At 43.9% G+C, this 144,179-nt stretch overlaps 1 protein-coding gene across 1 annotated transcript; it reads left to right on the top strand.

Annotated features, from left to right (window-relative positions):
• Positions 1 to 39,520: 39,520 nt before the first annotated feature.
• Positions 39,521 to 122,758, top strand: MXD1 (MAX dimerization protein 1). Its single transcript, XM_030202510.1, is given in 7 exon segments — positions 39,521 to 40,123; positions 41,527 to 41,623; positions 75,831 to 75,859; positions 103,028 to 103,158; positions 109,639 to 109,798; positions 121,182 to 121,479; positions 122,623 to 122,758. Coding segments are annotated over 7 exon segments (924 nt in total). The 5' UTR covers positions 39,521 to 40,050.
• Positions 122,759 to 144,179: the final 21,421 nt, after the last annotated feature.

Genomic DNA, 144,179 nt, shown 5'->3' with positions numbered 1-144,179 from the left:
TTGGTTTTCTCCAAGTCAACAAGCGCAGTCCATATTGACTTCAATGTGACAGCAGAAGGTCTAGTCAACACAGATGTCAGTTGAACAGCAGGAGCATTCATGGGACTGGAATACAGGATCACAGACCCCTCTTCTCTGAAGATTCCCCCCCCCCCCCCCCCCCCGGGGTAATACTCAAGGTTGCTGCAAATCCTCACTTACAACATAAGAGTGGACATACTGTACCAATGGTCCATCTAGCCCAGTATCCTATTTTCCAAACTGGCTAAGCCAGGTCACAAGTACCTGGCAGAAACCCAAATCGTGGCAACATTCCATACGACAAATCCCAGGGTAAGTAGTTGCTTCCCCGTATCTGTCTCAATAGCAGACTATGGACTTTCCCTCCAGGAATTTGTCCAAATCTTTTAAAACCCAGATACGCTAACTTCTGTTACCACAAACTGTGGCAAAGAGTTCCAGAGCTTAACTATTTGTTGAGTGAAAAAATATTTCAAGTATTTCCATTTAACTTCCTCAAGGTGTCTCCTAGTCTTTGTACTTTAGGAACAAGCAAAAAATCAATTTACTTCTACTCATTCTACACCACTCAGGATTTTGTAGATCTCAATCATATCTCCCCTCAGCCATCTCTTTTCCAAGCTGAAGAGCCCTAACCTCTTTAGCCTTTTCTCATATGGAAGGAGTTCCATCCCTTTTATCATTTTGGTCACTATTCTGTGAACCTTTTCTAATTCCACTCTATTTTTTTTGAGATACAGCAACCAGAACTGAACACAATACTCAAGGTGCAGACACACCATGGAGCGATACAAAGGCATTATAGTATTTTCGGTCTTATTCACCATCTCTTTCCTAATAATTCCTAGCATCCTGTTTGCTTTTTTGGCCGCCACCACACATTGAGCAGAAGATTTCAGCGTATTATCTACAATGACACCTAGATCTTTTTCTTGAGTGCTGACCCCCAAGGTGGATCCTAGCATCAGGTAACTATGTGTCGGATTATTCTTTCCAATGTGGATCACCTTTTCGATGCCCAGTCTTCCAATTTTGTAAGTGTTCTGCAATATTTCACAGTCCACACGTGTTTTTAACAACTTTGAATAGTTTTGTATCATCTGCAAATTTAAATCATCTCACTCGTTTCGATTTCCATATCATTTATAAATACGTTAAATAGTACCGGTTCCAGTGGAAGAGTGGCCTAGTAGTTAGGGTGGTGGACTTTGGTCCTGGGGAACTGAGGAACTGAGTTTGATTCCCACTTCAGGCACAGGCAGCTCCTTGTGACTCTGGGCAAGTCACTTAACCCTCCATTGCCCCATGTAAGCCGCATTGAGCCTGCCATGAGTGGAAAAGCGCGGGGTACAAATGTAATAAAAATAAAAAAAATACATATCCCTGTGGCACTTATCCATCGAGAGAAATGACCATTTTAACCCTACCCTCTGTTTTCTGTCCAATAACCAATTCCTAATCCACACCAGAACCTGCCTCCTATCCTACTACTCTAATTTTCTCAGAAGTCTCTCATGAGGAACTTTTATCAAAAGCTTTCTGAAAATCTAGATACACTACTTCAACAAGCTCACCTTTATCCATAGGTTTATTCACGTCTTTAAAGATATGATGCAAATTGATGAGGCAAGACTTATCTCTACTGAACCCATGCTGACTTTGTCCCATTAAACCATGTTTGTCTACGTGTTCTGTAATTTTATTCATTATAATAGTTTCCACTATTTTGCCCGGCACCGACGTCAGGCTTACCAGTCTATAATTTCCTGGATCACCCCTGGAACCCTTTTTTTAAAACTGCAACCACTGCTGGTGGCAGGAGGAAAAATTTCCTGTGTGCTGCTACCGGAGTCAACCTGTTCTCCAACACCCAGAATCTGTACCCACTATGCCACTGCTCCAAGGCATTTCCTGCAGCATTAGCTCACCCAGCAGTGGTATTTGGGGCTGAACGACATCACTAATCAGGAGGGAGCTCCCTCTCTACTCCCAAAAGCAAGGACTGCACCCAACTCCCTTGGTCCCTTTGTATTCACCCCACTATATTACTACTACTACTATTTAGCATTTCTATAGCGCTACAAGGCATACGCAGCGCTGCACAAACATAGAAGAAAGACAGTCCCTGCTCAAAGAGCTTACAATCTAATAGACAAAAAATAAAGTAAGCAAATCAAATCAATTAATGTGAACGGGAAGGAAGAGAGGAGGGTAGGTGGAGGCGAGTGGTTACAAGTGGTTACGAGTCAAAAGCAATGTTAAAGAGGTGGGCTTTCAGTCTAGATTTAAAGGTGGCCAAGGATGGGGCAAGACGTAGGGGCTCAGGAAGTTTATTCCAGGCGTAGGGTTGCAGCGAGACAGAAGGCGCGAAGTCTGGAGTTGGCAGTAGTGGAGAAGGGAACAGATAAGAAGGATTTATCCATGGAGCGGAGTGCACGGGAAGGGGTGTAGGGATGGACGAGTGTGGAGAGATACTGGGAGCAGCAGAATGAGTACATTTATAGGTTAGTACAAGAAGTTTGAACAGGATGCGAAAACGGATAGGGAGCCAGTGAAGGGTCTTGAGGAGAGGGGTAGTATGAGTAAAGTGACCCTGGCAGAAGTGAGACGGGCAGCAGAGTTTTGAACCGACTGGAGAGGGGAGAGGTGACTAAGTGGGAGGCCAGCAAGAAGCAGATTGCAGTAGTCTAAACGAGAGGTGACAAGGGTGTGGATGAGGGTTTTGGTAGAGTGCTCGGACAGATACGGTGACCAGAATTGCACACAGTATTCAAGGGGCAGTTGCACCATTGAGCGATACAAAGGCATTGTAATATCCCCCTTTTTATTTTCCATTCGTTTCCTAAGACATGAGAAATGGTAGTCTGAATCATGTCCTCCATACTAGGGGAAGCTAGCTTGATCTTCCCCTTCTTCTAGGCCATCCTTAAGGTAAGGAAATCAGCAAGAAAAGTGCAAAGGCTTTGCTTCATCTCTGTTTAATTAAGATTTACATGTTACTTGGCCTGTGCCTTTTTGGATCCCCCTCTGCCCATAATGTTAAATTTTTTTTTAAGGGTTATGGAACAATCCAAGAAATTTCACACTGGTGAACCTGGTGTCAGTGCTGGGCAAAATGGTAGAAACTATTAAAGAAGAAAATTACTGAACATACAGATAGTCCTAGTTTAATGGAGCAAAACTGATATGGATTAAGCAAAGGGAAGTCTTGCCACACCAAGACTATTGAAGGCATGAATAAGCATGTAGCTAAAAGTGAGCTGGCTCATATGCTTTCTGAAAATCCAGATACAATATTGGACAAGAATATCTCATGCGACTCCTGAGGAAATTAAAAAGGTCATTGGAATTAGAAGGCAATATCATATTGTAGATTGGAAACGGATTAAATATAGCAAGCCGAGTAGGACTAAATTGGAAAAAAGTGAATAGGGAGGCCTCGGAGATCTGTACAAATAAAAAGCTGATCAAATTTGCCAGATGACACAAAATTGATTCAGAGTTCTTATTGCAGGAGGGACTGTGAGAAATTGCAAGAATACCATGTCATACTGGGAAACTGGGCATCGCAATGGCAAATGAAATTTAAAGTGGGAAAGTGCACAGTGATGCACCTAGGGGAGATCTAACCCAAATATAGCTACATGAGGCAAAGGTCCACGTTAGGGGGATTACCATCAAGGATCTAAGTATTGTCATGGACAATGATGTCTCTGCTCAGCATGTGGCGATGGCAAAGAAAGCAAAACTGAATGCTAAGCATTATGAGGAAAGGAATGGAGAATAATGCCTCGGTATTGTTTCTGTGGTGCAGACACACCTTGAATATTATGTGCAGTTGTGGTGATTGCATCTCATAAAGGTATAGCAGTATTAGAAAATAACCAAAATGATAAAGGAGACGGATAAGAGAAAACTGAAGGGAAATACAATAGAGGTCTATAAAAAAATGAGAAGAATGGAACAGGTAAACATAGGTTATTTTACTCTTTTATAATATACAAAGACTAGGGGGTGCATTCTGAAGTTATAATATATTAAAAACAAGAGAAATATTTCTTTCACTCGCATAAACCCTGAATTCATGTGGTAAAGATGTCAGTGGAGGCAGGTTTAAAAAAGGTTTGGGACAAGATCCTGAAGAAAACTTCTATAAATCGTTGTTGAGGTGGATGGGGTAATCCAGTACTTATCCCAGGTCTAAATAGTATATATTCTATTTGCCTTTTGGATCCTGAAAGGTACTTGTAACCTGGATGGTCATGTTGGAAAGGAGAAATTAGATCTTGCCTGCTAGTTTCCTTTCCTTGAGACCATGCAGAGCACGCTGGGCTTATGCTTTCATGTCAACAGGTGGCGCTGAGAACTGATAGACTAATGACTTGTGACATCACTACTTAAGTATCCTGTGCAGCTAGTCAGTGTTTATCATAGCAAAGCAGTAAATAAAGGCAACTTGTCAAAGAACTAAGATCAACAGACAACAACAAAAAGATATTGAGCAATTTGTATAGAATTCAACAAAAATAACTAACTGGCTGGAAAAGAAGATGCATCTCTTGACTTTTGAGTTTAACAGATGCAGAAGTGGGGGGGGGGGGGGGAACACTGTAGAAGAGTGGGTTCTGGACTGGTCTGGAGGGACTCAAGGAAAGAAAAGCAGCAGGGTAGGATCCAATTTGTCGTTTCCTTATCCAGTCCAGATGCTTGGGACATACCAAAGCAGTGGTGATTATAGAGAGGAAAGCTGTAAGCCTGAAAACAGAACTTTGGCCCTAAAGCTGCATCTCTGCAGCTGTGAACAGTAAGCTTATAATGATGGCCAACAGAATGCAGCCAAGTCGAGGTGGCTGCCTTTGCAAATCTCATGAAGCAAAATGAAGGCATGCTCTGCTCAGGAAGCAAACTGATTCTGGCTAAAATGCACTTTCAAGATTTCTAGAATCAGATATCCTTTGAGGATGTAAGCAGAAGCAATAGCCTCTTTTTAATCCACCTTGATACTGTCACCTTTGATGCCTCTTTGCAATGGCCTTATCCTCCCTAAGTGCCCCTTTTACTCCTTGATGACTGTCCTCCTTCCTGATGTCATGGAAACCTGGTAAGAAAATGGACTGATTTAATATGAAAAGATTAAACTACCTAATGAAGAACAAAAGAACTGGCATGTGGGAAAGGAACCCGAACTATAGCTATGTGATGCAAGGTTCCGTGTTAGAAGCCACCGACCAGGAAAAGGATCTAGATCATCGTTGATGATACTTTGAAACCCTCTGCTCAGTGTGCTGTGGCGGCGGCAAAGAAAGCAAATAGAATGTTAGGTATTATTAGGAAAGGAATGGAAAATACAAATGAGGATATATAATGCCTTTGTATCACTCCATGGTGCAACTGCACCTTGAATACTGTGTGCAATTCTGGTCACCGCATCTCAAAAAAGATATAGTGGAATTAGAAAGGTACAGAGAAGGGTGACCGAAATGGATAAAGGGGATGGAATGACCTCCCTATGAGGAAAGGCTGAAATGGCTAGGGCTTTTCAGCTTGGAGAACAGATGGCTGAGGGGAGATAGAGGTATATCGAATAATGAGTGGAGTGGAATGGGTAGATGTGAATCGCTTGTTTACTCTTTCCAAAAATACTAGGACTAGGGGGCACGCATTGAAGCTACAAAGTAGTACATTGAAAACAAATTGGAATTTGTTGCCAGAGAATGTGGTAAAAGCAATTAGTTTAGTGGGGTTTAAAAAAAGTTTGGATAGCTTCCTAAAAGAAAAGTCCATAAGCCATTATTAAAATGGACTTGGGAATATCCACTGCTTATTTCTAGGATAAGCAGCATAAAATGTACTGTTTTGGGATCTTGCCAGGTACTTGTGACCTGAATTGGCCACTGTTGGTACTGGGCTTGATGACCTTTGGCCTGTCCGAGTGTAGTGTAACATCATTGAAAGAGGCATACTTAAGCATTTCAAAACCGCTGTACCAAGGCTGAAAGGACTAAATTTAAATCCTAACAGGTTGTCAGGGAAGATTCAAGAGTTTGACTGCTTTTAGGAAATGCAAAACATTCTGATTGGTGCTTAAGGACTTGCCTTGGACCAAAACCCTAAAACATGCAAGAGCAATTTGAATTCTCAAACTTTTATACTTTCACGTAGGCCAAGGACTTAGAAGACTTTTTAGAATGCAGTAGAGTGAGTATTTGTTTATTTATGCATGAATTCTTGTATCCCACTACTATCCAAAAACAAGTTTCGGTTCAAAGTGGCTTACAATTAACAGTTTGAAATTACAGTAGTGTTTTACAGTTAGGACATGGAAGGAACAGCTGTAGCTTATGCAGTTAACTATAAAAAATTTTAAAGAGGTATGTTTTCACATATTTTCTAAACTGAAGATAGTGATGCTTCTTTTGGCTTTTGGTAATGAGTGCCACCATTTGGAGGCCAGGTAGCTAAATCCTGCTGTGTGGATGGTTTTGTAGGTTATGTTTTTGCAGTTGGGTAGATGAAGTAAGTAGCCCCTGGTATCCGGGCTTGTATTTCTTGGGGATAGTTATATCAAATCTAGCATATATGTGGGTGCCATTCCAAATATCTTGAAAATGAGTGTGCAAACTTTGACAAGTTAGACGTGCCTTGACTGGCAACCAGTGTAGTGCTGCAAACAGTGGAGTAACTTTTGTATTTTGAATTCTTGAATATCAGTCTTGCTGCCATGTTTTGGACAGTTTGCAACGATTTGAGTGTGCTTTCCTTGCACCCTACATATCCTGCATTGCAGTAGTCCAGTTGTGATAGTATTGTCGATGTACCATTATCTAGAGTGATTGGAAAAATAATCTCTTCTCCTTCTCAGTTTCCATAGTGCCCTGAAGCATTTTGGCATTACTGCTGATATCTGACTGCCCATGGATAAATGTTTGGTGAGAATAATTCCCAGTATTTTTAGTTTTATTTCAATTTTATATGTTTGATGGTTGAAACATTTTGATGTTACTGCTGATATCTGACTGTCCATGGATAAATGTTTGTTGAGAATAATTCCCAATATTTTTAGTTTTGTTTCTATTTTATATGTTTGATGAGTGAGTATCCGTAACTGTAGTAGAAAAACCTCTCTTGTTGAGCCATGCCCTTTCAAGAGCCAAGCCATGAAATAGAATGGAGACATGTCCTGGATCTTGACTAGACCCTAGACCAAGATTCCTTCCTTGTCTGAAAGAACTAATGGATCTTCACCTGAAGCCTCAATAGATCTCCATATCATGGCCTCCTTGGCCATTGTGAGACTATTAACACCACCAGCCATCATTGAATGACTTGGCCCAGGAGTGGTCCTGACGGAAAGGCATACCACAAGCCCACAGCTAGCCTCTCTTTTGACTCAAAAATTTTGGAACTGTTGCATTGTGAGTTGATACTTATCACTGGTAAAAATACTTTGTCCACTAGACTCCATTCTCATAGATCCGTGTTCCTGCTGAGAAAGTCTTCTTGAACATTTTCCATTCCTGTTCCACGTGCTACTGAGATGTCTACCAGATCATCATTCATCAAGCTTCTTCTGACACCTTGAACAATCCTTATCCCTCCTTGCTTTTTCACATACACTTCTGCAGTGGCACTGCCCAACAGAATGCAAACTGCCCTATTCTGAATCAGAGGTGAAACTTGATCAGGGCTAGCCAGATGGCTAGTATATCCATATGGTTGACAGACCATGTTATTTCTGTCTGGGACCAGCGCTAAATAGTAGTAGTAGTAGTAATGCTGTCAGCATCCAGTACACCATTTTTTATAATTGATTTGAATAAATTATTTATTTATTTGCTGCATTTATATCCCACAGTTTCCCACCTATTTGCAGGCTCAATGTGGCTTACATTGTTCCGTCATGGCTATTGCCAATCCAGAGTTAAAGATACAAGTGCTGATACATAAAGAACATGAATAACATAGTAAAATTAATCAAACAAGTATGAAGAGATCACAATTCGGGACCAGAGAAAAAGTGGTATTACATTAGGGTTTATATGATGGGTCATTGCAGTGTGCTTTGATGAAGAGGAAGGTTTTCAGTGATTTCCGAAAGTTGGTTGTCAGGAATTTTTTTCACACCGAATGGTAGTGCATTCCATAGCTGCCTGCATATGTATGAAAGTTGGATGCATGTGTTAATTTGTTAATTAATAATAAATGTGAGCTCCATAGCAGTTGAAATTGAGACATCCACGTCAGGACATTTAAATTTCACTAATATTTTAGAATAGAATCTACTGATGTAGAGACTGTTCTAAAATACAGGAGTAATGAATGTTTAAGCAACAGCATTCATTTTAGAAGGAAAAATGTTGAACCAGCAAATAAACTTGTTTTGGCCGGCACATATATAAAAACATATATTTTACTTATGCTGTTACAGAAACTGGTATTCCTTGTCAGTTTGACTTTTGGGGGGGGGGGGGGGGAGAGGGGCAAAACCACTAGGAAATTAAGGGGCAACCTCCCATAAGCTCTGAAAACAATACATGACCATCTGCACTTTAGGAAATCACTAAAAACCAACCTCTTCAAAACGCCCTACCACAATGACCCCACGTAAACCTCTTCACCCAAGCAACACAACATGACTATAATCAGAATGGACAACATGCAATCTTCATCCCTTGCGACCCTCCACTTATAACTCATACGATCAATATACAACCTTGTATCTGCTATTAACCGACTGGGCAAACGCCTTTACGGTACTATGTAAGCCACATTGAGCCTGCAAATAGGTGGGAAAATGTGGGGTACAAAATAAATAAATAAGCCCTCCAGTGGAGTGTTGTTCAGTAGGAACAGTTTGCCAAAACCTAAATGTGCTTGATAGCAGGTGTACTCCTGGTGTTGAGCTTTTAGGACATAGACGTTTAGTCCCCTTCTGAAATGGAAAATAAACCTCTATTAACTTGCCATGCCCTTGTCCTACCCAGACCATGCCCCCTAGCCATTTGCATGCACTTAGGTTTGAGACATGCATATCCTGGCTTTGTAAAATGGGGACTGTTTAAATGCCACTTTATATACATCTCAAATGTAAATAACCCTTCTAAAATGACTGTCTAAATCTTTTTTCCTTTTTCTGCTCTGGTTCTTTTCTTGAGAACTCCCCTCTTGTGGGATATAATTCCCCTTTTTTCTTTTGAGATGAATTTTTCTTTATTCTGGTTATAATTGTAGGGGAAAGGGAAATGGGACTTGATATACTTCCTTTCTATGGTGGTTTACATATTTTATACAGGTACTTATTTGTATGTGGGGCAATGGAGGGTTAAGTGACTTGCCCAGAGTCACAAGGAGCTGTAGTGGGAATCAAACCCAGTTCCCCAGTATCAGAGTCCGCTGCACTAACCACTAGGCTACTTGGGAAATTTCTTTGTGTCAAGTTTATCTTGATTGTATATTGCTATAAGTAGTTTTTTTTTAATCTGGCATCTCTGAAACAAAACATCTTTGAGGACCCAGCATAAGCACAGGTCACCAGTAGAATTCTTTTGGTTATTCCTTCTAACTAAGACATATATCAAGAAACCTCTTTCTAACTGCCAGCTTTTCAGTCGGATTTTCCCAATAAATATGCATATACTCTCTTCAACAACCGTTGTATTTAATTATCAATCTTTATTAAATGTTTAATTCAAATTATAATCTTGTCATTCATATTTTAAAACCTTTTCACACAAACCACCATTCACACCTCACTCTTACTCCCATTCACACTAAACAGAATAACTTAATCTCTATTGAACATTCTAAAAATCAAATACAATTCTCATGTTCCTCTAAAGTCATCACCAGAAACTACAATTCAATAGTCACTTTTCTTCAGGCCACAGTCTGTTTTCCCAAAAGGGTTAATTCATTTTTCAAGTTATCATCCACACTTCTTCTTATAAGTCTGAAGGCATGTCTGCTCATGTGCTCCAATTAATACTCAGTATATGGTAACTTTAGCATAAGCTTCATGCTCTCTAGCTGCTTTAGACTACTTCCAAAGTCCATTTCAAAATTTACTTCTCTTGAGACAGCAGGCTATAGCTCTAGGAGTTAATCTACTTCCTCATTCTTCTGTTATTCATTTATTATTTTTCACTCCCTTACATCAGATCGATACTGACTCGAGGATCACATGATAATCTCACCACTTCAGTCAGTAAACTTTAATTTGATAGTGGTTTGTTCTGTTGCAGTGATATATCCATCTCACCATCAAGACCCTACACGTACGTGTTTCACTCCGTAGAGCGTCTTCAGGGGTCATATATTCTAAATGAACAACAATACATAATTATCTTATCCCTTACTTATACATTCAAAAATACAAACATCATCATGCCTACCGGCTACCTCAGGTTGTTGGGCACTTGAACATCAGTTGCTAGTGAAGGCGCCACAAAAGGACGCCCACACATGCTTACAGCAGGATCTCTATTTAAACACCATCAATTACATGCTGAGCCATTCTATTTCTTTATTGAGGCCATTAGGAATCACCGTGTTCCACCTGAATATTAGGCGTTGTTCCTTTCTCAATAACATTAAAGGGACATTGCCCCCTCTCTCAGATTTACTTGACTCAAAACGTAAATCATCTACAGTATGTTCCTTTAACTGGTTCATGACTCTTTACAGGCAAATGGGAGCAAACAAGATCTAAGCACAGGTTCAGTTATCCTATCATCATCTTGGGTACCCTAGTCCAATTTGTAGCACTTCTCTGCTTTGCCACTAATGTCTATATCAAGCTCTAGATGAACAATCATATCTCAGTACTGAAGGGGTTACTACTACCATAAAGAGCTTTTTTTATTTTATTTAGAACACAACCTCCCATTTCAGCATCTTGCCCTTGCCAGTAAGAAAGAGGACAAGCAAAGCAGGCTATACCTCCTCTGCATGAACAACCACCATTTTTTTTTAACTGTCCATCAGTCACAGCCAGTACTCTTCCAAAACATACACCCTGTCTTGCCTGCTGGTGGTTGAGTACACTTATTTCTTCAATAATGAAACAGAGAAAAATGTAGGCAGATAAAGACCATATGGCTCCAATCTGTCCATCCATGCCATCTATCTCTCTTTCACTCCTTTAGAGGTCCTATGTACTTGTCCCAAGCTTTCTTGAATTTCATTTCCACCACTTCCACAGTGAGGCTGTTCCATGAATTCACCACCCTTTCTGAAGAAGTAATTTCTCAGGTTACTTCTGAATCTGTCCCCTTTCACCTTCACCCAATGCCCCCTTGTTCCAGAGCTCCCTTCCAGTTGAAAGAAACTTGCCTCTGTATTTATGCCACATAGGTATTTAAATGCCTCTATCATATCTCTCCTCTCCTGTCGTTCTTCCGTAGTATACATATTGAGATCTTTAAGTATGTTCCCATACACTTTATGACAAAGACCACTGACCATTTTAGTAGCCGCCCTCTGGACCGACTCCATCCTCATATCTTTTGAAGGTGCAGTCTCCGAGTTGAGAAGTGTACCCAATATTCTAAATGAGGTCTCACCAAAGTCTCATACAGGGGCATTTCACCTCCTTTTTCCTACTGACCATTCCTCTCCCTATGCACCCAAGCAACCTTCTAGCTTTCGCCATCGCCTTTTCTACCTGTTTGGCCACATTAGCATTATCACATATGATCACACCCTTGCTCCTCTTTTGTGCACTAAAGTTCTTCACCCCCTAAACTGTACTGTTCCATCGGGGTTTGCAGCCCAAATGCATGGCCCTGCATTTTTTAGCATTAAATCTAAGCTGCCAAATTCCAGACCATTCCTCTAGCTTTTCTAAGTTTCTTCCTCGTTATCCACACCATCAGAGGTGTCTACCCTATTGCAGATTTGGTATCATCCGCAAAGAGGCAAACCTTACCAGACAGCCCTTCAGCAATATGCTTACAAAAATGTTTAAAAAGAACTGGCCCAAGAACCAAACCTTGCAGCATACCACTGGTAACATCCTTATGATCCTTTTCCTCAGAATGAGCTCCATTTACCACTACCCTCTGTCGCCTTCCACTCAACCAGTTCCTAATCCTGTCAGTCACTTTAGGGCCCATACTGAGGGAAATCAGTTTATTTATTAATTAGATTTGTTTGTCAAGACCTGCCTGTACTAAAACCATGTTGTCCTGGGTCCTGTAATCCATTGGATTCAAAAACTTTACTATTCTCTGTTTTAAAAGCATTTCCATTAATTTACTTACTACAGAAGTCACACTTACAGGTCTGTAATTCCCAACCTCTTTCTTCCGCTTTTGTGGCGAGGGACCACATCTTCTCTTCTCCAGTTCTCCAGGACCACTCCCAACTCTAGAGAAGCATTGAAAAGATCAGCCAGCGGAGCCACTAGAACTTCCCTATGTTCCTTTAGTACCCTCAGATGTATGCTATCCAACCCCATCACTTTGTCCACCTTTAGTTTAGCCAGCTTCTCACAAACACTGTCCTCTGAAAATTGTTCAGGGCCTACCACCCATCTATTCCTATTTGTATTTGCATTTTGTGTTCCTGTTCTCGGCCCTTCAGCTGTGAACACAGAATATAATTTGTTCAGCAATTCCGCCGTTACCAGCTTCTACATATTCCTTCCCTTCACTTTTGAGTCTCACAATGTCACTTTTGCACTTCCTCCTATCACTAACATATCTAAAATATGTTGGAGCAAGTTAGTATGGATTCCTGGGTTCTAAACATAATAACGGTCAGCTACATTTAACAATCTTTATTTTACAGTCAAATCAATCTCTTCTGTGGTCTAAACTGCCTAAGGCCATATGTATCTACTCCAGGAAAAAGTCACTCTCCTTATGCAATTCAGTGTAATAGAGCCAGTATATCTCTAATGTAGGTTTCTGTTCCAATTCTCAAGAAGACAGGAGGCCTACACCCTATCCTAGACTGTCAGGAGCCTCAGGAAACCTTTTACCAAGCTGCGGTAAAAGGGGGCCTGCTCTGGAGTCAGCTCGTGTTTTTGACGCACGCTGAGGCCCCCTTTTTACCACAGCACATAAGACTTTTTTTTTTAAAGAAATGGCTGTGTGGCAACTTGCCGCATGGCCATTTCGGGGGGGGGGGGGGAGGGAGCACTTACTGCCATCCATTTAGGTGGCAGTAAGGCCTCCCGCGCTAACCCGGTGCTACAAAAGTGGTGTGTGCTGGGGGTGGGAACTACTACTGCCGGGCTGCTACGGTAGCCTGGTGGTAGTTCCAGATTAGCGAGCAGTAAGCACGTTAAGCTTACTGCCGCTTTGTAAAAGACCCCTATAATGTTTTCCTCTGCAAAGAAAAGTTTAAAATGGACACTTGTCCTTTATTTTCCCTTATTTAAAGAAGGAAGACTGGCAGCACATTCTGGATCTGAGAAATGCTTTATATATACATTCTAATCCATCCCCATTGCAGAAAATAACTTCCTATTCAATCTTCATAAAGACCATTATCAGTAGAAAGTCCTTTCTTTTGGCCCCAAGAATGTTCACCATCTGCCTTCCAGCCAGAGCTGTATAGCCCTGGTGTTTGCATACCGTGACTATTACCTTCTGGCAGTGTCTTCAGAATGCTTAACTCTCAGAGATAAACAATTTGCTTTCTAAAGAACCTAGGCTCATCATTTTCAAGAAATCAACATTGTGCCCTTTGATCATTTTTTTCTTTGTAGGAGCTATTGTAGACACTGTACAAGTGAAAGCTTTTCTGCCACTAGACAGATTTCAATTTCTGATGCTTCATGTCTGCAAAAGTTCAGACTTTGGCTACTGTTCCCGCCAAAGTCTTTTTACAGATGTTAGGACATATGGCTGCTGCAGTTTACAGTATGTGATCCATTTGCCTGCTTAAAATGAGACTTGGGGAAAATCCACTGCTTATTTCTAGGATAAGCAGCATAAAATATATTATACTTTTTTGGGGATCTTGCCAGGTACTTGTGACCTGAATTGGCCACTGTTAGAAACGGGATGCTGGGCTTGATGGACCTTCAATCTGTCCCAATATGGCAATACTTATGTACTTCAGTTTGAAAATATTCCTTATGTATTGATTAAAGTACATTGGTTTCTGGTTGAGTGGCGGATCAAATATAAAATACTAGTGCTTGTCTTCCAAATTTTGAATTACTGTGTTCCAATGATTTTTGCTGCTAGTTTGCACATTTATCAGCCACATTGATCTTTATGATCAGCAAACACCTATTGGATGTATCATCATTTCACATAAAAAATTAAATGAGTATAGGTCTTCAATTTTCTGTATCGCAGGACCGAGATGGTGGAATTCTCTGCCAGTTACCATAAGATCTGTTAATAATGAGAGACAGTTTAAGAAATTTTTTTTTAAATTTCTTTTTGAACAGGTGATTTAAAAGACAATCAAATCTTAATTTTAAGTTAATTCTGGTTGGAGTGTATGCTTGGATATGACGATGTGAAAGCTCATATTTGTTGTTTTTATTTGTTTTATTGTACATCACTAAGGGCCCTGTTTACTAAGCTGTGCTGTAGGCACACTAGCTTTGTAACATGCGCTAAAAATTAGCACACACTAACGATAGAGACACCCATTATATTCCTATAGGTGTCTGTAGCGTTGGCGCGCCTACAATGCAACTTAGTAAACAGGGGCCTAAAAATGGTAGATTGGTATATAAATTTTATCAGTAAGTAAATGATTGGTAGATACAAGTCCAGTGGTTGAAGGATAGGTAACAGAGAGTGGGGTTAAATGGGCAGTATTCACAATGGAGAAGGGTAGTTAGTGGGGTTCCTCAGGGGTCTGTGCTAGGACCGCTGCTTTTTAATATATTTATAAATGATTTAGAGATGGGAGTAACTAGTGAGGTAATTAAATTTGCTGATGACACAAAGTTATTCAAAGTTGTTAACTCGCGACAGGATTGTGAAAAATTACAAGAGGACCTTACGAGACTGGGAGACTGGGCGGCTAAATGGCAGATGACGTTTAATGTGAGCAAGTGCAAGGTGATGCATGTGGGAAAAAAGAACCCGAATTATAGCTACGTCATGCAAGATTCCACGTTAGGAGTTACGGACCAAGAAAGGGATCTGGGTGTCGTCGTCGATAACACACTGAAACCTTCTGCTCAGTGTGCTGCTGCGGCTAGGAAAGCGAATAGAATGTTGGGTATATTAGGAAGGTATGGAAAACAGGTGTGAGGATGTTATAATGCCGTTGTATCGCTCCATGGTGCGACCGCACCTTGAGTATTGTGTTCAATTCTGGTCGCCGCATCTCAAGAAAGATATAGTAGAATTGGAAAAGGTGCAGCGAAGGGTGACTAAAATGATAGCGGGGATCGGACAACTTCCCTATGAAGAAAGACTAAGGAGGCTAGGGCTATTCAGCTTGGAGAAGAGACGGCTGAGGGGAGACATGATAGAGGTATATAAAATAATGAGTGGAGTGGAACAGGTGGATGTGAAGCGTCTGTTCACGCTTTCCAAAAATACTAGGACTAGGGGGCATGCGATTAAACTACAGTGTAGTAAATTTAAAACAAATCGGAGAAAGTTTTTCTTCACCCAACGTGTAATTAAACTCTGGATTCATTGCCGGAAAATGTGGTGAAGGCGGTTAGCTTAGCAGAGTTTAAAAGGGGTTGGACGGTTTCCTAAAGGACAAGTCCATAAACCGCTACTAAACGGACTTGGAAAAATCCAAAATCCCAGGAATAACATGTATAGAATGTTTGTACGTTTGGGAAGCTTGCCAGGTGCCCTTGGCCTGGATTGGCCGCTGTCGTGGACAAGATGCTGGTCTTGATGGACCCTTGGTCTTTTCCCAGTATGGCATTACTTATGAGTACTGTTTGGGTAGTTGTTTTAGGGCTCCTTTTACTAAGGCGCGCTAACAGATTTAGCTTGTGCTAACAATTAGTGTCTGCTAAATAAGACACCCATAGGAATATAATGGGCATCTTATTTAGCATGCACTAAATCTATTTGCACATCTTAGTAAAAGGACCCCTTAATGAACAAAGAAAAGACAAACCGAAAGGGACTGTAACATCAAATCCTTTTAATGGTGAGTCCAATCAAAGCCCTAAGCATATTTTAGTAGATCCTGGTGCCAAGCTCAAACCAATAAACGCGTCATTCAGTGGTGCTTCTCTCAGCTCGCTTTATCTTCATCACTTTCCACATAGCCATTCTCATTATCTTTCAGTCTCGCAATTCCATTCCTATCTCTTCTCCTTTCTCCAATATATCTGAAAAATGTCTTGTCACCTCTCTTTACATCTTTAGCCATTTTTTCTTTCCGCTCACGCTTTCACTAGCTGTATTTCCCTCTTCACTTCTTTGAGTTTAATCCGATAATCTTTACCATGATCCTCTTGTTGTGTTCTTTTGTATTTCTTAAACAAAGCCTCTTTTGCTCTTATTTTTTCAGCTACTTGTTTGGAGAACAAACTTCTCTTGTTTTTCTTTACTTTCCTCACAAAAGATCAGTCGCCATATTTAGAGCAGCCTTTAGCTTGGACCACTGTTTTTCCACATCTTCTGCTCCTTCCCACGCTAACAGCTCCTTCTTTAGGTATTCCCCCTTTTTATCAAAATCAGTACGTCTGAAATCCAGTACTTTGAGTTTTGTGCGTCCGCACTCCGCCTTTGATCTTGTTTCAAACCATACGGTGCGATGATCACTATTACATAGGTGGGTACCCACCCGGATATTGGAAACACTACCCCTATTCATGAGCACTAGATCCAGCATCGACCCTTCCCTCATGTGTTCTGTCACCATTTGTCTGAGGAAGGCACTTTGACAGGCATCCACAGTCTCCTTACTTCTTTCCGATTTCGCAGATGGGACGTATCAGATCCTTGTCTAACTTCTCCGTTTGCACAGGAGGTCTGTAGATAATCCCTGTGTGGATACAGGTTCCGTCTTCTCTTTCCAGGACGATCCATAAAGCTTCTTCCTCTCCCCAGGTTCCCCGCATTTCAGCCGCTCTGATATAGTCTCTCACATACAGAGCCACTCCTCCACCTCTTCAGCCCTCTCTATCCTTCCTAAAAAGATTATAGCCCGGTACGGTCACATCCCATTCATGGGAATTGTGAATCACATCTCCGTAATAGCAACAATATCCAAGTTTTCTTCAGACATCAGGGCTTGCAAGTCTTGAACCTTTTTACTTAGACTATGAGCATTTGTGCACATAGCTTTCCATGTGCTTAGTGAATTTAGGTGGTTTACTATATTTACATGACCTTTCCCTCTGCCATCATGTTTATTCTGGGGGTGACTTTCCAAAATCCCTTGTTTCCTTTTGTCACCCCCACCCTCTAGTTTAAATGTCTAGAAACATATTAACTGAATTTCTCCCCAAGGATCCTTTTCCCCATCATAGAAAGATGTAGCCCATCATTACAGTACAGCCTATTATTTTTCCACGCATTACCCCATGCTCCTATGTATCTAAAACCTTCTTCTTTACACCAAGACTCAAGCCACTTATTGAATTCCTCTGTTTTGCGTAGTCTTTCCTCTCCCCTCCCCAACATAGGAATTACTTCAGAAAAAGCCACAGTCTGAACCAAAGATTTGTCCCTCCCCAAGCTTCTGGAACGCTCTCTGTGCTGTAAACTTGCTATTGTTGGCCACGTCATTTGTCCCCAGGTGAATTACAACATCAGCATTTGAAGCCTTGCTCTCTTCTTGGATCACTTTCAGAATTTGGTCTGTAAATCTTGTAGCTGAAGATCCTGGAAGACATTTCACTAGGTTGGAACCCCTGAACTATGTTCCTAAGTTAATGCCTCTGATAATGGAGTCTCTGAGCAGTAAGAATTTTCTGCTTTTTCTTTTTAATTCTTTATTTATTATTTTAACATAATTTAACAAGATTAAACTTGTATTCAGAAACACAGCCGAATAATTATGCTTTATTATTCTCAATATACAGAATCAATATAAGAAAATATTTTTATAAAAGGAAAAGAAAATATGAGAATTTAAGAATTTAAACAATTCAATTGGGAAATATGTTACACTTTCTTAGACCTCAAACTGGTGAGGGGAAGTTATGAATTAGAGAAGTGATCAAGCAAGAAAAAACCATAAAGCAAAAGGCTGACAATCCTCCAAGTATTTCTTCAAATTATTTCAATTGTTTCAACTCTAGAAACGATTTCAGTTGTTCCGGTGAGTAAAAAGTGTATTTAGTTTCACCCATTTTAACTACACATTTGCAAGGGTATGCTAAGAAAAAAGAACCACCAATTTCTATTGTCTTGTTTCAAAGCAAGAAAAGGCTTCCTTTTCAATTGGGTCTGTTTAGTCACATCAGGGTAGATCAGTGGCGTACCAGGGTGGGGGCGGTCTGCCCCGGGTGCACGCCGCTGGGGGGGGGGGGGGTGCCGCGCGCCTGTCGGCTCCGCTCGTTCTCTGCTCCCTCTGCCCGGAACAGGTTACTGTTTCGAGGCAGAGGGAGCAGGGAACGAGCGAAGCTGACAGGCGCGCGGCACCCCCCCCTCCCCCCCGCAGCAGGTAAAAATGCACCTGAGGGTGGGGGTGTCCTTTCGCCGGGGAGGAGGTGTCCTTTTGCCGGGGGGGGGGGCGCATTGGCGATCCGCCCCGGGTGTCAGCCACCCTAGGAATACCACTGGGGTAGATCCATATTTTAGCTCCACAAAATTGAGTATTACAGTTTCTGAAGTAAAGTCTTAAGACTGTATTGAAGTCCTGCTCAAAAACAAATGAAAAAATCAATGTAGATCTCTCTATTATTATTTCTGAAGATTGCTCTAGTATAGCAGATATATTTTGTAAATCAAGAATCTCATTTTCCTTTTCCACACCTCCCTTTTCTCCTCTAAATTTAGGAATATGGTATATCTTGTTTACTGGAGGAATAGCATCCAGAGGAATTTTTAATACTTCATTCAAATATCTTCGAAAAGTTTATACTGGGGTCACCCCCGATAATTTAGGGAAATTCAGGAGGCGCAGATTTAGGCGTCTGTTAAAATTTTCCATCTGCTCTATTTTTCTTCGTATATCACTGTTATCTTTAATAACCTTATTTTTAAATTCATTAAATGAGTCAACCTCTTTTTGTAGTCAGATCTTGTTTAACAGAGTCTACAGTCAATTTGAATTATTCAAACTTATTATTAAGAATTTCAACTTCACCTGAAGATTTTTGCAATGTGGCATACATCCGTTTTAACATCACCCAAATTGCTTCCAGAGTTACCTCTGAAGTCTTCTCCGAAGAAGAAAAAACTCCTTCGGGTTTCGGCGTCTGCTGATGCGGCCTTAGGTCCTTGCTGGTTGCCATTTCCAACACACATCTGGGGTTGGTCAGGTTTCCCTCTAGGGCCGCCTTCGACGCCGGACAGGGAAGAAACATTGAAGCTGATGGTGGCGAGAGGGAAGTTTCATCTCCCGGCAAGGAATCTGCTTCTCCAGAAGCCCCCACTATGGGATCTTTTCCCTCCTGTGACTTGGAGGTCCCGGGGAAGTAACGCTCCAGACTTGGCTGGGCAGGAGAGGAAGTTGAGGTAGGCAGAGGTACTAATCTCATTGTTCCCTTTCGTTTGGAATGCGGCATGCTGAAGAAACAAATTTTGTCTTTCCCAGGAGGTCAGAGCGTTTCACAAGCCTACCGGTCATGCAGCCATCTTGACACGCCCTGTTCCACTGCTTTTCACCATTCTGTTATTATTTAGGGGATGTTTCTTGGGTTGTGTTACTTTCATTGCCTCTGTTTCCTCCACAGTATTTCTTTTTTCACCATCGTAATGATGCAGTGCTGCAAAAGAATTTGAGAGGGGCAAAATTTGGGAGGGCAAGTGTTTCTGTGTCACAGATCTTAGTCTGCCAGACAGGGGCGTAGCCAGACACCCAACTTTGAGTGGGCCTGGACCCAAGATGGGTGGGCAGAAGAACCCCTCTCCCTGTCCAACAGGTGATTTGGTCTATCCTTGTCTCACCTGCATGCCATCTGCTATTTACAAGGTATGCAGGAGGGACAGTTGTTGGGAGTTTTCAGCTGGTGGGGCTTGGGAATCCCTGCCAGCCACACCATAGGAGTACTGCTAATGGGTGGGCCTGGGCCCACCCAGGCCCACGCCACTGCTGCCAGAGCCTACTGTGACCCATCTATTCCTCTGAAGTGTCATTCTCTGAGGCAGTGGTGGTGGTAAATTAGCTGGGAAATTTGAGTTTGTTGATCTTTTCTTTCAAGGCTGACATTTGGAGACAGATAGGACAAGCTGTAAGGTTCCAGGGAGTTTGCCTTAGAATTACCTATTATATATTTTCATTTAGTGCATATATTCTAACTCAGCCATCTTATAAAATAAACCATAGAAACAGAAAAATGAAGGGAGATAAAGACCATATGGCCTATCCAGTCTACACATCCTTGTCACCTACTATGCGTTCCTCTCCCTTAGAAGATCCTACTGTATGTCTCAAGCTTTCTTGAATTCAGATACAGTTTTCATCACCTCCACCGGGAGGCCGTTCCATGAATTCACTACCCTTTCCATGAAGAATTATTTACTCAGGTTATACCTAAGTCTGTTCCTTTTCACCTTCATCTTATGTTCTCTCAGTCCAGAGCTTCCTTTCAGCTGAAAGAGACTTGCCTTTGGTGCATTTATGGCACAGCAGTATTTGAACATCTTAATCATATTGCCCCTTTTCCGCCTTTCTTCCAAAGTATACATATTGAGATCTTTAAGCTGGTCCCTATACATTTATGACAAAGATCAGTGACCATTTTAGTAGTCACCCTCTGGAGTGACTCCATCAGTCTCCAGAATTGTACATAGTACTTGAGGTCTCACTAGGGGTGTTGTCACCTTCTTTTTTCTGCTGGCCATTCCTCTCTTGATGCACCCAACATCCTTATAACGTTCCCCTTCGCCTTTTCTACCTGTTTGGCCACCTTAAGATCATCACATATGATCACACTCAAGTCCTGCTCCTCTTTTGTGCACAAATGTACCCCCCTCTCAAAAAAAAAAAAAACCCAAACAAACCCAGTAGTGCCTTGTTGGGTGTTTGCAGCCCAAATGCATGGCCCTGCATTTTTTAGCTCTGAATTTTAGCTGCCAAATTCTGAACCATTCTTCAAGTTTTGCTAGGTCCCTTCTCATATTATCCACACACCATCAGGAATATCTACCCTATTGCAGTTGGTATGATCCGCAAAAAAGGGGAACCTTACCAGACAACCCTTCGGCAATATCGGTTTTACAAAAATGTTTTTAAAAATTGGCTTCAGAACCAAATCTTGCGGCACACCACTGGTCAACATGCTTCTCCTCAGAATGCATTCCATTTACCACTGCCTCTGTAACCTTCTACTCAACCAGTCCCTAACCCAGTCAGTCACTTAGGGCATCTTTAACTAAGGCACACTCTCGTTTTTAGCGCACGCTAAAAGTGGCACGCTAAACGTTAGAGACGTCCATAGGAATGCATTAGCATCTCTAACATTTAGCACGCCTACAATTTTAGTGCGTGCCAAAAACGTGAGCAAGCCTTAGTAAAAGCCCCCCATAGGGCCCTTACTGTCGTGCCTCAAGTCCCTACCTGTGCTCCCGCTGGGGGAAGCGGTGGTTCGCGGGTCTTACAACGTCCAGGAGGGCGGAGACGGACCTCCGATGCGGCCGACGCTGCCGCAGGTCGGACCAAGGCTGGCGAACCGCGGGAGCGAACGCCGGCCTCGGAGAAGGGAGCACGCTGGCCAAGATGGCGGCGCCGGCGTCGACATCGTCCTGGCCTGGAGCGGACCGGCACAGAAGCTCCGCCTCCTTGCACCAGATTGGTGCGCCGACATTGAAACTCCGCCTGCAGGGCAGGCCGGCCAATCAAGCGCCCCTCTGTCTGTCAGGATTGGGTGATTGGCTCCTCTTCCGGGGGGGGGGGGGGGCGGATTGGCGCAAGATTTAAATGGAGGAACTGGAGGATTCCAGTGCTTCCGTTTCTTTTGTCAGAAGCCGACGCAGTGGATCTCGGAGGGTTGGTTCTTCAGAGATTGTGTTCCTTTGCAGCACTAGCCGTCCTTGCTAGCTAACTTCAGAGACTATGTCCTCTTCAGTGCTAGCCGTCCTTGCTAGCTACCTTCAGAGACTGTGTCCTCTTCAGTGCTAGATAACTGGGTCTCCCTGCTTCCTTGGGCCGAGTTTGCATATAACCACAGCGTCCACTCGGCCTCGGGAGACTCTCCGTTCTTCTTGGTATATGGACGACATCCTCGGCTTCCAGCACCTTTCCCGTCTGGATCTCCGACCCCCATGGTTAATGTAACTCTGGCAGATCTGCAAAGAGTCTGGGAGATGGCCCGAGAACAATTGCAGAGAGCGGCTGCCAAATACAAGATCTTCGCAGATCGTCGCCGGCGAACCGCTCCAGTCTTACAACCAGGGCAGAAGGTATGGCTAAGCACGAAATACCTCCGACTCCGGGTGCCCTCTCGGAGATTGGGACCTCGGTATATTGGACCATTTGCAATCCAATCGCGAATTGGAGCTGTGACATATCGGTTGCGGTTACCTAGTACCCTGCGGGTGCATAACGCCTTCCATATTTCCCTATTGAAGAGTTTTCAAGGATCTCGATGGCACCCCCAACGGCAGGAGGCCGAAGCTCTAGAAGCGGATCCCAATCTGGAGTATGAGGTGGAGGATGTTCTGGATTCAAAGAAGCGACGGGGAAGGCTATATTATTTATTGTCCTGGAGGAATTTTGGTCCCGAAGACAACTCCTGGGAGCCCGCGGCGAATGTACATGCGCCGGAGTTGATCAAAACCTTCCACGCCCGGTTTCCTTCCAAACCCAGCCCCGGGGAAGAGGGGGCATCCGGGGAGGATACTGTCGTGCCTCAAGTCCCTACCTGTGCTCCCGCTGGGGGAAGCGGTGGTTCGCGGGTCTTACGACGTCCAGGAGGGCGGAGATGGACCTCCGATGCGGCCGACACTGCCGCAGGTCGGACCGAGGCCAGCGAACCGCGGGAGCGAATGCCGGCCTCGGAGAAGGGAGCACGCCAGCCAACATGGCGGCGCCGGCGTCGACATCGTCCTGGCCCGGAGTGGACCGGCACAGAAGCTCTGCCTCCTCGCACCGGATTGGTGCGCCGACATTGAAACTCCGCCTGCAGGGCAGGCCGGCCAATCAAGCGCCCCTCTGTCTGTCAGGATTGGGTGATTGGCTCCTCTTCCGGGGGGGGGGGGGGGGGGGGGCGGATTGGCGCAAGATTTAAATGGAGGAACTGGAGGATTCCAGTGCTTCCGTTTCTTTTGTCAGAAGCCGACGCAGTGGATCTCGGAGGGTTGGTTCTTCAGAGATTGTGTTCCTTTGCAGCGCTAGCCATCCTTGCTAGCTAACTTCAGAGACTGTGTCCTCTTCAGTGCTAGCCGTCCTTGCTAGCTACCTTCAGAGACTGTGTCCTCTTCAGTGCTAGCCACCTTCAGAGACTGGGTCCATCTTCAGGGCTAGCCGTCCTTGCTAGCCACCTTCAGAGACTGAGTCCATCTTCAGGGCTAGCCGTCCTTGCTAGCCACCTTCAGAGACTGAGTCCATCTTCAGTGCTAGCCGTCCTTGCTAGCACCTTCAGAGACTGAGTCCATCTTCAGTGCTAGCCGTCCTTGCTAGCCACCTTCAGAGACTGTGCTCCTTTTCAGTGCTAGCCATCCTTGCTAGCCACCTTCAGAGACTGGGTCCATCTTCAGTGCTAGCCGTCCTTGCTAGCCACCTTCAGAGACTGTGCTCCTTTTCAGTGCTAGCCATCCTTGCTAGCCACCTTCAGAGACTGGGTCCATCTTCAGTGCTAGCCGTCCTTGCTAGCTGTCTTCAGAGACTGTGTCCTCTTCAGTGCTAGCCGTCCTTGCTAGCTGTCTTCAGAGACTGTGTCCTCTTCAGTGCTAGCCGTCCTTGCTAGCTGCCCTTCAGAGACTGAGTTGCTGACTACCAGCCAGGCCGGCCGTCACCCCGCGGTTCCAGCAGTCCTGCTGGCCGCCTGCAGCTGGGGGCTCAACCCTTGGTGAACGGCGGTCGCCGCGGGTGAAGATTCGGGGTGCGTGGCTGTCCTCTGAGGTCTTGCGGGGCCTCAGGGAACCTAAGGGCTCACCTATAGCAGAAACAGGACAGGAAACGGAAGCCATGAGCTCGCCTACGCAGCCCGATCTACGGGACCTAGCCAAGGTACTTCAGCAACAGCAGGAGCAGCTGAACGCCCTATCAGGGGCGCTCCAAAACGTGTGCTCTCAACTGTCCACGCTTCAGGTACAGAACCAGGCCGCTGCGGCCCAGGGGGCCGCAGCGACTCCCCGTTCGGGAGGGTTCCGCGCGGGACCTCGGTTCCCTGAGCCGGCACGTTATGATGGGGCCCCCGGAGGGTGTCGGGGGTTCCTCAATCAGTGCAACTTGGCTTTCCGGATGCAACCGGAGGCATTTGCTTCAGACCAAAGCAAGGTGGGATTTATCATGGGCCTGTGCGAGGGGAAGGCCCTGGCATGGGAGTCACCATTAAACGAACAACAGGACCCCATCTTGGATGATTACGGAGAATTCCAGTGCCGCTTCCGCATGGTGTTCGACCTCCCGGGCAGACCGTCTTCTGTGGCGTCGGAACTGCTGCGGATTCAGCGGGGGAGGGGACGGTGGCGGACTATGCCATTCGTTTTTGGACCCTAGCCACGGAACTGCGCTGGAATCAGGAATCCCTGGTGGCCATATTTATGGAAGGCCTGCAAGAGCGAATCAAGGACGAGTTGGCAGGACGGGAGGTCCTGGGGCAATTGGATGCACTGATTTCGCTCTGTATACGAGTAGATACCAGATTCCAGGAGCGAGCTAGAGCCCGGGCGGAACGGCAAAAGTGGGCGCAGGGCGCCTCCCGGACCGGTAAAGGCCCGTCCCCCCGTCGTGGGAACCGGGACTCCAAGGGGAATGGGGAGGAACCGATGGTGATTGGCCGTCAACGGCTCGCTCCCTCAGATCGGAAGAAGCGCTTGTGGGACGGATTGTGCCTCTATTGCGGTGAGGCAGGGCATTTTGTCCGTACTTGTCCCGCTCGGGCGGGAAACGCTTCCCCCAAGGCACCTTGAGGGGAGGGGTCTTGGGGCATTCCGCTCCCCTACCGGCTTCCCTGATAATACTGCCAGTAACATTACGTTGGCATGAGACCATGATCCAGACCCAGGCCCTGGTGGATTCTGGGTCGGGGGGCAACTTCATTGGGCACGAACTACTACGACAGATGGGCTGGCCCACGCTTCCTCGTCGACCGGCGTTGCAAGTCACCTCTATTCAGGGAACTACCTTACCGCAGCTGGTCACGGACGTCACCCCCTTTTTGGAACTTCAGGTAGGGGAGGGTCACCAGGAGGAGGTTCAATTCCTGGTGCTGTCCCGGACCATTCACCCGGTGGTCCTAGGGTTGCCCTGGCTACGGTGTCACAATCCCGTGATTGACTGGATCGGGGGAAGGATCCGGTCTTGGGGTGACGCCTGTCGGGAGACCTGCTGCAGGGGCCGGATCGGCGGCTGCCCCGCATTAACTATGGCGCCCGAGGGGGTCCGGGCGGATCTAGGCTCCCTGCCGGTGGCCTATCGGGACTTCATAGATGTATTCAGCCCCGTGGAGGCGGAGAGGCTACCGCCTCACCGCTCATTCGACTGTGCCATTAGATTGATGGCAGACACAATGCCACCCCGGGGCCGACTGTATAACTTGTCCCGGGGAGAGTCCAAGGTGATGCAAGAGTACATCCGGGAGAATCTGCAGAAAGGGTTCATCCGTCCCTCTACGTCCCCTGCCGGGGCCGGTTTCTTTTTTGTTACCAAGAAGGATGGCTCCTTGAGGCCCTGTATTGATTATCGAGGATTAAATGCCATCACTATAAAGGATCGGTTTCCTCTACTGCTTATTCCAGAACTCTTTGACAGGCTGCAAGGGGCCCAGATATTTACTAAGTTGGATCTGCGGGGGGCCTACAATCTGGTTCGGATCCGGCGGGGGGACGAGTGGAAGACTGCATTTAATACTCATGAGGGACATTTTGAGTATCGGGTGATGCCGTTTGGACTATGCAACGCCCCCGCGGTGTTCCAGCGGTTCATCAATTTTGTGCTCGAGGATTTGTTGAACTCCACGGTGATAGTGTACCTGGACGACATCTTGATCTACTCCAGAGACCCCGCCGAACATGTGGGACATGTTCGTGCGGTGCTGCAACGGTTACGGCGGTTTCGCCTGTTCGCCAAGCTCAGTAAGTGCGCTTTTCATCAGCGGTCTCTGCCATTTTTGGGACATATTCTCTTACCCGAGGGGTTGGGGATGGAGCCTGACAAGCTCCGTGCTATTCGGGAGTGGCCGCAACCGCTGGGATTGAAAGCGCTACAGCGTTTTTTGGGATTTGCGAACTATTATCGCCAGTTTATTCCTCAGTATTCACAACTGACGGCGCCCACTAGGAAAAACGCGAATGTCCGGGATTGGCCGTCAGAGGCGCAAGTGGCTTTCCGCCAGGTAAAGGAGGCGTTCAACTCAGCGTCCATCTTATCAGCCCCGGATCCAGAGAAACCCTTTATTGTGGAAGTGGACGCGTCCGCTTTGGGAGCCGGGGCGGTCCTCTCTCAGGTGAATCCCAAGGGCCGGCGCCAACCTTGCTCTTTCTTCTCTCGTAGATTCTCCCCAGCGGAACATAATTATACAGTAGGGGATAGAGAACTCTTAGCATTAAAATTAGCCCTGCAGGAATGGAGGCATCTGCTGGAGGGAGCTGAACACCGGTTCACGGTGGTCACTGATCACAAGAATCTGCTGTATCTTCAAGAGGCACAACGGCTCAATCCCCGACAGGCCCGTTGGTCATTGTTTTTTGCTAGATTTCATTTTCAACTGGTCTTCCGGGCTGCTGCTCAGAATACCCCTGCGGACTCTCTCTCCAGAGCATTTGAGGTTCCAGAGGAGACAAGGGAGATCCATTCCATGTTGGATCCGGCATGCCTCAGCGCGGCCGTGGGGGAAGTCGCTCCTACGAAGGAAGTAGTGCCGGCCGCCGATCGAGCGAAGGTAATGCATTGGGGCATTCGTCCAGATGAGCCGGGCATTTCGGGTATCAAAAGACTCTTCGTCTCATTGCCAGACAGTATCGATGGCCTCAGATGAGGCGAGACATTCTTCAATTCGTCACCACCTGTCCTGTGTGCGCCCGGACTAAACCAGTAATCGGGCCCCCCATGGGGAAGTTACAACCGCTGTCTGTACCGACAGTCCCCTGGACAGAGATATCCATGGATTTTATCACCGACCTCCCCAGCTCCCGGGGACACACGGTGATTTAGGTAGTAATTGACCGTTTTTCCAGGATGGCCCATTTTGTTCCCTTGCCGGGACTTCCTTCGGCGGTCTCCTTAGCCAAACTCTTCATTCAACATATTTTTCGACTTCATGGGCTGCCTCTTCGGATTATTAGTGACCGAGGACCCCAATTCACCTCACGTTTCTGGAGGGCCTTATGTACAGCTTTGGGGGTAAAGACCCATTTTTCATCAGCGTACCATCCTCAAACCAATGGCATGGTCGAAAGGACAAACCAAACATTAAAGGGGTTCTTGCGAGCATTTGTCAACAAGCGTCAAGATAACTGGGTCTCCCTGCTTCCTTGGGCCGAGTTTGCATATAACCACAGCGTCCACTCGGCCTCGGGAGACTCTCCGTTCTTCTTGGTATATGGACGACATCCTCGGCTTCCAGCACCTTTCCCGTCTGGATCTCCGACCCCCATGGTTAATGTAACTCTGGCAGATCTGCAAAGAGTCTGGGAGATGGCCCGAGAACAATTGCAGAGAGCGGCTGCCAAATACAAGATCTTCGCAGATCGTCGCCGGCGAACCGCTCCAGTCTTACAACCAGGGCAGAAGGTATGGCTAAGCACGAAATACCTCCAACTCCGGGTGCCCTCTCGGAGATTGGGACCTCGGTATATTGGACCATTTGCAATCCAATCGCGAATTGGAGCTGTGACATATCGGTTGCGGTTACCTAGTACCCTGCGGGTGCATAACGCCTTCCATATTTCCCTATTGAAGAGTTTTCAAGGATCTCGATGGCACCCCCAACGGCAGGAGGCCGAAGCTCTAGAAGCGGATCCCAATCTGGAGTATGAGGTGGAGGATGTTCTGGATTCAAAGAAGCGACGGGAAAGGCTATATTATTTATTGTCCTGGAGGAATTTTGGTCCCGAAGACAACTCCTGGGAGCCCGCGGCGAATGTACATGCGCCGGAGTTGATCAAAACCTTCCACGCCCGGTTTCCTTCCAAACCCAGCCCCGGGGAAGAGGGGGCATCCGGGGAGGATACTGTCGTGCCTCAAGTCCCTACCTGTGCTCCCGCTGGGGGAAGCGGTGGTTCGCGGGTCTTACGACGTCCAGGAGGGCGGAGATGGACCTCCGATGCGGCCGACACTGCCGCAGGTCGGACCGAGGCCAGCGAACCGCGGGAGCGAATGCCGGCCTCGGAGAAGGGAGCACGCCAGCCAAGATGGCGGCGCCGGCGTCGACATCGTCCTGGCCCGGAGTGGACCGGCACAGAAGCTCTGCCTCCTCGCACCGGATTGGTGCGCCGACATTGAAACTCCGCCTGCAGGGCAGGCCGGCCAATCAAGCGCCCCTCTGTCTGTCAGGATTGGGTGATTGGCTCCTCTTCCGGGGGGGGGGGGGGGCGGATTGGCGCAAGATTTAAATGGAGGAACTGGAGGATTCCAGTGCTTCCGTTTCTTTTGTCAGAAGCCGACGCAGTGGATCTCGGAGGGTTGGTTCTTCAGAGATTGTGTTCCTTTGCAGCGCTAGCCGTCCTTGCTAGCTAACTTCAGAGACTGTGTCCTCTTCAGTGCTAGCCGTCCTTGCTAGCTACCTTCAGAGACTGTGTCCTCTTCAGTGCTAGCCACCTTCAGAGACTGGGTCCATCTTCAGGGCTAGCCGTCCTTGCTAGCCACCTTCAGAGACTGAGTCCATCTTCAGGGCTAGCCGTCCTTGCTAGCCACCTTCAGAGACTGAGTCCATCTTCAGTGCTAGCCGTCCTTGCTAGCACCTTCAGAGACTGAGTCCATCTTCAGTGCTAGCCGTCCTTGCTAGCCACCTTCAGAGACTGTGCTCCTTTTCAGTGCTAGCCATCCTTGCTAGCCACCTTCAGAGACTGGGTCCATCTTCAGTGCTAGCCGTCCTTGCTAGCCACCTTCAGAGACTGTGCTCCTTTTCAGTGCTAGCCATCCTTGCTAGCCACCTTCAGAGACTGGGTCCATCTTCAGTGCTAGCCGTCCTTGCTAGCTGTCTTCAGAGACTGTGTCCTCTTCAGTGCTAGCCGTCCTTGCTAGCTGTCTTCAGAGACTGTGTCCTCTTCAGTGCTAGCCGTCCTTGCTAGCTGCCCTTCAGAGACTGAGTTGCTGACTACCAGCCAGGCCGGCCGTCACCCCGCGGTTCCAGCAGTCCTGCTGGCCGCCTGCAGCTGGGGGCTCAACCCTTGGTGAACGGCGGTCGCCGCGGGTGAAGATTCGGGGTGCGCGGCTGTCCTCTGAGGTCTTGCGGGGCCTCAGGGAACCTAAGGGCTCACCTATAGCAGAAACAGGACACTTACTGAGGGCAATCAGTTTATAAGCTGTATATTCGGAAATGTGGCAAAGGCTTTTCTAAAATCTAAGTACTCTCTCCTTTGAGCCAACTCACTGGTCAAAGAAATTAATCAGATTTGTCTGACAAGACCTGCCTCTAGTGAAACCATGCTGCCTCAGATCCTGTAAGCCAGTGGATTCCAGGAACCTCACTATTCTCTGTTTTAGAAGCATTTTTATTAATTACCACAGAGGTTATACTAATCGGCCTGTAGTTACCAAACTCATTTTACTTCCACTTTTGTGGAGAGGGACCACATCCTGCTCCCAGGCCAAAAACTTTTTCAGCTACTACTTTTGAGAACACAAACGGCCTTCTTTTTCTCTTAATTTTATTTACCTTCCTTACAAAAAGATTTGTTGCCCTTAAAATAGCTCCTTTCAGTTTTGCCCACTGCTTTCCTACTTCTTCCAGATGTTCTTATCCAGCAAAAAATCTCCTTGAGGTAATCCCTCATCTTAACAAAGTTAGTTTTTTTGAAGACTAGAATCTTCACTTTTGAATGAACCCTCTCCACATCTGTTTTAATACTGAACCATACCATCCAGTGATCAGTGGATGCCAGATGATCACTCACTATCAGAGGCGTAGCTAGGTGGGGTGCAAGGGGAGTAGCTGCACCCCCAAACAGATTTTGAATTAAATGGTGCCTATGCAAATTGGGCCTGCAGCCTTGCACTGTGACCTATTTTACAAAAGGTTTGTTCCCCCTGACGTCAAAACCTGGCTATGCTTCTGCCACTATAACATCAGAACTACTCTCCCTGTGGGGACAAAGTACATATTACCAGGGGACCACCCTGGCAGTGAGTGAGAGGTATAATTTATCTTAACACTCTAGATATCTTACAGTCTCTCACTCACAATCCTTGTCCTAACTGTCCAAAAGTTATACTCATGCACACTTATACTGAGAGTAAGGGACAAGGCTATTTACTGTATAGTACTGGCAGCACTTAATAAATGTAATCAGGCTACAAGTACCTGTCAAAGGAACTAAGATAGTGCACACTGAACCTAATCCTGAAATAATAGGATGCCTAACCCCCAAGCACTCAGACACTAAGGAGATAACCGTTCACCCTGACAGACGATATCAATCACAAACACTGGATCCATGGGCAGAACAGGATGATGATGAACAGGAAGCAGGTGGACTCTCCCCAGCCAAGTAAGAGTCTATGCAGGCAGATGATTCCACAGTTTAATGAGCCTTCATTCTGGTGGCAGGCTAAGAGCCAGCTGGCCATTATCTAGGTTCTGGCAGATAACAGCTCACTTGCCAACTAGCTGATAACACCTTCAAGATGAGGGTTTTTATACCTTCTCCCCAAGTCTTGGTGCCAGCTAAACATGATGACCTGATATCCTTGCAATGACGTAAAATGCTGGTAACAAATGCAACAAAAGTTGTTGTTGTCCAAGTTGTTTTGCCTTTGTCAGACTGGATGTCTCCACATTGTCCTTGAGACCCTCCACAGTATCAAGCCTCTGCACCAGGGCTGACAATGGCCGAGTCTTAAAAATGTCAGGTTCATAATGTAGGCTAGTGCTCAATTGTAGTGCCTTATGCAGGGTTTTGGCCCTGCACTCCCCATTTTGTAAGTCCAATATGACTCCATCTTGTATGGTTCCATTAACAATTTCTTGAACAGTTCACCCTTTAGCAAATTCAGGATCTCCCTACTTCTTGAAGAAACCTGCAAGAGCCATACCCAATCAACATCTCGCAAGTTAAAATCATCTATTAGTAGTACTTCCCCTTTCACAGCTATATTTTGAATATCTTTAATTAAATCTCTACTTCTGTTGGTGAAGGAGATAAATCTCTACTTCTGTTGGTGAAGGAGACCTGTATGTCACACCAGTGTAAATACATTTTCTATTCCCTCTTTCCAGACTTACCCACAGTGCTTCTTTGTTACCTCATAAGTCTTGCAATTCTGTGACTTAATCTTTAACACTGCAGTTCCCAAGCGGTGCAACTGCTTCATATGCTGGGTGCCTATCTCACAGTGGCTGCCGGGACATTCTGCAGCAGTCTTGGCAGCCATCTTGATTCAGCAGCAGCAGCTGGCAGGAACATGTGGGCTCTGTTCCTGCTCCTGAAGAGGTCACTAGACCACAAGGGTTTATTAAGGTAGGCCTGGTTAGGGCCTACAGCGTGGTCGGGCAGCCCGGGGGTGGGGTCGGGGGGGGGGGGGGGGGGAACGCTCAGTGATGTGTGTTTTCTGCTGCGAGGCAGCAGCCAGGGAGGGCAAGTCATTTTCGGTTTTGACTAGTTCCGGATGAAACTGAACAGGGAATTTTGGCCATGGATTTGTTTTGATTGGAACCAAAACCACTGCTTTCAGTCGGCCTTGAGATACAAGCTTCTCTGCCTTGGCATTTACTCTTGATAGGGGGTTTGGGAGGATTGATGAGAACACCACCTGTGCACCTTTCTACTTCACCTTCTTTCCCAGAGCCATTAAGTAATTTTTCATACGTTCAGTGGGGTATCTAACACGGTAATTTGTGCCAACATGGATGAAGTAGCGCTGGATTAATAGTCAGTAGGCTTGATGAGTCTTGGCAAGCTCTCTGTAATATCTTGAATCTCCACACCTGTCAGACAGGTCCACAGATGGATGTCTATACCCCCTCAGATGGGAATCGCCAACCACCACTACTTTTCACTTTGTAGTGGTCACTGATCCAGCAACATTGGGGATTTTGAATTTCGGTTTCTCCACCTCTAGGGCTGCATACTGGTTATTCAGTTTGAGGTCAGGTGGAATCATGATATTGATCCTGCTGGGTGTTGTGATCTGTGTCCAATTGTCCTCTTTCAGCACATTTTCTTTCCCACTGCTTGAGCTCTTTGGTGTCTCATAGAGAATTGCATCAATGTATTTCTCATTCGCAAGGATGCTTCCCAAACTCACTATAAGAACATAAGAATAGCCATACTTGGTCAGACCAATGCTCCATATAGCTCAGTATCCTGATTCCAACAGTGGCCAATCCAGGTCCCATGTACCTGGCAGAATCTCAACTAGTAGCAATCTTATTAGCTAATAATTACTCTGGTTAGAGCTTGTCTTGTCTGTTTTGAGTATGATTTTGCCTGAAAATAGTCCCAAAACAAAGAAAAGGGTTATTATGGAGGTTTTACTGGCAATATGAGAGAAAAATGCCCCGCATTGGAAATATTACAATGTGTTAGTTATGTTTGTTTATTATTTATTGCATTTGTATCCCACATTTTCCCACCTTTTTGCGGGTTCAGTGTGGCTTACAATATGATATAAATGATGGAAATACAATTTGTTACAACTTGGTTATGGATTACATTGTGTAGAGTTAAGCGAGACAGTCGAAGTAACGTTAAGGAATATAACAATTGAACACAGACATTGAAACATTGGAAGGGGACAATGGGAGGCTTAAAGGGCAATATTTAGGCATGAAGACATATGATATACATATTTCTCTGAGTGGAGGTATGAGTGATGTGAGATTACGGGGATGAGATTGCAGAAGTGGATGTATGATGCATTAGTGAACAGTGAGTGTGGACTTTATGTGTTTTGGCTCTTTCCGTATATTTTTTGAAAAAGATGGGTCTTCAATAATTTGCAGAAGGAAGCTTGTATGTGTGTGTGTATATATAGATAGATAGATAGATAGATAGATAGATAGATAGATAGATAGATAGACACACACACACACACAAGGATAGACATATTAGTATGGCAAAGCGATAAGGACAACTTAGCAGCAAGACTTACCAATACATGGTAGAACAGTAAGGTAATGACATCACTGCAACTAATAATTAGTCCTGAGACTTGACTTAACCAGTGCTATCCTAAGACCACATGCCAAAAGTTTGAGACTCACTTGAAACTTGGCAATGCTTTCTATCTTGCCCTGACTATAGTAAGGATAACTAACTCACCTCGTAGACTGCCTGGAAAAAGTTCTTTAGCTCCTGTGTGGCAGGTCTCTCCTCTCCCTCTCGGACTCTAAGCTGAAGTTTCACAGCTGGCTCCTGGACAAGGCTGTGTAGATAGGCTGCCTGCTCCACTATATCTTCAGCCTGTGTTTGCTGTGAAAGCTATCACCAATGAAGGAATGTACACAGCTCTTCACTGGCACTAAATTGGCTTCACTATGTCCTTCAGGGACCCTTTTAAAGAGTGGTGGTAAGCCTAATGCTGGCTTACTACTTGCTCTTGTGGGACTACAACTGGCCCAACACAGCCGCCAGCGGTAGTTCTACCCCAAGCACGCCATTTCCGGGGGGGGGGGGGGGGGGGGGGACCTCCAGAAATGGCTAGCGCAGTGGCAACTCGGTGGTAATCAGACATCGCCATGCTCTACCGGATACCGTCGGAGCCCTTATCGCTACCTCACTGGGTTGCAGTAAGGTCTCCCTGCCACATGGTGAGACTTATCTCACCTCGTGGACATTTTTTTTTTGGGGGGGGGGTTACTAGCTGCAGGAAAAACGGCCCCCACCACCAGCGCAGGGCCCTTTTTCCCACAGCTCAGTAAAAGGATCCCTCAGTCTGTGTTTGCTGTGAAAGCTATCACCAATGAAGGAATGTACATAGCTCTTCTCCAGAACTAAATTAGTTGAAGCTAAGATGCTACCCAGTACTGGTCCTTACTTAGTACAACACATACTTAGTTCAGTTCCTTTATGAAAACAGAGGGCTTTAGCCCCTCAGTGATACTCAGAGGGACATGTTGGTAATGAAATTACACCCATCAGAAAAGGTGTCTGTCGGTCTAACTGCCTGGGTAGCTGTTGTGCCTAACTTGTTGAGTAGATTAACCTCCCATCAGTCAGTGTCCCTCATATAATGCAGATTGTATCACATGTGTAACATTTCTCAGATTGGATGACCTGGTTAAAGACTGCTGACATGAAGTGTGCATGTGGACAGTAAACGGTAAAGCTTTGGTCCACTAGGATCACCGAGCAAACCAAATGGCAGTTGTTATTAGCTGGGCACAGGAATGCCTGTGCAGATGATAGTGAGGCACCTGGTGATGGCCCTCCTTATGAGAGCTGGTATTGCTGGTGCCTTACAAGATGGTTAGCCAAGATTACCATGTACCAGTGTAAATCACATTCTGTAGGTTTAACACCAGAGAGAGAAAACAGAGATGATGTTTGGAATGTCAGTCTAGTGCTGCAGGAAGTCTTGGAACAACCACTACTTATTTCTATAGCGTTACTAGACATATGCAATGCTGTACATATTATATGCAGATACTTTTGCTGTCCTAGAGTTTTTTTTTTTGTACCTGGGGCAATGGAGGGTTAAGTGACTTGGCCAAGGTCACAAGGAGTTGCAGTGGGAATTGAACCCAAGTTCAAAGCCTGCTGCACTAACCATTAGGCCACTCCCCAAGCAAAGAGGGCACTGAGGACAGCAACACCAACAACCCTGACAGTATTGTCCTAAAAAGATAGTTCCTGGCCTAGTCTGAGTTTGGTTCATAGGTCTCAGTTAGGCACAGCAGGCCTTATGCATACAAACAGGTATGGGCAGTATATCCCACTACAAGAAGATTGCATGCTACCGATTACAGGCCAAGCAGTGGCTTCCCACATGTCTATCTCAATAGCAGCCTATGGACGTTTCCTCCAGGAACTTGTCCAAATCTTTTTTTTTTTTAATTTATTGTACCTTCTTAAAAACAATTTCTACCAACAGCGATCCCAGTACTTAACTGACGTAGAAAGTCACAGCGCTAAAAATAGTTCAAGTATGATCCAAGGAGAGGGGTGGGTCCATGTGTGAGACAGGGGCGTAGCTATGGGTGCCCACCCAATCTCGGCTCAGGCCCACCTAATTTTACGCGCCGAAAAGTGGACACCAGCTCAGCAGCCGCTACCAAAGCCTTAGTTTTTTCAGCCGCAGCAGCCCACTCAACCACCACCTACCTGCTTTCTTTTGGCCGTCGGCACTCTCACTGGCAGGCGGCAGCTCCTTGGACAGTCCCAGTCCTCCCCTCTTCGTCCCTCCGACGCTGCATGCCTGCATTACCGCTATCCCCCAAGTGGCGCCGCTCTTCAATCTCATAGCGCACTAAAGTCTAGCGGCCGCTCTGGGGTTGCACGCGCCATGCTGCTGTACTACTGCCCGCTCCCCCCTGGCCTGGGTGGCCCGCAGCGCACAGCATGATGGCGCCGCACGCAGTGCCGCATGGGAAAGCTGCCGGCTTGAATATGTCGCAGCACGGGTGCGGCTGCCAGTCTGTGCTTGCAGTGGGGTCTATGATTTTCAGTGGGTCAATCACAGCAGCAGCAGTAGAACTTCCCCCACGGCCCCACAACACTGCTACAGGAGCCAGGTAATAAATACATGTATTTTTAAAATGTGTAATTGTACTCATAAATGCTGGCTGGTGGTGGTGGGCTTCTGGGTGGGTTAAGCACTTCACTGCCTAGGGCAAAAAGGTATATTTAATGATTAAAATATACCTTTTTTTGCCGTAGGCAGTGAAGAGCCCACCCCCACCCAGAAGCCTCCACCAGCCAGCATTTTGATTACTCTTGATTACCCTAGCATTTTGCCTTGGGCAAAAAAGGTATATTTTAATCATTAAACATATCTCTTTTGCCCTAGGCAATGGAGCCAATCCCCACCCAGAAATTCACCAATAATAAATTTTAATAGTGCCCAGGTTAATTTTAAAAAGGTTGTCTATTTCTCTCATTTTGGTGGGTTTTTGGGTGGGGATTGTCTCTGCAGTGCCTAAGGTAAAATAAGAAAAAAAAAGTGTAGGTGGTTTGATATGGCATAATGTAACTATATTTTAAAATAATGTTTTTTTCACAATAAGGGTATATTTACTAAGGTGCGTTAGCGTTTTTAACATGCCTGTAAATTTAAGCCACGTTAAATGCTAACACGCCTATACATTTCTATGGGCACATTAGTGTTTAACACATGTAAAACATTTACGTGCGTTGAAAACACTAACATGCTCATAGCACGGCTTAGTAAACCTAGCCCTAAGTATGTATGTGGTTTATGTTGGTGCAGGCAAGAAACACTACTCGTAGATAGTGCCCACCCATATTAGCTTTGGGCCCACCCAAAATGTCAGGTCTGGCTACGCCACTGGTGTGAGATGTCTGCATCTTGAATCTCTAATGAAACATGCGGAGGAACAAAGAGAGGAAGTGGTTACAGTGGTAGCATATCGGGGTTTTAAAAAGATTTGCAAAAATGTTTAAGGGGAAATAGAAATACTCCATAATAATGTATCAAAAAGGAACAAAGGATTATTAAAACTGAACAGCCAAGATTAAATGACACACATAGTTCAACTATTTTCAGCGCTGTGACTTTCTACGTCAGTTAAATATTTGGACTGCTGTTAAGTTGATTTTAAGAAAGTACAATAAAGTTGTTGTTTGTTGTATAAAATAATGAAGGCTAGTGTCAGAGGCAGATGATTAAGAAACTCAATAGTGCTGCAGATCTGGAATGGCTGTGCATAAGAGATCTCATAGCCAGTTCAACAGTTTTATGAGGCCTCTGACCTAGCCCAAATGGTCTATAGAGATCAATAAAAATTAAAATAATTCCTTTTTGTGGAGCGAATGTAGTAATTATTGAAGGAATGTGTGTGCCATTTAATCTTGTCTGTTCAGTCTTAATACTCCTTTGTTCCATTTTGATATATTATTGTGGAGTATTTCTATTTCCCTTCTACTTTTTTGCAAATCTTGTTTAAACCCAGATCTGTAACCACTTCCTCTCTGGGCTCATCCACATCTTTCATTGGGGATTCAAAATGCAGACATCTCATACATGGACCTGCCCCTCTGCTTGGATCATGTTTTCTGTGTGTCCTGAAGCAGAAGATGTATCTTGGGCCACAGCTTTAGAGCCAAAAACACAAAGTGTGGGGAGCATGGGGCCAAATAAAATGTATCCGAATATCTTCAGGGAACTTAAGCGAATGCTTACTGTTCTTTGTCTGACATTTTCAACACTTCTTTAGAATTAGAAATGGTTTTAGAGGTCTGAGATAACCAAATGTGGAAGTAAAAAGGCTGGGAACTACTGGCCTAGCACTCTGTCCTTGGTGGTGAGTAAATTATTAGGAGTGTGTGATTTTAAAATGTGTGTTTAGGGAGCAATATCATTATTAGTGAACACTCTTTAAATGTGATGTTTCTCCTGCAGTTTTGGGGGAAAGAAGCAATACATCAGGTGCAATGAGGTTTCAAATGAATACACATCCCCTTTTAAATTACTGCTAAACCAGAAGCAAGTGCAGCTTCTGGAAACCAATTGCATATGAGATCTGAGGCAGCATGGCTTTTACCAGAGATGGTGGTTGTCATAGGAACCTGATTAAAGTCTTTGGTGACCAGATAGGCTGAGGGGGTGGTGATAAAAGGTAGTGGTAAATGGAGTGTGCTGTGAGAAAAGAGCTGGCTCTTTTCAAATGTTGTAGAACTGAGCAGCTGATACTGTGCTGACTAGCCCTATCCTCTGTTGCCGTTATCGTGTTTTATGATTTGATGTGCCCTGCCTCGCCTTAAAATGTGTAGTGATTCTTAGATATCAAATGAAAAACTAATCTATATTTTGAAAATTATGTTTTTCAACGAGTAGAATCTGTACGTGTGTAGTAGCTCGAATAAAACTAAACATACGAATAGTGGTATTTCAGGACAAGCAAATCTTGTAGCTCGTTGTAGTTAGTAGTTACGATAATTTAATATTGTCGTGGAGCCTTAGTAGCTGCTGATAGTTAAAAAAAAAAATCCCGTATGTGCGTTTATGATAGAAGAAAAAAAAAAAAAGACGTGCCTGGATAGAGCGTTTCAGTATGTGCAGCACAGATCTGGCTTTTACACCGTCCCCATTTAAGACTTGTACGTTTCGGTCAAGGTCCAGTCCAGTGCAGTGCAGGGTGCCATGGACGTGCTTGTAAGCTGGTGCTTGTAAGCTGATCTGGTTTCGCTTTCTGTGGGCCAGGTCACAGTTTGGTGCCTGCCACCATTGTCTCTAGGCAAAATTTTAACCCTGCACGCACGTGCACCTTCGCACTGGACAGCCTGGCTCATGCGCCCCAGCACGTTCCAGCCAAAAGCTTAATAAGCACCGCCCCCAGCAACAGCTCCGCTCTGATTGGATCGACTTTTTGCGATGATGTAATGCATTTTATCGCCGAGTTCTGTGCACTGTAAGGACGTGACTGATGGTTGCACGCTTTACTACTAGGGTGACAATTGCAAGAAACTGTTGACTTGTTTGCCAAAGCACACAACACCAACGTAATACATATGTATTCTTGTATTTCGTGTTTTTCTCCTGTGATATTAATTTCTGAATTTTATGTTCTGATACGGCAACAAATGGGGGTTTTAATATAATGTGCTCTCTCAATACGTGACGTCATTGTCCTCGCTGTTCTGTTGGTGGGCGGGGTGTTCTTACAACCAACCCTGCTTATTAAAGGCATCGACCCAATGAGATGTGTCAACAACCACCTCGCAAAGCCCCAGATGCGGTAGCCTATCAAAAGCTGGCAGGAAGGGATAAGGAATAATAATAAAAGAAAAAAAACTCCTCCTCCTTGGATTCACAGCCTTTCGAAGTCCGCTAGTTTAAGGAAAAGGCTAGACCAATCCGAGAAGTGTAAATAAGCCAGCTAGCCCATCCTCTCTGTCTCATGTGCTAACCTTTGACCAATCCAGAGCGATCTCCGTTAAGGGGGCGGGGCTGAAAGTGGTTTCAGTGAGCTATCGGGAGAAGTTAGGTTGAGCCGTGCCTGTCAGACACTTATAAACAAAATCAGCGCGCTGCCTTCCGCCCATCAGTAAGTAAATGAGAACCGGTTAAGTAATGAGAAGATTCCGTGGAAGAAGAGGAAACGAGATCTTTGATTGACTGTTCAAAGCATAACAACCCGCTACCATTGTTTAGCTAGGAAGCCTGATCTATCGTGGCTTCAACGGAGAAAAATATCGAGAACATAATTCTGAAGAAGTTAATTATTATTTGAGCTTTAAAACTCAAAGGAAATTTGCCACTTTATGCTTCTCATATCGTCTCTTAGCTCCGCTGCAGCTGTTTCTCCGTGGGCCTTGGTTTGAAACTCCGGTAGCGCGATCCGAGTGTTTCTCCTCGAACAGTTCGTGAACTAAATCTGGCGCCCAGAAAATTTACGGCAATTTAATTTCTTTAAAATAAGACTGAGCTTTTTTAATTTTAAATTTTTATTTTTCTGATTGAGTGTTCCCTTTTCCTCTTTTTCCTTATCCCTTTTTCCACCTCCTCCCGTGAGGGGTGAAAATGGCGACTGCTGTGTGTGTCAACATTCAGATGCTGCTGGAAGCGGCCGAGTACCTGGAGAGGAGAGAGCGAGGTATCTTTGCTGAAATGTTCTTTCTCCTCTAGAGTTGTGAGAGTTAATGTATTGATATAAAAACTGTAACAAAACTTTAAGGGGAAAGCAATTTAAAAAATGAGAGAAGGTTGGGTATAATTCTATATTTGTTAGAGGTTTGGGAGGGGGGGGGGGTAGGTTTGTCTCTTTAAAGAGCTCAGTAGAAAAGTTTCCAGATGAAGCGGCCACATCTCTGGTTTTGTTGAATCAGTAGTCAGATGTACTAAGCGATTATTCTTAAAAGTAGAAAATGCTGACCCCCCCTCCCCCCCTTGGCTGATAGTTAAGTAGTACAGATTCTTACTCATATAGTGTATGTATGAAGTGTTTTATTTTGTTGTAACTTCAAATTCCCATGCATTAATGGTACAAAGGCAGTTTGCTCGGTAGAGTTAAATGAATACACCTTCCCGTACAAAAATAAAGTAAAATAAGTGTGGTAAACTTAATAACGAATAGTACTGCGGTTGTTATCCAGGCTAAGACTTTACAGGTATTAGATATGTTACAAATGTCGATGAAAGTAGAAGCTGTGGCAGCATTCCGTTTTAACGTGCATAGTGTGTGTGTTTTCCTAGGTACTAAAGTTTGTTTATTGTATACGTGATTTCTAAGTGTAAATAAGGGTATCTATTACAGTGATCTTTCCACAGCTATCTGCTTATTTGAATAAGGCCATCTGAGTGTGTGTACTGAATTAATGTACTGCATGCAGTACAGACTTTTGGATAAGAGCTTGTTGAAATGTAATGCTCTAAATAGATTTGTAATATTGTTTGTTCCTTTTATTCTGAAAGATTAATTTATAGGTAATGGTATTCTAAAAGTCCAGATAAAAATTTCAATAAAAGAAGATGTACAGATTGCAGCAACCTCCTCCATTTTAATCTTTTCATGATGTTGTTAGTGAAGCCAGAATATAAGTAGTAATATCTTTCATAGTGATGTTAATCAGAATATGGTTGTCATGTGGGAGAATAGTAGTATATGTAGGCAGAATACACATTTTTTATATCATAGTCCACAAACATCTTTTATGCAGTTCTTTAAAAGCTTGTTTCCAAATGTGTTCTGGTCATAGTTATTTTTATATGATTGAAAGGGGGAATCTTGTCAGAAGAAAGATACCTTTACAGTAGGTTAAAGAGTTATAGAAAAGGAAGCCCCAGTTTTCTTAGTAAAGAAAAAGTAAACACATTCTAGTGATCATAATGACAGACACAACTGAAAGCACTTCTTTTTTCACTGCTCGTATTTCTTTAGTGGACAAATTGATTGATTCCTTACATATTTATTTCATGGGTAGGGCTAAATACTCATCCTTCTCCAAACTGAAAAGATGATGAAAAAAAACAACTCATTGTTCACTTGACTGTTTGCAGAAGCAGAGCACGGCTATGCCTCCATGTTACCCTATACTAACAAGGAAAGGGATACCTTAAAACGAAGGAACAAATCCAAAAAAAGCAACAGTAGCAGGTAATTACAGCGAAATGCAGAAATGTTTTCCATTCTATGAAATAGATCACTGTGGCTTGCTCAGTGCTTCTGCTTGCCTTTTGTGTGGCTATGTATGTGTGTGCCGAGCAGGAGTTAATTGGTGCAGCATTCATATGTAACATACAGGTTCTACTGTAATTTTGTTAACTGGGCCCTAGGCATACAGTGATAGTCTGAAGTAAACAAAGCGTTGTTCTTGGTATTCATATCTCAAGTGACAGATTTCTTACCAGACATCTCTTGGAGTTTATAAAACACAGGGCAAAATTTTATACATCTTTAATTGGCATGCCCAAATCTGTTAAAGGAAAATTTTTCTCCAGAAAATTGTATGAGGAGAATTCAGGTATTAATGTTAAACTAGAATCTTCTCACATTATTTATTTGCTTAACATCCCATTGTATATATTAATTATGCAATGCTAATATTTCAGCTTCCAAGAACTACTCACTTTTTATAATCAAAACCGAATATCAGCCCTAGTTTTTTTAAATTCTTTCTATGGAAAATAAGCTTTATTAGTACTTATTATTTTAAAAAATGTTAAATGTTTTTTACCCTTGCTAGATTTGTTGTCATAATTCTGGGCTAGCCACCACCTTATATTGTAGAAAATTAGGGCTTTTAGGTTCTAACCAATAAAATACATTCCTAATGCAGAAATTAAAATATGCATCTAAATATAAGAAAAATGCCACTTTTCCACTGTACTCTCATTTCTCCTCTGGTTTGCATAGCATACTCCACTCAATTTTTGTGCTTTTTATGCATTGATTCTGAAGTAACACAAAGCATATTGAATCTCGCCAGAAGAGGTACCTAACAATAGTACTTATTTTTATTTATTTTATTTTAGTTACATTTGTACCCCGCGCTTTCCCACTCATAGCAGGCTCAATGCGGCTTACATGGGGCAATGGAAGGTTAAGTGACTTGCCCAGAGTCACAAGGAGCTGCCTGTGCCTGAAGTGGGAATCGAACTCAGTTCCTCAGTGCCCCAGGACCAAAGTCCACCACCCTAACCACTAGGCCACTCCTCCACTTATAATTATGGCATAAATGCAGAATGTTTTTTGTTTGTACCTCAGAAACTAATTAGCTGGAAAATAAACATCTAGACTTATAGTTTATAAATACTTAAGAATATAATCCCCAAATGTAATGAAGCACATTTTAAAATAAATTGTAAATGGTTATAACTTCTTGCTGTGAATTTCCCAAAATTTAAGGTCGTTGTAAAGTAACTTAAAATCCTTCATACGGGTTTTGATTTGAGAATATCTGTCTTTAGAGAGGTTTAATAAAGAAGTTGATAGTATCTTATGTACCATGAATTGGAATTTTGCTGTCATTTTCCGATAATTGTGTTTTATTATTTAAAACATTTCTCTCCTGCCTTTTTGCCTTAGCCTGATGTGCTTACTTGATAACTAAATATTGTTTTCTCTGTATCAGTATACCTGCTGTGTTCTCCCCACAGAACTGCTAGCATACAAGCATTTTAATATATAGTAGCATAGCAAGTAGTGGCATGCAAAGGCCAAATTAGCTCATCTGTTCTGCCCAGTTGAGATTTTTTACTCCCTCCATCAACTTCCCTGCCTCCTTTTTTTTTTTTTTTTTTTTTACTTGACTTCTCAATCCTTTTCCTACTACTGGCCTCCAAATCTGTCTCAAGCATACCTAGAATCATAACCTCTACCACCTAAGGTGGTAGACCATTTCTAGCATCATTCCATGTTTTATTACCAAGCTATATTTTACAGTGAGGCCCATAACAAAAAAATGTTGAACCCTCTGTTCATTGTAGCTTTGGCTTTAGAAATACTGAACCAGATTTACTAGCAAAAACTTAATTTTATAATCCGCCATTCCTTAGCCTCTGCAGCAGATGAATCCAGGAACTGGTGGGTTGTGTCCATCTACCAGCAGGTGGAGATAGAGAACACTAAAAGTAGGCATTGACCTCCTGAACACAGATCCCTCTACCTTTAGTATAGAAATAATTCCAAAGCAGAGAAAAGAAATAGAAGCATGACTTAACTCACAATAAAAGAACACTTTCTCAACTGGAGTGAATCATACTCAAAACAGAGTAACTAATGCATAGAAAGTCCCTCTTAAATTTGTAGACAGTGTCCAAAGAATTATCTTAAATGTGTTATCAGACTTCAAGCAGGGAGGGATGCTGGATTCATCTGCTGCGACTAAAGGAAAGAAAATTATCAGGTAAGCCCTAATTTTACCTTCCTTAGCCTCAGCAGCAGATGAATCCAGGAACTGGTGGGATGTACCCAAGCACTCCCTAAATCGGGTGGGAAGCTGAAGCTCCTCGAGAGAAAACCGCCACTCCGAAACTTGCATCTTCGAGCTGCAACATCCAGGAGATAATGTTTAACAAATGAAAGATGATCTACCTGCTCTGTCCATTCATATCTACTGCTCAGCTCTATATCCCTTTTGTTTCCTTCTCCTATGCCTCTGCCATGCTTTTTTGACATACTGTCTTTGTCTCCTCCACAAGGAGGCTGTTCCATTCATCTACCATCCTTTCTGTAAGGAAGTATTTCTTGAGATGTCTTCCTCCTACAACCTTTTATTCTGGCTTTGTTTTCCAGAGTTGTTTGCCTGTTAAAAAGGGTCCTGCCTTCTATGCATTTATTATGTGCAATTATTTAAATTTCTGTATTATAGTTCTTTATCCCACTTTTCCTCCAGGGTATACATGTATAAATACAAATAAATAAATGTTTAGATCTTTGTGTCTCCACTGCTTTGACAGATAGTTGACCTTAGTAGCCACCATTTGACTTTTTTTGAAGGTTCGGGCTTTAGAATTACACATGTTCTCCAAATAAGGTTGCTGTAGAAAGTTATACACCAGCAGTATCACCTCTTTTTTTTTTTCTTGCAGGCCATTTTGCTCTTTATGCACTTAAGAATCCTGGCTTTTCTCTTTGCCTTATTTACTTGTTTGGTCCTTCCATGCTAGTTACCCCAGCCTTCCTTGGAAGCCCGATGCATCTCTAACACTGCTATGTAGGTTACATCAGTGTTTTTCTAGAAGCTGGATGCTGACATACCACTTCTGTAGAACTGTAACCACCATTTCTGCTAAAGTGTACGGGATTATGTAGTGTTCCTATTGTGCACAAGCTTACTGAAGGATTGAGGGAGCAACTGGAGACTGTTCCTCCTCCCTATCTCTGGCAACTTGAGGCCAGATTTACTAATCCAGTTATTTCCTTGTCACTTGCAGCAGATGAATTCAGGAACTGGTGGGTTAAGTCCGCCTACCAGCAGGTGGAGATAGAGATAAACAGACTAAAGGCAGTGATGCCAGACGGCCAGCTCCTTCCGCAGTTAGTATGTCTCTGTCTCAGCAGGTGGTGGACGGTTTTTTTCTCCAGCTCCAGGGCCCAAGGCCTCTGAGGGTGCTCCTGGGCCGGTGGCCAGTTTGAGCCGGGGGTGGCAGACTGGTAGTGTCTCCTTTGGCAGTATACGCAGTTGCTGGGTCCCTACTGCACCTCAAATTCCCTCTGAACAGGCTTTTGCTGTTCCTATCCTTCCCTGTTTGTTTCTGCCTCCTCACTAAAAAAAAAAAAAAAAAAAAAGAGAACCATAGAATTTGTTTAAAAGAGAAACATAGAAGCACAGGGAAGTGTGTTTTTGCTGAGAGCAGGTTTGTGTTACTACTGTCTGAGTCCTGTTTTCTGTTGTCTGCTTGTCTGAGCCTGCCTCGAAGTGGAGTCGGAGAGTTTTTCTTCGGCTTAGCTGTCAGTTCCCGTGCTTTCCCGGTCTGGGTTAAGTCCTGCTGGGTTCCTGTTCGGGGGCGGGTGATGGCAGCGGAGGCGGTAAAACGCTGTTCCCGATGCGGGAAACGACGATCAGTGTCGGGCCTTTGCAGCACCGGGGTGCGCTGATTTGGCAGGACTCAATGGAGCGGGCCCCCCCTCGAGAGCTTGCTTTCCTGCCCGGAGCCTGGCGATTATTGCGCCATTTTGCGATCGGTCGCGGAGCCGGCTCCGGTAGTGGTTTTGGTCAAAGGCTCTTCTCTGCTGGTAGGGGAGTCGGGGGGGGGGGGGGGGGGCGTTAGACACTGTGGGCGGTGATGCAGGTGCCATGGCTGTGACCTCCATTGCGGGGGAGGGGTTTTCGCCAGAGTTTATTTTGCTACTCCATCAGGCGTTTTTGTTGAAAAGGGCCTTGCCCCCCCCTCACACGGCTGCAACAGCTTTGGCCTTTGATTCTCTCAGGGGGTCTGGGGCTAACCAAGAGATTTTGGGTTTTTCCCCAGAGGATTTCTCCTCCCTTAAAAAGCCTAGGCTTTCTTTGGGGTCTGAGGCTACATTCTGTCAATGATTCAATTTCGGAGTCTGATATGCTGGGAACTCCTCAGATGTCGCTGATGGATATTGGGCTGGCGTACTTGGTGGATGCCTTGTGTGATTTGGTCCGTGCTTCGGCCAAACTCATGGCCTTGACCGTTTCCTCTCGGCGTCTTCTGTGGCTCCATCATTGGGCCTGTTTATAGTGGAGTCGGGTTATATGGTCAGATGGGGCAATGGGGTTTCTGCCTCCTTACACCCACCCCAAGATACAGTGGACCAGCCACCCCCAAGATATGGGGTGACAATGAAGACAGCGGCTCATTAAATTGTTTTTTGGGGAGGACCTAGAAAGGAGCTTCGAGGTCACGTTTCAGAGAGACGCGCCAGTATCGCCCAGGGCAGTCCAACTAAGCCTTTCAGCGTCCTCGTTTTGGGCAGCGTTCTTCCTTTCACAACGAGAAGCGTCCGGCTGGACCCCCCTCTCATCAGGGGGCTCCTTCTCGGGCCTCCCAGTGATGGGGCGCAGGTCCACTTGGGAGGAGAGCAGATCGGTGGTCGGCTTTCTCTGTTTCTTCCAGAGTGGGCCAGAATTACTTCGGACCAGTGGGTCCTCGATGTGGTGCGAGAAGGTTACAAGCTAGAATTCTTCTCTCCCATCACAGACTTTTTTTCTGGAGTTCCACTGTGTATCGCGAGCGAAGGGGACAGCGGTTCTGCAGCGGTTCTGCTAAGGATATCGTGCCTGTTCCTCCTCTCGAAAGGCGCACAGGCCGGTACTCCATCTTCTGTGTGGTTCCAAAGAAGGGAGGGGCTTTTCGGCCTATTCTTGAGCTTAGAAAAGTAAACCAGTTTTTGCGGGTTCGTCACTTCCGCATGGAGACATTAAGGGCAGTTATTGCTGCTGTTCAACCAGGCGAGTTTTTGACGGCTCTCGATTTGAGGGAAGCTTACCTGCACATTCCCATTTGGCAGCCCCATCAGGGATTTCTCAGATTTGCTGTGCTGGGTCAGCACTTCCAGTTTCGGGCCTTTCCTTTTGGAATGGCCACTGCCCCACGCACTTTTTCCAAGGTCATGGTGGTGGTGGCGGCGTTCCTGCGGAAGGAGGGGATTCGAGTGCATCCATATCTCAACGACTGGCTGATTCAGGCGACAGCAGAGGAGAGTCGAGTGGTCACTGACCGAGTGATTGCGGTGTTGCAATCCTTAGGTTGGGTGGCCAATATGGACAAGAGCCATCTGGTTCCTACTCAGTCTGGAGTATCTTGGAATGCAATTCAATACGAAGCTGGGGAAGGGGTTTCTCACCGAGGGGCGAAGGATCAAATTGCTTTCTCAGGTACGGACCTTATTGAGTCATTGCGCTTCCTGAGTGTGGGACTATATTCAGCTCCTCGGTTCCATGACTGCGACCTTGGAGGTCATTCCATGGGCAAGGGCTCACATGTGGCCTCCTCAGAATTTCCTTTTGAGCAGATGGTCGCCGACGTCGCTGGAGTATCAACGATGCCTTCCTTGGTCGAGCCGGGCCAGGGACAGTTGCGCGTGGTGGCTCCGGTCAGCTAATTTGCAGAAAGGTGTTTCTCTGGCGTCTCCCAATTGGGTGGTAGTCGTGACGGATGCCAGCCTTGTGGGCTGGGGGAGCCCATTGTCTTCATCGAGTAGCCCAGGGATCATGGACCCCTCTCGAAGCGTCTTGGCCGATAAATCATCTGGAGTTGCGAGCAGTCGTGAATGTGCTGTGGAGTTGTCAGGATTTTCTTTAGGGGCAGGCGGTTCGTGTATTCTCGGACAACATCACGACGGTGGCCTACATCAATTGGCAGGGGGCCACTCGCAGTCTTCCCTTGGCAGTGGAAGTGTCTTGTCTTCTAGTATGGGTGGAAGCGCGTGTTCAGAGTCTGTCGGCAGCGCACATTGCGAGTCAAGACAATGTTCAAGCGGATTTTCTCAGCCGGACTCTTTTGGACGCAGCGGAATGGACGCTGTCGGACTTGGCTTTTCTGCCGATCTGTCAACGTTGGGGAAGACCAGTAATGGATCTCATGGCCATGGCTTGCAATGCCAAAGTTCCCCAGTTCTTCAGCCGCAAACGGCAGCCAGGATACGCAGGATTGGACGCTGTTCTCCAGCCATGGCTGGAACAACAGCTACTGTATGTTTTTCCTCCGTGGCCTCTGATAGGGAAAGTTCTTTGCTGCATAGGGCGGCATCGGGGGCCGGTCGTTCTAGTGGCCCCAGACTGGCCCCGATGACCGTGGTATGCGGCTCTCGTTCGAGCACTCTCGGAGCCACCATTACGACTTCCGGTGACTCCCGATCTGCTGCATCAAGGGCCAGTTCAGATGGAAAATCCTTCCTGCTTTGGTCTTACGGCCTGGCTATTGAGAGGCTGCAGCTGAGGAAGAAGGGATTTTCAGTACCAGTCATTGCCACTCTTTTGGGGGCACGGAAGCAGTCTACTTTAGCGTACTCACGAGTGTGGAAAGCTTTCTTGGCCGCAAGAAAAAATGGACCAAGTAAAGTCGGCTAAATGCTCGTCAGAGACGCCCTTCTTTTTCCCATTATTGGCTGAGGACGCCCATGTGTTAAACACGCCCCAGTCTCGCCTTCGCTACGCTGCCAACACGCCCCCTTGAACTTTGGTCGTCCCCGCGACAGAAAGCAGTTGAGGGCGCCCAGAATTGGCTTTCGATTATGCCGATTTGGGCAACCCTGAGAGAAGGACGCCCATCTCCCAATTTGTGTCGGAAGATGGGCATCCTTCTCTTTCGAAAATAAGCCTGATGGTTTTTAACGGCAACTTTTGAACATCGGCCCCTGAGTAAGACTAAAGATGCAGTAATCTGTGAAAGATTTCAATCTGTGGTTGAAATAGCAGAAAAAGTCCCTACAGCATGGCCAACCATAAGAGCTTTTCAGATCTGAAGTGACTTTTAATTGATCGATAGTGGAGCTTGTGTGTGTTTATTTTATTTTTATAACTTACAGTGAAGATGCAAATAAGCAGTGTAAACTTTTTTTTTTTTTTACCTATACTTAAGACTGTCCTTATCGCATATTCTACCAAAAACATTCAGCAATGATCTGTGTTGATTGGTTGTAAGGCATTTCAGATCTAAAGAGTTTCCATGGCTAGTCATTCTCTGAGGTTTTTACCTCTGTTGCACATTTTTTCATGTTATTTATTAATTACAGCTCTCTTATACAGCATATTATGTTTGTATAACTATATATTGGCGGTAGTTTGGCATGGTCTGGGCTGGTTCTACATGTTCTTCAGTCTTGTAGGAAGTGCTTTGTTCTCTACAGTTAACCCTTTTGCATGCCTGTATGAATTGGCACTAGGATGGAGATCTTTCACTTGCTGTCATTTGACCTGTTTTCAAGTTTTGGGAATAGTGGTAATCAAAGTTCCTTGTCATCAAGCAGATGAAGCCATTACGTATGGGTTGTGTCCATCAACCAGCAGGGGGAGATAGAGAGCACTCAATTTTTTCAAAGTGCCTCATGGCCAGCTAGCTCCACTGCCTCTTCAATATTCTCTGTCTCCCCAAGCAGGGTGGCTGCAGCTTCTTCGAGCTCTATCAAAAATCTGCCTGGGGGTGGCTCCTGGCTTGCCAGTTGTTAGCCGGGGTGTTAGAGGCTATAGCAGCTTCACTTTGAAGGCACATAGGTCAGCCCTTTCCCTGCCTTACCCATGCCTCCGTGGATGTGGACATATTAGCTTGCTTTTCCCTGTCCTTTCCCACTCAGTGGATGTAGGCACATTGGTTCGCCTTTCCCTGCCTTTCCCACTTATCTGAGCCTCTGGAGTGTGTTTATTTACCTCTTTTTGCCTCTGCTTTCCTCACAGCGTTAAATAAATAAATAAAGTCGCGTCATGCTTTAGCGCAGCGATCTTGGAAAAGAGGTTTTTTTTCTTGAGATTCTTCTGCAGGACCGGAGCTGTGATACTCGGTCTAGTGAGGTAAGAGTGTTTTCTGACTCCTCCAGGGTGGGCCCACGATCGGGACGTTTTTGGCGCGAACCGCCATTTTTGAATTTTACCGCCATTTTCGGCAATGGCTGTGGAGACTGTAAAGTGCTGTTCTAAATGTAGCAAGCACAAATCAGCAGCAGGGCTCTGTCATTCGTGCTGTACAGACGGTAGAGCCGGCCCGAGCATGGCGAGCGGCGATCTTTTGCGCTCTGAGCTGGCAGCGGATGCCATTTTGGATTTTCCACATGGCGCGGCCTCCGTTGCGACGGAGAGCCCTGAATCCGGGGGGGGGGGATCCTCTGAGTGAGGCTGATAGCCCTGGGCAGGATCCGGCGGTCAGGGAGCGGTTTTTTCTCCCCTGTTTTTTTTAATGCTGCATAGGGCGTACATGCTTAAAAGAGCTCTTCCACAGGGTTCTTTCGGACCCTCTGCCTGCCCCCCCCCCCCCCCCCCCCCCCCCGGTGGATCCTGGCCTTTTGGAGTTGGCTTTGCCTGTTTCTTATCCTCCTGATAAACACGGAAGGGCTAATTCCCCTTCTGAGTGTGGCACACCCCCCCCCCCCCCCCCGTGGTCGAGCTATGAGGATTCTGAGGGGTCTGGCAGAACTTCTTGGGCTGAGGAGCCAGAGTCGGGCTCTTATTTCAGATGCCTTACAAGCCCTCTCGATTGAAGATACTGGGAGTGGCACAGCCTCCTCTGTTAATCCAAGGATGGCTAGTACCAGAAAACCTGCTCGATCCTTTCCTTTGCATTACTCCATCCAAGAGCTTATTTCGGCTCAATGGGCTGACCCCGAGGGACCTTTGAAGGTTGCCAGGGCTATGGGGCAATTATACCCTCTGAGTGAGGAACATTTGGCTCGCTTTGCAATGCCTAAAGTGGATGCCCTGGTCACGGCTGTGACAAAGAGAACTACCCTCCCTGTTGAAGGAGGTGTTGCCCTGAAGGATATTCAAGACCGCAGGCTTGATTCAGCTCTGAAGCGGTCCTTTGATTTGGCAGGTCTCACTGTTCGGGCGTCTGCATGCAGTTGTTATGCTGCTAGAGCCTGCCTGGCTTGGTTACAGCAGGCAGTGGAACAGCCCGGTGATGGAGCGGAGACCTTATCTGAAGTGGCTCCACGGATGGAGTCGGCCTTGTCCTTTTTGGCTGACGCCCTTTATGATATGGTCAGAGCTTCGGCTAAACAAATAGCTGTAGCAGTGGCGGCTCGCCGCACTCTTTGGCTACGACATTGGGCGGCGGACATGGCCTCTAAGCAAAGGTTGGTGAAGTTGCCCTTTCAAGGCCTTCTCCTGTTTGGTGAGGAGCTGGAAAACATTGTTAAAGGCCTAGGGGATTCCAAACCTCAGCGCTTGCCCGAAGATAGGCCGAAGCCTTCCTCTAAGGGTCAGGTGGTCCGCTCCTCTTACCTCGCTTCCGTGAAGCTAGAAGGTACCGCCCGGGGCGTGCTGCTGGGTTCACTTCGCGTGCCCGCTTTCAGCAGAGAAACTCCTTTCACTCGGACAAACGTTCTGCAGCTGCCAGTTCAAGGCGTGGAGTTCAGGGGCAACTCTCTCAATGATGGTGTGCCGGCCCCCTCCTCGTTTCCTGTCATCGGAAGAAGACTTTCCCTCGTTTTCGAGGAGTGGGCCAAAATCTCCGCAGATCAGTGGGTCTTGGACCTGATCAGAGACGGATACCGAATAGAATTAGATGCCCCGGTGAGAGACATGTTTGTGGAGTCCCGATGCGGTTCTGCCGCCAAACGGGTGGCGGTAGAGGAGACTTTGCACAGTCTGTGCCAGATAGGGGCTGTGACCACCCTGCCTCCCGCCGAACAAGGTCTAGGCCGCTACTCCATTGACTTTGTGGTGCCACGAAAAGGCGGGTCTTTTCGCCCGATCCTGGACTTAAAAGAGCTAAACAAGTCCTTAAGAGTGCGGCATTTTCACATGGAAACCCTGCGCTCTGTCATTGCGGCAGTACAGCCAGGAGAGTTTCTCACGTCTCTGGACCTGAAAGAAGCTTACTTGCACATACCAATTTGGCCCCCGCACCAGAAGTTTCTGCAGTTTGCGGTGTTGGGAAAACATTTCCAGTTTCGGGCCTTGCCTTTTGGCCTCTCCACAGCTCCCCGAACCTTCTCCAAGGTAATGGTAGTAGTAGCTGCCTTTCTCAGGCGAGAGGGTATCCGGGTTCACCCGTACCTAGACGACTGGCTCATCAGAGCAGACTCAGAAAAAGAGAGTCATCTAGCTACAGCCAGAGTGGTTTCAGTCCTTCAATCTCTGGGCTGGGTCGTCAATATGGGCAAAAGTTACCTGACCCCCTCGCAATCTCTAGAATATTTGGGGGCCAGGTTCGACACAGCCTCGGGCTATGTGTTTCTTCCCGAGCAAAGGCGGTGCGAGCTTCAGAATGAGGTCCGTCTGCTCCTGAGGATGCCCCGCCTGCGAGCTTGGGACATTGTCCAGCTGTTGGGATCGATGACTGCCACCTTGGAAGTGGTGCCATGGGCGAGAGCGCACCTGAGACCTCTACAGTATTCTCTACTTCAACGATGGTCTCCAGTATCTCAGGATTATCAGTGCAGACTTTCTTGGCTCCCTGCGACACGCCTCAGTATGGAGTGGTGGCTTTCGGACAGCATGTTGCGGCGGGGAATGCCACTGGCACTCCCCGATTGGTGCCTAGTGGTGGCAGATGCCAGCCTGAAGGGCTGGGGCGCACATTGCCAGGGGAAGCATGCCCAGGGTCTGTGGACGCCCGACGAGTCGGAGTGGTCTATCAATTGCCTGGAGTTGAAAGCGGTGTTTCTGGCTCTTCTGGCCTTTCAAGTGACCCTGGAAGGATTGGCTGTCCGAATGATGTCGGACAACACAACAGCAGTGGCCTACATAAATCGACAAGGCGGCACTCGGTGCAGAGCTCTAGCCGCGCAGGCCGAACAAATTTGCCACTGGGCCGAGCTGCATCTACAGTCCCTGTCAGCAGCTCACATTGCAGGTCAGAGCAACGTGCAAGCCGACTATCTAAGCAGGCATCAGATCGATCCAGCGGAGTGGGAACTAGCAGACGATGTATTCCTGCAGATATGTGCCAAATGGGGCAAGCCAGTGATGGATCTTATGGCGACCAGTTCCAATGCCAAAGTCCTGTGCTTCTTCAGCAGACGGGAGGGATCCTCGCTCTGCCGGGTTGGATGCCTTGGCTCAACCCTGGCCCCTGGACTTGCTGTATGTCTTCCCTCCGTGGCCTTGATAGGGCGAGTGCTCCTGCGGATTCGGCTACATCCAGGAGAAGTGGTGCTCATCACCCCGGATTGGCCCAGGAGGCCTTGGTATGCGGACCTCCAACAGATGCTGTTGGAGGCTCCCTTTCCGTTACCTCTGGTTCCGCACCTGTTGTCACAGGGTCCGGTGGCCATGGAGGACGCCTGCCGCTTTGCTCTTATGGCATAGCGATTGAGAGGGCGCAATTGAGAGAGAAAGGCTACTCAAGGTAATTTCCACTCTCCTGCTGGCCCGTAAGCGCTCCACTTCCGTGGCTTATGCCAGGATTTGGCGCCAGTTTGAAGTCTGGTGTGTTTAAAGAGCGCTTTCTCCGTTGCGGGCTCCTGTCTTGCCGATTCTGGACTTTTTGGAGGATGGTGTACACAAAGGCTTGGCCTATAATTCCCTTCGGGTGCAAGTGGCAGCATTGGCCTCTCTGCGTGGCAAGGTTGAAGGCGTGTCGTTGGCTGCTCATCCAGATGTGGCACGGTTTCTTAGAGGGGTGCTTCGGCTCCGTCCTCCCGTGCGGGCACCTTGTCCCGCTTGGAACCTGGGGTTAGTATTGAAGGCCCTTCAGGGGGCTCCCTTTGAACCGCTTTGGTGTGCCTCAGAGAAAGATTTGACACTGAAGGCCGTCTTTTTAGTGGCCATTACCTCGGCGAGACGGGTGTCAGAGCTCCAGGCGCTGTCCTGTAGAGACCCTTTTCTGCAATTCTCAGAGTCAGGGGTCACGGTTCGGACTGTGCCTTCCTTCATGCCTAAGGTGGTTTCGACGTTTCACCTAAACCAGCCTGTTTTTCTTCCCTCCTTTGTTGAGGAGGAGTTTCCAGATTCATTTGGGCAGTTGCACCTTTTGGATGTGCGCAGGACTCTGTTGCAGTATTTGCGAATTACAAATTCTTTCAGGACCTCTGATCATCTTTTTGTGCTGTTTGTAGGTCTTCGCAGAGGGTCTTCAGTGTCTAAAGCCATTATTGCCCGTTGGCTCAAAGAAGCTATCTTTTCAGCATTTCTGATGTCTGGCCGGGCTCTGCCTGAAGCCTTTAAGGCACATTCCACAAGAGCGATTTCCTCTTCCTGGGCGGAAACTGGAGCACTATCTCTTCATGAGATTTGCAGTGCTGCAACATGGGCTTCTAAGCTCTCTTTTGCCCGACATTACAGGTTGGATGTGGCTGCCAGGAGGGATGCGCGTTTTGGAGCACAGGTGCTAGCGCGTGGTGTGGCTTGTTCCCACCCTATTTAGGGATTGCTTTGTTACATCCCATACGTAATGGCTTCATCTGCTTGATGACAAGGAAGGGAAAATTAGGTTCTTACCATGATAATTTTCTTTCCTTTAGTCATAGCAGATGAAGCCATGAGCCCTCCCTGTATGATTGTCTCTCTGTATTGCAGTGATTCTGATTTTAGGTGCTGTTCTTGTTTCCTGAAGTTATATTCCTTCCTTGGGGAGTTGGAAAACAGTCTTCAGGATTCTTGTTACAGTTATAGGAGGATGAGTTCATTCCCTCCAGTTCATGTTTTGGGAGGATGAGTTTATTCCCTCCAGGAGGATGCAAGTATTCCCTCTGTTTATACAAAGTGGAGGACAAGTTTATTCCCTCTAGGAGGATGAGTTCATTCCCTCCTTTTTTGGAGTTTATGCCCTTGTTAAGGGGCCATCATTCGCTGTGAGGAAAGTTCATGTTATTCCCATTGCGGTTTGCCATACTGCTTTGGAAGCTTCAAATACTGAAGTGGCAGTGGAGCTAGCTGGCCATGAGGCACTCTGAAAAAATTGAGTGCTCTCTATCTCCCCCTGCTGGTTGATGGACACAACCCATACGTAATGGCTTCATCTGCTTTGACTAAAGGAAAGAAAATTATCATGGTAAGAACCTAATTTTCCCTTTTCTACATCTCCAGTGAAGTAAAGCACATATCATCATATAGAGAGGGGACAATAACTGGTTAGGACTTTAAGGTGTCGGGATATTTACAGCTGGTATAGGGCAATTAGTACAATAGATTAAGGTACAGTGGTCACTTATAAACTTGTTGCAGATGTCATAAAAACTTCATTAGAAATCTGATAGTGGCCAAATCAGTGTGTTAGTCATCCTTGTTCTCTAAGTTTCTATTAGTGTGTACCACTGTTTGATAGCTGTTTATTATAAAATAAACCAGTGGTTTTGAGCCAATTTCCAGGTATCTACAAGTTTAGTTGGCACTGTATATAATAAGATATGAGCTGTTTTAAGACTGTCAACTGGAATAACAGTGTGTATTTTGGAAAAGTATATGGGTTTCATATATTTAACAACTAAATTAAATACAGCTTTCTTAAACAAAATTTGTTTATGTAGATCATATATGTTTGAAATTCTAAGAACATGTGTTAAAATGAGGTTATAACGAATGGAGCAGACAGGCTTTCAGGGTGAATTTTTTAAAAATCCTGAAGGATGTCATCACAACTCTTCTCACAGATATGTTTAACGAAATCATTGGCACTCAAAAACTGCCTGACTCACTACAGACTGCTCAACTCATAGTCCTGGCAAAAACCAGGGAAAGATCCACATTTCTGGAATTTTATCTACCTATTTTGCTTCTAAATTGTGAAGCAAAACCATTAGCGAACAGCCTTTTTCGAGTTCTCCCCTCTATAATAGCGAACACCCAAATACATTTTGTTCAGTATTGAAATGCAGTTTAAAAATATACTGAGAATTCTAACTTCTCTGGAGACGATGCATCAGAGTGGCTTCCCTTCTCTGCTAGTTAATTTCAATGCGAAGAAGGTGTTTGATAGGATCTTGTAGAGGGCCTTGGATACATGTAGTATATCATGTTTTTCTTCCAGGATTCATTCTGGGTCCTGTACGATAATCTAGCAGTGACCTTTTAAGCTAATGGTGTTCGGCACCTTTCCCTGTTTGGGGTACAAAACAGGGTTGTCAGCTTTTCGCCCTGCTCTTTGTACTAACTTTAGATTCTGTCTTTTGGAAAATACAGGGCAGTCTGAAAATTCAGGGGATAGAGCTGGGACAAGGGGAATTTAAAATAGTGGTTTATGAAGATGATCTTTTAGTACATATTACGAATCTGTACTCCTCGCTGTCCACCTTGATGGAGAGTTTCCAGGAATACAGGGACTTCTGCAGATTTTAAACTCAATCTTACCAAATCTGAAGTGCTGGCAACAGATGTTCACGCACCTGAGAATTGGCCTGGCGGCTTTCCTTTGAGGTGGGCAGAAGAGTCCAGTACCTAAAAATTATGTTAACACCTAATAAGAGACCCATTTATAGGCTCAACCTCACTAAACTTCTAGATGATGCTTGAAAACAATTAATACAAAACTAAAAAATAGAAAACACTCTCTTCATTCTTATTGAAAAACAATGTCAGAGATACAAAAATAATGAAAATCAATATTTCTGTAGTTGAGTGTTCGGTGTAAGATTCAAACTACGATACAGTCCATGCTTTCTCAGATAAACAGCCGTGTGAGATAAATCTCACTACTACAGCTGAAACATCACACCATCATTGGACACAACTGTGTGCATTTTATTGTGTAATGTGCAATAAACTGTGATAAACCAAATATAACAAATCTCTTTGAAATCTCAGTGTGATACAAAATAATGAAACACCAAGTCTATATGCTGTGACCGTGCCAGTACACGATATTTGTCTATCAGACATTGAATAAAACTTCACTGGTTTTAAATTGGATACCTTGATCAGTGTGGCGTTTCTGATGGTAATAGCAAGTGGCTCCAATTTAAGGCCAAACAAAATGGGTGAGAGTGGACATCCTTGTCGCGTCCCATTTGTCAGGATAAAAGATTGAGACAACTCGGCATTAACCCAATTCGGCATTAACCCGTAGATATGCAGTAGGGGATTCAAATCATTTCTTGACCATGTGTATGAAATTGGGCCCAAACCCAAAACACTCTATTACTTTAAATGAGTAACCCCACTCAACAGGATCAAATACTTTTTCAGCATCAAGAAATAAAGCAGCTGTTGAGTAAGGTATACATTTAGAATCATTAAAATATTTGAGTAGTCTGATGTTGGGAATGGAATGCTGACCTGGTATGAAACCGGTTTGGTCAGGGTGAATAACCTTCTGTAATACAGTGAGCCTGTTGGCCAAAACTTTCACATAGACCTTTGCTTCCACATTGATGAAGGAAAGGGATTTAGACGGCATCATTGATGACCGACCAGGAAAGGGATCTAGGTGTCATCGTTGATGATACATTGAAACCCTCTGCTCAGTGTGCAGTGGCAGCTAAGAAAGCAAATAGAATGTTGGGTATTATTAGGAAAGGAATGGAAAACAAAAATGAGGACGTTATAATTCCTTTGTATCACTCCATGGTGCGACCACACCTCGAATATTGTGTTCAATTCTGATCACCGCATCTCAAAAAAGATATAGTGGAATTAGAAAAGGTACAGAGAAGGGTGACAAAAATGATAAAGGGGATGGGATGACTTCCCTTTGAGAAAAGGTTAAAGCAGCTAGGGTTCTTGAGCTTGGAGAAAAGATGGCCGAGGAGAGAGATGATAGAGGTCTATAAAATAATGAGTGGAGTGGAACAGGAAAATGTGAATCACTTGTTTACTCTTTCCAAAAATACTATGACTAGGGGTATGAAATGAAGCTACAAAGTAGTAAATATAAAACGAATCTGAGAGAATTTTTCTTCACTCAATGTGTAATTAAGCTCTAGAATTATAATGTAGTAAAAGCAGTTAGCGGGATTTAAAAAAGGTTTGGATGACTTCCTAAAGGAAAAGTCCATAGACCATTATTAAAATGGACTGGGTGAAAATCCACTGCTTATTTCTAGTATAAGCAACATAAAATGTATTGTACTTTTTTGGGATCTTGCCAGGTACTTGTGAACCTGGATTGACCTCTGGCAACAGGATGCTGGGCTTGATGGGTTTTCAGTCTGTCCCAGTATGGGCAATACTTATGTACTTATGACAGAGATTAAGAATTATAGGCCCATCTCAGGTTTGGTAAACACTACTATCATTACCTCCAGAAAAGGTATGGTCAGTCACAGAGTCCATCTGTATAGAAGAGAATAACTGTAAACACCAAGATTGAGCAGAAGGTTTGGTAAAATTCCACTGGGAAGCAGTCCATGCTGGGGCTTTGCCAGCATTGAAGCTCTTGATTGTTCATTCTGTTTCTATTAGAGTAGTAGGATTGTCTAGGATTTCTGCATCAGCAGTTGTCAAGAAAGGTTTAGGTAGGGAGGGCAAAACATCTCTAATCCATTGTCTGAGCCAGAAACCTCTGACTTGTATAGCTGTTGGAGCTTTGATGCCTGTGATTAGTTGGCTTTGTTTTTTGGACTTAAGGTAAGTAGCAAGCAATCGACCACTTCTATTACCAGAAGCATAATATTGAGCAGAGCAGTGTAGTAAGGCGCCAGCTGCTTCCTTGCAACAAAGAGTGTTGTACTGATATTTGACTTGCAGTAGTTGGTAATAAATTGTGACATTTCTGAAATAAGCATATTGACTTTCCAAACATTTAATGTCAGATGCTCATTTTCTAGTCTTATAGTAACATAGTAGATGACGGCAGAAAAAGACCTGCACGGTCCATCCAGTCTGCCCAACAAGACAGTCATATGTCCTACTTTTTGTGTATATCTTACCTTGATTTGTAACTGTCATTTTTCAGGGCACAGACCGTACAAGTCTGCCCAGCACTATCCCCGCCTCCCACCACCGGCTCTGGCACAGACCGTACAAGTCTTCCCAGCACTATCCCCGCCTCCCACCACCGGCTCTGGCACAGACCGTATAAGTCTGCCCAGCACTATCCCCGCCTCCCAACCACTGGCTCCGCCACCCAATCTCGGCTAAGCTCCTGAGGATCCATTTCTTCTGAACAGGATTCCTTTATGTTTATCCCACGCATGTTTGAATTCCGTTACCGTTTTCCTCTCCACCACCTCCCGCGGGAGGGCATTCCAAGCATCCACCACTCTCTCTGTGAAAAAATACTTCCTGACATTTTTTTTTAGTCTGCCCCCCTTCAATCTCATTTCATGCCCTCTAGTTCTAGGTCACATAATTATTTGGCCTCTGGTTGTGGCTTTCATCACATCCCATAAAGTAAGGGGTGAAACAGGAGAGTTGCCATTTTCCTGAAAACACTGAGATACCTGTGGTTATCAGTTCTTGAAAGTAGGGGTCATGTAGCAGGGTTGGATTGAGTCGATTGCGGGGTTTGAGTATAGATGTTGAGAGGCCAGCAAGTTTGAGGCTAATGATGGAGTGATCTGATACCAGGATTCCATGTATTTGTGTCTGACTGACCTCGGACATTTGGAAATAAGAAAATAGTCTATCCTTGAATACAAGGTATGTGGGGGATTCAACAGTCTCCAGGGGTCTTGTTTCCCAGTTCATCCATTAGAGATTGTAACTGTACACGCTTTGGATTTAGTTTTAGAAATGGTATTTTTATCCAAATATTGAAGTCACCACTAGTGGTTAGAGGCTTATGGTGAATCAACTCTGCTTGCACTGGAAGATTCCGGAAAAATGTTGGGTCATCAATTGTAGGCGCGTAAAGACAAAGATGTGTCTGCATTTCGAATTGTATGATATAACAAGTGAATGTGATATTTGGTGTAATACTTGGAACTGTAGATGTTAGAAATCACTATAGCAACACCATTGTATTCATGCAGAGACATTGCAGAGACATATACTTGCGCCATCCAATCCTGTTGAAGCTTCATAGATTCCTTTATGATTTAGGTGGGTCTCCTGAAATAAAGGAAGATCAGGTTTCTGCTTGCCAAGATAGGATAGAATTTTATTCCGCTTAATGAAGTTGTTGAGGCAATTGACATTTAAAGATAAAATATTAAGGCCCATGGACATCCCAGAAGAAGTGGGTTATGGAGGTAGCTGTAATTGCATATGAATTTCTGAATGCAAGAAGCAGACTGTACGAGATAATGCTTAGTACATAGGTAAACCGTAGGAGACTGATAACTCCCCAAAACTCTGAACAATAAAACATTAAACTCCCTCCAGTACCAAACAATATAAATATGGTGAGATTAGTGCAAGGGGTCTGAGAATGTCAATGAGATGCCTGCATTAGTAGCTGCATATCAAGGCTGCAATTTCTAATAACTATGATTTCATAGCCTAGGAAAGTAGCCATGAAGGAGCACATTGGCGATGTTCCTTCCATCATCCCTGAATGTAGTTGTATGGGCCTAGAGCATTTCCAGGTATACAGTCTGGTATCTATTTCAGTAAGACCCTCTCGCTTCAGATATCTTCACAGGTCAGTGGGATCGTCAAAATTTTTGTGACATTATTGATGGTGACATACATCCATGCTGGGTATTATAGACCATATTGTGCCTTTAGGGTCTTCAGTTCTTGCCACATGGCTAAAAAGTGTTTGCATTTTTCTGCCGTAGTCTTACACAATTTGTCACTATTATAATCTTGTGTCCCTGCCACATTAGCGGGGCCTTTGCTTTAGCAGTAGTCAAGACTTTATAGTACCTGAGGGTTATGCAGCATTTTGAGTATAGTAGACTGGGAATTTCTGTTGTGAGGCGCAGTGGCATGGAACGCGATGAATGCATTCAATCTGGACTGAGAGCCAGGAGTTCTGGTAAAATTTTCTCTCAAAATACTATGGTGTCTTTATTCTCTGAACTTTCCAGGATCTCTAAAGTTCTTAGATTATTCCTACGATTTACGGTTACTGAGGTTTTCGTTGTAATTTTGCAGTTTGTGAATCTATCACATTCAGAAAGTGGAGAAGAGAACCAACTGAAAGTAACAGGATAGATCATAAGGAATGCCAAGCCAAATGCAAAGCGGAGATAAGGAGGGCAAAAAAGGACTTTGAGAAGAAATTAGCGTTGGAAGCAAAATACATAGTAAAAATTTTTTAGATACATTAAAAGCAGGAAACCGGCCAAAGAGTCGGTTGGGCCGCTGGACGAAAATGGTGTTAAAGGGGCGATCAAGGAGGACAAAGCCGTAGCGGAGAAATTAAATGAATTCTTTGCTTCGGTCTTCACCGAGGAGGATTTGGGGGGGACACCGGTGCCGGAAAGAATATTTGAAGCGGGGGAGTCGGAGAAACTAAACAAATTCTCTGTAACCTTGGAGGATGTAATGGGTCAGTTCAGCAAGCTGAAGAGTAGTAAATCACCGGGACCTGATGGTATTCATCCCAGAGTATTAATAGAACTAAAAAATGAACTTGCGGAGCTACTGTTAGAAATATGCAATCTGTCCCTAAAATCGAGTGTAGTACCGGAAGACTGGAGGGTAGCCAATGTTACTCCGATTTTTAAGAAGGGTTCCAGAGGAGATCCGGGAAATTATAGACCGGTGAGTCTGACGTCGGTGCCGGGCAAGATGGTGGAGGCTATTATTAAGAATAAAATTGCAGAGCATATACAAAAACATGGACTGATGAGACAAAGTCAGCACGGATTTAGTGAAGGGAAGTCTTGCCTCACCAATCTAATGCATTTTTTTGAGGGGGTAAGCAAACATGTGGACAATGGGGAGCCGGTTGATATTGTATATCTGGATTTTCAGAAGGCGTTTGACAAAGTGCCGCACGAAAGACTCCTGAAGAAATTGCAGAGTCATGGAATCGGAGGTAGGGTATTATTATGGATTAAGAACTGGTTGAAAGATAGGAAGCAGAGAGTAGGATTGCGTGACCAGTATTCTCAGTGGAGGAGGGTAGTTAGTGGGGTCCCGCAGGGGTCTGTGCTGGGTCCGTTGCTTTTTAATGTATTTATAAATGACCTAGAGATGGGAATAACTAGTGAGGTAATTAAATTCGCCGATGACACAAAATTATTCAGGGTCGTCAAGTCGCAGGAGGAATGTGAACGATTACAGGAGGACCTTGCGAGACTGGGAGAATGGGCGTGCAAGTGGCAGATGAAGTTCAATGTTGACAAGTGCAAAGTGATGCATGTGGGTAAGAGGAACCCGAATTATAGCTACGTCTTGCAAGGTTCCGCGTTAGGAGTTACGGATCAAGAAAGGGATCTGGGTGTCGTCGTCGATGATACGCTGAAACCTTCTGCTCAGTGTGCTGCTGCGGCTAGGAAAGCGAATAGAATGTTGGGTGTTATTAGGAAGGGTATGGAGTCCAGGTGTGCGGATGTTATAATGCCGTTGTATCGCTCCATGGTGCGACCGCACCTGGAGTATTGTGTTCAGTACTGGTCTCCGTATCTCAAAAAAGATATAGTAGAATTGGAAAAGGTACAGCGAAGGGCGACGAAAATGATAGTGGGGATGGGACGACTTTCCTATGAAGAGAGGCTGAGAAGGCTAGGGCTTTTCAGCTTGGAGAAGAGACGGCTGAGGGGAGATATGATAGAAGTGTATAAAATAATGAGTGGAATGGATCGGGTGGATGTGAAGCGACTGTTCACGCTATCCAAAAATACTAGGACTAGAGGGCATGAGTTGAAGCTACAGTGTGGTAAATTTAAAACGAATCGCAGAAAATTTTTTCTTCACCCAACGTGTAATTAGACTCTGGAATTCGTTGCCGGAGAACGTGGTACGGGCGGTTAGCTTGACGGAGTTTAAAAAGGGGTTAGATAGATTCCTAAAGGACAAGTCCATAGACCGCTATTAAATGGTCTTGGAAAAATTCCGCATTTTTAGGTATAACTTGTCTGGAATGTTTTTACGTTTGGGGAGCGTGCCAGGTGCCCTTGACCTGGATTGGCCACTGTCGGTGACAGGATGCTGGGCTAGATGGACCTTTGGTCTTTCCCAGTATGGCACTACTTATGTACTTATGTACTTATGTGAGTAAAAACAGGATGTTCCTTCTCAAGTGCAGCCATTTTTTTTTTGCTCTAGGCTGACAAACCGTTGTTGAAATTCTTGGAATTTGGCGGTCTGTGCTGTCATCTCTTTTTGTAGATCTTTTATTTGCAGAGTGATTCGTGGACAGCATCTCCTTAATTTCTTTCAGATCATCCAGGATCATGGTAGTGAGTTGCTGCAGAGGATCTGGATCCTTGGCTGGTGCTATCTTCTGTGGTGATGAGTGATCATGTTTCAGCCGTTTAATACCCGATGTAGCAGCGAAAGCAGCTTTGATCCTGGTAGGTTTACTATCGGCCGTCGCAGAAGTACTAGAGTATAATAACGCAGATTTAGCACCTAGATGCCGTTTAGGAACAGAATTTGTAGCAGGCCTCACTGGAGAACCCACGTCTGCTCACGTACGCAGCACAGCAGTGCCCCTACCCCACTTCAGTCTTTTCTATGTGTTATGCCAGGTTGCCATCTCTTAGTCTTTATTCTCTTTATAAAACCCCAGTTAAGATTTTTCATGTAGTTTGTTTTTGGTGTGTGTGTGTTTGTTTTGGTTTGTTTGTTTTTTTGGGGGGGGGGGGGGGGGTGTTTTTTTTTTTTTTTAATTGACTGTAGCCTGAACTGGTATTCATATATTGAGCAGAATTAGACATTACTGTAGCTTGTGTTGTCCAGTGAGAGAGCAAAGAATAGTATCTCCAAGACGTATATGTGGTGTTGGATACACACACTTATACGTGGTCGATGCAAAATACCGTCTTGATAAGAGCCAGCAGATGAGTAGCCATCTCTGTGGGCCTTGACTGAGCATGATCTTATCTGGCAATGGTCCTGTAGGACCTCTACCAGTAAAGGGTGAATATACTACAGATGCCTAGTGTTTTCATGACCCCCTAATCCTTTCTCCCTTTCTCCCCTCGGCAACCTTCTGTGTGATTCTTATCTGTGAGTTCCCTAATCCTGGCTGCTATACAGAGCATTAAAACAAAAAAAACAAATAAAGAAACACCCCCACAAACTTTAAAGAGAGACTTTGGGGCAGTGAGGCTGAGGGGACAGGTTTGAGAACAGGCGTATCCTCTTGTTTATAGCAGGGTTTTTGGTGGGGCTAATTTCAGGGGGCTCCACTCGCTCTATGGTGGTGGTGGTGGTGTGTGTGTGTGTATGTGTGTGTGTGTGGGGGGGGGGGGTGATGGGGAGTCCCAGACTCACTGATGTGTTCAGCTGTGAGGAGGAAAGGCAGATACGGCCAGAAGCATGGTAGTTTGTGGTAAGGTCTGGTCTCCATGTAGCCCCAGGAGTATGGTTTATTGGCAGTGCTTTGACATTTTTTATCTGGCAGGAACTATAGCCATCTTGAGACCTGTTCCTTCTCTGAGAGGCCACGTTCATCTGCTATGTGTTTTGAACGAGGGGCTAGCAGGGGCTTTCATAGAAATAGCTCCATTGCTTTAGAGCCCTGGTTGGTATAATTTAAGAAAAAAAAAAAGTAAAGTAAAACACTGCACTATTTGGGAGAAGTTTAGCCTACCCAGTCTTGTTTGTAATAGACTTTGAGCAAAGAAAAGGTGTTTCAGATTCTATGTGGTGCATTCCTCTAGCCTTGGGGCTGAGGATTAATAATTGATTCATTTAGGCCCTTCTGCTAGCCTGCATGGCTTTAACCACATCTGGGAACATGTAAACTCTCTTGGGATCTTGCCAGGTACTTGTGACCTGGATCGGCCACTGTTGGAAACGGGATACTGGGCTTGATGGACCTTCAGTCTATCCCAGTATGGTTCTTATGTAAAACTTATGCTGGTGAAAGGAAGTATCTTTGAAGTAATTTTTTTTTTAATGACGTTTATTTATATTCTCAGAATACAAAATCACAACTAAGGTGGTCCTAGTAGAGATGTTCAGGAGAATCCGCCAAAGCGGAGAACACAAACGCCCCATGAGAAAACACAAAGTTATGAAGAGAAAAGGTGGGAGGTTGACCACAGATACCAAAGACTGGAAAGATAAACTTCTGAAGTAAAAACCGTTTATTGATAAAAAGACCCTTAGCCAAAAAGGAGTACTTGAGTGTACAAACAACATCTGGTATCTTCTTAGTGTGGGTATGTTGTAATAGATTAACGCAGGCCTTTTCCAAGGCTTTGGTGAGACGGCTGGCTATGTTTTGATGGGTATCCTCTAGCTGAAAATTTGTCACTCATAATGCGTGCTTGATGATTAAATTCCTCAAAATCTGAGCAAAGACAGCGTAAGCGAAGGAATTGGCTCAAAGGAAGATTTACTCTTGAGTTTGGGGTTATGGTAACTAGAGTAGTGTAAGAAGGTATTACAATCTGTTGGTTTCCTATAAATGTTAGTTTTGAAGACGTGATCATTCTTTGTCACTAAGAGATCCAAGAAATGGATTTCATCCCTATTACGTTACATTTTAAATTTAAGATTGGGGTCTCTAGTGTTCATCCATTGATGAAAAGATATGTGTGTCTTCATCCCTTTGCCATAGAATGAAAATGTCATCAATATAACGTTGATAAATCTTGATATGCTGTGAAAGTGGATGGGTTGTGAGATGTTCTTAAAATTACCAGCATATAGGTTTGCTAAATCTGGGGCCATACTAGCACCCATGGCGGTGCCTTTTATCTGCTGGTAGTATGTATTTTCAAAACCAAAGTAATTTTTCGTAAGAGCAATGGTGGCACAGGTCAGAATTAAGTGGTTGAGTATCTGCTTATGGGTCTTTCTTTCCTGTAAAATTTTTTCAATAATATGGATGGCTTCTAACTGTGGAATATTGGTGTATAACGACTTGATATCCATGGTGACCATGATGGTATCTGTCAAAGGTCCATCATAGTCTTGTAAGATGTTAATCATGTGGGTGGTGTCTTGTACATGTGATGGAATAAGTGGGACGAAAGGCTGCAGAAAAAAATCAACAAATATGGATAAAGATTCCAAAATAGACCCATTTCCAGAAATAATTGGTCTACCAGGTGGATTCTCAAGGGATTTGTGGATTTTTAGAAGTGCGTTTATAGTTGGAGTAATGGGATGTGTGACTTGTAGAAACTCTTTTTTTTCTTTGTGTGTTAGGAAACCCATTTCTGAAGCAATATCAATTAGCTCGGTAATGTGTTTTTTTATTTCATCTGTTGGATCCTTTTTTAGAGGAATATAGAATTCCCGATCTTCCAGTTGTCTTTTTACTCCTTTCACGTAGTGCGATCCATAATGACTATTCTTCTGCCTTTATCGGTCGATTTAATGACAATATCCGAGTTGCAAGCCAAATCCTTGATTGTGTTACATTCTAGAGTGGTGATATTATATTATCTTGGCTTTTTGTTTTTTTCAGCCTTCTTTACATCATTTTCCACACATGAATTAAAAGCTGTTATTAATGGATGGATAGGACCAGGAGGGATCCAGGTTGATGGTTTCTTAACAACAGAAATTTCTTGATGTGGAACATCACTCTTAGAGAAAGCGTGTATGATTTGAAGCTTGTGGGTAAATTTAAAAAGGTCCACTCTGGTTTGGAATGCATTATAGCCAGTGGTCAGGACGAAGGATAAGCCTTTTTTGAGAATGCAGATTTCAGTTTCTGTTGGTGTATAACTAGAAAGATTGAAGATGGGGATGGACACTTCTATTATGGATGGGAATAGGGGAGGTAACCTCTGTTCTGGAATGACCATGGCGATATGATGTCCCCTCTGCCTTGACCCCTCAACATGTGACTTTCCTGAGAATAAGGTTGACTGCGTGATGGTATATCCTTCATATCTTTTCTCCAAAGTTCTTCTAAAAAAGAATCGGTCCAGGGTACCTGTTCCACTACAGGTGAGGTATCACGTTCTGTAGAGTGGCTTGAAGTTCTTGGAAAGTTGGGCCATGTGATGAGACTTCTCAGGGGAGAGGTATACAGGTTGCCTGAGTCACTTCTCACTCTCTTCCTTCTTTGTTCGACACTGTTGTTATCATTGTTGGCTTTAGTAGGACGAAGACACATATCTTTTCACCAGTGGATGAACACTAGAGACCTCAGTCTTAAATTTAAGATGTAACACAATAGGGATGAAATCCATTTCTTGGATCTCTCAGTGACAAAAAATGATTACTTCTTCAAAACTAACTTATAGGAAACCAACAGATCGTAATACCTTCTTACACTACTCTCATACCTCAAGGTATGCAGTCCCAAGAGCATGTTGCTGGGGGCTAAACATATGCGGTGCTTTATTGGGGAATTGGAGACAGTCTGTTGGGGGGTTTTTTGGACTGCTGAAGTCCCTTCCAGAGGATCCCTGGAGTGCAGCAAAGTTGGGGAGTCCAGAGCCAGAGGCGCTTTCAAGAAGATTCTCCGCAGTGTTTCTTTTGTTTTCCTGGGAAGAGCTCAGTCAGTTGATAGATTCAGTGACTGAGGCCCTGTGAATCTTCATTCTGTCTGCAGTGGAGCCAGTGGATGGGGATCCCATCCTGGAGGGTCATGGCTTCCTAAAGCTTATCCCTTACACAGGACTCTCAGATTGTGCTGTCTGAGTCGGAGAGCCTCCTCCCAGGGGATTAGGCTTCTAGGCAGGCTCACCACACCTCCTAGAGAGATTAATTCATCAGCCAGCGGTGGATATCTTTTTGTCACAGCAGTGACCCCAAGAAAATGACAAATCAGCAGTGCCGGGAGCACCTCCTTGAAGGATGCCAATGATAGGAGGTAGAAGATCTTAACTTCTGTGCACTTACAATCCATGCAGTGGTCTCTGGGGGATAGCCCAAGAACTATTTTACTAGATGCAACAGTTCCCAGACTCCTCCGTGGTGGCTTGTCTGGAGTCTGAGCAGCCTTCCTTGCAGGCATTCTCTACAACTTGGTCCAAATCTCCTCATGATCAGTAGCCTGCAGACGGCTCTAACTGTGCCATCGGGCAGCAAATGCATCCTCAAAATTGCATCTAAGTATGCTTCCCTTCAGATGCAAATATACTTTGAGGATGACCCATAGAATTTGGTGAAGGACCTGGAGGAGGCCAGACATGGCATCTTCCAGAAGATTGTCCTCACCCAGCGGTGCACACCTCCAGGGACAAGTCTAGGGCTAAAGACCAGGGACTGGTTTTGGTTGGACAGATGTTCTGTTGGGGGGGGGGGGTCACTGTGATATCTAAGGCTTTAGAAGCTGGGGCCCTTTCAGGTAAGCAGATGTTGTGGTACTTCATCCTCTTGAAGGAATCCCAGTGAGGATTAGTGGGGCCCCTTGTTGGTGTGGATGAGGGCAGGATCTTCCTATTCCACCACCAGTGTGGGTCCACATCACTTCCAACTACTGGGGTCTATAGGTGGTGAACTAGGGTATGCCCTGGCATTCCCAGACCTGGTTTTTGATGCCTTTGTGGTGTCCCTCTGCAAGTCCACTGCCAAAAAGAGGTGGTTGAGGTCACTCGTCAACTGCTATTGCAGCTAGAATGGGTGGAGCTGGTCCTCTGGCAGAAAGAGGGCCGGGGCATTACCTGATCTACTTCATGATTCCCCAACAAAGGGGAAGCCTTCAGGCCTAACCTGGACTTCGGGGTTAAAAGCCTCCGTCAAATCTTGCATTTATTTCATGGAAATCCTTTGGTTGGTGACTGCCTTGGTCCAGCTGGGCAAATTTTGTCACCTCCTTGAACTTGGCAGAGGCCTGTCTCCGTATTGCCATCCAGAGTTTGCACAAATATTTTATGTTTTGGGCCAACACCTTCATAGTAGACTTTCCCTTTCAGTCTTGCAACAACCCTGTAAACCTTCTCCAAGGGTGATGGTGTTGGCCATAGACCATCTACACAAACAAGGCATCAGAATGCATCTGTACTTGCATGACTGGGTTGATCCATACCAGCTCAGATGGGCGCTGAGAACAGCCATAGTGGAGGTAATTCATCTCTTTGAACACCTGTGTTGGGTTGTGAATTATCCCAAGATTCAGCTATCTCCTCTTAGGAGCTGGAGTACCTCTGGGTAAGCTTTGACATCAGACAGGGTGCAGTAGTACATGTAGATCCTCAGGCCCAGAAAAGAGAGCTGTGTGTGTACAAGGCAGCCTTGTGGTTGTGGGATTGTCTTCAGCTCTGCGTTGACCCTGGAAGTGATGCTTTGGGTGAGTGTGCACATGTATTAGCTCCAGCATGCCCTGGTTCCCCGCTGAGCCCCCCTCCATTCGCAGAAGTTGAAATTTTATCTCCCTGTCTCAGGACCTTCATGCTAGAGTTTGACTTGGTTGGCCAACTGTTTCTCTCCCCCCCCCCCCATCTCAAGGGGGTTCCACTGGATCCCCCTGAATGGCTAGTGGTGACCACATTGGTGATAGGACAAAGGCTAGTGGTTGAAGGCAGAGTGGACCATCAGTAGCCTGGAGGCAAGATCCAATCTTCTGGTGGTGCAAGAATTTCTTCTCATTCTAGGGAAAAGCAGTCCACATAATGTTTGACAACACTACGGAGGTGGTATTCGTCAGCAAGCAAAAGGGGGACTCATAGTGCAGTGGTGGAAGAGGCGTTGATGTGCACCTAGGTTGAAATTCATCTCTTTGCCATCTTGGCAGCTCTTATTGAGGGTGCGGAGAATGTGCAGGTGGACTTTCTCAGTCGGATGGTACTGGATCGGGGGGGAATAGAAATTGTTCCTCTTGGCCTTTCAGCTTATAGTGGATCATTGGTGCTGACTATGTCAAATAAGCACAGTAATTTAGCTGCAGGAGGAAGAGCAGTTTAGCATAGTTGGATACCTTGGTACAGACTTGGCCCCAGCATGTCCTTTTAATCAGGGCAGTCAAAAGAGGCAGGCCAGTAGTCTGTACAAGCATTCAAGTTTATTTTCTAATGCCAGTAAAATCGGAGTCCCAACATAATCATGTTTCACCCAACAGAGGGCTGTCTTCATCTCTTGTTTTTCCTTTTTAATTAGGAGGGTCCTTTGGTGTGTAGTCAGGCATCCCTTTCTTGTGCTTCTGGTCATTCCAAACTGGCTGTTGCTGTCCTGGTACATAATAGTTGTTCATCTGCTCAAGAGCCCCCTGTTACTTCCATGAGGATGGGTTTTCTGAAACAGGGACCAGTAAAAATGAAGGGCCCCAGTCCCTTCTGTTTTATAGCCTGGCCTTTGAGAGATGGCGCCTGAGAAGCAGGGACTACTCTGCCTCAGTCATTTCCAACCTTTCAAGGCCTAGGGGGAATCTACATTGTTGGCATATGTCCAGGTCTAGAGGGTCTTTGAGTGTTGGTGTGCAGAGCAGGGTCTCTCCCTGGGCAGAAACAAATTTGCTAAAGCCCAACACAAAGGTTCAAAGTGGGTTACAATAAGGAAACAAAAACAGAGATTTACAATAAAATTTTTGGAATAGATAGGTATTCAGATTCTTTAGAAAGCTCAAATATGTTTGCATTTCCCTAAGTCTATGTATCAAAATTTCCTTATCCAATTTAGTATGCTACCTGTAATACCTAAAGGCTCAACTTATATAGTAAAATATCATGGTCGACTGTATCAAAGGCAGCAGTAAGGTCAAACTAATATTATAAGTAGCTTTACCCTCAGAAAACAGTAACTTTGCTTCTGATGTAATTGCCAATAGAACATCTTCTGTTAATTGAAACAGGCAAAAGCCAAACTGCAGTGAATGTGAGCAATCAAATGTAATTGAAAATCAGATAATAATTCTGCTACATAAGCTTCTTGTAATTTTTGCAAGCAGAGGAGTACTAGCTGTTGGTCGATTAACTGGCAGTTGACCAATATCCAGTTTTACACTTTTCAAAATAGGAGGTAGAATTATACTGTACAGTGCAGTTGGACAAGACCCCTTTAACAAAAAGCCATTTAAAAAGAAAGTAAGCCAATCCAAGATTGCTGTCCTCGCTAGAAGCAATGCAATCCTTGGAAGAGAGGAAATTCAGGAGGCCTTGTCTTTCTGCCCACTAGGTTATTGCTTTGGTACTTCCCACTTGTCTGGACTAGTTTAGCAAGATGAAAAGGAAGGTGAAATTTATACCCATTAATTTTGTTTCCTTAAGTCTTGCTAGACCAGTCCTGGACCCTCTCTGGATGCTAGGAATTATTAGGAAAGGTATGGTAAATTAGATCAAGAATATTATCATGGCTCTGTATTGCTCCATGGTATGACCTTCAGTATTGCGTTCTGTTCTAGTCGCTGTATCTTAAAACAGATATAGTGGAATTAGATAAGGCTCAAAGAACAGTGACCAAAATGATAAAGGGGATGGAACTCTTCTCATATGAGGAAAGGTTTGGAAAAGACAGCTGAGGGGAGATATGATTGAGGTCTACTAAATCCTGAGAGTGTAGAACAGGTAAAAGTGAATTGATTTTTTTTTTAAATTCTTTAAAGTACAAAGATTAGAGGACATTAAGTGAAGTTACATAGAAATACTAGGAGGAAATATTTTTTCACTCAGTAACTAGTTAAGCTCTGGAATTCCTTTCCAGAGGATGTGGTAACAGTGGTTAGCTTATCTTGGTTTGAGAAAGGTTTGTTCAAGTTCCTGGAGGAAAAGTCTATAGTCTGCTATTGAGATAGACATGGTGAAGTCACTGCTTGCCCTGGGATTGGTAGCATGGAATATTGCTACTATTTGGATTTCTGCCAGGTACTTGTGACCTGGCTTGGCCACTGTTGGAAACAGCATTCTGGACTGGATGGACCATTGGTCTGACCCAGTATGGCTATTCTTGTTTTTATGTAAGATTGTGACATGCAGAATTTCGCTCTGGCTTTGCCTGTGCTATTCCTGTGACTGTATATAGTTCATATTAATTCAAGAAATGATGTTATGGTATAAGCTGCAGTGGTTTTTGCTTGGGTTATTATGGTGTATGGCAGATGGGCCTCTTCCTGTTTTGGCAGTGGCATACTGGAGCATTCATGCTTCACCTTCCCTTATACTAGTGATGTCACTGGAATAACTCAATACCCCTACCTTTATCTGTTGGTAGGGGAACTCAACCTTCTTGTCTGGATTGGTCTAGCAGAACTCAAGGAAAGGACATTTTTAACAGGTATGAATAAATTTTCACCTTCCATAACTTCATAGGTGCCACCATTCTAATCTTAGGTGAGTTTAGTAATCTAAAATTCTTAATTCTAACCATAATCTCCACAACTTCCAGCATCTAATGTAAAACCAGTCTATCCTTAATAAAGCAGATCAAATGGACGGCATTGTTTTGTTTGCATGTTTTTAATAAATTTTGTTTTGCTATCCATTCGATCTGCTCAGTTTTCTTTATCATCTTGGATCTTGTGGATCGTTTGTCCTGCTGTTTTCTCTATCCTTAATAATGTACTTGTTGCCTGTAATGTAGATACTTGAACAACTTCTTGTGACTTTGACCCTCAACTGCCTCAATCCTGGTTTCATGGTCCTCAAACTTTATTGCTGTTTGTTTCGTAAATCCTGAGGTTACCATCATAAAATTATCTAAAAGAGTCAATCTTGTATTAAATATTCCTATACGTCTTTCAGGGTTATCTTTTCCCCTGTAGATAGTCCACACCCTACCCCCAAACCTCTCTCTCACCAGAAGGGGAGGCGGCGGCTTCAAGATAGGTGTGCATAGGGACATAATCTGATCCCTACCCATCTCCATACCCAACCCGCCTTTAAAAGATCTTTTAAATTCAATCAAAATATAAAATGTGTCCTATAACTTGTTAATATTTAACAGAAAACAATAGGCATAACTTAGTTAAATGTGCAAGAAAAACATATTTATTAACATGGACTTTGAGAAAATCATTTCAAACTATATGTAAAAATAATAAACCATCTACAGAGCCAGAGCTCAGTTCCATTCTATATTCCTCAGTTGTTTGTCCTACAACTGAAAAAGAATGTTCTGATTACCTTGCGAAATACAAGAGTAAATCTCCCTTTGGTTCTGTCAGCTGGGGTATGAGATAGAGTTGGTGGTGGTGGGGGGGAGTTAGGGATGGGGACTTACACTGGGCTTTTATGTTGTTTGTATTAGAAAATTTTACTATTGTTGAAGCAGTTCTTCATTGTAGATGGTTCCTATTCATGCATTTTGTTAACATCACTTCTTGCTTGTTATTTCTCTGTTGCGTTTGTAAATATATTGAAGTAAAGAATGTTCCGATGATATGCTGGTGGCAGGAGTTCCAAGTAAGGACCAGGCAACACATGTTAGTTTTGGCCACATATGGGACCTCTGTTGCCAGTAGATAGTAAGAGAGGAGCAGAATTTCTTGTCCAAGCTTGATACATATGTATCCACTTTGTCAATCACTGGCTCTTGAATAAGTCTCCAAAAAATCTGCCTCTGATTCTTCTCATTTTTGAACATTTTGTTGGCGGTCTGGCAATTGGCTGCACCTAGACTACAGCTTGATCTACTGTTAGTGTTTGCAGTATGTTTATGGTACTGTTCGCCTTTTGGCTGTCATCAGATCTAAATGACCCTTCAGCCTTGAATCCAGCAATGTTGCTGCAAAGTGCGTCTCTCAAACTTAAATAATGATCCAGGTAATTTGCAAGGTGATTCTTTAAGGATGCTATCACATGGCTGCCTGAGCTTGCAATTGTCAGGTGCCATTTCAACTGATATTTTGTTGGGACCACAAGATGTAGTGAAGGCTTAGTATCTGTCAACAGTTCCTTTATAGCCCTGTCAAATGGTTCCAATACCATAAAAACTTCTGCCAACAAGGAGTCATCAATTATACACAACTGGGTCAGGAACTGCTTGTTTGCACCTGGTTCAGTGGCAGTTTTATGCAGCTCCTCCATATTCTCTGCCACAAATTTCAATGTCAGTAGAACACTGTTCCACTGAGTTGGCACCCACTGCTTGAGCATTTTCTTCAGTGAAAAATTGACTTTCATTTGCTTAGTGAGGGTAGCCACCTCCTTGCACAATTTTATATACTCACTTACCTCAGCACAATGTTATATGCTCATTTACCTCACTAGAGAGGTCTTGTGGATCAACTTCAGTTTTTTATGGTTGGAGTCCATCACAGATTATGACCTGTGCAACCTTTCCAGACTTCTTGAAATGCTGTTTTCATATTTAGCTGCATTATTGGTCACACAGATAAGACTAGCTTGATAGAGATTATACTCTGCCAAATTCTTGAAACAAATTGACAAATATTGTCACCAGTTTCAGTGGTCTTCCATGTTTGTAAAATTGCCAGACATATGCACCAGCTTTCATTCAGTTGAGTTCCTCTTTCAGATGTTGTTGTGTTTTTTTTTTTAAGCCAAGATATTTGGTGTCACGTTTCCAAGTTGAGGTGTACACGGGGACATAATGTTGTTCTTATCCCCTCTCATCCCTGTTCATTTTTGATCCGTCTCTTCCCATCCCCTTGATATTGATGACTTGTTTTTGTCCTCATCCCTGCGTGTTTCCTGTTGTCTCCATCCCTTTACACACCTCTACTCCAAGACTACAGTAAGAAGGGGAAATGAGAGTTTTCATAGAGTCGCCAACCTGACCCACCTCCAACTTTTGCTTTGGTGCTATCTATTCCTAGCTAAGAAGCAGTTCAGTTATCCCTTTCAAGGCATCTACTATCATGGCCCTGTCAACTTGCTCCAGCTGTTGATCTTCGCTTGACATCAAGTTCTCAGATAGCACTGAACTTCCAAGATCCACCTTCAAATTCATAGTAGCTGAGGTGGAATCATTCTACCACTGGAGGTATTAGGGATTCTGTTCTGTGAGAAGTGGTATACTTGAAGAAAGCAAGGTTTCTTAACCTGTAACAGTTTTTTTCTCAGAGAAGAGCAGTAGACTAGTCACACAGAAGCCACCTCTAACAGTCTGCCTCCTCTAGCAGCTATCTTTTCCTAATGGAGTTTGTACTGGTCTGAGGTGGACCTGTACAGTGATGCTGATGCAGAACTCTAGCCCCTACTTAATAGAGCGTTCTCAAACTTTTTAAAGCTTTTGATTTTGCTGCTGTGACCTTGGGTCTGTAGATGATGTCGCCCATCAATGAGGATAGATATCCTACTGTTCTTGGAGAACACCTATTGACTGATAGCAAAGTTGCATATTTGTAGGGGAAAACTAAAAAAAATTACGTAGGATTTGTCAGTTTTGATATTTTCATTCTTTACTTCTGATACCAGCACCATGCATGCAAGTCATGTTAGAAGTGCATGATGTAGTTTCTGTTCTACCTTCACATACATTTCTTATAGGAAAAGAACTAACTTGCTCCCTTTCTGTGACGGCCCTCTTTTCTCAGGTTATTCCCATGCTTTGAAGACCATACTAAGATCTGACCTCACGCAAAGGTTCTAGTCTAGGCTTTGAAAAGTTATGGGGGGCAGGGGGACAAACCTATCAACACCAACATTAATACCATTATACAAATACCTTCTGACCCAGTCCTTGGGACACAGCCAGCTGGATTTGCACATACTACTACCTCCATTGTATTCAAATCTAATTTCATGCATATTCATTATTGATAATCAATCTATGTGTATCACAAGGACTGGGTTGAGAACCTCTGATGTAGAGCCAAGGCTGCATATATTAACTTGCTATCAGCGTCATGCTCTAAAACACTTACAACTCAGTCCGGATTTAAGTGTCTGCTTTCATAGTTAGAATGTTATATTTCAAATGTATGGTAAATATTTTGACAACCACTTACGAATCTAAAACTGGAAATGATTAAATGAGCAATTTGGTTCTTTTCAGGTCAACACACAATGAAATGGAAAGAACAGGTACGTAATGTCCATGGTGTGATGGTCTGTGTGTTTAGTCATACTTCTGACATGCTAAATAGCATTTTCTTAATTCCCTCTTTTCCAGCTTCTCCATTTGTGGATGCCAGACAAATTTGAAATGATCTTTGTCATTAGTATGCTCTTTGTAACTTTTTCATTTCATCCAAGTTAAGCTGTACTAATCATTTGACTTATACCATTTTATTGCAGTTTTATGTTAATATACATCAGGATTGTCCAACCTCTAGCCTTGAGGACTGCAATCCAGTCGAGGTTTCAGGATTACCCCAGTGAATATACGTGAGATCTTTTTGCATGCACTGCTTCCATTGTATGAAAATGGATTTCGTGCATAATTTGTTGGGTAAATCCTGAAAACCTGACCTGGTGAGTGCTGAGGTTTGACACGCCTGATATACATTAACTCATTTCATAAAAAAGTATTAGCCAATATTGGGACAGTCTAGGTGTATACTACTTAATCCATTCCTGTTATTTAATTTCTCTAATTATTACCTTTCTCATTTCAGTAGGGTTTCCAATTTGTGTAATTTTGTTTCTCTGATCAATTAGTTTTAGATGTCTAATGAGCACTCCCAAAAAGTTTGCTTCTCTTGTATTTTGATTCAGTGATTTGGCTTTCCTACCCACATCATGTGATGGCAGTATGTTCAATTCATTCTGACTTACCTAAGTGGTAAAAATGGGTTGTGATTTCTGAGCACTCCATAGTGCAAATTGTGATTCTGTTGTGCTTTCAAGGAACTTTTTTAAGAAGTGAAGCTAAATAATCTTTTCACCAAAACATCTCAGGAACAGTTGTTTACAAAAAGTATCTTTGAAATGTTTGGAAAGCTGAATTATAATCCTCCAAATACTGCATTTACTTGGCTGTGAGTACTGTTCCTAATATTGTTTGTGTTATCATGTATTTAGTCACACTTGCCCAGAAATTCCTTGGAAAACTTGCATTCTTACAGAAATTCAATCAAGACAGTACATTTTTAGGAATAATTTTTATAAGTGACTAGAGTATATAGAACAACATTTTACAGGTTCAAATAGGATCTTGTAAAAGTCCCAAGTGTAGGTGCACAGAAACATATCATCTACTTTAATAAGATGTGTGTATGGCCTACGTACACATATCAATTCATTTTGTGGCCATAACCCTATGATCATAGACAAGTAAAGTTGTGTGACCCCCCCTCCCCCCGAGGTGCAGAATAGTGATGCACTTAGCCCCCTCCCCCCCCCCCCCCCCCCCCCCGCCAGTTCGTAACCCCAGATGCGAGATTTGGGAAGCTCTGGTGTAGGCGTTTCTAGAGGAAGGAGTGGTACTTCACTGTCCCCGTTTGCTTTCCTTAACTCCCAGCAAGACTTGCAGTTTTGTCTGTCCTTAAGGTTTCTTCCCAAAGACACACATCCCCACTTTGCCCCCCTCCCTGCCCACCTGGCATATACCTTCACTTCTCCTTTATCCCCCTCCCTGTGCCACTCCTGCTCTATCTTACCATTGGTACTCATCAGGTTAGCCACACCCGCTGACTAGTCTGTCCCCTGCAGCACTTCTCCTAAAAAGAAGCACTTCTCATATCACAAAAGGAGGCACATGTAGCTATGCATCACAGCCTCTTGTTTCACAAATGGGGAGGGGGGGGCAAGCAATCAAGATGTATTCTGTGGGGGGAGGGACGCTCATTTGATGGAGAGAGAGAGAGAGAAAACTGCAAAGCTCTCAAACCATTGCTCCCTTCCTTAGCATCAGCAGCAGGTGGAGATTAGAGAGTGCTAAATTGCACTGCCTTATAGGATGGAATGCTCCATGGCCGGTGTGTATCAAAAATCAGAAGGCAGCTAGTGGGCAGTTATTCTGCTTTGTTTATTGACTGTAGCTGGGCTGCCAGAGGCTTTCTGGGTTTCCAGTTGTGGGCTTTGGAGAGGGCCAGTCCCTGGATGTATTTGCAGCAACAATAGGTTCCTTCTGTGGGACTCCCAATGGCTGGCACTATGGGTGAGTGGTGTCTTTAAAGTTCTCCTCGTCAGGGCTGCAAGTTCTTTTCAGTGAGTTTTTTTTTTTTTTTTTAGTGACTCCAGTACTGTTAACCGATGTTCCCACGGTACTGATCGAATGGCAACAGCGGGCCAGGCCTATTCTGACTCCCTCATTTCAGGGGAGCCCGGGAATGATGAGGCCATGCTGGTTTCCTGTGCAGGTGAGGCATACAAGGTGTCGTCGTCTTTTTTTTTTTTTTTTTTTTTTTTTTTTTCAGGGAGCAGGCAATTTGCTGGTGGCCATTTTGCTGCACAGTCTGAGACCGCTGTGCCTGAATTGTTGGTCCCGACCCTCCGGTTCGTGTCATTCTTTTTCTGGTGTGTTTCCCCATGTTTAAAAAAAAAAAATCCGCAAGGGATGCACATTGCATGGAAGTTTTTCACGTTGGCCTGTTGGCAGTGCCTGTGCTCCACTGTTGTGCAGAGCAGCAAGGTTCTCCTTCAGTCTATGGGAAGGGGTCTCTGGTCTCTTTGCGCTGCCTATGTTTTGGGGGCAGGAGGTCTTGATTAGTGAGCTTGCGAGCTTTTGTTACCAATGGCTCATCAGCGGTCCAGCCCCGCTTAGAGTGCACTGCTCTACTTTTCCTTTGCATAATGCTTTGTCAGCGTGCACCAATTCCTATTGACTTGGGGTGCACAAGTTCTATGGGTCACCTCTCTGGGGTTGCCCTAGCTGCTGTCCATTACAGTGACATGGTGTTGTCATGGCTTGCTTTTTCCCTGTGATGTGTTGTTTTTTGCTTTGCTTCTTATTCCACAGAGGGCTTTTGGCAGTTCCTGTGTGGGTTACCCACGAGCAGCCTTCAAACAGTACTCCATGAACCTGAGATCCTCTGATGGGTCCTCTTTCTTGTGCCCGTATTATTTTTATTTCAGTTAGGGAGATTTGAGCTCCCTCTATTTTTGTCAGTGAGCGGTTCAGTAAAAAAAAAAAAAATCCAAGCCCACCCTGTTGGTGTTCTTGGCATTAGTGGGCACTTCTGGTTTGTCAGATCTCGCTGGCCTTTCACAGGGCAGCTGTCTAGTTTCATGGGATTGTTTGTCTGCAGCGGCGGTCCTGGTCCTCCTGTACTTGTTCCTGATGGTATTACACTGAGTTTTTTGGGAGCAGAATAGACCTTGAAATGGGGGAGTTGTCTCTGTTTCCTACAACAGACTGGGCAACTGGAGCAATGGGTTTGAATCCCAATATAGCCCAGGGTGGCTGTGGCCAGCCCTTACCCCTCCTTAGCCCAGGATTTCACTCAGTCTCTGTATGCTTTAGGTGCACCTCTGTGTGCTTCAGCCTTGAGGTCCTGAAAGATGGCTGGCCTTGACCTGCAGGTTGTAGGTTTTCCGTTCTGGGACCTTCCTTTCTGTTCCAGAAGGCGTGATGTCTTCCCTTGCTTTTCTTGATGGCTGTGACCATCGGGTTAATGCGGGGCTGAGATAGCAGCTACTTTGTTATTGTCCTGCAGTCTCGCCTAGTTGCCTTCTTTTCCCAGTGCTCCTGTTCTGTGGGGCTGGTTGCGGCCTTTGTGTGCCTCTTCCTCCTCTAGTTCTAGAATGCCTCCAACAGGGTGCTCTCTTGATGGGGCTAACTTTTGTGGCACCTTTTGTCCATTTTCTCCTGCTGTTAGGTGACAGTATGTTGGGTGGTGCTACCTCCCTGAGAGCAGGTGACCACCTTGGTGTAGGTATCTGACCAGAGGTTCTGCTTGTACCGGGCTTCATGATGCATGTCTTTTTGTGGCTTGCCATCAATAATACACTTAGTACCCACAGCCAGATTCTTTTCCACCTTTTAGCCATGGCTATTTTCTTCTGGATCGAACCGGTATGTAATCATGCAAGCCAGTTCTGGTGCTCAGCCTTCCTGGCCACTTCTCAACTCTTTCAGCTGACCGTTCTGCCTTGGATCCATCTTCAGCTAGCCTTTGCCTAGGCCTCAGTTGGCGAGCTTCCTCAATGGGGAAGGGGGCCATGCCTTTCTTGTCTAGATGACAGGATTGCGCCTTGAAGTTCCTAGAGTTTGACCCGTCTCCAGTCTTGGTACTACTTCTGGTCTCTCCATCCTTCTCGATCCGGCATTCTGGGGTCCTTTCCCTTTCCCTGATTCTTCTAGTTGCCCGGCCTCAGGTTGCGGGAGAACCTCACTCAAGATGCTATGGTCTCTTTTCAATATGGTCTCTGCTCATGGGGAGCCCAGTGCTTCAAGCCAGGCAACAGTAGTTCTTGGCCTACCCACGGTTTTCTTGTCTCTCAGGGCAGGGGTCTGGAGTCCCTCGGAAGGCAAACTGGCAGGTCACTTCTCCCAGCTCCTGGTGGAGGGGAGCAATGTGGCCTTGGTCCGTTGTGTCTTGGTCAGGATTCAGTGAAGTTACAAGATACTGTTGTCCTAGTCCTCTGCGGATATTCCTTTAGAATCTCCAGGCAAGCTCCAGGTCAGATTTTCGCCAATACACACCATCTGGCATCCACTTATTCCTTTCAGTGCATTTGAGTTGCCTTTGGGGCATGGACAGGTCATCTGTTTACTTTGAACTGCCACTAATTCCTTCCACCTTCCCTGGACTCTCGGGAGTCGACTCTTCCTTTTAGGACCTTTGCGGTCTATAATAGTTCAGTCTGGCAGGAAGTATTTTTCTTCTTCATGGCTCCTGGATACACAGGTTTTCCAGTTCCCCTTTTACTGGCACACAGACGTTTTCTGTGGTTGCTTTCCTTGGACGCTATTATTGGTTCTAGCAATGTCGTTCAGCCTTTTCTCATCTCTAAGGACATTTTCCTTCACAGGAATGGATTGCAGATTCTGCCATATCTTGAGTTTGGTTGGTTTCAGTCCTCTCTAGGTTGGGAGTATGAATGTTTCTTCCCATCAGGTTGCTCCTCTTCAGTCCTTATGATTGGGATTATGTTTTTTGAGAGTTGGTTGTTTCCAGTTCCGTTATTGGAATCTCATGGAGTGTTTTTCGAAATAGCCTTAGGAAAGGCTTTCTTCCTGTTGCTTCCTTCACATCTGGTGTTACTTTTCCTGCCAAGTTCTGGGGTCTGGGAATGTGTTCCAAGTCTGGGTACTATGACTTCTGTCTGGTGTGTGTTGCCAGGTTCCTTTTTCAGACCTCTTTGGTGGTTCCTTCATCTCTTTTGACCTCTCCATACCAGCTTATATGCGGCTGGTGGCTCCAGAGTGTCCTTCGTCAGACTTTCGGCACTCTAGGCAAATGGCTTTCTGCATTCCGCGGTTCTGGCATGCCCTCACTGGGTTCATCAGGTTCAGATTTCTTCGCTGAGCCCGGCAGTCGCATCTTCCGGCCTGGCCAGATGGGGAGTTGAGGCTGGTGTCTTGGGTGGATTCCTGAGCTGTCTAGATTCGGGAGTCACCCGAGCCACTTTCTTTCACAGTTTCAGCCTATCATTTGCTGTACTTGCATCTCTGGGTGACCATACTCTGGTCATTTGCCATCCCGGTGGCAGTCTTCACCTTTACTTGCAGCAGATGAATCCAGAGCCCCACCCTGTTTTCTTATCAGCAGCTCCTCTCTGTTCTTTCTCTTGTTTCTTAGTGTTTTGGCCATGTTACATTTTAAATGGGCAGTTGTGCTCGGTTGGCGTCTTTGCAGTTCTTGGATTATTATGTTTTCCTGTGGGGAAGGAGAAATGTTATAATTCTGTTTCATTCTTCTTTGTTATGAGAAATATTGACTGGCCAAGGAGCATTCCATCCTATAAGGCAGTGCAATTCAGTGCTGTCTATCTCCACCTGCTAGTAGATGGTCACAACCCACAAGTTCTTGGATTCATCTGCTTTGACTGAAGGAAAGAAAATGATCAGGTAAGACATAATTTTTTGTTTTGGCTCCTGATCCTTCTGCTCTGGGAAATGCAGAATTTTGCACAGGTCAGGAATTCTTTATTTTTTTATTTTTGATTATACAAACCAAGTGCTATGACAATAATTTTGTAGGCCAACCATCCATGAAGAGTTTGTACCATTCAACAACCCGTTACAAAATACAATTCAAGAATACCTTTCTCTTTTTTTTTTTTTCCCCCTGACAATAGCATATCTTTTATTAAGCCACATGCCTTCAAGAGGACACCTGATCTTTTACACTTAGGGGCCAATGCAGTATGCTAGGAACGTCCGATTTTTGACTGGTTCTGTCTAGTGTGTATGATATTTAGTGAGTAATGCACAGAGGGTCCATCTTACCTATCACAGTAGCAGGCAATGATAATCCTATGCAAATGTATCACAACGAGCTGCTTAGTATTAAAATGAGCATTCTGAATGATGCATAGAAAGGAGCACTTACCTTTTCAACATGCAAAATTTTCTGTGAGGTCTGGAGCTGTCATGTGAGGGTGACTTCTGGGGAAAGCACTCTGCTTGTATTTTTCAATAGCAAAACTTGTCTGAGAGCAGAGGACAGGTTGGAGAAACAAGCAGGAGGGGGGGCTTTCAGCAAGGAGGAGATTTTTTTTTTTCAATAGCAAATTGCTCTGATGCTGGCTCCTCCTTCCTCCAGCTTACTTGCCTTTCCTTAGGCGATTTTGCTTGGGCATCTCCTCCTTGCTGGAAGTTCGTAGTGACGGTCACCAAAAAGACAACCCTTCCTGTGGGGGGGGGGGGGGGGGGGCAGGGCAAAGTGTTTATGGATGTCCAGGATAGGAAGCTTAAGGTCTCGGCCTTGGCTTTCCGGGTTTCAGTGTTCAGCTCCTACACAACACATGCTTGTTTGCTGTGCACTGCACCCAAGACAGACTCTCTCAGATTTGGAGGCATTAACATCCTTGGAATTTCTGGCTATGGAAACGGGCTTGGCTTATCTGGTAGATTCCTTATACAATCTTCTGAAGGCATCAGCTAAGCAAATGGCCTTAGCTGTGACCACCAGACACTTAATCTAGCTGTGACATTGTCTTACTAAGTTTCCCTTTTGGGGGAAAGCTGTTTAGCAAAGATTTGGAGAAATTGATCAAGGATTTGAGAGATGCCAAGAGGCAGCATCTGCTGGAGGACAAGCCAAAGAGCTCCCTCAGATTTTCCTCTAGATGGCACAGCAGGGCCTAATTCAGTCAGGGCTCATTCCCACCCCTAGCTCAACTCTTCATTTATTGTCAATTATTCTAATTAGGACAAGAAGAGTTTCAATAGAGTTTTAATTACATTTAATTAGTTTCTGAGAAGCAAACATTAAATAAATTACATATTATAACATATAATCTTAAGGCTCTTTATATTCAACTGATATCCCTTGTACCTTTAAGAAGTTTTACTTAAACAACTCTATAATAAAATGCAGTCCAGCAACAAGAGGGGTGCTATCCAGTCTTTTGCATTGAGTGTTACATGTATGATTATCTCCCAGTTGGTGAGAGGTTATATGTGTGTGCTCGATGCAAAGTGCTTGTAGCTCTCAGAGAATGAGTCTGTTCTCTTGAGGCCAGAGTAGCAGACATGGAGGAGCTGAGGGAGACAGAAGGTATATAGAGAAGTCCCACCTCTAGTCTGGCAGCCCCTGTGCTGCCTTGGAGGAGTGAGGTCTTCTAGAAGGAGAGCATCACCCTGGTGCAGCTGGAAGTAATCCTGTAGCCAGGACCAGCCCACCAGGGGGTGCAATATCCTCTCGCACCGAGGATGTGTCTCCAGGAACTTCTGCCCAATAGGGAAGAGTTTAGGATGGCTGTTGTAGTTGGTGATTTGATTATTAGGCATGTAGATAGCTGGGTGGCTGGTGGACGTGAGGATCGTCTGGTGACTTGCCTGCCTGGTGCGAAGGTGGCGGACCTCGCACGTCACCTAGATAGGATTTTAGATAGTGCTGGGGAGGAGCTGGCTGTCTTGGTACATATGGGTACCAATGACATAGGAAAATGTGGAAGGGAGATTCTGGAAGCCAAATTTAGGCTCTTAGGTAGAAAGCTCAAATCTAGAACCTGTAGGGTAGCATTTTCAGAAGTGCTCTCTATTCCACGCGCAGGGCCCAAGAGACAGGCAGAGTGCTGGAGTTTCAGTGCGTGGCTGAGGCGATGGTGCAGGGAGGAGGGTTTTAGATTTGTAATGAACTAGGCAACATTCTGGGGAAGGGGGAGCCTATTCCGTCATGAGGGGCTCCATGATAACCGGGGTGGGATCAGGCTGCTGGCATCAGCTTTTAAAAAGCAGAGCAGCTTTTAAACTAGAAACTGGGGGAAGGCAGACAGTCATTCAAAAGTGTATGGTTTTGGAACAAGGTATCTTTAAAAGATATCACCAAAACAGGGAACATAGGTTATCCCGATAGCGAGGTTGCAATAAAGATCATAGTAGACCAAGTGTCTTAAGTGTCTGTAAATAAAAAGCAGACATAAGATTGCAAATTATCATTGTCAACTTCTGAGCAAGATGTAAATAGGAACAACAAATGTAGTTTGAAATGTTTATATGTGAATGCCAGAAGCCTAAGAAATAAGATGGGAGAGTTAGAATATATTGCACTAAATGAAAAATTAGATATAATAGGCATCTCTAGTATGGTAAAAAGACATCATACCAGGGTACAAATTATATCGTAGTGATAGGAGGGATCAAATTGGTAGAGTGCCAGCATTGTATGTTAAGGAGGGCCTTGAATCAAATAGATTGAAAATTCTGTAGGAAACAAAACACATCTTGGAATCCCTGTGGATTGAAGTTCATGTGTAAAGGGGAAAAGGATAGTGATAGGAGTGTACTACCATCTACATGGCCAGGATGAACAGACATATAGAAATGTTATCAGAAATTAGGGGGACTAACAAACTGGGAAACACAATAATAATGGGTGACTTCAATTACCCCGATATTGACTGGGTAAATGTAACATCAGGGCATGCTAGGGAGGTAAAATTCCTTGACAAAATCAAAGACTGCTTTATGGAGCAGCTGGTACAGGAGCCAACAAGAGAAAAAATTCTAGACGTAGTCCTTAGTGGAGCTCATGATCTGGTGAGGGAGGTAATAGTGCTGGGGTCCCCTGTATAACAGTGATCATGATATGATCAGATTTGACATCTGCTTTGGAGTAAGGACACACAGGAAATCCAATACGTTAGTATTTAACTTTCAAAAAGGAGACTGATAAAAGGAGAAGATTGGTGAAGAAAAAGCTTTGAAGATCAAAAATTTACATCAGGCATGGATGCTGTTCAAAATACCATCCTGGAAGCTCAGACCAGTTATATTCCATGTATTAAAAAAAAGGAGGGAGGAAGGAAGACCAAATGACAGTCGGCATAGTTAAAAAGTGAGGTGAAGGAAGCTATTAGAACTAAAAGAAAATCCTTCAGAAAATGGAAGAAGGATCCAACTGAAAATAATAAAAAAAACAGCATAAGGAATTGCAAGTCATATGCAAAGTGCTGATAAGGAAGGCGAAGAGGGACTTTGAAAAAAAAGATTGTTTTGGAGACAAAAACACATAGTAAACATTTTTTTTAGGTATATTAAAAACAAGAAACTGGCAAAAGAATCAGTTGGACCACTAGATGACCGTGGGGTAAAAGGGGCACTTGGGGAAGACAAAGCCATAGCGGAGAGATAAAATTAATTCTTCGGTCTTCACTGAGGAAGACTTAAAGGTGCCAGAAATGGTATTCAAAGCTGACGAATCAGAGAAACTGAATGAAATCTGTATAAACATGGAAGATGTAATGAGGCAGTTTGACAAATTGAAGGGTAGCAAATCGCCTGGACCGGATGATATTCATCCCAGAGTACTGATAGAATTGAAAAATGAACTTGAAGATCTATTGTTAGTAATATGTAATTTATCTTCAAAATCAAGCATGGTACCAGAAGATTGGAGGGTGGCCAATGTAACGCCTTTTGATTTAAAAAAAAAAAAAAAAAAAGTTCCAGAGGTGATTGGGAAGTTATAGACACGTGATTCTGGTGTTGATCCTGGGCAAAATGGTAGAGACTATAACAAAGAACAAAATTACAGAGCATATTCAAAAACATGGATTAATGAGACAAGCCCAACATGGATTTAATGAAAAGGAATTTTTCCTCACCAGTCGTCTACATTTCTATGAAGGGGTGGATAAAGGTGAGCCGGTCGATATTGTGTATCTGGTTTTTCAAGAGGTGTTTGACAAAGTACCTCATGAAAGACTCCAGAGGAAATTGGGGAGTCATGGGATAGGAGGTCGTGTTCTATTGTGGATTAAAAACTGGTTAAAAGATAGAAAACAGAGAGTAGGGTTAAATGGTCTCTATTCTCAATGGAGAAGGGTAGATAGTGGGGTTCCCCAGGGGTCTGTGCTGGGACCGCTGCTTTTTAACATATTATAAATGACCTAGAGATGGGAGTAACTAGTGAGGTAAATGAAATTTGCTGACAACAAAAAGTTATTCAAAGTTGTTAAATTGCAAGAGCCTTGTGAAAAATTACAAGAGGACCTTACGAGACTGGGCATCCAAATGGCAGATGACATTTAATGTGAGCAAGTGCAAAGTGATACATGTGGGAAAGAGGAACCTGAACTATAGAAGGTTTTGAAACCTGCAGATTCCAGTCTGCTACCTAGGGGAGACATCATTACATTAAGTAAAATGGGGGAGGCTGGAGAATCCTGAGGCACTCTGCAATCGGGTGACCAAGGAGGAGAAATGGAATCTGTCTTCCTTGTCATCAGCAGCAGATGAATCCATTACGAATGGGTTGTGTCCACCTACCAGCAGGGGGAGATAGAGAACACTGAAAACCATAGTGCCTCTAGGACGGCTAGCTCCATCTGCCTCTCAGTATTGTTCCGCTCCTTGAAGATTCTGTCTTGGGTGGCTCCTGTGCTTTTGCCACTTGTAGCAGGGGTGTTGTGGCTAAGTGGAGCCCACTTTAAAGGCACATAGGTTTGCCCTTTCCCTGCCTTTCCCACCCTCTTCTGCCTCCGGAGTGCCTCTGTAGCTGTTTGCCTCCAACTTTCCTCACAGCATTAAAAAAAAAAAAAAATGCGCTTTTCAGCACTGCTATTTCTGAGGCTTTTCCTGACTGTGCAGTGTGACCGGAGCTCATGGACTCGGTCCTTTGAGGTAAGAGCGGTACTCAGCTCCTCCGGGGAGGGCCTGCGGATGGCGTTCCGATCGGGGTGATTTTGGCGCGAAGCTGCCATTTTGAATTTTATTCCGCCATTTTTTGGCGATGGCTGCTGAGGGAGTTAAGCGCTGTTACGTTGTGGCAAGCACAGATCAGCAGCGGGGCTCTGTAAAACGTGCTGTTTAGACGGTAGAGCCAGTACGAGCATGGCGAGCGATGGAGCTGGCAGCGGGCGCCATCTTGGAAGCGCCGCATGGCTCGACCCCCGCGGTTGCGGAGCAGTCTGAGAGCAGAGGGGCGCCTCGGGCCGAGGCTACCAGAGGAGCTCCGTTCCCCGTGTCGCCTAATTCGGAGACGGGAGGTCAGGGTGAGTTTTTCTCCCTCGAGTTTGTTCTTATTTTACATAAAGCCTTCATGCTGAAAAGAGCTCTGCCGCATGTGTCTGACACTGCATTGCTACCTGGTTCCCCTCCGACTGATGATGGCCTGGGGCTGATGCCAGATGTGGATGCCCCTGAGCATTGGATGCACGCTAAAAATAGGTAAATTCCCCGTCGGAGAGTGGCACTCCCCCCTTCCCCCCCCCCCCCCCCCATGGTCGGGCTGTGGGGACTCTGAGAGCAGGCCTTCATGGTCTGAAGAGCCAGAGGAAGGAGTCGGGTTGCCACTGGATCTGGATGATCCCACTGCGGTTCGGATTTTCCACCGTGATGAGCTGCCAGCACTTATCTCTGATGCCTTACAGGCCCTCTCTATTGATGACCCTGTTCAAGGCGAGGCCTCCTCTGGCAATCCGAGGATGGCGAGTACTAAGAAGTCTACTTGTGCCTTTCCTTTGCATGACTCAATCCAAGAGCTTATTTCTGCTCAATGGGCTGACCCCGAGGGGCCCTTGAAAGTGGCCAGGGCGATGGGGCATCTTTACCCTCTGAGTGAGGAGCACTTGGCCCGTTTTGGGATGCCTAAAGTGAATGCCTTAGTCACGGCGGTGACAAAAAAGACCACCCTCCCAGTAGAGGGAGGGGTCGCCCTGAAGGACATTCAGGACCAGTGGCTGGAATCAGCGCTAAAACGGTCCTTTGAGATTTCGGGCCTAGCCTTAAGGGCGTCTGTTTGCATTTCTTATGCTGCTCGAGCCTGCCTCTCTTGGTTACAACAGGCAGTGGAACAGCCCGTGGATGGTGCGGAGTCCCTCGCTGAGGTTGCACCGCACATGGAATCGGCCTTGTCATATTTAGCTGACGCCCTCTATGATCTGGTCAGAGCTTCGGCTAAACAGATGTCTACGGCGGTGTCCGCCCGCCGCCTTCTATGGCTACGGCATTGGGCGGCTGACATGGCCTCTAAGCAAAGGCTGGTGAAGTTGCCTTTTCGGGGCCTTCTGTTATTTGGAGAGGAGTTGGAGAAGATTGTTAAAGACCTGGGTGATGCTAAACCCCAGCGGTTACCTGAGGATAGGCTGCGGCCTTCTTCCAAGGGTCTAGTGGTTCCCTCCTCATCTAGATCTCGCTTCCGTGAAGCTAGAAGGTATCGCCCGGGGCGCTCTGCTGGGTTTACTCAACGTGCCCGCTATCAGCAGAGGAACTCCTTTCGCTCGGACAAACGCTCTGCAGCGGCATGCTCAAGGCCAGGAGTTCAGGGCCGTCCTCCACAATGACGGTGCGCCGGTCCACTCCTCCTTTACAGCTGTAGGAGGACGCCTTTCCCTCTTTCTCGAGGAGTGGACCAAGATTACCTCAGATCAGTGGGTCCTGGACCTGATCAGAGAAGGTTCCCGATTGGAATTCGGTGCCCCGGTGAGAGACGTGTTTGTGCAGCCTTGATGCAGTACTGCCGTCAAACGGGCGGCGGTAGAGGAGACCTTGCAAGTCTTGTTGCACCTTGGAGCGTTGATCCTGGTGCCTCCCGCCGAACACGGCTGCAGTCGTTACTCCATTTATTTTGTGGTGCCACGAAAAGACTGGTCTTTTCGGCCCATTCTCGACTTAAAGAAAGTCAACGAGTCACTAAGAGTGCAGCATTTTCACATGGAAACCCTGCGCTCCGTCATTGCAGCGGTACAGCCAGGAGAATTCGTTACGTCTCTGGACCTAAAAGAAGCTTACTTGCACATTCCTATATGGCCCCCGCACCAGCAGTTCCTCCGGTTTGCGGTGTTGGGAAATCATTTCCAGTTTTGGGCCTTGCCTTTTGGCCTCGCCACAGCTCCCCAAACCTTTTCCAAGGTAATGGTGGTGGTAGCTGCTTTTCTCAGGCGAGAGGGTATCCGGGTTCACCCGTACCTCGACGACTGGCTCATCAGAGCGGACTCTGCAGAAGAGAGTCGTCATGTAACAGTCAGTGGTCTCAGTACTGCAATCTCTGGGCAGAGTCGTCAATATACCCAAAAGTCATCTGACCCCCTCTCAATCTCTAGAATATTTGGGGGTCCGGTTCGACATGGCCTCAGGGTTTGTCTTTCTACCCAACCAAAGGCAGTGCAAGCTTCAGAATCAGGTCCGTCTGCTCCTGCGGATGCCTCGCCCGTGAGCTTGGAACTTTGTCCAGCTGTTGGGGTCGATGATGGCCACCTTGGAAGTGGTGCCATTGGCGAGAGCGCACATGAGACCTGTGCAGATTGCCCTGCTTCAACGATGGTCTCCTGTGTCCCAGGATTATCAACGCAGACTCACGTGGCTCCCTGCGGCCCGACTCAGTATGGAGTGGTGGCTCTCAGACAGCATGCTGCGGCGAGGAATGCCGCTAGCACTTCCCGATTGGTGCCTGGTGGTAACGGATGCCAGCCTGAAGGGCTGGGGAGCACATTGCCAGGGAAGCTATGCCCAGGGTCTGTGGACACCCTAGGAAACGGGGTGGTCCATCAGTCGCTTGGAACTGAGAGCGATATTCCAGGCTCTTCTGGCCTTTCACATGACTCTGGAGGGACTGGCTGTCAGAGTTCTGTCCAGCAGTGGCCTACATAAATCGACAAGGCGGCACTCAGTGTCGAACACTGACCGCAGAGGCCGCTCAGATATTGCCACTGGGCCAAGCTACATCTGCAGCTTTTGTCAGCAGCTCACATAGCAGGTCAGAGCAACGTGCAAGCCGACTTTCTAAGCAGGTATCAAATCGACCCTGCGGAGTGGGAACTGGCAGATGAAATGTTCCTTCAGATCTGTGCCAAATGGGGAACGCCTGTAGCTAGGGTTACCATTCGTCCGGATTTCCCCGGACATGTCCTCTTTTTGAGGGCATGTCCTGGGCGTCCGGCGGATTTTGCCCGCACGCATGTTTGTCCGGATTTCTGGACAAACGTGGGCGCGGGCGTGCATGCGGGCGGGCGATCGGCACCGTGGGTCTGGTCTCATCTCCCCTCCCCTTCCCTACCATGTTCCCTGGTGGTCTAGTGATTTATTTATTTTATTTATTTATTGCATTTGTATCCCACATTTTCCCACCTCTTTGCAGGCTCAGTGTGGCTTACAATACATCGTGAATGATGGAAATACAATTTGTTACAATTTGATTATGGGTTACATGGTGAGGAATTATGAGAAGACAAAGTAAGATAACATTATGAGGCAATAAGAACTATAGGGTAGCAACTTGAGGATAACTTCATGAGACATGACACATTTTTAGCTATAAGTGAGGAGTTTCATATGTGGTGAAGGTACGTAAAATGAGAGTGCAAAAGGAAATATTATGAGACATTTCTAACTATATATAAGGAATTTGTGTTTTAATCCTTGTGATATATTTTGTCAAAAAATGGGTCTTCAGTAGTATGCGGAAGTCGGTTAATTCGTAAATCGTTTTCAGGTTGTGTGGTAGTGCGTTCCAGAACTGTGTACTCCATATAGGAAAAGGTTGATGCATGCATTAATTTGTATTTTAGGCCTCTGCAGTTAGGGAAGTGGAGATTAAGGAAAGTTCAGGATGATTTTTTAGCATTCCTGGGTGGTAGGTCTATCAAGTCTGACATGTAGGCAGGGGCTTCACCATGAATGATCTTGTGAACCAATGTGCATACTTTTAAAGTGATATGTTCTTTGAGTGGGAGCCAGTGCAGTTTTTCTCGTAGGGGTTTTGCACTTTCGTATTTTGTTTTTCCGAATATAAGTCTGGCTGCTGTGTTCTGGGCTGTTTGGAGTTTTTTCAGTATTTGTTCTTTGCAGCCTGCATAGAGTGAGTTGCAATAGTCGAAATGGCTGAGCACGAGTGACTGCACCAAGCTGCGGAAGACGGACCTTGGGAAGAATGGTCTTATTCTTTTCAATTTCCACATTGAGTAGAACATCTTTGTGGTTGTGTTGTTCGCGTGGGTCTCGAGTGTTAGGTGCCGGTCAATAGTAACTCCAAGGATTTTTAAGGTATTTGAGATTGGCAGATTTAATTTTGGTGTATTGATGGTGGTAAATTTACTCGTATTGTATTGGGAGGTAAGTATTAGGATGTCTTCGGGGCAGGAAAGAGCCCCCTCTTTCCTGCCCGGAGCGCTGCTGCCTCCCTTGTCCATCATCCTTCTCGGTCGGCTGGGGATTCAAAATGTCCGCCGAGAGTTGAAGTCTCGCGAGGCCACTTTAACTCTCTGCGGCCATTTTGAATCCCCAGCCGAGACCGAGGAGGATGCAGGCAAGGGCAGGCAGCGCTCCGGGCAGGAAAGAGGGGGCTCTTTCCTGCCCCGAAGACGTCACTAGACCACCAGGGCTAGATAGTAAGTGAGGGGGGGGGGGGTATGTGACGGGGGAGGGAATAGGGGCGGAATGAGGATCCGAAAGGGACGTGGTGGGGTATGAGCATGATGGGGCGGGGTGTGGGTGTGATGGGGCAGGGCAGGGGCGTGACGTGTGTCCTGTTTTTCAGAGGACACAAAATGGTAACCCTACCCGTAGCAGATCTTATGGCCTCAAGCACAAATGCCAATGTCCCGTCCTTTTTCAGCAGATGGAGAGATCCTCGCTCAGCGGGGTTGGATGCCTTGGCTCAACCCTGGCCCCCGGGCCTCCTGTATGTGTTCCCTCCTTGGCCCTTAATAGGGCGGCAACTCCTGTGTATTCGGCTGCATCAAGGAGTGGTGATCCTCTTTGACCCAGATTGGCCCAGGCGGCCGTGGTATGCGGACCTCCGGCGGAGGCTCCCCTTCCTTTGCCTCTGGTACCGAACCTGTTGACGCAGGGTCCGGTGACCATGGAGGATCCCTGCCGCTTTGGTCTTACGGCATGGCTATTGAGAGGGCGCAATTGAGAGACAAGGGCTATTCTAACCAGGTCATCTCCACTCTCTTGCAGGCCTGCAAGCGTTCCACTTCCGTTGCCTATGCTTGGATCTGGCGCCAGTTTGAGGCTTGGTGTGTTTCTAAAGCGATCACACCCATGCTGGCTTCTGTCTCGCCAATACTTGACTTTTTGCAGGATGGTATACAAAAAGGCTTGGCCTATAATTCCCTACGTGTTCAAGTGGCAGCCTTGGCATGTTTTCGGGGGAAGGTCAGTGGCCTATCCCTGGCTGCGCATCCGGACATTGCATGGTTTCTTAGAGGGGTGCTTCGACTCCAGCCTCCCTTACGGGCCCCTTGTCTGGCTTGGGACCTGGGGCTAGTATTTAAGGCTCTTCAGTGTTTGCCCTTCGAGCCGCTGAGGCGAGCTTCGGAGAAGGATGTGACTCTAAAGACAGTCTTTTTGGTGGCCATTACATCGGTGAGACGGGTGTCTGAGCTCCAGGCGCTGTCCTGTCGAGACCCATTTCTGCAATTCTCAGTCCGGAGTAACGGTACGTACTATGCCTTCCTTACTGCCTAAGGTGGTTTCAGCGTTTCACCTAAACCAGCCTATTTATCTGCCCTCCTTTACTAGGGATGTGCGCAGGGCTCTACTGCAGTATCTGCAGATGTCTAATGCTTTCAGGACCTCTGATCACCTTTTTGTATTGTTGTCAGGTCCTCGCAGAGGGTCTCCAGCATCTAAAGCCACTATAGCCCGTTGACTTAAGGAAGCCATTTTTTCTGCATATCTGCTATCTGGCCGGCCTCCACCTGATGCCTTTAAAGCACATTCCACAAGAGCGATTTCTTCCTCTTGGGCTGAGACGGGAGCACTCTCTCTTCAAGAGATATGTAGTGCAGCTTCTTGAGCTTCTAAGCTCTCTTTTGCCCGTCATTACAGGCTGGATGTGGCTGCCAGGAGGGACACGCTTTATGGAGCACAAGTGCCTGCGCGTGGTGTGGCTTGTTCCCGCCCTATCTAGGGATTGCTTTGATACATCCCATTCGTAATGGATTCATCTGCTGCTGATAAGGAAGGGAACATTAGGTTCTTACCTTGGTAATTTTCTTTCCTTTAGTCACAGCAGATGAATCCATGATCCCTCCCTGATTGACTCTGTTTTGTGTTCAGTTTTTCCTGCAGTCATGTTCCCTCATTGGGAGAAGTTGGAAAACAGTCTTCAGGATTTCTGTTCTAATACAGGAGGTTGAGTTCGTCCCTCCTTTGTGTTATTGCTCCTGTTCTGGGGCGTTCGTTCGCTGTGAGGAAAGTTCATGTTATGCTACTTTGCGGTTTATCACTGCTTTGGAAGCGTCAAAATACTGAGAGGCAGATGGAGCTAGCCGTCCTAGAGGCACTATGGTTTTCAGTGTTCTCTATCTCCCCCTGCTGGTAGGTGGACACAGCCCATTCGTAATGGATTCATCTGCTGTGACTAAAGGAAAGAAAATTACCAAGGTAAGAACCTAATTTTCCCATCTTTATTTGATATGATCTGAACTTAAGAAAACCTTGAAACCACTGGAAGATACTACCACTCGGGCCAAAGTCATCTAAGATGTTTAGTAGTATGTTTTGGTCCAACATACCTAACGCGCTCGACATATCAAATTGCATCAGGATTATCTTTTTTCTGTAACTGATTTCTTTCTTGAAGTTGGAAGTTAGAGTGGTAAGGACTGTCAGTACTATAAGAGGATCTGAAACCTGATTGGGATTTGTGCAGGAGTGAAAAAGATCAGATATTCCATAAGCTGGGCAGCAACGATACCTTCCATGACTTTAGTAGAGAAACGGATGCTACTTTTCTGTAGTTAGTGACATCATTGATTGAGGCAGAACCTGGAATAGGAGTAAATATTATTGAGCCTATAGTCTTTGGGAAGAAACCATGTCTTAACATGAAGGAAATTTTTTTTTTGAGGAGATTAATAGAAGTGCTTGGGGCACTTTTTAGAAGGTAGCTCAGACAAGCATCCAAGGAATAATGATAGGAGGAATATTTCAGTAGAAATGATTTAGTGTCTCCAGCGATGGATCTAGGAATGAAGACCATGATCTAAACCTCCATATAGGTTTATTGGTTTGTTAGACAAAGGGAACCTGAGTAAACACATAATTTTTAAATTATGTCATTTTATTTGAGTAACAGTTACATAGTTACATTGGTTGCCTATAGAAGCCAGGGTTATTTTTAAACTGAACCAAACAATGGATGAAATATACAAAAATGCTAATGGAGGAAAAAGATCTCTGAAGTGTCTGTAGACAGGGAACATTCCCCATACAGATGTCTAAACAGACAGTCTGTGGACTAAATAACTTCTGTGCTCAGTTTCTCACCAGACTACTCATATTCATTGGTCAAAAAACCTCCAAAAGAGTGCAGTAGTATACAAACAAAAATTTAATATTCATTCATATTCAACCCCAGCACACTTAGCTTTATTTTTAGCTGTATCTTAGCCCAACGGGGTCTTGTTTCTCCAACTGGCTTCATCAGGGGAACAGCAAAGTTGTGTGTGCTTAAACATAATTGGCAAGTAGCATAGCACAATCTCTTCAAGATAACCAAAGTGTGCTTGGTTTGAATATGAATGAACATTACATTTTTGTTTATACACTATTGCACTCATTTGGAGATTTTTTGACCAATGGTTATGCGTAGTCAGGTGAGACACTGAGCATAGAAACTCCTTTAGTCCACAGACTGTCTGTTTAGACATCAGTATTGGGAATTTTCCCTGTCTACAGACGTTTTTGAGGTCTTTTTTCCTCCATGAGCATTTTTTGTATATTTTCTCCATTGTTTGTTTGAGTTTCCACTATTTTGGTGGATGTCTCCTTATTTGTGATTATTTTTATGGTATAACATGTTATTGATGACAAATGAACCAATAGATGTACAGAGCAATAATGTCATAAGTACAGATTCCATTGTCTGATTGTACTTACAAAACAATAAAGGACATATAACATCATCACGCTTTTAACATATCTCCCCTCTCCCCTTCCTCCTTTCTCTTCCTCTCTAAGAACAAAATGCTGAGGCCTACTAAAAGGCTCCAAAGCAAACATATAACCGATTCAGATCTCTCTTCAACATGGTAGCTGGGACATTCCAGTTGCTCACTCCCTACTCCTAGCCAAAAACAACTCTCTCTCCCCCCCCCCCCCCCCCCCCCCCCAAGGGAAAAAAACCCATAATTCCAACAAACAGTTACGTGAACCAAACAAGGAGCGAGGAACTTGGATTCTTATAGTTCCTTACTCAAAAAGACCTCTCTTATTCCCTACTGCTCCCCCTCCCCCTTTGTGATTATTTTTAAACTAGCCTGTTTTTCTTTTTAAAGTTTTTTACATGGACTGGTTCCTTTCTATTTTCTCTCACTTTTGCTTTGTTGTTCTCTAGAGCCAGAAGATGTGGTAACACCAATCTATTTGCCTTCCCCTTCAGTTAAGGGAAAGAAGCGATTAACGCTCTTTGAGAAATTGTTGGCCTTTCAAGCAGCTAGACTAGAAGGATTTTGTTGAAATTTTCTCATTCTCTCAATTGTATCTTTCATTTAGGAGGCAGATCAAAACATGTTTATGTAAGAAATTTGTACTACAGGATTGTAACCATTTTTCTCTCATTTAACTTAAGTATCTTTAGATATTTTGTTAGGTTATTTAATTCCCAGAGGTTTATTCTGGTCTCTTGTTTCTGTAACCCGCTTAGAACTGAAAGGTGGTAGGGGGTGTACAAGTCAGAAATGTAATGTAACCTGTGGAACTTTGTAAGTCTAAATGCTTTGAAAATGAGTCCCAAAGTTATCCAACACCCTTATCACCAATGTGAAAAAGTAACTGCTCCCTAAACTTAATAAGTGGTTGCACCACCTTTAGCAGCAATAATTGCAACCAGATGCTTCCTGTAATTTGATATCAGTATTGCATATTACCATTGAGGAATATTAGCCCACTCTTGCAGACACATTTGTAGGTTTTTGGCATCAGGGGTCACCATTAGTTGTGGCTTCGCCACTGAATTCAGATGCAGCTTCCAAGAAGCTTTTTGAGTCCTCTGCCATTTAGGAGTCATTTGCTCTTTGGTGAAGGGTATGGGGAGTCATGGCTGTCGTGACTCCCTGAGCTGCGGCAAGGGTACGCATCGATTCTCAACTTCAAGGGGGTGGGCTGCTTCAGGCCAGCTTGGCACCCTTCTGTCAAGGCAGGGGGCAGAGTGGATCCTTTTGAGGCCCCAAGCAAGCTGGACCCTGAGGGACCGCAGCAGTTCAGCCTGCCCAATGATGGTGTGCCAGGCCCCTCATTTACAGTGGGAGAAAGCTGTCTCTTCTACAACGAGTGGGTCCACATCACTTCAGAGCAGTGGGTACTGGAGGTGGTTGAGTGGGGTACTCCATGGAGTATGCCTGTCCGGTTCTGAATGACTTCATGACCTCTCCCTGTGGCTTGGTTCTGAAGCACCAGGCTGTCGCTCTTATCCTTCAGAATCTCTGCTATACAGGAGTGGTGGAACCTGTTCTGCTGGCAGAGCGCGGCCTGGGCAGGTTCTTCATCTATTTCATGTTCCCAAAGAAGGGCAACTCCTTTCACCCCATTCTGGATCTCAAGGGGGGTGGATGCCTTCTGGAAGTCCAGTTCTTCTGGCTGGAAATGATTTGCTCGATCATTGCCTTGGTACGTCCGGGGGAGTTCTTGACTTCCCTTGACCTCAAGGAGGCCTACCTCCACTTCCCATTGCAGATCATCACAAGAGATATGTGCACTCTGTGTGTTGGTGGCACTTCCAGTTTCGGACTTTGCCCTTTGGCCTTGTTACGGTTCCCTGCACTTTTCCCAAGGTGATGGGAATGGTGGCTGTGCACTTGTAGCATCGGGGTATTCAGGTTCATCTTCACCTGGACAACTGGCTGATTCGGGCCTACTTGGCTTCAAAGGCTAGTTTGGCTACTTCACAGTACATTTCCTTCCTGGAATACCTGGGCTGCTTAGTGGATGTTTCAGTCCCTGGAGTATCTCTGGATCTGCTTCGACACAGCCAGAGGGATGGTTGTTCTTCTGGAGGAGCGAGCAGAGAAGCTCAGGGAGCAGTTGTACCAGTTGTGCAATCTCCTAGAGCACATGGTTTTGAGATCTTGCAGCTCTTGGGCTTTTATGGCTGCTATGCTGGAGGTGTTGCCTAGGGTAAGGGCTCATATGCACCCTCTGCAGCAGGTACATTGGCCTCATAGGACTTCCATTGTCCTCTGCCGCTCAAGGTGATGCTTAGTGTACACTTGTGGGACAGTCTGGCTCATCTGTTGAGAGGTGTTCCTCTGGATCCCTCCTGCAGTGGATTCTGACCATCAGAGCTGCAGGTCTGCTCAGTTGGAGACACTTGGGGCATCTGCTCGAGCCGAGAGGAATCCTGGTCCATAAATTGCCAGGAGTTTTGGGCTGTCCACCTACATCTGCAGGAGTTTCAGCCGCTTCTTAAGGGGAAAGTGGTCAGAGTGGTGTTGGACACTGCCACAGTGGTAGAGTACATAAACAAGGGTGGCACCAGGAGTCATGCGGTGACCTTGGAGGCAGTATACGTCGGGTAGGGAGAGACCCATCTGCAGACCCTTTCAGCGGCCCACATTGAGGACAGGGTACAGGTGGAAGTTTAGTTGCTCCCTCCTTGATCCTGGAGGGTTGGAGCTGGGGCAACAGGCCTTTCAGCTCATTGTGGATCACTGGAGCTCTCTTCAGTTCGATTTAATGGTGCCCAGGATCAATTTTCAGTCAGTGGAGGGATCTGGCCTCCCAGGGGATGGATGTCTTGGTTCAACTATTGCTGTGGGAGGAGCCTCTCTGTCTTCCCTCCATGACTTCTGGTAAGCTGCATTTTGCGCAGGAATGCACGTCATCCTCATTTGGTCTTGGTAGTGGTGCCAAACTGGCCTCGTAGGCCATGATATGCAGTTCTCCAGTGCCTCCTGTTGGGAGGATCCTTTTCCACTGCCAGGGTCTAGGGGTCTGCTCTGGCAAGGGCTGGTAGACCATGGAAAATCTGGATTCAATCTGGTTTACGGTTTGGCCATTGGAAGGTGACTTTTGGGGATGCATGTGTTCTCCCCCACTGTGGTCTCTATGCGGCTCCACTTCAGGAAGGCCTCTAGATCCTTGGCATATGTCAAGGTTTGATGAGTTATTGAATTCTGATGTAGGTAGCGATTCCTTTCTCCATGGAGGGCTCAGATTCCTAATATCTTGTGGTTTCTGCATCTAGGCCTGGATCAGGGGGGCGGCTCTGAGCTCCCTGAGGGTCCTGGTGGTGGCTCTAGCCAGTTTTCATGGGAAGGTGAAAGGTATCTCTCTGGCTTTCCATAGCGAGGTAGTTCTGTCCCTGAAGGGGGGTGGCTCATCTGTACCCTTCATTGCACCCTTCCTTCCCTTCTTGGGATGATCGAGGGATAGAAGGGGCATTCAAGGAAGACAAGGCCATAGCTAGGAGATTAAATGAGTTCTTCACTGAGGAAGATGTGGGAGAGATACCAGTGCCAGAACGGCGTTCAATGCTGATGAGTCAGAGAAACTGAAGCAAATTTCTATAAACCTGGAAGATGTAATGGGGCAATTTGACAAATTGAAGAGTAACAAATTGCCTGAATGAGATGGTATACATCCCAGAGTACTGATACAATTCTAGATCTATTGTTAGTAACACATCATTTATCCTTCAAATCCAACATGGTACCAGAAAATCAGAGGGTGGCCAACGTAATGCCAATTTTTAAAAGGGGTTCCAGAGGTGATCTGGGAAATTGTAGACCGGTGAGCTTGATGTCGGTGCCAGGCAAAATGGTAGAGACATAAAGAAGAAAATTACAGAGCATGGATTAATGAGACAAAGCAAACATGGATTTAGTAAAGGGAAATCTTACCTCACCAATCTACTACATTTCTTTGAAGGGGTGGATAAAAGTGGATAAAGGTGAGCCAGTCAATATTCTGTATTTGGATTTTCAAAAGGCATTTGATGGAGTACCTCATGAAAGACTCCTGAGGAAATTAGAAAGTCATGGGATAGGAGGTAATATCTTGTTGTGGATTAAGAGCTGATAAGTTAGAAAACAGAGTAGGATTCAGGAATTTTCAGGGCACACCTAGCCAGATGGGGTTTTCATGATATCCCCTTTGAATACAATGGGTATATCTGAAAACCCCAACTTGGCTGAGTGTACCCTGAGAACTGGGTTGAAAACTTGTTTAAATGGTAAGTATTCTCAGTGGAGAAAGGTAGATAGTGGGGGTCCACTACTGAGGTAATTAATATGCTGATGACACAAAGCTGTTAAATCGCAAGAGAATTATGAAAAATTGCAAGAAGACCTTACAAGACTGGGAGACTGGGCATCCAAATGGCAGATGATGGTTTGTGAGCAAGTACAAAGTGATGCATGTGGAAAAAAGGAACCCAAACTATAGCTACGTGATGCAAAGTTCCACATTAGGAGTCTCTGCCTAGGAAAAGGATTTAGGTGTCATTGTTAATAACGTTGAAACCCTCTTCTCAGTGTTCAGCGGTGGCTAAGAAAGCAAATAAAATTTTAGGAGTTATTAGGAAAGGAATGGAAAACAAAAATGGGAATGTTATAATGCATTTGTATCACTCCATGCTGCAACCACACCTTGAACACTGTGGTCAGTTCTGTTAACCGCATCTCAAAAATGATGTAGCAGAATTAGAAAAGGTACAGAGAGGGGTGATGAAAATGATAAAGGGGATGAGGCAGCTTCCCTATGAAGAAAGGCTAAAGTGGCTAGGGCTGTTCTGCTTGGAGAAGAGACAGCTGAGGGGGAGGTAGATCTATAAAATACTGAGTGGAGTGGAATGGTAGACGTAAATTGCTTGCTTGCTTGTTTATTTATTTATTTTATTTGTTGCATTTGTATCCCACATTTTCCCACCTATTTGCAGGCTCAATGTGGCTTACATCTTTACCGTAAGGCGATCGCCAAGACTGGTACGGAAACAGATACAGTTTGATATTAGGGTCGGGTAAGGTTAGTATATTCAGGTGCCTAGGGATCGAAGATAGGAAGTAATATATAATGTCTAATATAGTCTATGGTTTTGCTGTGTTGCAGAGTAGAGGCATCTAGGTTAGGTTGGTGGGGAATGCTTTTCTGAATAATAATAAATGCTTTTCCAAAACTACTAGGACTAGGGAGCATGCATTGAAGCTACTAAGTGATAAATTTAAAACAAACTGAAGAAGATATTTCTTCACTCAACGTGTAATTAAACTCTGGAATTCATTGCCAGAGAATATGGTAAGTAAAAGCAGTTAGCTTAGGGTTTAAAAAAGGTTTGGATAATTTTCTAAAAGAAAAGTCCATAGTCCGTTATTAAGATGGGCTTTGGGAATATCCACTCCTAGGATAAGCTACATAAAATCTGTTTTACTGTTTCGGGATCTTGCCAGGTATATGACCTGGATTGGCTGCTATTGGAAACAGGGTACTGGACTTGATGGACCTTCGGTCTGTCTCAATATGGCAACACTTATGTTCTTAACTGGTGGTCTTGGCGCTGTCCATGGCTCCATTTGAACATCTGCGCTCGATTTCCACCAAGCACCTTCACTATCAGGATGGTGTTTCTGGTAGCTATCACCTCTGGTCGTGGAATCTCCGGGCTGCAGGCACTAGTTTGCTGGAACCTGTATCTGTCCTTCAAGGAGGACATGGGGCTGCTATGTACAGGCCTCTCTTTTCTGTCAAAGTGGTGTCTCCATTCCATGTTGATCAGGAGGTCTGCTTGACCTCCTTTTTGCTGAACGTTCAGCACCTGGGGATCAGAAACTCCACAAGCTAGATGTCCAGAGGACTCTGCTCTGGTACCTGAGGGAGACAAATGAATTTCATCTCTGTCTACCTCTTTGTGCTCTCCATGGCCTTTGGTAGGCCAAGCAGACTCTAGGCTTCCATTGTGAGGTGGATCAAGGTAACTATTGAGTCCTCCTACATTGGCAAGAATCATCCAGTGCCTTGAGGATTCATGGCCCTCTCTTCTAGGGCTCATAATCCACTCTACTAGGTCTCAGACTGCTGCCTGAACAGAGGCTCAGGCAGTGTCCCCTGTGGACATTTGCAGGGTGCTGACTTTGGTCATTGCTCCATTCCTTTGTAAGCACTAAGGTTGGACATGTAGGCCAAAGCTGTCATTCAAGGGGCTTTGTCTTTCCCTGCCCAGTGGAATGCTTCAGTACATCCTATTCATGCAGAATGGTGGAGCTGATGCTAAGAAAGAAACTTATATTTTACCGGATAATTTTCTTTTCTTTAGTCAGCGACACCATTCAACAATCCCGCCCTTGGAAGACCTCGGCCTGGGGTTCTAGGTGTGCTCTGTGCTTCCTTTTCGTAGTTCAAAATTAAATCATTTTGTGATTGGCAGCCTTACAGGTTCCCGTGATATGGCTATATCCTGGTATATGCAGGGTAGCGAGTGACATTCAGTGGTGGCTGGCTCGCTTGATTATCTTTGCAGCTGCAGTGATTGATGGGGCATGAGTGTATTACAAAGGGACCTTCTGCTAATTGTTCTAGGGAGCACATCTGCTTAAGCTGGTAATGTCACTGGCAGAATTCAGTTTTCTCTACCTCCACCTGCTGGTAGGAAGAGATAACACCCATTTGTGCAGAACAGTGTCGCTGACTAAAGAAAAGAAAATGATCCAGTAAGACATTTTCTCCTTCCCTGTCCCCATCGGGCTTACAGTCTAAGGGCTAACTTCACTAATTTACAGTAAGACATATTATGCAGTTGAGTGTGTTAAATAACACATGTTAAATAGCATGAACACTGACCCCTTTATTGTTAATGGGCCAGAGGCGTAGCCAGGTTCTGATCTCAGGGGGAGCGGACTTATAAAATAGGCGCCGGTTGGTGTCAGCTAGACAGCAGTGTCTGTGTTGTTGCTCAGGTGCTATGCTGGGCAATGATTAATACAGGCTGTCTATGTTGCGTCCTGCCTACAAGGAAAAAGTAAGTTACATCAGGAGGCAGGATGCAGAAGAGGTCCCTGGACAGGCCAGAGCAGGCAACCTGTCTTTTTAACTACAAAGTAAAAATGTTCAGGAATAGCACACTTATTCCTTCCACTGCTCGTTTAAATCAGATGGACTTTTGTTTGTGTGGTGACTGTCAAGGCCCCAACGCTTGTAGAAGGCCAACTATGGGAATTGCCAGTGCCGGAGGGAGAACGGCTCTTCAGAGCAGTAAAAGTGACCACGTGGACGGGGAGAGCGGGCAGGAGAGGCGCATAGGCGCCATGTTTTTCTAAAAACCTGTTTGGGGGAGCAACTGCTCCCCCCTGCGCCCCCCCCCCTAGCTGCTCCACTGAATGGGGCCTATATACTACTAATGCCTGTTAATTCATTATTAACACGGGTCACTAAATCTAAGTTTGTACCTGAGGCAACAGAATAAATTAACTTTCCCAAAAAGAAGCATTTTGGCATACTAATCCTTGTTTCAGTGCACTGGAGTTTGGTTTCAAATGCAATATACATTTTGTTTAATGACATAATATAAATGCTTCTGCAAGACATGGATAATATCAGTGGAGACCTCTTTGCACTTTATTTCTAGAATAAGGAATCAGGTACACCATCTTGATTGATTTTTAGATTAAGGTGTGCTGGAAAAAATTTTCATTTGTGTTTCATTTTGTTTTTATTTTACTTCATGTTACTGAATGCTAAAACAAAACAAAAAAAAATGCACATCTCTAGTTTTAAGTAATGTCCAGTTATGACCTTACCAAGGATAGTAATCTTGGGAGTTCTGTCTTTTCCCAGGCGTGCTCATCTTAGACTCTGTCTGGAGAAGCTGAAAATGCTGGTACCACTTGGACCAGAATCCAACAGACATACAACACTGAGTTTACTAACAAAAGCTAAAATGCATATCAAGGTGAGTCCTGGATTCCTTTTGCCTTTTGAAGCACTGAAACCAATAAGCTGTCAGTTCACTTGATAAGGGTATTTTATAGCCTAGGGCTGAGAGCAGCAGTTGTGCAGGTAAATGAATGATCGTGATTGCTCTGGACAAAAAATTGATATGTTAAACTTTTTATACAGAGTAAGAACAAAAGGGATGAAATTGGGGCTGGGGGGGAGGGTAGGAGATGGATGTAGGTTATATTTAGCATCCAAAGATTTTCAGTAGCTGTATAGACAAAATGGAACATAATCACTCTGTAAACTCACCTTGGGATGGAGGGGTAAGGAAAGGATTAGACAGATTGTGTGTGGTTACTGTTTCAAAGACCAGAGTGATCCCAGATTTTCTCAAGAGAACAAGCAGGACAGCGTAGTTTCACATTTGGGTAACGTCATCCAGTAGGAACCCTCATTGGAGATGCTACCTAGCGTTCTACTTCCTGGAAACTTTTGGGACCATCTAACATGCATGTGCGCACATGTTCCCACCCACCATCACTGTGTTGGACAAAGCAGTCGTTTGTTTTTTATTCCCCCCCTCCCCCCCTTCACAGAGCTAAGAAGATGCTGTTTGTAGTGCACCATTTTGGCTTGTGCTTTAAGCGAGTTTTTCCTGTTTTTCTCTTTGCCCGAGTCATTTTGTTCCTTCTTCATGTGGGACCAAGCTTCGCTTCTTCCCCTTAATTTTTCTTAGCGTTTTCAGCTTTTTTTTTTTTTTAGATTTCCTTATTTTTCTGTGGCTCTCCTGGCCCTCTTAGGTTTTGAGCTCCCAGTTGGGTAGGTATCCCATTTTTCGTAAAACTGAGCTGTTTGATTTCGCTTCAGCGATTTTTCCTCCAATGTCCCAGAAAACACCAGTGGTTTTAAGATGTGTTCCAGATATGGTAGGACCATACCCCTCAAAGACACTTATTCACTTATTCTTGTGCCTTTCATGTCTGTGCTATTTATAATCCCTGTTTGTGCAAACTATGTTCACAGCTTTTAAGAGATGAGAGCAGCAGTTTGAACATATTAGACCAATCCATTGACTTTGTCATTGGAGGCATTGGTACCTATGACTCCTGAAGCTACATAGGACACTGGGGACAGATCAGTATTGAAGAGGTCTCCATCTGCCTCAACATTGGCTGTTGGTAAGGCCCATCCGCATTTGGCATCTTCTGATCCTGCACTGAGGTCTTATAAGGATTCAACAGACAAAAGTAGAGGCTGAGCAAGGACGAGTCCTACACTGGAGATGTTATAAAAAAATCCTTTATTGATGCAGATATGGAGAGACCCGACAGTGTTTTGGCGTGTATCAACGCTTACATCAGGGGTCGAATTGCTGACTCAAACCAAAAGAACTGATATTCAACTCTGCATATGTGAAATCGTAAAACTGTGATTAGGTCAAGCTGGTCGGAGGACAAATGCAAGTGGACCACCACTAGCAAGCTCTGTAGCAGACCGTACAGAGCTTGCCTACAGAGCTTGCCAGTGGTGGCCCACTTGCATTTGACCTCCGACCAGCTTGACCTAATCAGTTTTACGATTTCACATATGCAGATTTAAGTATCAGTTCTTTTGGTTTATCAATTCGACTCCTGATGTAGGCGTTGATACACGCCGAAACACAGACCATGTCGGGTCCCTTCAACAGATTAGTTCTCTGCATGCATCTTAAGTTCTTTCCTTGGGTGGTATCAGAGATCTGTTATAACCACTCGGTTCTAACAACATTCTTCCCAAATCCCCATTCCCATCCCAGCAAAAGCACACTGCACACTTTGGACTGCAAGAGAGCTTTAGCCTTCTATCAGAGTGGACCAAAGCCCATAGACTGTCCACTCAGCTTTTTGCTTCTTTTGACCCACACATACACACACACTCGGTACGGGGGCTGCTGTCGGTTAATGCACTCTAATTGATCATTTATAAATATGTTAAATAGCACTGGTCCCAGTACAGATCCCTGTGGCACTCCACTATTCACCACTGAGGAAAAATAACCATTTAACCCTACCCTCTGTTTTCCATCAGTAGCCTATTCCTAATCCCAGATCTTCAAAGCTTTAATTTGGTCTTCAGGCCACACATGTACCTCTCATTTCTGTTTTGACAAAGGTTCCAACATGACAGCTGGTTTGGTCAGCCAATCTGTTAGCATTTATTTGGGGTCCAGAATCCAGCTCACCCACTAAGCCCATTTTGTTTCTTTTCCAAGCTATTCTTCACCCCCCCCCCCCCCCCCCTCCCAAAAAAAAAAAAGTTCCTGGCCTTGCTAGTTGCAGGCTTATTCTGTTTCATTCCCTTTTTTAGTTTTAGACAGCCTGTTAACTAGAGATTCTCAGATGTGAAAATATGCTGTTCTGTTTTGTTTGACCTTGGAAAAAGCAAAGTTACCTGTTACAGGTGTTCTCTGAGGACAGCAGGAGACACATTCTTATATTCCCACTCTCCTCCCCTAGGAGCTGTATTCTATCAACTAGTATATTAGACTGCCTAGGTTCCATGCAGTGGAGGTGGGCAGGAATGTATGAGCGAATGTGCAGTGGACTGTCCCAAAAGCTTCTAGAATTAGAATGTTGGGGAGTGTCTCTGTTTAGGGTTCCATTGGATGATATCCCCCAGATGTGAGAATGTGTCCTGCTGTCCTCAGAGAACACCTGCTAAAGATGAGTAACTTCACTTTTTGCACATTAACACAAAAGTAATCAAGTGTAAGGTAACATATAAATAACTCAAGTTTAATCACTGCTGCAGAGAGTTGAAGGAGCTTGAGAGCAAATGTATAGCATCTTTCATATAACATTTATATGTCTAGTATAATATTGGTGATATGTGTGCAAAGTGTCTGAGATATAGGATATTCTCCGAGGACAAGCAGGCATAATATTCTCGTGTATGGGTGACGTCATCCACAGAGCCCAGTGCGGACACTGCCATAGTGCACTGTCACTTTAAAACGTTGGAGCAGTTTCCCCACCCCCTCTGCGTGGGTGCCTTCCTGCCTGACGCTTGAGTGCATTATCAGTAGTCCGGTATTTTCCGCTGATCAGAGAGTTTGGTTTTCTAATCTCTCAGCACATCAAACTTTGCCATTTGGTGCCTTCCTTTTTTCGGGATATCTTTCTTCATATTCTTTTTTGTCTATTCATTTTTTTTTAATTATTTTTTATTTTTCGTCCTTTGAAGCCTCTGAGCCCTTCTTTTGTCCGGAAAACATGGACTGTTTTTAGGTACACAATTACTTGAGCTCCCCAGGCTATAGAGCCTTTCAACCTTGCCTTGGTTGTTTTCCCCTGTCAATGAGGGTGCCAAAGTGGCTTTTAAGATGTGTGCTCAATGCAATAGGACTATTTCAGGCCACGACCTCATAACTAGTTTGTTCAGTGGTTGGATCTGGAGCCCTGAGACCATAAAGTGTAGCCTCTGCCTGCACACGCAGGCAAGGACCTTTACAACCCATAGAAGTCCAACGTGACTTTTTGGTTCTACATCGGCATCCACATCAAGCATGGCAGGGATTTGCCACTTGACGTGGAACCTGTATCGACATCAGGTGCACTGACGCAACATCAAGGCGATCCAACGACAGACTTGGTACCGTGACCATGTAAGGACTCTGTCCTCTTCGTTGGTGCTGCATGCATCGAGGGACCTGCAGTGTAAAAAAAATATATATATACCCCCCAAAAAACCTAAGAATCACTGCCATCATTTCCAGGCACTCTGCCAACACCTCCCCTGCATCAGCATCTTCGTTTCTCCTCAGAACAAGTAGATTCCTGCGTTTTTGTTCCAGACTCTGTTCTCCAACTGTACATCCCAGATGCATTCTTGCTCCAGTGGGGAATGGACAACCTATATGCTTTTCCTCCACTACCTCTCCTAGAGAAAACTCCTCTTCTCAGGACTGTGGTTGGGACTAAGGACCCATGATTCTAATTGCTCCCTACTGGCCTCGTCAAATATGGTTTCCCCTTCTCCTAGAGTTATCATCCAGAGAACCATTGAGGTTAGATCCTTTTTCAAAATAGAATGAGGGGTCCCTCCTTCATCCAGACGCTCGGTCTCTAGACATGACGGCTTTGGTTCCTGATGGCATAGATTTACATTCCTTAAACCTTCCTGACAGAGTCTCTAGGATATGTCCTAACCTCTAGGAACACCTACACAGAAATATTACCATTCAAGTGGAAAAGTTTCCCCTCTGGTGCTCCCCTACTAGGAGCTCTCTGCTACCCTTACGGAGTACCCACCTCCATCTTTTAAATTCTTGGCCTCAAAACTAACTCAGAGTACACTTTGAGTGCCGTTAGCATGTTTCACTTCAAAGTTAATAATAAACCAGTTTCGTTCATTCCCTTATGTAAGGATTAATGAAAGGTTTATTTACTACCGCCTGTGGTTTGGGATCTCCATGTCATCTTGACATCTTTCCTGCTACTTCCTTTTGAACCACTTCATTCTGTTATCTGAAGTTCCTCACAGTAGGTAGTATTCTTAATAGCTCTTCTGCCACAAGAGTAAGCAACTTCAAGCCATTGTGGCAGAACCTACCTTACACCAGGTTCTATCATGACAGGGTTATAGTCTGAACCCACCCCAAATTCTCCCTAAAGTGGTATTCGAGTTCCACCTGAATCAGTCCATATTACTTCTGTCTTCCCTAAGCCACACTGTCATCCTGGAGAAGTAGCACTGCATACCTTTGACTGCAGACCTGCTCCTAGCATATGATCTGGAGTGTACAAAACCTCATAGGAAGTCCTCCCAGCTTTTTGTATCTTTCGACCCTAACAGATTAGGGATACCCGTCAACAGACTTATTATATCTACTTGGCTGGCTGTCAGGCTTATTTTCGAAAGTGAAAGACGCCCATATTTCAACCCAAATCGGGAGATGGGCGCCTTTCTCCCGTGGGCGCCCAAATCGGTATAATCGAAAGCCGATTTTGGGCGCCTCCAATTGCAGTCTGTCGTGGGAACGAACAAAGTTGACTGGGGCATGTCGGAGGAATGGTGAAGGTGGGACTGGGGCGTGTTTATCAGCCGAGGAGAGATGCTTATTTTGGACCCTTTTTTTTTTCACGAACAAGTCCCCAAAAAGTGCCCCAACTGCCCAGGTGACCACCCGAGGGAAGGGAGCTAGGGAGGTTAAGTGCCCCCTAGGGTGCCCGGTTGGAGTCCTGTCATGTGAGGGAGACCAGTGCACTACGAATCCTGGCCCCTCCCATGACCAAATGCTTGGATGTGTTCGTTTTTGAGCTGGTGGCTTCGTTTCCATTATCGCTGAAAACCGATACCGCCCATCTCAATCCGCCTGGCACCAACCGTATTATCGAAACAAAAAGATGGACGCCCATCTTTTTCGAAAATACGGTCTGTCCGGCCCCTTCGCGTACCTGTCCTCAGAAATAGTCGCCCATGAAGATGGGTGTCCGCGTTCGATTATGCCCCTCTGTATCTCCTACATGTATACTCAGGCTGAGCTGACCCTTCATGGCGGATACTAATCACAGTGTAAGAACCATGGCAGCTTCAGTAGCCCATTTCCACTCTGCCTCCATTGAAGAAATTTGCAAGGCAGCAACTACATTGATCTTCTTTCCACACCCCTTTCACTGCTTACTACCGTCTGGAGCAGCATTCTAGGCAGGATAGCCGGTTTGGGAGAAGCAGAGGCTCACTATCTAATTTGCCAAAAATTCATTTATGTTGTGAGCCTGGTAGCTAGCGAGTCCCACATATGAGAATATTTATGCCTGCTTGTCCTCGGAGAAAGCTACATTACCTGTAGCAGGTGTTCTCCTTTGGGCAGCAGGCATATAACTGCTGGCCCCTGTGCTCGAGTATCAGGCGGGAAGACACCCACACATGCGCGTTGGGGCACTGCCTCACTTTTAAAGTGACAGTGTACTATGACAATGTCCACGCCGGGCTCTGTGGATGGCATCACCCACATGTGAGAATATATACCTGCTGTCCTCGAATTACAGTTAAGTAATTAAGCTTTAGAACCTATTGGCAAGAGACTTGATTTTACTGGCTTTTTCATATAGATATTGAATTTTTTGAGGGGTGGGGGGATTTTAATAAATCAGGACCAAAGTGAGAGAGATAACAATATTTACTTTGAAGTTTGGGGTTGCAGTTTAAATATATTTGTAAGATTTAAGAGTAAGATGCTGCTTGTAAACCCCCCTACCTGTATAGAAGTTGTCCTTCAAAGAGCTATGAGGTTAAAAAGGATTTCTTTAGTCTGCTTGTGTATGGCCTTACTGAACTGTGACCATATACAAGGCATGCACAAATTTATTCTAGCTGTATTTCAATAGCTGTTGTGTGCCTGTACTAACCTAAAGAGCTGCAAGCATTCTAAAATGTTTCTGGACGATTTTATTCTACTTCAGTTTTGTTTATATGAAGAATGCCAAGTTTAACATACTACTTAAACCTGTAGAAACTTGAAGATTGTGACAAAAGAGCACTACACCAAATAGATCAATTGCAGAGAGAACAGCGGCACCTGAGGAGACAGCTGGAGAAACTGGGTATAGAAAGAATACGAATGGACAGTACAGGTTCCACAGTGTTTTCTGAGCACTTTGACTCTGATAGAGGTAAGGATAGTTGTTTTTGTGTTGTATTTCGGTATGAGATGTAAGCAGTAGCTAAGCACGGTTTGAATAAAGAGACTGGGCTGCCTTCTTTGCACCAGTGTTTGTGAATGGACCATCACTGCATACATTTGCCAGAAACCGCTGCAAGTGAAATTTCATTCTTGAGTGAATTTGGCTGCCGCCTTCTCATTATCTGTTGGGTTTTTGGAGTATATATTTTACTGTTTGATCCTGGATCCTTGAACTGTATCCCAGCACGTAAAGTCATCCAAGCTCCCTCTCTATGTCCATTTACTGCATGGGGAAACCTTAGTTGATACTTTGGGACTCAGTGCAAAGGAAATGTAATTCTGCACACTGCGTTTTAAAATTCTGCTTCCTTTTTGTCCATACCAGACTAGTAATATATATAAAAACATGACAGCAGATCTACCTGAAGTTTTCTAACTGTACAGATCGTGGCTGCATACTTTCTTGCAGTCCTTCACTTCTTATATATATTTACACAGCTTTGGCTTTATATCTAACTGCAGTCTTTGGCTGCATATCTCACTGCTGAGCACACCTGCATATTTCATCTCTGACCACAGCTGCATGCCTAACTGCTGAGCACAGCTCCAAATCTGCCTGCAGAGTATGAAGGCATATCTAGCTATAGGGCACAGCTGTGTCTATCTGCAGGGCACAACTGCCTCTCTCTTTCTTTTTTTTTTTTTTTTCTCTAATTCAAGTTTCTCCGAGGACAAGCAGGCTTAATCATTCTCACAAATAGGTCAACTCGCCAACGCGGATCATCGACCCATTTGTGAGAATAATAAGCCTGCTGTCCTCAGAGAATACCTGCTACAGGTAAGTATCTTCACCTTTTTGTAGCAAACATAAGCAAAACAACATTTTATAGATACAGAACAGCAATAGAAATGCTACAAGGCTCTAAACCCCACCCCTCCCCCCTATTAACAAAGCGAAGCCCTCCCTACCCCCAGGTAATCAGCCAAACAAAAGCTGCAGTCCATTTCCCAGTCACGGAATCAAGAAGCACCCCCACCCCACTGCAGGGGACTAGAGTGCGGACTAGACCTCCGTATGTGTACACTGCTTCCACTCGCAATAAATATCCCACACCTTATGGAAGGGAAGGATCCGACCAGTTGTCATCTGGTACATGTGGTCCACAACTTCCTCTCTAACTGCAGTACACAGCTGTATGGCTCTCTGCATGGCACAGGTTCATCCGTAACTGCAGAGCACAATTGCAGTAAGAGGTTCTTTAGTAGCTCTGCAGCAGGGTGTATCTTCATAGCACACCTGTATTTGCCAGTAACTTTGTCACAGTTATAGCAGCAACCACCTGTAGATCATTACTGCTGCAATGTGGAAACTCAAATGCGTGAAACAATTCTTCCCGAGGGGAACATTTCGCAACCTGATACAATCAATTATACTAAGTCATGTAGACTACTGCAATGCGGGATGCAAAGAACAAACCTTAAACAAACTTCAGACCTCTAAAAACACGGCAGCTAGGCTTATCTTTGGAAAAACGCAATTTGAAAGTGCAAAACCCCTTTGCGAAAAACTACACTGGCTCCCAATCAAAGAACGCATTGCTTTCAAAATCTGCACTCTGGTTCACAAAATTGTCTACGGTGAAGCTCCGGGATACATGACAGACTTGATCGACCTACCAACTAGAAACACATCCGAATCAACACGAACGTACCTAAATCTCCACTACCCAAGCTGCAAAGGACTCAAATACAAATCAACTTACGCGTCCAGTTTTTCCTACATAAGCACACAACTGTGGACTGCATTACTAAAAGCCTTGAAAACTACGAACGACCACCTAAACATCCGGAAAACACTAAAAACTAGCCTGTTTAAAAAGGCATACCCTACTGATCCAACATAAATGCCTGATTTCTGCAACACAACAAAACTAAAGAACGTAATGGACATAACACAACTCTTCCATTGTACGATTCTCTAGTGTGGCTGTGCCACATGAGCTTTCTCTTACCACAACATCACGTTGTATTTGTTTACACCAGAGTCTGTAATGCCTCTCTGGTACTATGTAAGCCACATTGAGCCTACAAATAGGTGGGAAATTGTGGGATGTAAATGTAACAAATAAATAAATGTTATCCTAGGCTCTTCAGCGTAGTTCCTATGGCCTTCAGTATGTTTTCACTCCAGAGGTAGTTTACTTCCCTATTACTACTACTACTATAAATCATTTCTATAGTGCTACCAGTCGTACGCAGTGCTTCACAATTGTACATGAAGAAAAGACAGTCCCTGCTCAAAAAGAGCTTACAATCTAAATCAGGACAGACAGACAGACAGGACAAATAAGGGATAAGGGTAGGACAAACAGATAGGACACATAGGGAAAAAGGACTATTGAAGAGAGGAAGACAAGATAAGGTTACGAGCAGGTGACAAGTTAGGAATTAAAAGCAGGTAGGCCTTTAGCCCGGATTTGAAGGCAGCCAGCAACTGGTAAATGTATGGTTTGGTTTCAGCAGTTGGCTGTATACTGTAGTCAATTCCGACTTGTGTGGTGTAACTGCGGCCGCTGGCTGTAGGGTGTAGATGAGCCTTAGAACAGCAGATCTGGCCAGTTGCCACAGACACACTCTCACTCTCTCATATGCTTGTGCACACACTCACACACTCTTTCTCTTTCATATGCTTGTGCACACACACACTCTCTCTCTCTCTCTCTCTCTCTCTCTCTCTCTCTCTCTCCATCATGCTTGTGCACACGCACACTCAGCTGTATTGCTAGTTCAAACATTCAACTCTTCATAGTTGCTGTTCTCTTGTGTTTCCAGACTTCCACATTGTGCAACCATGTCGCCTCCCTTACTGCCCACATATACTGTGTTTCGTGCTTTATAAACTGGACAAATTCACAGGCATTATGCTTCTGCTATATTATTCAATAATCAAAATATCCCTAACACCTCCTATTTAAATCATCCTTATCTGTAATCAGTTCTTTTCACAGTGTGCTCATTTCTACAGTCTTCATTTTAATCAATCGGGGATATTCAGAATTTTTAACAGCGCAACCATCCAGGTCATTTTTCAACATAATGATGGTGCTGTTTAACTCGTCATAATTCAACCCGTTTTCTTATTACTTTTATTTTACCAATAATATAAAACTTTACTTATATGGTGAATTCCCAATAATATAAAACTTTTCTTATATGGTGAATTCCAACTTCTCAGATAATAAACTTCCAATTGAATAAATATAACTTAGCTTTTAAGCAGCTGTATAGAGCATTAATTCTCCAGCTTCAAACCTCCGCCGACTTGGCCAGGTTTCGAATTTCTTCGTCAGGGAAGAGGTTTGCTGAGAAGGAAACACAATCTATCAAACATTGTCCCCAAACCAACAATTAAATTTCCTAATACTCACTCACTGTGAAATTACCGTCTTAGATATTGCTTCAACATCAAAATAAAATGGCTGTGGCGTCTCTCCTACCTCAGCAACTTAAATAACCACAGCTGAATAGAATCCACCAGTTATAATGCAACCATGTCATATTCGGACCCACCAATCATAGAGAAGGGAGTAGAGAACATCATGTAGTCTTAAAGGTATATCTCAAATTAAAGACCACCAATCTATTTCAGAATTTAGCCCATAAGGAGATAACGAATGTAGATGAAAAATCCACCTTTGTTCTTTATAATTTAATAAAGATTCAGGATTTCCGCCTTCCCATCCTAACTGAATGTAGTCTATAATTCGCCACCTAATGTCTTCAATTTGATGATTTTTTTCTATCCAATGTTGGACTATAGGAGCAGTCAATACTTTATTTTTTATCCGTGACTTGTGCTCATTCAGTCTGATTTTAATCGGGCGGCTTGATCTGCCTATATAAATCAAATGGCATGGACATTCAATGATATATATACCATTAGATGAATTGCAATCAGTTCGAGCTCTTGCCACTATTGGTTGTGTAGATCGAGGGGGTGTCCAAGATATTCCTTCGATCGTAAACTGACACCATTGGCATGAATTACATTTAAAATGTCCCAAAGTCATAGGGTCCAATGCAACATAGTCCAATCTCTTATAGGTCAGCATCTCACCTATTGTTTTCCCTCTTTTGAACGCACAGATCGGGTGATCTTCAAAACAAGAATGTATCTGTAACATTTTCCAGTAGCAATGTATACTTCTGTTAATATTCAAACTCAAAGTAGAATATGGAATGACCAAAACCAATTTGTCTTCTGCTTGTTGCACATTATATTGTAGCAGCCAGTCCCTGCAGGCATATTTTGCTCTACGATATGCCTTTTTAATAACCGTAATAGGATATCCTCTATTCAAGAATCGTGTTGTCATCTTACATGCTTGATCCTCAAACATCACCTCTTCAGAGCAAATTCTTTTAATTCTTAGGAACTGGCTAATTGGTAAACTGGCTTTAAGATGGTAAGGATGAAAGCTTGAGAAATGAAGCAAAGTGTTGCGCATAGTAGGTTTCTGATACAGATTAGTACATAAGTGTCCATGTTTTTTATACACCCAGACATCCAAAAATTCAATGCCTGTCAGATGTGACTTAGATGTAAATTTCAAATTACATTGGTAGGAATTTAATTTTACCATAAACTTCTGCAAAGACTGAGGAGTTCCATTCCAGATAAAAAATATATCATCTAAAAAGCGCTTCCAAAGCGAAATCTGTTGAAATTCTCTTGATGAATATATAAAGGAATCCTCAAATTTGGCTAGATAGAGAGTTGCAATTGAGGGGGCTAAAGATGCCCCCATCGCCACACCTTGAATCTGTTCAAAAAACTCCTGTTGAAAAAAGAAGTAATTTTTTTCAATCACCAATTTTGCTAATTGCATCAAGAAATCTTTAGGGATGCGTTGAGGAGGTAAAAGCATATCTAATATATCCGCAATAATTTGTAAAGCTTCTTTCTGAGGAATCACAGTATATAAAGAAGTGACATCTACCGTCACTAAAATGGAATCCTCAGTTACTTGCACAGCTTGCAAAGAACGCAAAAAATCTGCTATATTATTGGCATTAGTACATGTCTTCTCCAGTTGAGTAATTCAGTTGTAGGCCCAGGCTTTACAGGTATACTTTGGGGCTCATTTTCGAAGTACTTAGACTTACAAAGTTCCATAGGTGACTATGCAACTTTGTAAGGCTATCCTTTTGGTTTTCACTGTTCATTTGGAGCATAAGTACATAAGTAATGCCATACTGGGAAAAGACCAAGGGTCCATCGAGCCCAGCATCCTGTCCACGACAGCGGCCAATCCAGGCGAAGGGCACCTGGCAAGCTTCCCAACGTACAAACATTCTATACATGTTATTCCCGGAATTGTGGATTTTTCCCAAGTCCATTTAGTAGCGGTTTATGGACTTGTCCTTTAGGAAACCGTCCAACCCCTTTTTAGACGGAGCAGTTCTCTGTACCCTCACATTTTCAGAAGTATGCCTAATTTTGTCTTTGCTTTGGTCCCAACCTTCTTGGGCACTGCTTTTTTACATCCCATTTATCTGGATTGGTCTGGTATGGATGAAAAGGAAGGGTAAATGATGTCTTAGCTAATTCATTTTCTTTCCTTTAGTCATACCAGTCTAGAACCTACTACCAGTCTAGAATCCGCCATTCTTCGTTTATTGGTTTTATTTCCACTATGCGCTATTCCTTCCTATTTGTCAGCTTTTGACAGGTTTCATTCATCTGTTTTTTTTTTGTTTTTTTTTCAAGTTTCTTCACTGTGTTCAGATTCACACACATGACTCGAAATAACCTGTATGTCAGTAGAGTATATGTCTTCTGTATTGGTGAAATTATTGGCTGAATGAGACATATGGTCCCGAGTTCTCAGTGGTGACTGACAGATATGTTCATGAGCACCAATGCTTGGCAAATCAAAATACTTGAACGTTCCAGGCTGCATGATGCCCTTAAGGGGCAAACCACAAAGAACTACTTTTTTTTTTTTTCTCTCTGTCTCCGACCACCGGTCAACAGACATAACTAATTTGTCTGGACTGGTCTAGTAGTGCTAAAGGAAAGAAAAGTATTGTTCTACGTAACTTAATTTTAAAATGCAATACAGAAAATTATGCAGAACATCATTTTTTGTGTATGCAGAATTCTCCCAGTTCCCCTACTCTTCCCAGCTCAATACTCTCCCCCCCCCCCCCCCCCCCCCCACCCCCACACACATACTATTTGAGACACCCATGTCTATGTCTGTTTCCTACTGTGCTGGCTCTCTAGCATGCTCTCTCTCCATCACATCTGTGCAGGCCTTCACTGTCACTTGTGCCTCCTCCATCTTCTGCTCTGCATTGTTAACTCTCTATCCTTTGTTTTTGGTTTATTCTCCAATGACAAGCAGGCAGAATATTCTCACAGAGCCTGGTATGGACACTACCATAGTACACTGTCACTTTAAACTTTTGAGGTAGTACCCCCACCACACATGTACGGGTGCATTCCTACCCAACGCTCAAGAGCAGGACCAGCAGTCTAGAGTTTCCGCAGAGCAGAAAGGTTTGTTTTCTGATCTCTTCTCAGCATGTCAAACTTCTGCCTTCTGGTGCCTTCCGTTTTTCAGGATATTTTTCTTCATACTCTTCTTTTGATAATTTTGTTTAATTTATTCATTTTTAAAAATATTTTTGTTTTTCATTTTTGGCCTGGAGGGCCTCTGAGCCCTTCTTTTGCCCAGGAAACATTAACTATTTTCAGGTACTCAACTACTGGAGCTCTTTGGGCCATTGAGCCTTTTAACCTTGGTTAGCCAGCTTTCCCTCCATGTCAACAAGGGTGCCGAGTGGCTTTAAGAGTGGAGGAGTGGCCTAGTGGTTAGGGTGGTGGACTTTGGTCCTGGGGAACTGAGGAACTGAGTTTGATTCCCGGCACAGGCAGCTCCTTGTGACTCTGGGCAAGTCACTTAACCCTCCATTGCCCGTCGCATTGAGCCTGCCATGAGTGGGAAAGCGCGGGGTACAAATGTAACAAAAATAAAGCTAGATGCAGTAGGGGCATCTTGGGCACAGACCCCCATAACTTGTGTGTTCAGTACTTGGGGCTGGAGCACTGGGACATACAGTGTGACCTCTGCCTGAGCATGCAAGCGAGGACACTAAAAGCCTGCAGAGTCCAGCGTGAAAAACCTTTTGCTTCTGCATCGACATTCACATCGAGTATAGCAGGAGATTCAGTACTCGACACGGAACCTGCATCAGCATCGGTATCAACATTGGGCACACTGATGCAAATCTAGAGGGTCTGACATCGGACTTGGTACTGCAACCATGTAAGGCCTCTACGTCCTCTTCATTGGTGCCGTGTGCGTTGAAGGACCTGCAGCATAAAAAAAACCTAAGAAGCATCGCCATTGTTCTCCCTCCAGACACTCTGCTAACACCTCCCCTGCATTGACATCTTCGATGCATGGGAAGCGTCCATGATACAGTGACTGCTCTCCTTCAACTAATTTCTCATCGAGAGCCTTCAAAGTCTTTCAGATCTCCCACGCCTGTACAAGCTATAGCTCAAGCTGTGTTCACACCACCGGTACCAATGCCTACTCTACATGAGGAAATCTGAGCTATGCTTAAAAGAGGAACTCTCAGGGCTACTGCATACACAGTCTATACAGGCTTACAGGGTGCTTGTGACAGCCTTAGCCCAATCCATCAATACATCTAAGAGGCAGTCATGGGAGAGGTCCCGCACATTGGCTCGGCATCGCCCATCAAAGGCACCACGAACCCGACAGATGCCTGAGTCGACGTTGGCAGAGGAACTTCCTCCAGCCTCAGAGACTCATCTGCCTTATTTCAGAGCCGACACTAATCAACACTCTGTTCCATATACTTCCCATGAAGAGCACTTTATTTATTTTTATTTTTTATTACATTTGTACCCCGCGCTTTCCCACTCATGGCAGGCTCAATGTGGCTTACATATTGTATACAGGTACTTATTTGTACCTGGGGCAATGGAGGGTTAAGTGACTTGCCCAGAGTCGCAGGGAGCTGCCTGTGCCTGAAGTGGGAATGGAACTCAGTTCCCCAGGACCAAAGTCCACCACCCTAACCACTAGGCCACTCCTTGATAACTGATAACTGACATTGAACCTTACAACACACCTTGAGCACACAACAAAATCATTTTGTGAACATCCTGCTGTGTAACTGCCCATTCATATGTTACTCATGTATGCTTACTGCCTGATGATGGACTTTACAGGAGAGACTCCAAGACAGTTCAAGTAGCTCCAAAGAAAATTTGTTTGAAAAAAACTGTTACCCCATCATTCCTTAGTTGTGGAAGCTGCTTTAAAACACAGAACAAGGGGTCTCTCCTCCAACCACACCCTCGCTGTCTAGCCCTGACGGCTTGGTTTTTGATGATATAGACTTACGTTCCTTAAATCTTCCAGAAGGAGTGTCTGGAGTACTATTAGCCTCTAGGAAAGCACCTACACAGAAACGTTGCTGTTTCACTGGTGTACAGCCAGAACACTTGACCCTGTTAGGTGCTCTGTTCATACCCTTACGGAGTCTTTCTGATTCTGGCCTCAAAACTAACTCAGAGTACATTCGAGGGCCATTAGTGCTTTTCACTTTAGAGTTGATACAAGCCAATTTCTATTCATCTGATAGTTAAGTTCATGAAAGGTTTATGTCAGATCAAGCCTCCTATCAAATCACCTCCGGTGGTGTGGGATCTCAGAATCAACTCTCATGAAACCTTCATTTGAACCACTTCATTCCTGTTCTCTGAAGTTCTTCACATATAAGGTAGTGTTCTTAATAAGACTTACTTCTGCCAGAAGATTCGGCTAACTTCTAGCCTTTGTGGCAGACCCACCTTACACCAGGTTCAACCACAACAGGATTGTGCTCTGAACCCACCCAAAATTCCTCCCTAAAATGTTATCAGAGTTTCAGCTCAGCCAGTCTTTGTGCTTCTTGTCATCTTCCCTAAGCCACTGTCATCCAGGAGAAGCAGCACTGCATACGACTGTAAGCGTGCTCTAGCATTTTATCTGGAGCGTACAAAATCTCATAGGAAGTCCTCCCAACTTTTTGTATCCTTTGTCCCCAACAGATTAGGGATTCCCATCACCAAATGTATTCTCTACTTGGCTGACTGACTGTGGAGCTCATTTTCAAAAGATAAAAACATCCTAAGCATGGCATAAATCTGCATTTGGCTGTTTTCCTCACAAAAATGTCCTCATTGGTATTTCCAACATCAATTTTTAGATGTTTTCTATGAAGTCCTTCAGAAGTGCATTCAAATCACGGGGGGAGGGGGTGTTAAGGCGGGATCTGGGCATTCCTAACACTTGGACATTTTTCAGCCATAATGGAACAAAACAAAACTGTCCAGGACAAAAACTAAGATGTTTTGAACTAGATCTGTTTTTATAACGAATAAGACACAAAAAGGTGCCCTAAATTACCAGATGACCACTGGAGGGAATCGGGGATTACCTCTCCTTACACCCTCAGTGGTCATCCACGTGTGAGAATATATGCCTGCTGTCCTTGGAGAACACTTGCTACAGGTAAGTAACTTTTGCTTTTTCGTTTTTTAAGCTTAAATCTTTGTCGCTATAAACAAGCATCTGTGATGTAAACATTTCCAGCCAGATATATATTGACAAATGCTAATATGGAATCCATATCTTCCTAAGCAAACTGTGGTAACCACCTCTCCCCTCCCCACCCCTACCTGTCCATACACCCTCCACCGTTAGCCTTCCCTTTCCTTTCGTTTTGTTAACCATTGTTATCTTAATATTATCCAGGAACCTCAATAATATACTCCAGTATTGTTCAAATTTTGCTGTTTTCCTCAACCTCAAAGCAGTCAATTAACACTATATATATCATCGGTCTCTGATGCTGTCTCATCAGTATTGGAGAGTCGTTATATTTCCACTCAAAAGCAACTGCACATCTTGCCACAATTGTCATTGTTTTCTGGGCCCTGTGGGTAGAAACCTCTGCTGAGGACATCTACCTCTTCCAGCCTGTGTGGCTAATGCTGCTGGCAAATGATGAGTCCTGCTGTCTAATTCTGTGGAGGGAGATGAGAAATTTGTACAGAATTTTGTGTTTGTGTTGAATCCTCCCCCCCCCCCCCCCCCCCCCGAGTAAATAGTATTTCCTTGTGTGCCAGTCATATGGTAGAGGAAATCCCAGGCAGTATCTGATGGTTGGTCATCTTCCATTGCTTTCACAAAAAAATGCTTACAAAGTGAACTCTTAAGTCCTTTAAACTCATTCCTAAACCTGGTGAATTGTGAGGTGTGACTAACCTCTTTGTTAAAACTAAATGTTGCTATATCATGAGGCCAGCCATAATTTAGGCATTTAAAATGGTATCGGGCAGAAGAGGTTACGGTTTCCTTCCTTTTACTTCAGAGAAGTTGATCTTCTTCCTTTTACTAACTGAAAACACAGTACCAGTGGTAATGTTTATAAAATACATTGCTGTAATGATAAAGAAGCTTTAAGAATTTCACTGTTTGAGATGAGAAGCAGGACTGATTTATTTTATTTCATTAAATTTGTTGTGGCATTTACATATCTGATTCCCCATCTGCTGATTGTGTGGACTCTAACTCTACGTTTTGTTGGGAGAGGTGAGCTGTCTTCCTTCACCAACCACTTGGAGTCACAGAAAACCTGCATGATTACCTTCTTTTGGCTAGCTCATTGGAAGATGTCAACATCAAGCACAGGGATTGGCAACCTATGGTACACGTGCCCTAAGGTGGAATACCAAGAGGTTCTGTGTGGTGTGCGTGGTTGGTGTTGCTGGTGGGGATACCCATGCTCTGCCAGCTGAAGATGTTCTCTGCCTGAGCCCCCCCACCCCCTCCATGCCAGCAGTATGCTTCTAGCTGCCAATATCAGACCCCCAGGCATGCTTAGTTCATGAACTGAGCATGTGCGGGGAGTGCCAACATCAGCAGCTAGAAGCATGCTACCAACTTCCCCTGCTGCTCAGACGGCATGGGGAGGGGGGCTCAGACAGAGCATCTTCAGCTGGTGGAGCATGGGTATCCCTGCCAGCCAGAGTATTTAAGTTTTTAATGTGGCAGCAGGGGGGGGACGGGGGGGGGGGCAGCAAGAGGAAGAGCTTAGTGACAAGTGATTGTTTATTGTAATGTACTATGGGTGGTCAATCCCTGCCCAAGCAACAAGCCCACATAGTCCTTTTAGCAAATTTATTCAATTAAATCACCATTATTTAGCTCTTCACAAGTGACAGAGAGCACCAGGTAGAAGTCAGTATGGGAAGCTAACCCTGCCAATGTTTTTCTTCACAGAGGAAGCAGACGTGGATGTTGAAAGCACAGATTATTTAACAGCAGAATTGGACTGGAGCAGCAGTAGTGTGAGTGATTCTGATGAAAGGGGAAGCATGCAAAGCACTTGCAGTGATGAAGGCTATTCCAGCTCGGGCATTAAGAGGATACTGTAAAACAGCCTGCATTTAGTGTTTATTCTAGAAGTTGATGGTGAAGATGAAGAAGAGAAGATGGAAGAAAAACTCCAGCAGCAGTTCCATCCTCCATTACCACTCCTTGCCTGGATCCTAGGTAGTACAATTTTCTTGCAGGTGAAGTAGAACATTGTTCCAGCAGAAGAGCTTTTTCCCTGAGTACAGTGGGTTGTGGGTCACATCCTCTGGAACGCACATCTGGGTCACATCCACTAGCTTCTCTTTTCAGCGGCCAGGTCATGTGTTAAGACTACATATACATTCCAACAGACAAAATGAAAGTGAAAATATTATAAAAATTATGATAAGCCCTCACATCTCTCCATTAGTTACTTCTGCATTAATACGTGAACCAGTGCATCTAATGCATCTGCTTTGGGCTTTCTTAACTTACTGAGCTTCATAAAAACTCTGTGCATGGGAACCCTAATCAAACAGGAACGTGTGGGTTTCATTCAAAGAAACCATACTTGGAGTTTAGATTCTCATCTAGAAAACAAATGTTTATAATGTGTCATATGTGCATTTGCAGTTACCATGCTTGGTTAGTCTCATCTATCTTGTTCATCTCATATGGTTTCTTTAAAGGGTCCCTATGATAAATTGAGTTGTGGCTTGCATACTGTGACTGTTTGCTATATTGAATGAAAATGCTAAACTGATAGCCAGAGTGGCTCAAAATTAGTTATGACTAACTTTTTTTGTTTGCTTTGTTTTTCTGCTTTACCCACCGTTACCATAAAAACTCATTTTATCAAATGGATGCTCTAAATATTGTTAGCTAAAACCAAAATGGTCCAGTTTTACATCTCTGCTTCATTATAACCTCATGACTTTTTTACAGCTGCATATTACTGTCCCAGGCAGATTTGTGAAGGATTTGTTTCATCTACTTGACTCTGGGATGGTATTTGTTTTCTACCTCAGAGTGAAAAATGAAAAAGGCAGATCTCCTTCCCTTTAGCACAAAGTATTTCAACTTGGGGGAAAGGGTGTCGAGAGAGGGCAAATGGGAGCTTCAAGAGTTGATCCTGTAAGTTACTGTAGGGAAAAGAAATCAGTTAAGCAATAACTGAACAATGGCTTCAGTATTCAACTGCCCATTCTGACTATAAATGCATGCAAAATCAGACATGTTCATTATCTTTCTTACAGGGCATTATCAGCTATGTACAATAAAAGCAGAATGTCTGAATTGAAAAACTTAAGATGAGGTGCTACATGGCATCTCATCACATGATTCTTTAACTTGCAATAACCTGTAGGTGCTTTTCCTGTGTGAAAGTGACTGCCTCTTCTGTGCTCCTGTTAATTCATGGTGCCACCATCATGAAATTTCCTTATGAGCAAGCATATGTCACAGCTGTGGCATCTGATCTTCATTCTAAGGCACTTAAATGAAACCTAGTTCTTGGAGGTGGTTTTATTACAAAATTGATACATTATTTTTCTTTCTTCTGCAAAAGTTTCTTACCTTTTTTTGTATTTTTAATTTAAGCTAAAAGCAGCACATATCCCTAAAACATTAAATCTCTAAATTGTATTTATTCTTTTTTTTTTTCATGGAACACCTGTAATGAAGAAATGCTGTGCTTTTTTTTTTAATGTCTTAAAATTTATGTGTAGATATTAACTATTTACAAGTTTTAAAAAAATCTCTCAATACAAATGTTGAAGTTTTAATGAAATTCTGTTAAGCTTTACGATTTTTACATAAAATTGTCCCCTTCCTTGTTCATTTGTCACAGAATTCTGTCTAGAAAGGATGAGCCTGTGTGTATGTGCTGGTGCTTGTAAATCCAGCTGAGACTGGATCTGCTAAAAGACAGTTATCTGAGGTCTGTACAGGTTCAACATTGATGGATGTTTTATGGAGGTACTTATGAATTTTAGTAGCACTAATGAATTGGTGGAGATTGCTTTTTGTTTTATTTTTTTGCGAGGAGGATTAGAAAGTTTCCTTTAAAGTAGGTCCTTTCCGTAGCTGTTTGATCCAGGCTCAGTTACTGTAATTCTAGTTAACTTTTGACTGTTAAGTACAGTTAAGAAGCCAGTGTGCTTAAATTGACCATAGTTTTTCTTGATCATCACATCATATAAAGAAAGTGACATATTCCCTTTAAATAGCAGAAGGAAAGAAATGCCACTAAACTGTGAGTTAACATTACAATTCACTAAAGTGATGTGAACAAATACCAGAAAACAGAAGCATAACAGTTGGGGAAAAAGAGAGCCAACAATGTGGGTCATTTCCAGGAAAGTATGGAATAGTGCTGTTTTAAGTACAACCTGCTGGAATCAATGATTAAAATAATATTCCTTTGACGCTTGATTCCTGTGCTTGAAAGAGAGCAAAGCTCAGGCTATGCACTAACCTAGGAAACTACCACTCAGCATCACTTCTCATGTAACTGATTTTGGTTAGGACACAAAATATATTTTCTAATATTTACATAGCTGTGGCATTGTTTATCCTTTTCTGCATTAACCGAGAGTGGGAGAATCCAGCCCATGTGCAGAAAGAATCTTGAGCCTGGGGAGGAAACCAGCCCACCAAATGGGAAGCCAGAAGGCTTATATTTTACACTGCCCGGAGGATGGCAAAGGGCAACAACAAAAATATAATTTGTCAACAGTTTACCAAACTAGTTACCAAGCCCTTTATAACCTGCACATAAATTGAGTGCATTGAGGTATTTCATTATCTTGAAGACCTTTTTGTTTTGAATAGCCTTGGGGAGGGGGGTGTTACAGAAAAGCCCAATTCATTTAGAAGTCTGAGTTATGTATGTCTGGGAAAAGTGTTAATGACTAGAAGGCACAGCTTATTTTGTTGGTGCTTAACTGAATATTTGCACTGAAATTAGAAATGTATACAGCCTTGCATAATTTTTGAAGGCAGCTTTTTATGTTCAAGCTTTAAAAGTTCCTGGCAAAAGGAGGTGGCATGAAACCCATATGAAAAATTGGAGTTTGTAGGCCTCCCTAACATGTTTTGTTTAAAATTTTATAAATGTGCTCACCTTAGAAGGCAAACAGAATAAATTAGAACACTGTAAAAAGTTCAAGTGGCTTTGGAAGGCCCTGTTTTGCAAAGGATAAGGTAGAATGATTAATCTGACTTTGCTTAATAGTTGTGCCTTCTTGAATTGAACTACACATGTGCAGATATTTAATGTTTTGTTGCGTAGTGGAGTGGATACAGTTAACTGTTTTAAAATTATGCCCTGATGTGATTTGAAGTTCAACATGGGCACTTTTTCTCTTAGATCACAATATAAGCTTATTCGTTTATTTCAGTTGATTAGGACTGAACAGTACACCAAGTTTCTTTCACTTTCTGCAAAGTGCAGTGTCCCAGTTCTTTTGTAAAGGGAGAGTGATGTCCATGTGTAACTTACCCAGATAGCAGTACATGGTCTCTGCTTTGCCATTTTTATTTTCAACTAGCATTATTGCAAAGCAAGCTGTAATTTACTGCAAGCTGGTTCAAAAGAGAGGATTTTTTTGTTTGTTTTGATTCTCAGAAAAGCTTAAAAATCCATTTGTGAAAAACCGAGCTGGAGATTTTGATATTTGCACCTACAAGACTGTGTGTGAGTTTGGCTTGATGCAATGTCTACTAGGGCTACACCACCAAATCTACAGTTCAATACTGGATTTGGCTAACAATATCACATGCATTTGCTGAAAAACAAATGTTGTAGGCTGGGTTTTTTTTTTTTTTTTTGGGGGGGGGGGGTTAACGAGAAAATAAAATAGGCATGCATAAGACTTTGAACAAGACTGCAGTCTGACATTTAAAATGTTTTGGTTGATTATCTTAAAAATCACTCTTTTTCATTGTTAACAATATGTGTACATTTTCTATTCAGAATACCATAAAGAAGTCCTAGAGTGTAGTATGATATACATACACTGTGTGTGTATATGTATGCATACAGTTGAGTAGGGATAGGGAATATACAAATGCTGCTCTTGTAGCACTAGCTACAATGTACATATGAGGCAAAATGTCTATACTCCTTGATTATTTTGGGGTGAAAGTGGGTTGTTAAATGCACAATTAAGTAATAATCCAACCAGATAATGTAAAACATAGCAGTAATTTATGGAGATGAAGTGTAGCTTGTACATGAAAGGCCTTAGTGTTTTGAGACTGTTCCAATTTTATTTCCTTTCTCCTGGGTGCTGAGCACTCGAGTTTAATTTTTGTGATCCTTCTGCTAAGCAGAGAGCTTTAAGCTATTTAAGATGCTGCTAGCTACATGTCTTGTAGTAATGGTGATACTGTTCTCATGCTAGTTTCTTGTAAATTTGTGCATAGATTTTCAAAGTGGGGAGGTGCTAGGGTGGGATGTAGGAAACACTGAACAAAACCAAAACTTCATTAAATGTTGCACAGTAAATATAATTGGTAACCTAGGTCCTAAAGGTACCATTTTAAACTTTTATCTTATTTAATTACTCTTTCATAGGAAAATCTTATTGTGTCGTTTATGAGACAGTGTTAATGATACAATATTTAGAACAGCATTAGTCTACAGAACTAGAAAGCAGAAAAAAATAGTGTCAGCCACCATAACTATGAAATGTAGATAAAACAACTGAAATATATTTTTTTCTAACTTTGGTTGTAAGGAAAATGGCTTGCACCATGTTTCTGTAGCAATATTTTAATTTTTTAGGTACTTCACAATACAGACAGTGGTTAATAAGTAAATGCTTTGCACACCACAATTTTAAAAAAAATGAAAAAAGAAAAACAGGACAGTTCCCCGAACTGGAACATTGGCAAGGTCTTAGGGTACATTCTTCATTAAATCTGGAGTCTACAGGTTCCTTCATTGCCTTTTTGTCTGTCGGAAAAATTCCCATTCTAAGCACCAAATATTTTACTAAGTCAACAAGCTTCAGAAAGATCACAAAACTGCAGTAAAACTGAACATAAGTTGGATACACAGGCATTAGATATGTCTGCCAAGAGTCTTATATTCTGCAGTCCTTATTCAGGCAGGCCTTCTCATTCCTATTTGTTAAAATTGTGACAATGGAGCAAACGAAGAGGAGTACCTGCTTTGATCATACAAACCTGGCGATGCTGGGCCCCACCTTGGTAGGCTTGTGCTTTGTTCCATACAAACAGGAAAAACCTGTCACTTATTTTCTGAGGGGTGGTGAAGGAGGTAGGAAATGGTTTCTAATTTACTTTCGGAAAAAGAAACTGGACTGTTATAGTATGTATTGAAGTAAAACAGAGAGCCCTCGGAGGTTTTTAGTGCTTATAGGCAAAGAGGAGATAATAGTTTTCCAGTTGCATTTCACCAACATGCCTGAAACATGAAGACCTGATGATTATGACTCACATTAATTACTGTTGACTTTAATGAGACAGATTTATCCTCCCACCTTATGTATTGCTCCCCATTAATAATAAAAATCTTCATTTAACCTTATGAGGAATGTTTGCTTTATTTCCTCTCAAACCTTTCAACTGTACTAAAGAATTTTTCCCACTTCTCATCTGTGGGGTTGGGCAGGGGGAAGGTTTAGTATGTCTGGCATTACCGAGTCCTTATTTATTACTGTATATCTTTTGCTTGCAAAGTTCCCCCCCCCCCTCCCTCCCATGGGGGTTCAATATTAAGGAGCTCTTTTACTAAGCTCAGTACACTCTAACAGAATTAGAGCATGTTAAGAAGCTCATAGGTATATAAAGAGCTACTTAGCACGCATGAAGCTTTAGTAAAAGGGCCCCTAAGTGACTTGTTCTCAGGTATGATCAAATTACTTTTGTTGCTACATTTTAAAGCTGTACTAAGCCAAACATTTTTTTAAATCATTCCCTGGCCCATTTTGTCCTGTAAAACAAGTTATCTCCATCTTCCACACCTGTAATGCAAGTATGTTTGACCTTGCATATTAAATCTAGTTTTATGTGATATAGCAAGGTACTCATTTGGATTGGATAGACTTAGGAACAGATGTGATTTACCTACAGCTGTTGTCCACTAGATACAAGGCTGTCATGCAGAATGATGGGTAGGTGTTCTGACTGGCATTATCAGAACAGCAGATGAATGCATGATTGCAAAAAAAAAAAAAATACCCAAATTTATTAAGATTTGATAGGAGCTGCTGGGGCTTTAGGAACTCTGGAGCTGTTCCGATTCTGGAGGGCAGATATTATTTTCTAGGTTGGGTGGCCAAGACATGCTTATTTTTATTCTTAAACATTTGTATGCTTATACCCTCTGTGTGGTTGTAAAATCATTTAAATATTGAAAGCAATAACTAAAGTGCACCACCATTTTGTTCCCCAAGGAAAGAACTGACTGGTGAAGAATACTTGAGTTGGGTTTTATCTTGATGTAAAAAAAATATATATAGAGAGAGAGAAACCAACTAGTGTATTTGTTACAGTACAATAATTGGTTCTTAAATTAAGAGGACCTGCTTTGCTTTATTTTAAAGCTCAGTAATAAACTACAGCATTCTGTATCCAACCCCATCCCCCACTGCTGCCACTGTATTTTGTCAGATAAATTGACTACAAAGAAATGTATCTGCAGTAACCTGCTTTAGAAAAACTTCCTATTAGCAAAACTATTTTTCCAGAAGAAAACAGTAATAAATTTTGTGTGTTTGTACAAATTAATTTAAGGAGCAATTATATTGCAAAGCAAAAAATAAAGTAGCTTGGTCCTGTCTCAGTGCAGAAATGTTACTTTTAAAAATATTTTTTAAAGTATATTACAGCAACACTAGTGTGCTAAAGCTTACACTTCAGGTTGTGGTAGCTCTCAGTCTTTAAATACCAGTGTGAGTTTTTCTATGACTTAAATCATAATGCACCACACCTGGCTACTTAACTTTGAAACTGATAGCCAGATATTTTTCATGGTTATGTTGGCATTATTCTAATGTATGGCTTGATTCTAAGTTGTGCTGTAAGGAGGTGTGCACTGTACACAGCTCTCTCTAATTGTATGAGATGCTCTTTGAAATAGGTGTACCTTCAAACAGCCTAAAACCATTGCTTTTATTGGTGTCTTCCCACGGGTACAACACAACCTACAGAGGGGAGCAGCAGACTAAAGTCTGTGTCCTGCTTCCAGATGTTCAATTGCTAATGTAAATACAATATTATTAAAAATCTAGTGTCAAGACCAGATAATGGTGCTTTTTATTACAGTTAAGCACATGTATTTTTTAGAAACTACATGTTTTAGAAAACCTTGCTGTGTATATGTATAATTCTGTACTGTTGAACTGTTAAAAAAATAAATTTTAAAAATGTATTTCACTAAAAGTATTTCATCCTTTTTGGTGTTTACTTATTGATGCTTTTTGTCAAAATGTGTATAGACAGAGGGACATAAGACTAGAAGAGTATTATAAAACAGAATTGATATATACTGAAAGGGATCCAAGTTGGCTCTATATTGAGATGCATTAAAAAGTCATGTGTAAAGCTAAGGACTTAAGGATGACATAAGTTAATGTTCAGGAGTTTACAAAAAGTGTGAGCAGTTGGGTTTAGGAGTAGGAAATAGTGTGTGTGTGTGGGGGGGGGGGGGGTATTGGAATTGGAATTCTCCACCACCGCCAACTCCAGGCTCCGCCCTTTCTGCCTCGCCTCACCTCAAGCGTGGAACAAACTCCCTGAGCACATACGCCAAGCCCCCTCCCTGCCCATCTTCTAATCACTGCTCAAAGCCCACCTCTTCAATGTCGCCTTTGGCACCTAACCACCACACCTATACTCAGAAATCTAGACTACACCAACTTGACATTTTGTCCTTTAGATTGTAAGCTCACCTGAGCAGGGACCGTCCTTCTTTGTTAAATTGTACAGCGCTGCGTAACCCTAGTAGCGCTCTAGAAATGTTAAGTAGTAGTAGTAGTAGATTTCAGGGTGGAAATAGATGAATACTAGTTTTGGATTATGCAACCTTGTGCTTTCTGGGGGGAGTCTTCCTGTTTTTCCCAGTGTCAAAGGGCCCTAAAGTGAGTGCTTAAAACAATGATTACAGGTACTTGGCAGTTTTGCGTGCTCCAATAATGAAGCAGTAAGTATTTTTGGGTAGGCAGCAACTGCATCTTTCTTATCTTAGCCATCAAATTATACCAGTCATACCATCAGCCAGCCAGTACATGGATACCGAGACTAATGAGCTGCAAGCTCAGCATTATAAAAGGTTCCATGCAGTCACAACTTATCAGTATTCTCTGCCTTGAGTAGTTGGTGACATGCTATTCTGGACTAGTCTAGTGAGGTAGCTCCTGGGCTCAGGTGGTCACCCAGGTGAGCTGAAGTGCTCAAGGAGAAATCTGGGCTCTGTTCCTTGAGGGGTATATCTGGAGGAGTCCAGGTCCTGTTCCCAGCTCGCTGTTTTAAGAGCTCTTTATAAAAAATAAAGGGGAGTGGTTAATTCAGGCATTTATGTATGGATATGGGGGATATAGATAACAGATACAGTAAAATGCACCAGCATACATCTATTTTTATTATTCCTTCAAACTTTCAGGTACTTTAAGCAGCTGAAAGGGAAACTCTGAGCTTCTTGCATACACACACCCACTCCTGCTTTTTGAGCCAACATTTATCTCTGAGCAGACTAAATTTATTTCCTTTTCTGTTGGATGCAGCAGTGAGTTTTTACCACTGTCATTGTTTTCTAAAACAGTGGGGGGGGGGGGGGGGGGAAGCTATGAAGTACACAATGGGGCTCATTTTCAAAAGAGAAAAAAGTACAAAAAGTGGCATAAAGCTGCATTTGGACGCTTTTATTTATTTATTTTATTACATTTGTACCCCGCTCTTTCCCACATACAGCAGGTCCAGTGTGGCTTACATAGTAAAAGAAAGCATCTTACATGGTAAAGAATACAGTAAAAACAAGGAAATGTAGGAACAGTATTATAAATTACAAAGGACGTGAAAAGAACGTAATGAACTAGAATAGGGAAGGTAGACAAGGATATGATAGGTGAAAGGGAAGGAGAATGGGAGGGAAATGGTAAAGGATGGAGGGAAGAAGATGAGGGATTGAATATAACATTGGGGTCAGAGTAAGCATCAGCGTCTTAGCAGGAGTATCATAGGTGATCTGGTGGAATTAAGCTGGTCCATTAGGGTAAACTTGCTTGAAAAAATGGGACTTTAACATTTTCCTGAAAGGTAAATAGTTATTAATAGCTCGGATGGGTCTTGGGAGAGCATTCCAAAGTTGACTACCCAGAAAGGAGAAACTGGATGCATAGTATGTTTTGTATTTTCAAAACCGTATTTTAGACATTTTTCTATGAAGTCCGTCAATGTGTTCAAATCACAAAGGGGGGGGGGGGGGTGTCAGCGTTTTGAAGGCTGGATTAGGATTTTACAGCCACAATGGAACAAAACAGAAACGTCCAGGACTAAAAACAAGACATTTTGGTCTAGACCTATTTTCAGAACAAGTAAGGCACAAAAAGGTGCCCTAAAATGACCAGATGATCACTGGAGGGAATCGGGAGTAACCTCCCAATGCCCCCACCCTCCAAAAAAGTGAATAAAAATATGACTTACCGGCCTCTATGACAGCCTCAGATGTTAGTCAGGTGTATTAGAACAGCATTCAGATCCCTGGAGTAGTGTAGTGGTCAGTGCAGTGGGGGACCCAGGTCCCTATCTCCCTCCTACCTGTCACACTTGTGGAAACTGTGACACCTCCAAAAGTCAACAAAACCCTACTATCCCACATATAGGGCTATTGTAGTGGGGGACAGTGGGTTTTGGAGGGCTCGGGGGGACAAGATAAGGAAGTAAAGGTGAGGTGTACCTGGGAGCATTTTTATGAAGTGCCCCAGTGCTCTCCTAGGATGTCTGGGGGACCCATGTACTAAAAATGCTGGCTCCTCCTGCACCCCAATGGCATGAATCTCTAAGTTTTGCACTTATTCTTTTTTCTTTTTTGGGGACCAAAAAAAAAAAGTCTAAAGCACAAAACCTTGTTTGAAACCGTATTTTTGAAAAAAAAAAAAAAAAAGATGACCTTTCCTTTTCCGATTTTGGATATTTTATGCAAAACATCCAAAATCGGACGTAGACACCCTATTGAATATACCCCTTCATGTTTATTTATTTAAGAATTGATATACTGCCTTTACTTCAATCACGGCCAAAGAAGTTAACAAAAAATAAAATATAAAGACAAGGAACACCATAAGAAACAGGTAAGTATACATCCATTCACTTTACTGTAAGAGCAGAAGTAGAGGAGGAAAGAGAAAAAGTGCAGGCTTCTAGACCAAACGCAAGAAATGCTCTCAGGTCAAATTGGTTTTGAAAGTTAACAAAGTCATGCGTTTTGAGTTTAACCTTAAATTTGAATTTCTGGGTAGGTTTCTTTCCCCCAGAACAACCTAATTTGCTTCCCATAGAGGTTCTGTTTCTGGTGAACGGCAATACATAAGTGGTTTAACTCCAGAATTTGTCATCCTCCTGCACTGCATCAGTTGCAGGGATCCTTGCTTTCAGCAGAGCTTGGTGTGCAATCTGACTCTTCCAATGTTTCTTATCAGGTAAAAGGTCAATAATAGCTTTAGTTGAGTGTTGCAAAGCTTTATTTCATGTTTCTAGTTGCTGTGTGTTAAAAGATTCTTGGTTGATATGTGGAAAAGGTGAGATTCCTGTTGCAGACGGGGGTGACCCCACAGTGGTGAGGCTTTTCAGGAGAGAGAAATTATCGGAAATGATATCTTGGGCCTTAGAGAGCTTAAAGATTGCAGCATTCACAGCTCAAGACTCATTTTCATCTAGGGAACCCATCCTAGAAGGGGTTCACAAATCCACTAAAGAGTTTCTAATCCACCAAGTTATTCAGGTTCTCGTTAAGTGGAGTGGGATGCGCCAGAAGCAGTCTTTGGGGCTGGAAGATCCATGAGTAAGTTCCTTCTCCTGAAACAAAAGTGGCTAAAAATGTTAGTTGTCAAAGGTCGATGTTTTGGTTACAGCAGTTACCAAGAAGACTACTATTCTGGTTGAGAGCGGTACAGCCCTCACAGATAAGCTTTTTTATTTGATTTCATTAGATGTTTCATCTGCCTTTGACTCTGTTGATGTGGCTATATTAATAGCTAAGTTAACAGCTGGATATAAGAGGTAAGGTTTATGATTGGTTTGCCTCTTACCTGTCAGGGTATGTAATGTGTGTTCAGAGTGGAGGTGGGGTGTCAAATCCATTTCCTTATTGAGAAGGGTACTGCAGCATTCTGTCCTCTTGGCGCTCCTGTTTAATATCTACATGGCCTCTTTGTGTACGGTTTTTGGTTTGTTGGGTGTGGTGTACCATCTCTCTGCAGATGGTGTTCAATTCTTTTTCGCAATAACATCATGGAGCAAAGAACTGTCTGTGCAAATTACAACTTATACGAATGAGGTTGGTAAATGGATGATCTCTTAATAAACCAACTTTGAATGTTGAAGACCAGAAATTCTCCTTGTGAGAAGAGTGTTATATAGCACTGGTGTCCCTGATGAAGGAGTTCTGAAACAGGGATCTCTGTAGGATGTCTTGAGCAGTTCGTGAAATAGCAACAAAATATCTTGCACCAAATATTGAGATAAGTTGCTTCTTACTGTTTTTTGGAAATACCGGTGCTGTTTATTTTGGAAATTTGATGACTGTTACTTTGAAAACTTTATTTTTCAGCCAATGGATATTGCATCATTATGTTTATTAGGTTCCTTGCAGATCTTTTTACAATTATTTTTATAAAAAACAAAATATGAGAAGGGAATAACTAGGAATATCAATGATGTATAGAGCTTTATAAGTTAGCCAAATATTTCAGCCTTTCTCACTGAAATTAAGTTCTGTTGTGGATTACAGCCTATACTGAATTCTCTTATGTCTCACTTAAAACATAAAATAGTTTTTTTTGAGATTGTTAGGTTGATATTAAAGCATAGGTCCCTTGGAACCTAATAACATTATATATATATATATATATATATATATTTTTTTTTTTTTTTTTTTTTTTTTTTTTTTTTGCAGTGGGATTGATTTTTTTTTTTTTCTCTCTCCCTTGGGGGTTTTTGCATTTTGTTAGTGATTTATTACTAAATTTAAGGCAAAACTGAAAACTTACTACTTTCAGATGGTGTATGAAGGCCAGTCTGCCCTGAGGGCGTGTTCTGTGATTTGTCTAGATGGAATGCACTTTTTGCTTTCCTCTTTCCCCTTCCCTTCTGTCTTCTCCATAGTAAATGAATGAATATTTTTTTCTGATAAATATGGCATTCCTTTTCCTGAATTTTATTTTATTTTGATGTTTGTTAACTGCTTTGGTCTTGATTGAAGTAAAGGCGGTATACAAGCCTTAAATAAATATAAACGTTATGCTGTAAAAAGAGTTTCAACATTTTCAATTGCCGGACCACTTATGTGGAATGTGTTACTTGGTCAGTTGTGATTGAGTACTAGTATCTTACAATTTAAGAACATGTTAACTCAGTCTTTTGCGCAGACATTTTTTGCTTGAGAGGGACTGTGTTAATGAAAAGAGTATATGGCAACACTGTGATGGAAAGTGTATTTGGAAGTACTTTTTGATTGTGTATTGGTTTTTAATGTGTATATTTTTATGATAGCTTAGGTTGTAAGTGGGTTAGAAGTTTTAAAAATAAATATTCAAAATCGTAAGTTGGAATTTAGATGTAAGCAGGACTTTGAAGTGCACCTTAAGTCTTCAAGTGTTGGTTTGTGCCACATACATACGTAGAGTATGTTTGTGTTGGATTCAACAGACACCACAAATTTCAGAAGACAGAGTTTTGAATGATTAGGCCTGCCTGCAATCTGAGATGGCCTAGTTTGCTGATGCTTTGTATGATCTTTTCAGGACCTCTGCCAGAAGACTCCTGGTTGTGTAACTGGTCTGCAGATACAGCTTATAACATACATCTCAGACTTCTATTTAGAGGAATATTGCTTTTTGGCAAGGGCTTCTGGAACACCGATCTAGATGCAAGGTGATATAGGCCAGAAATGTCTTGTAGTGTGCAAAACAGGTGGTCTTCCTTTAACTGTGACCATAAGAAAGTGTCCCAGGGTCAAAAGGCTTCTAGAAATCCACAGTGAGATCTCGGGGTTTCCTCTGGATCAGATAGGGGATCTGCTATCCACATTTTCCAAGGAGCGGGCTCAAATCATCTTTGTTCAGTGGGTCTCGATGTTCAATGGGTCTCAATGCAATCAAGGAAGGATACAAAAGAGCAGCTCCCTTTTGGTTTCTGTATGCAGATCTCTGTCAAAAAAGGTTGGCAGTGTTAACTACATTGCAGGGACTCCAGACTTAAGGTGCAGTCGTATTTTGGAATAAGAACAAGGTCAAGTATGGTATTTGATTTATTTTGTCACACCAAAGAAGGAAGGTACTTTTCGGACAGTTCTGGATCTGAAAGAACTGGGTCTTTAGGTTTCCCATTTCAACACGAAGCCCCTGTGTTTGGTCATCTTAGCAATGAGGGAGGGAGAATTTCTCACTGCTCTAGATCTCTAGGAAGTGTATTTGCATATTCTCAGAGGACAAGCAGGCTGAATATTCTCACAATTGGGTCGTCGTCCGCAACGGCCCAGGAGACCGGCAAAATCTTGAGCAAACTAAGAAGTCTCTCGAACACCCCGTTGAGAGTGTACCACGCATGCGCGAATGGCTTCCCACCCGCGACATGAGCGTGAGTCCCTCAGTTGCTTTTTTTCCGTGATGCTGGTAACACGAAGTCTTTTTCTGGTTCGCTTTCGGCACAGGGGATCGCGCGTGAGTTTTTTTTCTTTTCATCCTTTGTTTTTGCTTAGTTTCCAAAAAACTTACAAAAAAAATTTTTTTTTTTTTTTATATAGTTCCCTTATTCTCTTAGTTTTTCCACCTGTTGTAAGTTTTCTTTCTTTTCGTTGCGGCCCTCTTTTGGCCGCGCGGTCGGGGTTACTTTTCCCTTTTTACTCTTTTTTTTTTTTTGTGTGTGTGTGTGTGCCTTTTTTATTGGCACAATCGCACTGATTGGTCCGGTCCTTCAACATCGAAACCGAAGTCGGCGGCGCCGACGTCGAGGGAAGCATCGACATCGAGAGTGCAAGTAATGGCTGCCGAATGACCACTTTGCGCAGGGAGCAGCGAGGCATCGAGTGGGTCTCCACCAGTCTCGAGGCCTACTGCTATGCATGCCCCCCCAGGACCGACCTTCGTCAGACCCGGCCCCGAGGAGGCGTGAGGATTCCACATCTTCCTCTTCGGTACTGAGGAGTCTTGATGATGGGTGTCAAGCGAAGGCTAAGAAGCACCGTCATCGTTCTCCTTCCAGACACGGTACTGAGAGCTCCGGGGTGCCGAGGGATTTGGCACCCAAGAAGAATCAGCGCCGAAAGGACCACTCACCCTCTATACAAGAGGTGCCGATGCATTGATCTTTGGGCAGCTTGGTACCGGCTCTCGAGCCCCCTCATATTCTGCCACCGGCTCCTACACCGGCCCCGCAGCCTTTTCCGATGGAGGCTCTCGAGCGCATCAGGGCCCTTCTTCCAGAGCTTCTGGAGGGATTGCTGCGCCAGTCTGCGTCAGTGCCAGGGGTGCTTGCGCCTCCTGCATCGACTGTGGAAGTGGCATCTGTGCTTTCGCCTGTGGTGAGGTCCCCGTCCTTGGTGCTGCTTGTGGCATCAGCCACCGCCCGGGTCGATTCGACGTTGGCGGAGGAAGCTTCGCCGCAGTCCAGGCAGGGGTCGACTTCTCAACATCCCTCTCGAGGTCGTCGTTCCTCGACGTTGAGACAGGCTCGAGTTGAGGCTGCTCTTAGAGAGCTTTTGTCCGACACCGATGATGAGCGCTCGTGGGAGGAAGAGGAAGATCCCAGATACTTTTCGGAGGAAGAGTCATATGGGGTCCCCTCTGATCCTACTCCGCCGATTGAAGGAAGATTGTCTCCACCTGAGAGTCTTTCTTTTTCCTTCTTCGTTCAGAAAATGTCTAAGGACATTCCTTTCCCTATGGAGGTTGTGGATTAGCCCAGGGCCGAGATGCTCGAGGTCTTGGACTATCCTCTGCCCACAGAGGTTGCAACAGCCCCCTTGCATAACACACTCAGGGAAGCTCTTATGTGAAACTGGTCATTCCCTCTATCTAATCCAGTGGTCCCCAAGAAAGCTGAGTCCCAGTACAGAGTCCATGGAGAACCAGTAATGGTGAAGGCCTAACTACCTCACAATTCCATGGTGGTGGTCTCTGCTCTCAGAAGAGGCAAGAGTACTAGAGACTATGCCTCGGTGCCCCCAGGCAAAGAGTCTAGGACCTTGGATTCTTTTGGTAGAAAAACGTATCGGGCTGCTATGCTTGCAGCCAAGATCCAAACATACCAGCTCTACACGAGCATCCACTTGCGGAACTCGGTGAGGCAACTGTCTAGTTTAGTTGAAGCACTTCGGAGCTCGCTGAACCTTTTCACCAGGTGGTCAGGCAGCAGAAGGCGTGTCACAAATTCCTGGCCAGGGGTACTTACAACACTTTTGATGTGGCATCCAGAGTAGCTGCTCAAGGTATAGTGATGCGCAGACTCTCATGGTTGCGTGTCTCTGACCTGGATCATAAGACCCAGCAGTGAATGGCGGATGTTTCTTGCCGGGAGGATAATCTTTTTGGAGAAAAAGTAGAGGACATGGTCGATCAGATCAAGAACGACAAAGAGTCCAGTTCTTCCGTAAAAAACAACAGAAAAAACAACAAAACGGAAGAATGCAAAAGAACCAGGCTCAAAAAATATATGAAAAGCCAAATTTATTGCACAGGACCCTACACGGTCCGTGTTTCGGCCAAAAAGGCCTTCCTCAGGGGTCTAAAAACAAAACATACAGTATATCATAAATATAAGATAAAAGTATTACATAAGGAACAAGATAAACTGCAAAAAGGTGACATATTGCTATAAAGGTAACATATTGCTGTAAGGGTAAGATTAAGAACATGTTACTATAATGATATAGTCATAAGGCATAAGCATATAAAAACATATGTGAATAAGCAGTAAGGGGACAAGATAGTGCGTTCAAGGATATATGGAATGGTTTATGATAAATATGACAATAGATGAGTATGCGTAGATTAATTCAAAATATGGAATTTATAACGTACCTATAAATTGGCTTATACAAATATTCATATATGTATCCAAAAATACATTCAAATTCGGACAGATCTAAATAGAGGTGAAAAAATATATATAAATAAACATGTAAATATATGAGAAAAAGATATGACTGGACAACAACAAAAATATATATATATTATAGCCTCAAAAAAAAACGTTGAGTTATTACCACATACATGTTATACACAATATATAGATTGTAACAAATCAACAATGAAAACTAAGTGATTTTATAATAAGAACTGAATAAAATATATATATATCTAAAATATACTTTTGATTATACTATAATTTTGATTACAAAATGACATATATCCTGTAGGTATATACTATCCCAGTTTATATATAAGTAAAAGGCAGACTAGAGACACTTCTGCCGGTCAAAATCAATAGTTAGTGGAAATTGATGAGGAGCAATTGTTTAATGACAGCACAACTTGTTGAAAACAAATGAATATAATAAATTTTAAGCGATAGTGACAGTTATTTACTTAAATAGTAACTCATATGTAGTATAGTTAAAACCACAACTAAAACAGAGTTAATGATGTACATATTTTGTAAAAAAATTTTTTAAACATTTTTAAATGCGTCTTCGAAAGTTACCCTAAAAGACAGATTATCTGCTAATGCTACCAAAGACTATTGTGTACAAAAGGATCAAAGTGAACATTAATAGAATACAATATTTTATAGTAACGTGAGATGTCACCTTACGGTGCGTACGTCATTTTTAACTTTAAATAGCAACGCTTTTTCCACATTCACCTTTATTCCGATTACACAGCTTATGCATCAGTGTGGACAGGATCAGCAAGTAAGTCTTTTATGGCGTTTCTTTCATATTCACTTTAGTCTTGTGTACAGAATTGTTTCAGTCTTTTAGAGCAACCACCTTTTTTAAAAAATTTTTAAAATCTACATAAGTTCATTTTGGTTTTCGCTTTTTTATGATTATATTCAGCTGTAGCTGCATTTTACTCTTTATCTAAACTTTTCATATATATGTGTAATAATATAAGCTCTTAAAGGTTTAAAATAGTAATCCTTTCTCATAATATGTTAAGATATATCACCAGCTCAGTGTTAATCGCGATTTTAATTATACTAGACACAAGTTACTATTTAAGTAAACAATCGCCATTATTGCACAACACCTATTATATTCAATGATAGTTTGTGCCACTATTTTTCCTTTCAAACAAATTTCGACCTGTGTCTTCACCGATTTTTACCAACCTTTAACATTAAATGGCAGAAGTTCTCTTGGTCGACCTTTTACCTTTATAAGGTTCGCGCACAAACTGAGATAACATCAGAAGGTAAGCCTTTATTCCACCTATCGGACACGTACTTATCTGTATAAACGGAGCACGCCATCATTTTTTTGAAACCAAAATTTTAGTGCTTTCACCTATATTATTTTTTATTTTTTGTATTTACAGGACGTACGAGTTTGTCCGAACAACACCAGTGGGCAACACTTTTTTATAGCATATTTGAGATATACATATAGTCTGCTGCTACATTTTATTATTAAGTCCTTTTTCCATAACAATACTTATATTGTTTTAGAATCGTCCTTCGTTTGTTTATACTATGTAAGACACACTACCAGTTTTGCAAGTGGACAAATGCATTAATTTATAAAAATGTACTTTATACAAGTTACCATTTAAGCAGATATTTTAGTTTAATGTCTAGCTTATATATGCTATCAATCACTTGTTGATAATTGGTTTCTGCCATTCCATTTACTTTTAAATAATCTCGATCCCGATGCCCATTGGCTCCTATTAACGTCAAACGGTATCCTACGATATGTACGTCATTTTTGGTTTTAAATCGCAACGTTTTTTCTACATTGACTTTCATTTCAATCACACGGCTCACATATCAGTGTGGATAGAATCAGCAGGCAAGTTTTTATGTCGATTTTATACCTTAAAATATTGTATTCTATTAATGTTCACTTTGATCCTTTTGTACACAATAGTCTTTGGTAGCATTAGCAGATAATCTGTCTTTTAGGGTAACTTTCGAAGACGCATTTAAAAATGTTTAAAAAATTTTTTTACAAAATATGTACATCATTAACTCTGTTTTAGTTGTGGTTTTAACTATACTACATATGAGTTACTATTTAAGTAAATAACTGTCACTATCGCTTAAAATTTATTATATTCATTTGTTTTCAACAAGTTGTGCTGTCATTAAACAATTGCTCCTCATCAATTTCCACTAACTATTGATTTTGACCGGCAGAAGTGTCTCTAGTCTGCCTTTTACTTATATATAAACTGGGATAGTATATACCTACAGGATATATGTCATTTTGTAATCAAAATTATAGTATAATCAAAAGTATATTTTAGATATATATATATTTTATTCAGTTCTTATTATAAAATCACTTAGTTTTCATTGTTGATTTGTTACAATCTATATATTGTGTATAACATGTATGTGGTAATAACTCAACGTTTTTTTTTGAGGCTATAATATATATATATTTTTGTTGTTGTCCAGTCATATCTTTTTCTCATATATTTACATGTTTATTTATATATATTTTTTCACCTCTATTTAGATCTGTCCGAATTTGAATGTATTTTTGGATACATATATGAATATTTGTATAAGCCAATTTATAGGTACGTTATAAATTCCATATTTTGAATTAATCTACGCATACTCATCTATTGTCATATTTATCATAAACCATTCCATATATCCTTGAACGCACTATCTTGTCCCCTTACTGCTTATTCACATATGTTTTTATATGCTTATGCCTTATGACTATATCATTATAGTAACATGTTCTTAATCTTACCCTTACAGCAATATGTTACCTTTATAGCAATATGTCACCTTTTTGCGGTTTATCTTGTTCCTTATGTAATACTTTTATCTTATATTTATGATATACTGTATGTTTTGTTTTTAGACCCCTGAGGAAGGCCTTTTTGGCCGAAACACGGACCGTGTAGGGTCCTGTGCAATAAATTTGGCTTTTCATATATTTTTTGAGCCTGGTTCTTTTGCATTCTTCCGTTTTGTTGTTTTTTCCGATCAGATCAAGAAGCATCATGATGCTATGGATTCTCTCTTCCGCCGGGCGTCTTCTGCTACCGCCTCATCTAGGAGGTTTTTTGGAGGGAGGAGGAGTGCTCCCTATTCCTATAATAGGCGTAGGTACACTGTCCAGGCTCAGTCCCAGCGCGCTCGTTCCCGTCAACGGCGTGCGACTAAGGCCCCTGCGGCTCCCCAGCAAAAGCAAGGGACGGGCTTTTGACTGGCTCCAGTGCAGCATAGCCTCAGAAAAGGTGTCCATGCCGGATGACTTGCTGGTCGGGGGGAGGTTGAAATTTTTTCACCAAAGGTGGCCTCTCATAACCTCCGACAGATGGGTTCTTCAAATTGTCCGGTTAGGATACACTCTCAATCTGGAATCCATACCTCCAAATTGTCCACCTGGAGCTCAGTCCTTCAGCTCCCAGCACAAGCAAGTACTTGCAGAGGAACTCTCCGCCCTTCTCAAGGCCAAGGCGGTCAAACCCATTCCACCAGGGAAAGAAGGGCTGGGATTCTATTCCAGGTACTTCCTTGTGCAAAAGAAAACAGGAGGGATGCGTCCCATCCTAGACCTAAGGGCCCTGAACAAGTTCCTAGTTCGAGAAAAGTTCAGGATAGTTTCCCTGGGCACCCTTCTTCCCATGATTCAGGAAAACGATTGGCTATGCTCTCTGAACTTAAAGGATGCCTATACCCACATCTCAATACTCCCAGCTCACAGGAAGTATCCCGATTTCGGTTGGGAACTCTGCACTTTCAGTACTGTGTACTGCCCTTTGGCCTCGTGTCTACGCCCAGGGTCTTCACAAAGTGCCTGGCAGTTGTCGCAGCATCGCTACGCAGACTGGGAGTGCATGTGTTCCCTTATCTCGACGATTGGCTGGTGAAGAGCACCTCGGAGGCAGGCACTTTACAGTTCATGCGGATGACTATTCAGGTGCTAGAGCTACTGGGGTTCGTAATCAATTATCCCAAGTCCCACCTTGTCCCAGTTCAGAAATTGGAGTTCATTGGAGCTCCGTTGGACACACGGACGTCTCGAGCTTATCTCCCCCAGGCAAGGGCAGACAATCTCCTGGCCCTAGTATCCTTGGCTCGAGCGTCTCAACAGATCACATCTCGGCAGATGTTGAGACTCTTAGGGCACATGGCTTCCACAGTCCATGTGACTCCCATAGCACGTCTACATATGAGATCAGCTCAATGGACCTTAGCTTCTCAGTGGTGTCAGGCCACGGGGGATCTAGAGGCTGTGATCCATCTCTCCACCGACTTTTGCAGTTCCCTTCAGTGGTGGACCATTCGATCCAATCTGACCTTGGGACGTCCATTCCAAATTCCTCAGCCGCAGAAAGTGCTGATGATGGATGCATCCCTCCTGGGGTGGGGAGCTCATGTAGATGGGCTTCACACTCAAGGAACTTGGTCCTTTCAGGAAAAGGATTTTCAGATCAACCTCCTGGAATTACGAGCGATCTGGAACACTCTCAAGGCTTTCAGAGATCGGCTGTCCAATGAAATCATTTTAATTCCGACAGACAATCAGGTTGCTATGTACTACACCAACAAGCAGGGGGGCACCGGATCTCGCCCTCTGTGTCAGGAAGCCATCTGGATGTGGCTTTGGGCGCACCACCACGGCATGTTTCTCCAGGCCACGTATCTGGCAGGCGTAAATAACAGTCTGGCCGACAGGTTGAGCAGGATCATGCAACCTCACGAGTGGTCACTGAACATGGACGTTGTCCGCAAGATCTTCCAAGCGTGCCCCCTCCCCCTCGGTGGATCTTTGTGCCACTCAGATCAATCACAAAGTCCCTCAATTCTGTTCCAGACTTCAGGCTCATGACAGACTAGCGTCAGATGCTTTTCTTCTACATTGGGGGACAGGCCTTCTGTATGCATATCCTCCCATACCTCTAGTAGGGAAGACTTTACTGAAACTCAAGCAAGATCGTGAAACCATGATTCTGATTTGCGCCCTTTTGGCCTTGTCAGATCTGGTTCCTTCTTCTTTTGGAGATGTCCTCCGAAGAACCGTGGAGATTGGACTGTTTTCTGACCCTCATGACCCAGAACGAGGGGTCGCTTCTACATCCCAACCTCCAGTCTCTGGCTCTCACGGCCTGGATGTTGAGAGCTTAGAAGTTGCCTCCATGAGTCTTTCAGAGGGTGTCTCCCGAGTCTTGCTTGCTTCCAGGAAAGATTCCACAAAAAAGTGTTATTCTTTCAAATGGAGGAGGTTTGCCATCTGGTGTGACAGCAAGGCCCTAGATCCTTTTTCTTGTCATACACAGACCCTGCTTGAATACCTTCTACACTTATCAGAGTTTGGTCTCAAGACCAACTCCGTAAGAGTTCACCTTAGTGCAATTAGTGCTTATCATCAACGTGTAGAGGGTAAGCTTATCTCTGGACAGCCTTTAGTAGTTCGCTTTATGAGAGGTTTGCTTTTGTCAAAGCCCCCTGTCAAACCTCCACCAGTGTCATGGGATCTCAATGTCGTTCTCACCCAGCTGATGAAAGCTCATTTTGAGCCACTGAATTCCTGCCATCTGAAGTACTTAACCTGGAAGGTCATTTTCTTGGTGGCTGTTACTTCAGCTCATAGAGTCAGTGAGCTCTAAGCCCTGGTAGTGCATGCACCTTATATCAAGTTTCATCACAACAAAGTAGTCCTCCGCACGCACCCTAAGTTCTTGCCGAAGGTGGTGTCGGAGTTCCATCTGAACCAGTCAATTGTCTTGCCAACAACTTTTCCCCATCCACACACCCCTCCGGGTGAAGACAAGTTGCACACCTTGGACTGTAAAAGAGCATTGGCCTTTTACGTGGCGCGGACAAAGCCCTATAGACAATTCGCCCTGCTGTTTGTTTCTTTTAATCCCCCAACAGGAAAGGAGTCGCCATCGGAATATGCACAATCTCTAATTGGCTGGCGAATTGCATTTACTTCACTTACGCCCAAGCTGGGCTGAGTATGGAGGGCCATGTCACGGCTCACAATGTTAGAGCCATGGCTGCGTCAATGGCTCACTTGAAGTCAACCTCTAGTAAAGAGATTTGCAAGGCTGCAACTTGGTCATCAATCCACACATTCACATCTCACTACTGCCTTCAGCAGGATACCCGATGCGATAGTCGGTTTGGGCAGTCGGTGGTGTCTTTTAGTTTGTTGCCTTTAAAGTTGATTTCTTTTAATTTGGGGCAGTCAGCCAGTTCTGTAGGAATCTCACTCTGTTATTAGACATATCCAAGCTCTTGAGAGCTGGTAGAGGAGGCCGACGTCGGGGTGGAGCTCGAACTCCTCGATGGAGCTCGGGCCTGAAAAAGCCGCGGGGGAAAGCTCGTTACTGGAGACAGCAGCAAAGCCTGTAGCCTGTTTCTGCTGAGGTTCAGCGTGGCCAGCTCCTTCAGCTCCCCCAGTTCGGCCGGCAACTCACGCAGCTGGTTGCCGGAGAGATCGAGAAGGTGCAGGGAACATAGGCTGCAAAACAGCTTAACATTCGCTGGCAATCACCTGACGTGACGTATAGAGCCTCTTTTATAGAAATGTTCAATCTA

The sequence above is a fragment of the Microcaecilia unicolor genome, chromosome 4 (genome assembly GCF_901765095.1).
Source record: "Microcaecilia unicolor chromosome 4, aMicUni1.1, whole genome shotgun sequence".
NCBI lineage: Eukaryota > Metazoa > Chordata > Amphibia > Gymnophiona > Siphonopidae > Microcaecilia > Microcaecilia unicolor.
Note: the sequence above shows the minus strand (reverse complement) of the source record. Positions and strands in the feature narration are given on the sequence as shown.